The sequence below is a fragment of the Amblyomma maculatum genome, chromosome 11, assembly GCF_055883805.1.
Source record: "Amblyomma maculatum isolate TAMU_Amacu chromosome 11, ASM5588380v1, whole genome shotgun sequence".
Lineage (NCBI taxonomy): Eukaryota > Metazoa > Arthropoda > Arachnida > Ixodida > Ixodidae > Amblyomma > Amblyomma maculatum.
Window position 1 is genome coordinate 36,102,186 of NC_139354.1, and position 131,804 is coordinate 36,233,989.

Genomic DNA, 131,804 nt, shown 5'->3' on the forward strand with positions numbered 1-131,804 from the left:
GAGTTTACGTCCTACCCTCTTCAATGGCTCAGACTTCCACGATTGTTAAAGAAGTCATAATATACGGCTTAAAAGCAAACCCCCTGGGCTCTAAACTTTTGGCAAAGGCTGTACATACATACATACATACATACATACATACATACATACATACATACATACATACATACATACATACATACATACATACATACATACATACATACATACTTGCGTTTGGTGCATGATGGCCCCAGTCGCCTATTCGCCATTAAACCCAACACAACACAACACAACACAACATACATACATACATACATACATACATACATACATACATACATACATACATACATACATACATACATACATACATACATACATACATACATACATACATACATACATACATACATACTAGTACCATTTTAATGGAACCAGGCCTTGAGCATTGTAATTCACATTTACAGGCTCGTTAAACTGCCTGCATAGCTTCAGTTTACCATTTATGTATTCCTGAACGTTCATCCGCCATTACTGGAAGTGGCTGCGGCTGTGGATATGGGCTAAAAGCTGAATATTGGCTGAAGAAGAAGAGGTATGATGGAAGGCTCTATATTAATTTCAGTCATCTTTGGAATTCACACTACAGCTAAGCACGCGCACGTGTTCTTGCGTCTTATGTCAGTCGAAATGCGGCCTCCGCGACCAAGGTTCGATTCCGCGTTCGTCTCAGAAGCCAGAAGTTTCAGGAAGTGTGGATTATTCAAATAGGAATAGCGGGCGAAATGGGTAAGTACGATGCAACTATTCCACCGAGATTTCACCGAGAACGCGTCATGACAATTATCAGTTATCATTGCTTTTAAAAGATAGCGAGCGAGTACGTCCCTTGCGTTTATGGCGAAATTGCTTGCAGGGTCATGCGTGGGTAGTCATGGCTGGTACGATGGCTAGTTTACAAAACTCTAGGACATAGACCTGTACCCTGGCCCCTTCCCGATGTGGCGGAACCGGATTTATTCGCAGGGAGCACAGCCTGCGGAAGAACTGTCAAATTGTCGATCTGAGCTCTGACAGTACACTCGTAGTACACTCGTAGGTCTCGCGCCATGCACTCGTGGTACAGGCTAAAACCGCCTCCCATCCTTTTCTCTAACCTCTAATTGCAGTTACATATGTAATTATTTTTATTTTTTAGAGCGCAGCTCTTTGGCGTCCGTTCCTGGGTTTCGCGTCGGCGTCGGCCTCGTAACCAGCTCCGCCCCCCTTTCATCCCCCCAGCGCTAGCAGCGACCGACTGATACCGCTGGATGCCGCTGACGCCTCTAGAGAGTCAAGATAACGTGACTGCATAGAACACCGTCGCCGCCATGCAGAAAGAGGAGGGGAGGGTCCCCCCCCCCCCCCCTGTTCCTGTGTGGCGGATAGGGTGCTCTTCAGTTGCCGACGCGCCAGTTATTTCACGTAGGCCCCGGCACGTCGACGAATACGTGACCACCTTCCCACGGCTAGACCTGGTTCTTGGCGCTGCGGAAGCGAGGGTATCATATTGTTTGCGTCGGCATCGGCGGCGTTGTCCCTGAAACCAACTCCGCAGCTGGGGTTGACTCACTATCGGCGTCAGCAGCATCAGTCAGTCGCTGCTATCTCTTCCCTCCTCCCTTTATCGCGTTGTCCGCTTGCTGCGCGTGCTTCTGCCCCCATCGTTTGCCGCTGGGTGTACACGCCGTCCCCCTCTCCCCTCTTCCTGGGAGTCTCCGGTTGTCAAAGCGCCGGCTCGAACTTAATTCCTTTCTTCGCTCCTCCTCCAATGCAACCCCTGTGCGGTGGCAATCAGAGAGCCAGATCGGTGGCGGCGGATCTGTTTATGTGCACCGCCCGAGCCGAAATTGCCGCTGCCGTTCGCCACTGCGAAATTATCTGCCAGTTCTTTCTGAGCCATGAGCGAGACGAATGTTGACATAAAGACAAACAGGAATTTCTTCACACTTATGCGGGAGAACATCCCGTTCCTCTCGCTCGTAACGCGTCCCACGGCGGTGACAACCTCGCGAGGCACTTGTATAGATCTCGTCTTTGAGAATCAAGCATTGGTGTACCAAGTCGAACATATATCAGTGTATTTATCCGACCACAAAGCTTCCTTCATGACTGTCAAGAACTGTTAGTGGAGTCTTTGTTAAAGGAATACGTGTGAAAAATAAAAAAAAAAATCTGTGATAGCGCATACATGTGTTGCTCGATTTCTTTGCCCCAATCTATCGAAAAGGTGAAACAGCTTATTTGCTGCGCTCAAATTTCGCATTAGGAAGTAACGTAATCGTCGGTAATTTTTCAGAATTTAGTGCCCCATCAACGGGTCCAGGCAGCCTATGATCAACTGAACGCGCTCAAGAATCGAACGGCAGAATTGGCTACTTCGTGGCTTGCCAAGCCGGACCAGTTGTGGGCCGTGCAGCGACTCGAGGCCATCAAGACCATAGTCGCCTGGCCGGCACGGTTCAACAGCTCGAGTGGGGCTTTAGTGGACCAGTTCCTAGCGCACTTACCCGACTTTCGAGGCTACTACGTCGAGATATACTTCGACGCCGTGACTGCCATTCGGAACCACGAAAAGGCCCAGCTGTTGGATCGAACCAATGGCTCCGTTGAGAACAAGATCGCCCGGGAGGAGGACGGGCCCTTTCCGGGACTACGCCCCACCGTCCGCTTCAGTCCCTGGTACGGCAGCATCCTGGTTTCCCCCAGCGCCATCCTGGAACCATTCTTCATTAACGGCAGCGATCCGCTGAGCATGGGCGCTTTCGGACATCTAGCGGCTCATGAACTGTGGCACGCGGCGTTGGGCGAGATGCCCCTGGGCGTCTCGCCCCAGTCTGATCTTACCATAGGAGAGGAACAGCTGAAGAGGCACCAATGTGTGGCCAATATCTACAAGAACGCGGGAGTCAACAAGAAGGACGCCGAAAGGGGTTCCTCTGAGAACGTCGCCGACATCGTAGGCCTCGAGCTCGCCTATTCCGTCTATCGCGAAGGTAATGCGTCCGCATCCGATTCTGGAAGCGGCGGTGACGAAAATGCTACCGACATCACGGGTCTCAATCTCGCCCGACTCTTCTTCCTCGCGTCGTGTCACAAGTGGTGCTCGGCAACTCCCGACACCCTGTCCAAGACGACGTTGGGCTACACGACGCCGAGGCTCCGGTGCAACGTGCCGGTAGCCATGCTGGACTCCGGTAGTGGCTTTGCTGAAGTGTTCGGTTGCAAGCCCGAAAGCAGAATGGTTAAGATTGCCGCCGGCCCCAAATGCACGGCGATTGAAGAGCAACCAATGGAGCCGCCCCGCGCCTACAACATAACTGGATAGCGTTCGATAGGTGTCCCCGTACGGGGCTGAAGACGGGTGCCTTTCGCCGGTTTTTATTCGCACTGGCTGTCCGTGTCAATGGAACTTCTAAGTGTTGACGCTACGCGGGGCTGCTCCAGACAGTGTAACTTTAACGCAATTGCTTGCATTTTAATTACGCCCTGTCGGGAAGATAAAGCTGTTATGCTTTGTACCTACCGTATCATCTTGGTCTTCTCTCAAACATTTGCGTAAGTACGTTAGAAAACTGGACGATTTTGTAGCTTTATAGTGTACTCCGCAGGTGGTTATGGTGAGGATTGTGAGTAAACCCAGAATCCTTCTTTTAAAACATGACACGAAGCAAGACAAAGGTATACATCTGCACATCTTTTCATTAAACCAATCGGTACCAATGCTTCTGAGCCCCACCACCTTGCTGAATAATATTTCAATAAATTTATACGAGAACTTGAGAATTACCGACTGAAGATTTTGTACAGAAGCGTTGTGCACTGTACATGGCTGTCACAAATGAGAACCATTTCGCAGTAAAGCCCCTTCGTAGAATCACTCGGGGTCTGTCCATTGTAAAAGTCTTGAAACGTTCGATGGCATGGTGCACAGTGCACTTTGTTCCTTGCCTTCCCTTTCCCGTTCTCCCGTACGATTCCACACGCACATGGGCCGTCTGAGGCGCACAGATAATGTATGGTGGCGTGAAGACTGAACCTATGGCGCCTCGATGTCCTCGCGTAACAGCCCCAGTACTTTTTAAAAACCCAGCCCCATCATGTTCCCGGCAAAATGTAAAAAGAACGCATTGAAAACTAGTGCCCGGTTGTAAATAGCCTGTCGTCTTGAAGGTCATCGTTCTGTGCTCATGATTGCGTAATTAGCAAAATACAGTTATCGTTAAACATTGTCCATGCTACACAATATGTTAACGAGCACTGATAATGAGAATAACCTTGTCAGTGTGCATTAAAGAAACCCAGGTGGTCGAAATTTCCGGAGTCCTCCAGTATGGCGTCTCTTATAGCCTGAGTCGCTTTAGGACATTAATCCCACAAGCCAAACCAATCTTCTATGTGAAAAAGCTCTTCTGCAATGCATTTTTTTACTGCACACAAGTTACCCGAGACAACCTTTCATCTATATCGTAACTTCATTCCCCACTGCATTGAATCTATCGGAAATTCAGTCGTTCTATCTATAGAAGACACCAACAATCATGCCGATTAATATGCATGGCGACTACGAATTGCTTCTTCAGAATGCTAGATTCTTCAGTGCAATGCTGTGCAGGCCTGTAAACCAGCCTTCAGAAAGGAAATCATCCCGCGCACTAGCCGTCGAACACGGTTTTTGAGCCCGCGCCTTTTATTTGACGCCAAACTCCAGCATTAACGCCGGAAGGCGTAATGGCGGCTCAGTAAATGCGATGTGCCGGTCCCATGGTGGCCTTGGTGTGCATGGACTTGATTCTCGGCCAGTCGCTCTTCAGAAGACTCAGCAGTACTGCGACGGCTTGGTCGATGTTCGTGGCAATTTCATTGGCGGGCATCGCCACGTTGGCGACGGCAACAGCAACCCACAGTGCCTGCGCACGATGCACGCTCGGCTTTCATAAGAAGTCCCAGACTAAGTTCGCTTTTTCATTCAATTCCGTTTCTTCATGGGTATAGGGGCCGTCTTTGTTATAAGTAGTCAGACTGTACGATTTGCTTCTCAACCGACGCACTTCAAGATCTCAGCCTTGGTAATTTAGGCAAAGCCCTTGTCTTCCCCAAAACCGCTTAATCTTTAAAAAAACCGTAAATCATCTTCAGCCAGACTATACCCACTGCACGGTGAAGGGATCTTCACATTCCTCAAATTAACCCACTTCTTTGCTAGCTGCATCCACGTTCGATGGCATGGTGCACAGTACACTTTGTCCCTTGCCTTCCCTTTCCCGTCCTCCCTTTTCTGCCGCACCCTGCTACGCCTTCCCTCACATGGAATCCAGTTTGGTACACTAAGCGACCATTGGTTATCCTCTCTTCGCACTAAATGCCCTGTCCATGCCCATTTCTACTTCTTGATTTCGACTAGAATGTTATTAACTCGGCTTATTTCTCTGATCCACTTTGCACGCTTCCACCAGCACCCGCGAAAAGCATACAACCGCTGTATCTTACCGCTACTCACCGTGGGGCAAAATTGTGGAATTTAACATAAATTGAGGGCAACGCAGTAAGATATTGAATGAATAACATAGATGTAACGTTGAGCGAAAGGGAGAGAGCAGAGTGCGTCCAGGAACAAACGCGAGTTAATGGCAAGCTTGTTGAAATCGAAAGAAAAGACTTGGGCAGGACATGTAACTCGAAGGCAATATTACCATTGGTCGTCCAGCATAACTGCCTGGATCAGAAGGGAAAGAACGCAAAACAGTGGCGAAAAAAAAATTAGGCGGGTGGATAAGGTAAGGAAGTTTGCTGGCATTATGTGGAGGCAGCTGGTACAGGAATGGTTTAATTGAGAATTATGGGAGGTGCACCTGTACTGCAGTGGGCGTTGACAACCGGATGATGTTCTTGTGGTGGTGGTAATGGTTATGGTACAAGCGAGAAGCAATCTTTTTAGACGCTAAGGAAAGGATGCACTCGACCCTTTTCAATGCTTGCGAAGATTAACACGCTGCGTAGTAAAAACGCGCGTTTTTATTGCGAGAATGCGATCGTCAGATTCGAGCAGCAGTTTTACTCGTGCCTAACTCCTGATAGGCGCTCTAGGTCGTGACGTCACAGACCACGTGTCTTGGAGCGGGTAATTTCAACAGTGCTTTCCCATGTTATATAATCTGCCTAGCCAAGTTAAATCCCTGACAGAGCCCAGTAAAATCATCTAACGCTTCTATATCCGCCCATTAGCCGATCGCCCGTTTGAAGACTGCCATTGGTCCCTGCGCGCTGGTCCGCCAGTATTTGACGGAAACGTGGCGCCATCTGAAGCCCTCAGGGTGACATGCGCATGCGTACTGACGCTTGCTCAGTAGCGGCAGACGGTAGCGGTTGCACATCGTCGCGTCCATCAACTTCCACGTGTGCAAAAAAGCTTAGTGCATTAGGGGAACGGAGGAAAGCATTACAGCTCACGGGCACTTTTCACTACTTTTCAGCTACTGTTGCACACTTAGGAGAAGCTATTTTAGAGTGTTATCGCCTGATAGTGAGGGATCCCGACAGTCAGCAAGGCAAAAACGCATGCCCGAGTCGCTGCACGGTCTTTTGAAGAGATTACACAGGATTAGAGTCTCAATTCCTACGGGCTCAAATGTTAATGCATGAAAATATTCCACAACAGTGACGATACTGGGCTAGCTGAACCCCGTTCCGAGCTGCTTACATGTTCATTTGGTATTTCAGGTGGAATCCAGGGAGTGCATTGAAGAAAAGTCTAGCACACGATAAACATGTACCGTCATACTCGTCACCGCCGGGTAAGCTGCAGGTAATGTTTGTGAACGTCTGGGTTTCTCCAAGTAGCGCACACAATGCAGCACGAGAAAGAAAAGGTCAACAGTTGCCTCACACACGTATTTTCTTTTCCAGGCACAAAGTAACAGTTTGTACAGAAATTATTCAAGCAACGCCATTCGTTTAACACGCTTGCTCAGCAGACATGCATGTCTCTCATCGCGCAGCCTCTTATCTACAGAATACTCGAATTTCGAGGTTGCTGCCCAGACCTCCCAGTTCTCACCACTCCATATGTTCTTTCTCTCACTTCCTCAGTTAAGATTATGGTAGTGTGTGGTCATGTGAACAATCGCGTAATTAGCGCTAATGATTTCTCTTAGAAAAAGCGCCAAAGCATTGAGGCGCCGAGTATGCACGGATTGCGCGAATACGGCAACGTAGATACGAAATTTGATGCCGAAAACTGATTATATCAAGGCGCTAAGCAAGGAGCAAGCTTCTTGTTTTTTTATGTGATAGCAGATGAGCCCCGCTGGTATGGAAAGCCGGTATCGAGTGTCACACACTTGCTACCTGTCACCATGCCGAGATGGTATACGGAAGGGCCTGCTGTAACCTGTCAGTGTTGGCAAGACTGACGGGAGAAGAATTATCCTCTCTCCTTAGGGGACAGGCGAGAAAGTGACCACTCCAAAAAAAAAAAAAGCTGGAGGAACACTGACGTTCGAAGACTGCGACAGCCGCGTACCTTTTTCATGTTAAACCGAACTGTGCATTTGGCTTCCTGGACTTTTTCCATCAGCGAATCTTGGTTTTCTATCGGCAACGGAAACTTGCTCGCCATTTTCAGCCTATAGCCGATGAGCTTCATGACGTCGTTTGCCATAGTCTTGGGCACGAGGAAAGCATCGTACCTTTTCACTGCAAATACGAAAAAAAAAAGTGAAGGAAGATAAAGGAGGAGTTGCTCGGGTTCTCCTATGAAAACTTCAGAAAACAAGTGAGCGGAGCTCATCCTGCTCTCTTGCTGTCACTGCGGGCGCTAAGAGACAGTGACCTGGCTGACCCCGCACGCTTCACTTCGCATGCAATAAGGGCATATCGAAATCGGTCTGTATCTGTATCGATCTACCACCATGTTTCAATGACAAAAACACTATTCCCACTGAAAAAGAGCTGTTACAGAAGCTAGGAAAGGGCAAAACATGAAGCACAGTCATCACCACCAGTTTTTGCCAGCAACAAGCCATAATGTGCATTTATTTTTATTTATTTATTCATAATACCTTACAGGGCCCAGAAAGGCATTGAGTAAGGGAGGCAAATAACAGCAAAATGTGCAAAAGAAACTAATTAATACAACTCAACGTGAGATACAAAAGATTAAGTAAAAAGAAACTATTTTACAAGGCAAAACTAAAGGCGAAAATATGCATAGGATACAAGGTACTTTGTAGCATGAATGCCGGACATACTGCAGATACCATTCGTAAAAAGAAGAAAAGAAAAATGCAGAAGCACTATATAGTCACCGTAAATGTCATAAGACGCACAGCACCAAAACAAAACGCAATAGCAACGAAGGAACAAAAAATACACTGCGACAAAGGCAATGAAAGATAAGAGCAGAAATGATGTCATGTGAGATGTTTTGTGTAGCTGATCCTGGAATGGTTGATGGTTGCAGATGCATGCGATGCTGTCAGAAAGATCATTCGAAAGAGTGATGGCGCGTAGAAGTGCAGATGAATTAAAAGCTAGGGTTTTTCCGTGTACATATGCGTTTTATGCTGTACTGGTTATGTAGGCGGCATGAAATGCGTGTAGGCGTTTCAAGGGGTAATGGAGATGGTCTTGTGCTGTAATCGTATTTATTAAATAAACACAAAAGCGCAATGGAACGGCGAATGTCTAAAGGCTCGAAGCCGATGTCAAGTTTTATCGCTGTAATGCTGCAGTGAGGGCTGTAATTACGTGTAATGAAGCGAGAGGCTCTGTTCTGGATGGATTCTAACATGTTGGTTAAATATTTTTGATATGGAGACCATGTAGGTGATGCAAATTCTGGTTTTGACCGTACTATTGTTAAATATGCCAGTTTTCTTACGCTGTTAGGGGAGGTTAGCAAATTCCGACGCAGGTAACCTAACGATCTGCAGGCTTTGGAACAGATGGCTTGAATGTGTGTGGCCCATTAAAGATTATGCGTCAGATGAATACCTAAATACTTATTTTGCACTTTGCTCACTTTGCTTTATCGTTGCTTTATCATTAGCCATTCATGTTCGGCCAGTGACTACGTGGTATTCAATTGTCTCTTTTTTAGGAAACTAACGGGCTACTTTTCGACTGTCAGCACGGATTTTGACGATAGTTTTCAACAGTGATGCAGTTAATTTAGACCATACATGACCATTCGAAAGTTTAGATGACCGTAGACAAACTGGCGCCATTTGTGTACAGTTTGAAGAAGACTTCGACAAGGTTCTTCATCGTAATTTACTGTTGAAATTGCAAAAGACTTGCATTGAAAGAAATGTTGTGAAATGGATTGAAGCATAATTGCCGAGTCGCAAAGATGCGGTAAGTGTTGATAGTTCCGAGTTTGGCTTTCTGGATGTATATTCTGTAGTGTGCCAGAGGGTTCTATATGCTAAGGGCAGTTCAGTTTATGATTTACATGAATGATGTAGTAGCTGCTGGCCCTTCTGTAAAACTAAAACTGTTTGCGGATGACTGCCTCACTTATGCACCTATAACATCTGAAGGAGACCCAATTAACGTTAATCAAAACTTGCGGGCATCCGAAATTGGTTGCGAGAAAGGGGGAATGAAAATTAACTTCAATAAGGCCAATTTACTGACATAACTGATAAAATAAATAAAGTTTCTTTTCAGCGTAATATTGAAGGTCACATTTGGTTAATGTTAGCACGTTTGAGTACCATACCTTTAGGTGTGTACTTTTTGTAACCTAAGTTGGCGAAATCAAGTTGAAAATCTGTGTGCAGTGGCACATAGGAAACAGACGTTTCCTAAGAGCAATGTTAATTGGTGGAGAGCAACGACAGCCGTGAAAGTATCTCAAATCTCTCATATGACCTTCCCTAGAATATGCGCCCGTATAGTACGACGGCTCCTCACCAGAAGATTTTTTCAGCTGAAATAGATGTGCAAAGAAGCGCGGTGCGATTTATTTGTTGTGAATATTTCTAAGAACAGATTCTTTAACAGAGATACTAAACTCATGCGGTCTAGAGCTGCTCGAAACACCTCAGTCAAACGCAAAGTTCAAAACTATGCTTACAAATCATTCACGGTACGTGAATGGAACACGTTTGAAACCTCCAAGTAGACTGATCTCCCGTCATAATCATCACAAAACAATTCGACCATAGTCTTTCGCTGCTCATCACTTCCTGATGTCATTGAACTCCGGAATAAATTACCCGCTCTTGTCACAGCATTTCTATATGCACTTAATGAGTCTCTATAGAATTAAGATTTCTCCTGGTTAGCATATAATTGGTTGTCACATATTGCTTTGCTTTTTATACAGCGGGTAGCTGGACAATAGTGCGGACTGTATTGCATTTTATGCTGTCCTGTATTACACACTGGAAGCAATTTGTCTATTCTTGTATAAATATTTCATTTTCCAATAAAATTCTCAGCGCTTTTTTTCTCTGTTGAAACACGTTCGACAAAAAGCACGAAGGGCAGAACTATAGAAGTTTTCCAAGCACAAATCGTGTATATGAGGGTATCCTCTGTTTACGCGCTTGAAGACTATCCATTGGTCCCTGCGCGCTGGTCCGCCGGCATTTAACGGAAACGTGGCGCCATCTGAAGCCCTCAGGGTGATCTGCGCATGCGTACTGACGCTTGCGCGGTAGCGGCAGACGGTAGCGGTTGCACATCGCCGCGTCCATCAACTTCCACGTGTGTTTACGCATTACGCGTTACTCTGTTTACGCGCTTTCCTACAAGCCATGGGGCTAAACTGTAATTATGGATCCCACTTACAACCTTTTCATTCTTTATCAGTGTTACGCAGACCTCATCCAAACTCTGGCTTCATAAACCGCGGACCATAAACCTCCGGGGTGAAGTCGCTAAATTTGTTCTTCATTAAAAAATTGCAAATCATCTATGTTATCACGAACATCGCCATATGGTATTACGACCTACATTATCCCGCTGCGCAAGGCCACGCAGTTTGGATATTTCATCTTAGGCCTTGTACTTCCGAACGCACTCTCCTCTCTCCCTATTCAAGGATCCTTACCACTGGCGAAATTTCACTATATAAACGCTATTAACTGTTTGTATGGTCAAGAACGATGGCGAGAAGTGTCTGAATACATCGAAACCGCTAGATGATGAGACTGGCGCTATTGGTCCTCTCTACAGGCATAAAAATCGAGAGCGTTCGCTGCGATGGCTCCACAAAGTTAACAAGATTTCTGAGCGAAAGCGTTGGCCAACGTTTTGACATTGTGGTTTTGAAAAAGCGTGCACTTAGGGATTCTAATTGATGATGGTAGCGGCCATTACGACACCCAAAAAATCCCTAATTTTGTCGAGAACATCGAGGTTTAGTTCGAAAATAATCGTTATTTGGTGCGAACACGATCGGTAGATTTCCACGAGGCGCAAGCACAATTGCTGCCGTTCCACCCCCCCCCCCCCCCCCCCCCCCCGTCTGGTTATCTGAAAAATGTAGAAAGTGCACGGAAATGCGATTGTTCGCTATCGCTCGAAGGTTGCGATGTTTTCTACATCTAATAACTATACCATTCGCATACGTCTACACTACGTCACGAACAAACTGGATTCCAAGAGAAGGAAAGCGTAGCAGGAGGCGGCAGAAAGTTAGGTGGGTGGATGAGGTTAAGAAGTTCGCGGGGGTCAAGTGGATGCAGCTAGCACAGAACCGGGTTAAGTGGAGAAATATGGGAGAGGCCTTCGCCCTGCAGTGGGTATAGTCAGGCTGATGATGATGATGATGACGTCACGACATGTGGCGATGAAGAAGTGAAAATAATACATTACCGGGACCATTTTTGGCATCAGCACAATGCTCGCAGACGTATTTCGAAGTTACAGTCCTTACAATGACATGCTGGCACTAATACTAGAATTTGGTTCATCGTTGCAAGTCTCACCAAGACGCTTAATGGCGGCCGGTTTTTTCTTCTTGTTCACGAGACCCTCCAGGTCCAGGCAGTCGATATTGTTGGCCCTGGCTTCCCCGCAACGCTGCTGGTCACCAAGCACGCATACTTTGAAGTTGTGCTTCGTGGGGTGATTCAGCCTGACGGAGTGGAAAGCCCGGTGCATCAGCAACAGGGTTATTGCGCTGCTTGCGAACTCGTATAACGGTCTCTCTCTTTCGGAGGAAAAAAAGCTCGCAAACCTCCTGAGTACTACATTAACCTGCTCTGTAATAAAACACGCTGTCTTGTTTAGTCCCCCTTACCGTTCCTATATTACGGGAATATCATTCAAAGCGGTGCATCGCGTGCTGCAAGTTAGTAAACAGGCCACTCGCTTGCTTCGACAAGACACGCCGACGGGATACATCGGTACCAACCGCCAGTTACGGTAATTCTTGGCCGCTGCCGTAAACCATCGGTATCTAATGGCTGCCCTAAATGAAGTCATTTCAGCGCTTCTGTATTCCTGCGCTTTTAGTTGCACCCATGACAAGTGCGTTGAAAGCTGCCACAAACACACGAAGACTGCTAGGAACGCGGACATCTCTTTCTCTCTGTGCGTGTGTGTGCTGTACCTCTCCAGAGTATTGAACAGCCTTTTACGTATATAGTATTGCCTCGGAGGATGTTCAGCCTGACGAGGGAAAGCTCGTCCCATCAGCAACAGGGTTGTATGCTTCTCATGAACTCTAGAACGGCACCTCTCTCGGAGAAAAAACATTTCTCAAAACCTCCTGAATGCTACATTAGCTAACTGTGTAATGAAACACGTAAGAAGTACTAAATTTTCGTACTCGCCGCTTTGGCTGACGACATCTGTCACGGAGCGAGTCTCATATTCCAATCTTTCTCCTCACATCTCTTTAACATCTCCCCTGAGCGCAAGGGGGAGCCGTAATGGCTCAGCAGGAGTCAGTTGACAGTCCTGTGCATTTTGTTTTCAGTCTTCCCTCAGACGCAACGGGTATAAACAAACCGATCTGCAAGGTGTTCTTGTAACAAAACTAGTTTGATATAGGTATAAAATGAATGTGACGAAGAAGATTAGCAGCAGTTGTAAACATACTTGTATGGAAGAAGGGGCAACCTCCTACTTCCGAACGTCTTCTTGAACGCGACCTGCAGTTCCACTGTCTCGACGAACCTGCGCTTGCGCTGGGACACCTCGTCGATGATGGTCCTCACGGCATCGTTAAGCACATCTCGGTTGATCTTGGCGCTGTACCAATGGGTCAAGAAAGACGCGTTGATGTCGCTAAAAATAATTCGTTTCAAACAAACCACTTAAACTCTTTGTTTTGTACGCTTCTTTAGACTGAATGGATAGTTAAAGAGCAATGTCAAGGTGATTTTCCACAGTGCACCTCAAGAAATCAATGGCCAAAGCAACAGAAACGTTAAATCAGCGGCAGTTCTGTATGCATTCCGTTCGGACTCCGCTGCAAATCCACAAAAGCATGACTACTCCCAATCGCTGTCTATTTGCATAGAGCCAAGCAGGCTTACTCAAGTTTGCTTCCTCGCTAAACGAAGCAAGAGAAAAAAAAATTAACTGGGCCTTAGCTTTAGTTAAGCCCGGTAGGTTGTGAAAGCAGTAATAGCATGGCTACGCTATATAGTTCCGTTGCCATTCTTCTTCTGTTTCCTAAACGCGTCGTTGCCGCAAGTTGCATTCTCACATCCTTGACTGCTGAGTGAACATGTCGACAAAGAGTCTTCACTGTTTAAAGCATCCATTACATTTCATTCGGAGTCGTCACTGGTTCAGGACCATTCAAGAGAAGCGCGACAAGCGCGCCGTCGAGCGAGACGCTGTTGCCCGGTTCTTCATCTGTCTCTGTAGCCCGCTGTCGTTTCCTGGCTTCGTCGGGACGGCGTGACTTTTCTTTCAGTTTATCAGGATGCATAGCAAGTGCTTCGGCTGAGCAAGCGCGAGCATTTTAAAATATACCCATCGTTTTTCTCCTCCTCCTCTCAGCTGAGAGAAGAGGTGACAGCAGCGCCTCCACTCGGTAGCAGCGCGGCTCCAGCTGCAGCGCGCCGTGCCTACCGACCGCTGCCATCCGACGACTCGACTTGGTAGCCCATCTCTCGCAGCTGGTATGACGTCACAGCCATCTGGGTTTAAAGGTCAAACGTGCCTACCGACCGTGGCTACGCGAAGGGCTGAAAATGGGAGTAGTATTGCTTTCGCAATAATAATTGGGTCACGGAATTCGTTCAGTTCAAAGCAGTGAAATGAAACGGTGGCGAAGGAACAATCATTCTATAGGTAAGTGTTCTCTTCTGCAGCAGTACGTGTCACCCGCCGGCCTACTTCCTCGCTATCCCTAACCCTTTCAGCAAACAAACAAAACATCGGGAATGTAAAGGCCTTCTTAATGAGAGAAGAAAATATCAGAAAGGTAATTACTAATTTTAACCTGATCGACAGCTCACCAAACGCTGTGCTGGACTTCAGGACGTTTTGAAGTAATGTGAAACAGGAGTCGAGCAAAGATTCAGCCTAATTACGGCTACGCAGGCACTAGCTAGGACAGTACTCACTGCACATCTGCGCTGATCGGTACGGTAGCTGGAGCAAATGCCAACATGCTGAACCCGGTCTCCGAGGAAGCTTCGAGGGCGCGATGCCGCAAGGACCGGTGCCGCGCTGATTTGTCCTCGGCGTCTGCGAACGATCTGTGGCGCGTGGCTGCACGTAGTCGCGCGGACAGGGACAATCTGCCACCTGGCGGATACTACCACCTCCATCTGAAGATTACCGTAAGCACAGTGCTTCTGATTTAAAGCTTAGAAGGCAAAACAAATAACGATAGAGTAGCGATTTCTGGGGTAATTCCTGGATGCGGGATTCAAGCTGGAGTCCACACGTCGATAAACTTTGTGTAACCCTAGCCTAAACCGTTTCTTGGATTTTTATTACTGGGCGAGAGCGATATATTGCAACATTACTGATGTCGCAAACGCACTCTTAGAATGACAGGATTGGTGCACAGAGCCAAGCAGCACCTCAACACGCACGCGTTTTCGTCCTCGTCCATTGACACTGTGTCCCTCTTATTTATAATCTGGTCTGAAACATTTTCCTCCCCCCCCCCCCCCCCGCCTCATCTTCCTTGCGCAAGCGAAGCCCTCTGGGTAATTCAGGTGTTGTCACGAGAATGACACTTTTTCAAGCGAGCGACGTGCTAGACCTTAGTTTTCGCCGAACGGCGTCCACCAGTCGTTAAGGCGTGCAATCCAGTATTCAGTTCGTCGAGTCGTTCCAGGATCATATCTGGGCCAGCGTAGTGTGCCATCATTTTCTGATGTAAGCCGTACACATGCTTTCTAACGGGTCTCTAAAGCCCAACTAATACACCGGAGAGGTAGCTTGGGTGGCTATCGTGCCGTCATAGCGAGCTTTCGATAGGTCTTAAGATGCCAGTCCTCAGTCGGGCAATCCGGCGCGCTATTTTGCCAGGTATTCTCCGCGGCCGTCGCAGCTGAAAAAATTGAAGATGGTGTGGAAGGTGTGTAGAGGCCAACGAACGGGCGTACAGGAGGAAGAATATGTAGGGAAAAGCATATGGCCTCACGTCTTGTAGTGTTGAACAAGTAAGTGATATGAGCAGGGGAACACAGTCTCGCTTTCTATGGTCCGAAGCGACGTACATTGAAAACATAATGGTGAGTGCTGTGTTGGTGTGTTTTATCAAACCCTTCATTTTAAGGTGCTAAGGGGAGGAATGCCTGTAATCAGATGCCAAATAATTTCCACTGACTTGATTAATATCGTAGTTTAACCGTTTAACTACTTGTCGCTAGCGCAGGAAAACATTTTAAAGCAATTTTTTTGCCACACCAGCAGAAGCTTAGAACATTCTCATTAGCGCGTGTAAAACAGCCTCGTATAATATTCCACAGTTGCCCAACAATTAAAAGGTGTCGCAAAATCCTGAACTTGCGAACTTAAATTGCTGGCCTACGGAGCATACGAACATGCTAAATACATCCCACGTTAAACACAGAAATACACGCCAATACTACATGATCCACTACCATTAAACATTACCCGCTGTCAATTGCCCTTCTCCCGATATGGAGAGGCCACATCCAAACAAAACTCTAATTTTCAGTGGTCCTCCAAACGACAAGCCCCAATTTAAACTCCCCTTAAAGTCCCTCACTGTCATATATTATTTTAAACTTAAACACTCCGTACCTCCTGGGGATACACAAGCGCCTCACCCAAAGGACAGAAAAGAAGTGAACTAAGCTCGCATGATCACAATCCTAGCTGACTCTGCATTTCTGATCAGGATTGATACCAATGTTGCAGGGAGTACATCCCTAGATTTAACGCTGGTGGAAAATGTGAACCACAGCCACGAATCGAACCGATTTCTGTGCGGTGGCCATTATGTACATGTTTCATTCTATCTTCGGTGCCTATACATGCAAAACGAAACTCGGAAACGCACGCGTTACGGACTGGGACAAATGGAAATAGGAGATTGAAAGCTGAACACAGGAAACTCGCGACCACATTTCTCCTCCCAACAATGGCAGTCGACGCAGAACTCGTACACCTGTAAGAAGCCCGTCGCTCCCAGACCTAAGTATGGAAACGATAATAGAGTCGATAGCTGAGCTAGTTGGTCACATATCTCTTGGAAGAAGGCAGCAGAGCAGGTAAGAGAAGGAAGAAGTTGGCTGCAGACGTGAAGTGAAGGGAGATGTGCGGTTTCTTGTTAATATAGTTGTCAGTGCAGCGTTGTCCTTGTGTGCATGTGTGTGCTTCTTATGCTTTGTGTTGTTACCTGCTCTGCTGCCTTCTTCCAAGAGATATGGAAACGACTGTGGCATAATCGCAAATTACGGCTCTCACTCGCATAGCTTATAGCACAAGCGGAACCGTTTGCCTGATATACTCATTAAGAAAAACTACTAGTCCTGTGACAACTAGTCCACAATGCCAACTTGGAGTTTCCGAAACATGACACATACTACGGCCCTCATAGACCCCAAAATAGCAAGTCTACCATGCAAGACAAAACTAGCAAAAATCATCCACTCCATGCCAAGCCACAACGCAGGCATCTAGAGCGACGGTAAACTGACATGTGCATCAACCCGAGCAAGCCACACCCAGGCTACTCTGGGGCGCCCAGCCCTGATCTCGGCGCTCTAACAACGCAAGTCAGAGCAGAGTTAGCTATCAAGAGAAGGAACACTGACTGGGGACGGGTCAAATGAACGGTGCGTGTCTTTTGGTAGCCTACAGGACGGCACGCTTACCTCTCATTTTCCACCTGTAAGAGTAACACTTGGCTAAAAGTCAACTGCCAACTGGCTTGGACGATGGCGGATGTCACGTTCGTTTCTAAGCTCAATAAGCCGATAACATGCTCCCCACGTGCAATTCAGACACAAGTGATAGAGTCAGGAGCATGCGCTAAAGGTGCGACATCTTCCCAGGCACAAAAAAAAAAAAAGTGCGTTACGAATACTTCAAGGTATAGCCAGCAAACCGTAACATAGAAAAATCGCTCTCATGACGCAGCTTTTTCACTTCCAATGCATTTGTCGCAGAAAATCGTCCGAATCAGGTGTCCTTGATTTGGCTTGCACTGGTGCACTAGTTCTGAAAAGTGTTGCAGCAGTGTCAAGCTATGTTAAGAGGAGCTGCGGGCGTGCAGAGCTGGTTCAGACTGACGGGCGACGGCAGCTGCCGAGAGAGAGAAACAGCAGAAAGGCAGGGGGGAATAGGCAATATCAGTAGGCTAACCTTTAAGTAGAGAGTGGAACAAAGGGAGAAAAAGAAAAGAAAGGCCGACAATAGAAATTAGTTTTTCACGCGTCCATAGACAGTACTTAAGGGACAGAGTGCGCTAAAGTTTACAGACGGGAACTCAACCTCGCGTGTAAAAACTTCAGAAGCGCCTTCACCGCTTTCCTTTGTGATGGTTTTGTACAAGGCCCCAGAATACTTGCATGAGTGAGAAAACGAGAGTCGAAGCGGCGGAGTGTAATCGCAGTAAGTGAGCGGGAGGTGTTAGCATTTTATACATTTCCGTGTGAATGCCACAGGCGCGCACTTCTCGGATGAAACGCTGAGACCTTTCTTCTGGACATAAGAAGTTATCGTTGCTTCCCGCAGAAGTCTTGCACGCAACTCTAAGAGCGTCACAGAGGAGGCCCAAATGAAGATGTCATCGGCGTAACAGATATCTGGATGGTATTGGGGCGGTCCTCAGAGAGTACCACATTAAACGAAGTATATGGCTGAGGACACTGCCCTGAGGCATGCCACGGTAAATAATGAGCAGGTGTCGGGCCATCGTCACGCCGATAGAAAATGACCTTTTGTTCAGATAGCTCTTTATCCACGCTAGCATATGACCTCCGATGCATTAATATTTCAGCGCATCAAAGATGGCCTCATATCAGCCACATTGTCGTAGGCGGCTTTCACATCGAGAAAGAGTGACACGGATAGGCACGTTTCATTCGTTTCGGTTGTTGAACCGTGCACACAATATCAGCGACGTTGTCAATAACGAAAACCGCCCATTGTATGGGGTATATTTTATAGTGCTCGAGGTACTACTAAAGGCTCGTCGAAATCATTCGCTCCATAACCGTTCCCACGCAAATGGCCAAAGCTTTGGCCTGTATGAGGTGAGCTTGAGCGGAGACTTTCTTGGCTTTAGTAGGAGCAACATTTCGTGAGGAACAACACCGTCGAGCCAAGAGTGCTCATTTGAGGAGCTCTTCTCGCGTGTCGTGGCCAAGATGGGTCAGCACTGCATATGCGATACCATCTGGCCCCGATGAAGACGAACGCCTAGATCCCGCAAGAGCATTGTCCGCTCACATACGTCCATGTACTCCGTAGGCGAAAAGTTTGAAGACGGAGCCGCTGTGCACGCGTGGCCCGAGTCACTCACTTCACTCAGCCAGCGACGCTAAGGCATGCACTGGCACGACAGGAAGTGCGACGCAAGACACCGCATGGATGTAAAAGATAGCCTAATCTCGTATAAAGAGGTTACAAAGCACTATAAACTAAGCAGAAGGGTCTATCCGCCGCCAGACCGTTCCCTCGTAAACGGGGAGGCAATTGCATGGAGGAGGCTACAAGGGGGCAATCATATTAGTCCCTTTTGGGTATATGCAACAATTTCAAAAGATGAAAAGGATCTACATTGCATAACATGTGGGAGATGGGGCACTCTAGATCATATTATTTGGGAATATAACAACAGCCCAGGAGCTAAAGAAAATATAGAGACGCCTGGGAGACCCTGCCACCCTGCTGCGAAGCGAGGACCCCGCTCAGCAGCAGCAAGCCATCCGCCTGAGGCCGTGAAGCAACAATGTATCTTCACCAGACCTTAGTTCACGAGGCTCCTGAGTAAGGCTCCATCAGGCCTGCGTGCCGGGGAGTCCGAAACGGAGCTTCTTCTAGGTGGAAATAAGGTTTTTAACACTGATAGCACTGCTACATGTCGCCACAAATACCGTTCGCTAGCAATCCGCATAGTTTGACTACAGTGACTTCTCAAGGAGACAAACTTGACAAAGCTCTGTAGAACACTACAGTAGAGCGAGTGAACGATGGCGGTGCTGCACTCTGCAGCTGTCTCAACCTACAGAGTAAGATAGGCAAGACGCGCAATCAGTCACCTTTCCTTTCCCGAGAAGCTTCACAGTTACGTGTAAAGCCACAAACTTTCGGTGTAGCCTTGCACGGCCCATGACCAAATGTCAACTTATCAGAGCAAGCAAAAGAAAATATACAATAAATAATTTCAAGAATTATGCTGTGTCTGCTTGAGCAAACGCCCACACAACTGCTGCAGGATTACTTCAACCGCTCCAGAACCTTTCGCATTAACACCAACTCACTGCCTAAAAAATCACATACGTAATACTGTAATGCAGTCAATGCCAGAGCCTTTAACTGCAACCTTTCAAATCAATTAGGAGCAAAACTCCACATGCAAACAGAAGGAAGGAAAATATCTGAAGACCCATTTTTATTCACAGCCAAGCAGCTACAAAACTGTAGCTGAATGGAGATGGCAAAAAAGCCAAGGCTCAGTACAGACGCTGGGGAGGCCCCATTGTGGACTTGATGTGCAGAGACCGAATGTTCTGCCAGTTCTTTTTCAACAGGGACACCAAGTAGTTGATGGCCAGGTTGATGTTCTGAGCCAGCTCGTCAGGGGACATCTTGACATTGCCTACAGCAACTGCAAGACACAGGACCTGAACAGAAAAAAAAAAAAAAAAAAAAAAAAAAAAAAAAAAAAAAAAAAAAAACCCAATTCCACATTGAATGCCATAGACCACACACCAGGTCAAAAATAAATTGGTTACTTCACTCAGAGGATGCACAAGTAATCAATGAAGCCATTCATTGCCCAGTGCTAAACTCATCACAGGCACAACCATTGTGACTGCAAGTCCAACATGTCACCAGCATGCTGTGCATATCCAACACGATGACCATACTAACTACACCTATGCTGTATGCTTGTTTTTAACATCCCAAAATGACTCTGGCTATGGGGACATCATACAACAGACATTTTGTGGTTCACTGATCACAACGCCGTCATGGTATGTAGTCATTTCCCCTGACTTAAGTCACCCAACTGGCAAAAACACAACTACATGTCAGTCCACCCAGTCACTGAGCTGCCACAGTAGGGTAACTCATGCTTTGGGCACTATTTTCGGCAACTATCTATCGACAACTGTTACAACAGACAGTACATGGTAAATGTCCCAGATTTGAAATGTTGCCTGAACTCAGTATATTCTAAAGAAACTGGCAACTATTGCAATGCAACTAGTTATGTAAACAAGTTGTAAACACAAAACTTTGCAGCAAAGTGGCCGCAAGGAGGGGCTAAAGCAAGCATTTGCACTGAACACAATCTTGCGATTTCCTAATATCATTCACTCAAGTACTTATCCAATGCTAAAGCAGGGCCTGGTCCGTACTCCAAAATCTGCGCCGCCCACCTTACATCAAGTAAGTCGATTGGTGGAAACGGCAGAACTGACTAAGACTTGGAAGATCCGGCGTGTCCATTGATCAGATAAATTGAGATTGGGGAGACAGTGACACAAGCTTGGAATAAAGACCCAGGGCATGCAGGTCGACAACGGTAATCCTCGTATAATAAAACTGCACATAAACGTAATGCAGCTCTGAGCATTTAGTTCCCTACACCTTGTTATCACTGACCACAAAAGAAAACAGCAGGTCTGCATACCTTCTTCATCTGGAACTTGATGGTGGCCTTGACTTCGTCAAGCTTTGCCATCATGGACTCATTGTGAGTGAGCAGCGTGGGGAACTTGCCCGCCTTGTTCAGACCAGGACCCAGGAGACGGGGAATCTGCTTGATGAGAGACTCTGACGCCATGAAGGCATCATACTTCTTGGCTGCAGTCGGGAAAAAAAACAAAGGAATAGAATTGAGCTGAGGTCACTATGTCAAGTATAGCTCTTCACCTGGGCATATACTTAAAATGCGCGTTCAAGCCGGCAAAGGCACAGAAATGCATTTTACAACACTGAAGGCCAAAGTGAATGCAAATTCGCGGTTAACGAATATTAAACACTATGCACATTGTCGAAACCAGCATGCTGCTAAAGTAGGGAAACCGGCGGGTAGACGCAGCCCACATAAGCTTTGCGGAAATTCTGACAGATGGCGCAGCCACTGACATTTAGCATGGCGCATTAAAGCTGTTTCGATGCCTGACACCAACGTTGCAACTGCTTATATTACAACTTTCAGAAAGGTAAATTATTCCATAATAGTACAGCTAGAAGTGAAAGGGAACAAGGGAGCGCGTGGCCTCCATTTTCAAATGCGCTGCCAGACAGGTGCTAAGAATCAGTGGTATAGACTCACCTAAACTAAGCTTGGTCAACTGCTGTTTGAGGGTATACCCTTGGTGCAACCAATTCCCGTCTTTTCTTGGTGGCAGCGCTTTGTAAAGCGGCAAGGCCACGCGCTCTCGTGTTCCTTTTCATTTTGCTTCTAGCTGTACACTCCAAAGCGCAATCTGCGAAACCGCTGGAGACCATACACGGCGGACTGGTGCATTCCAGCTCTGTGCCTTTGGCTACAGACAAATTTGTCCAAGAGTATTGCAAAATGAAAATCAGCCAAACCCCTTGGCTTTTGTAAAGGCTACCAGTTCAGACCAAGTTGTGTCTTATCACCAGTATTTCAGGTAATACATGCATATCAAGTCATCACACACTGGTAGCACTGCAGTCGAAGGCCTTTGCTCAGAGGAAGCAGACAGTAATGCAAGACACCACTCAGGAGAAAACATACCAAGCTTTTTGACAAGCTTCTTGCTCTTGTTCAGCTTCTTCAGGGCCTCAGTGTCCATGCAGGCAAGGTTGTTGGCCTTGGCTTCATCACAGTGCTGTTGGTCTCCAAGGATGCACACCTGGAACTTGGGCCTAGGAATGTGCTTCAGCCTGTTGGTGGGGATAAAATAGTTGGAAACAAGGCTTACCACCAGTAGCAAATGCTCAATATTAAATGATCAGAAGCACCACCACCAAGCTACTAACTCAAGATCTGCAGCAAAATGTGAGGACTCATTACTGTAAATCTTGCATCATGCTCAGAAAGGCACAGGCATAATCAGCGTTAGTTCATTGCCCAGTGCTATACTCGTCATTGCAGTGATGCACACATCAAATTAGGGGAGAGCAGATGTTATTGCGCAGTTTGCCCTACCCTGGACCCAGGATGTCTTGCAAGCTACGCTTAATTTCCCTGAAATTCCTTGGCAAAACTCATTAACCAATGCGGAGGAAAGAATGTCCGTGAACACTGAAAAACACTAAATGCATGGAACGTCCAATTACTGGTTACGCCCATACCCTCGCAAAACGCGCACATTGTAGCTACTAAACCAACCCCGTACGACCACTGCACTCGGCATGCAGAGCAAGTACTGACGGCAGATGGAAGTGCACTGGTCATACATACGACTGTCGGCAGTCTCCGGGAGCGACCAGGCGAAATGTTATTGGTGCCGCCGAAGCGAAACACCTCCCCACTGTTTTAAGACTCTGGGTTCGAGTCCGCCCGGCTTCGGTTAAGATAACCGAGCTTCCTGTCCTGCTCCAGGCTTTGGCGTCAGCGATATTAAAAGATCCGCCTTTAATACGAGACATTGTAATGGAGCGTTCCCATATCTTGCGAATTTCCGTTCGCGTAAATGCATTTTGCAAACATCTAAATTTGTGCGATATTGGCATGCAGATGCCGGTTTGAATGACATTCTAGGCTTAAGACTCAGGCGGGCTCTAGCGCGAAGACGCCAAAGGCTGTGCGCTTCAGGTCAAGTTTTTTTCGAGCGATGCTGGTCGAAGAGCAGCCATACTTGACGGTGCCCGAGAAACGCTTGTCCTTCTGGGGGTCATAGTTCTTGAGCGCGATCTGCAGCTCCACGGTCTCGAGGAACTTCCGGTGCTTGCGCGCAGACTCCTGCAGGACCGCGTTGACGCAGTCGTACAGCGTGTCCCTGCTCACCTTAGAGCTGCGTAAGAAAAATGAAAGGTATTAGACTCTTTGAATCTAATCAATGAAGCATTTCATAAAAAGCACGCAAGGAAGCAAGCATCACGCTTAACACGAAGTAGCAGCCATTCGAGAAACTAGATAAGCCCTTCATAATAAATAAAAGCATGTAAACGAGAAAATAAACTAACCAGCTTGATTAGCAAAGTTTCAACTATCGACTAGAGAATAAATACAGGCTGAGAGTTAATATTCTGAGAAGGATTGATCGGATTCCATACCTCATAGTCAACCATGCAACGCACACGCTAACACGGCGAACGTGAAAAGAACGAATAGATGACGCCCACGTGACGCGCCCGATTGGGTCACGTGATAAAACTTGCCCTGGTGGAAGAATATGCTACTTGAAACAATTTTGTTTAGCCTTATAAATAAAACCAAATAATAGGTAGTTTTATTCTTTAACTTTGCAATGATTAGTAGAAATTTTAAAGTTACAACATTTTGTTTTGTTACGGGACTAAACGCAGTGACGCTACCTGTTCAACGCTAATGCTGCATGTTTCGTGAGCTACGATTGGCCCAGTGCTGCCATTGACTGACGTCATGCGCGTAGCTCTGCCAATCACGTGACACGTTATTTTCTTTCCTAAACAGGCTGGTAGCTCGGTCATGGCTGCGACTGCTGTTGCGGTGTGGTGAACATCATGCCTTGAGACGCGTGTGTATTACCCGGATTTTTTATTCCCCGACGTGCTCATAGGCCCTCCCAAAGAAGAACGGAAGTGTCCCCGAAGCCGGAACCGCTGCACCTCGAGATGACGCCGGGAGAGACGGCACAGCCCGTCTCAGACGAGGCAAGTGGACCGCTATTTTTCGACGCGGTTTCGTCCCGTGCTCATTACGCTCGTGCCTGTACTCGCGTCGGTTTAAAGGGACCCGCTCCTGCGGTGTCGGTTCACCGGGCCGGTACTGGCTCTGAAAAAGAAAATCATAAACTGACGCTGCCCCCGCTAACCCGTGACAGTGAAGGCCGGCGAAGCTGACAGCGGTCTCCGTTTCTTCGTAGCATGTTGTTCGTTCGGCGGAGGTGTCTTCTCGTCAGCTGTTACACAACCCCCGCGTCCCCAACACGCAGCTAGGTGCTCAGCTGCTTGCGTCGCGAGCACCCGTGGCGTCGCTCGCCACTACTACATGGTCCACGCCGCGCACGTTATGTGCGCCATTCTTTTACTTTAATGTTTTTCTGCGACGCCGAAATAAAAAGAAAAGACGCCCTGCCTTCCGCGCCGACGTCATGAACAACGAGGACGTCAGCGTTCTTTTTTTCGTTTCTGCTCTCGCGCCCCGCTGCCCTCTTGTCCATTGTCTTGTAGAAGCGAGAGTGCTGCTTGACCTACGTGCCAATCAGCAGCTCGCCGCTTTCAGATTCAATGAATGAGCGGCGCGATAATGCAGTCCGCTTCGGCGACCCTTGCGGTATGTCGTGAGTGTGACCCCCTTCGAAACGATGCAAAAGTTGCGTTTCACCGAACCCGTTTGTTGTGGACGCCTTAAAAGTGAAACCGAATCGTGAGCAGCGAATCTGAGGAAACTTAGCGGGGAGAGCTGCCGGTTGGTCGACTGTCGGCGGAAAGGAAACTTGCAACACGGAGAGAGCGGCGTGCCGTGCGGTTTGTGCTCCAGAGGGGTCGTCTTTAGCGGAGCCAGTCGCCAAAAATGGGCCAGCCCGCCGGGTATTTTTAGCCGCTTACAGGCAACGCACCGACGTCGCGCGAGCCGAGTTTTTAAAGTGCGAAAGAGGTGTCTGCCGGCCGGGTTGCAAGCGTGGCAGGCGACGTACCGCGTGTTGCACTCTCTCGCTCCCCTGGTGGATCTTGTGCGATTGACGCGCGTTTCCTGGGAGCAGCAAGCGGCCTGCGCAATTGAATTGTGCGCTTTGCCGACTGTCGACGAGATGGCAGATGTGATGTCACGAGATTCGGATTATCTCGTTACGGCATGCGTCGCCGCTTTGTCGTCTCTCTCGACGAGATAACGGTACTGCAGTTGGCGTGTGGCACGCGATTCGGAGTATCTCGTGACTTCTTGCTGCCTCTCATGGTATCAGTGTTCACCCGTGATTCGGTTTTTAATTGTATGACAAAATTGCCCGTGAAAATAGAGCAAACTTCTATGGGAGCAGGGGTTATTTGATTGTCGAGCAAATTATCCACATTTTCAAGAGTTGGTTAAACCGAGTCAGCCCAACGAGGTCCTTGGAAAAGGGGTTCGACTACGGTGATGTTCAGTGATAGTGCTTTACTCCTGTCAGTAGGCGTAGTGTAGCTAGGTTTGCATAACTCTGAGCAGTCTGGAATAAAGTGAGCGCATTTGTGCCTCTTTTAGCTAGAGTACTTGGATTTCACACAAATTTTGCACAAGCTGTTTGTTGCTCACCGGCATGTTTCTGATAATCATCATCATCAGCCTGACTATACCCACTGCAGGGCGAAGGCCTCTTACATATTTCTCCACTTAACCCGGTTCTGTGCTAGCTGCATCCACTTGACCCCTGCGAACTTCTTAACCTCATCAGCCCACCTAACTTTCTGCCGCCCCCTGCTGTGACACACGATTCGGAGTATCTTGTGACTCCCATCCTAATTCTATGTTATGCTGTTTCAGTGCTAAACTTTCCCTCTAGCAGCTCCAAACCTTGAAGCTTGCTATATGGTCAGCAAAGTTACAGGTTCAAGTGGTCAGTGCCTCTCAGAGCAAGGCCTCCTAGCTAAAGGTCTAGTCCTTAGCATTGCAGCTATCCTCATCACACCCACTAATGTGCACCCATTAGCAGCTGACCAGTGCAGTTGACCAAGACAGAGACCTGCACAGAAAACGGGGTCCTATGGGACTGTGTGCGCCAACTTTCGTTACCTTTCTCGCTGTTGAAAGCACTCGGTTGACCTGTTCGTTTGGCAATATCATTATCATAAATTAATTTAAACAAACTGTATCCAAGTTTTAAAAAAAAAACAAGATCTTTGTCCGAGTTATACTTCAAAACTTCTGCCTTTTTGTATTTTAGCGGAGAGAGTTTATTTTTGTTTTTCTCTTGCCAGAGGACATACCGCGATTTCGCTTTGTGCGACGGCACTGCAGTTACCCGCTGCGATCTGCAGAACAGGTGCTTGTGCATTACAGTGTGGACAGATAATTAAACTATAACGATGAAGAAGAAATGACAGAACTAATAGACCCTTCTTATCAACGGGTTTACAGTAGCGCCAGGCTGCCAGTAGTGTTCTTTCCCTAGTGGCGAAGGCTATGAACTAGAAGGTGCTGGAGCAGTGCTATCTGTGCAGGTCTTTATCACTCAGTCTTGGTCATAACACTCAGCTCATTCATTGACACCACTCATTGGAGGGTTTTGCCGTTTTTGTTCTTGAGTTCTCTACTCAATAAACCTTGCTAGTCAAATTCAAGCATTAAATTTTATGCTTGCAACTTGTCCTGCAGTTAGATATGACCTCTGTTGACTATACACAGGGAAGTTAGCTTTTTTAATGGGGATGTGGGGCTAGAATCACAATTTTCAACAATTTTTTTTTTAATTTTTGTTGTTTTAGATTCAGCGTGTATTAAAGAAACTTTTCTCAAAGTCTGGTTGTCCTCTGCTCCATCAATTCTTTCTTTTGTGAGATGTAGTACACTCACAACAGAAAGCACCTATGGACACTGATTTCACGAAGCAGCCGCATAACGGATAAGACACTGAACGAGGAGTGCACCCCAAGTTAGTGCTTGCTTTTGCGCTCTCTAGCCAAAAAGGGCAACAGCAGATTGGTTGGTAAAATGAAACAGAAGCTTGGATTGACTACAGAGCAGCACATAATCACTAAACGCATTTTTTGCACCACTGGGACCCTCGCTTTATATGGAGCATAGACAGAGGCGCACCCAAGGAAAGCACTTCACGAGCGTAGGAACAGCTGTAAAGCTGGAAAAAAAAATATATAGAGGCAACTCGAAGCAGTCTCCACAAAGCAGTGTTAACCTCTGTTTTTGTTTAATATTTTGCTCAAGAGTACAAGCCAGCTGGTCCGATTTGTGTAGAAAGTACTTCTAAATTAAACTGTACTGAGGTGCTGAGGGGGGTCAGCGAACTCCACATTTGCTTCGTACCTTTGTTACAGCATCTTGCATAGCTCTGGTGGAGGTTTGTACCACAGTACTTTATAGCGACTTTAAGTAGTGCTGGTCGTGTGCAGTCACATGCGCTTTATTGCAGCTTTAGGTTTCGTCTTTTTATCTCTCTACAAAGTCTTGACGTTATCAACATGGGTCATTGTGCATTATGCCATCTACAGTGTGTTCTGCAGTTATACGCACTGCGTAGAATGCCTCTCGCAGTTAAACTGGCGAGGTGTTCAAGCTGAACTTTTGCACGAATGTGACATTTGGTTGTCTGCGTGGTATTGTACCACATTTATTTGGGTATGATTCGGTGAGGGAAACAAAAGGCCGCCGGAGAGTCTCCCAAAGCATGCGAGGCAGCAGAAAGGAAGACGAAAATGTCTCAGAATGCTGGGTCATCACATAGTCCACCAGACACCTCACCTCTTGCCAAAATGCAGAAGAGAAACATGAATTTGAGAAACCCTGAGAGGGAATAGAAGTGGAATGCGGCAAAATCTGGTAAATGAGGTGGCCGCAATTGGCTATTGATTACTCTGTTCAAAAAATATTTGCAGCCTCGCTTTCCTGAGGCAAAGTCACTTTGGAAGAAAATGTTTTGGACCATGGGGGGACAGTGGCCTTTTAAAAAGTGACAATAAAGACACTACCGTCAAACTTTTGTTAGTGCGAAATGCCTGTACGGTTCTTTGTGGCCATGTTGACACTTTTCCGGCAGTAGTGGGCATATTTATTGCCAAGGAAATCTATTTAAAAGCAGAACATTTTTTTTCTCCAGTCACTGGAAAGGACCCTGTGATCACTAGTTTTACACGAATGGCAACGAGGCCTAGCCTGATCGATCTGCAGCAAAAGAAAATGCGTGGCCACCGGTGACTGTATGTACGGATTGTTTAATTTTCTAGAACACATTTTAAAGGGTCCGTCTTTAGTGATAGTTGCCACAGGTCATTTAGTATGTAATAACTTGTCTGCACAGACCAACTTCAGTTTGTCCTTGGAATTATGTAATTGTTCACCATAGAAGCTATTGTTGCCAGGGTTGGCAAGACTCAGAATGTCCCCAACTTCTCACCCGCAGCATAGTTTGTTTTCACAAGCCTGACTGTATTAGCCATGCAGAACCCATTGCGCAAAAAGCCCCCAATCTCGCATGCAGTAAGGTCTTTCCTTTCTTGAGTAGAATTGTGGCAATGATTGCTTTGTTCTGTACAAACTATGCGCCTGCATTATACAAGGAGAGCAGACTTTTGGGGCTCTCTTTGTGTAACGTAAGATGGCCTCGGACAAATCAAAGGAAACTTGCGGGGGGCAGCGGAGTGGCATGCTTAGATCTCCACCGGGCCATCGCCACGTTGGCTGGAGTCCAGCTTTTTTGTTGGAGCGGCGAGGGATGGGCAGGGGCTGGTGGTGTCGTTGACAGTGTGGTCGGTCGTCGAGGGGAGTTCGTTGACGCCTCCGTAATGTAGGTGAGCCAGGTGTCGGCCAGGCGGTGCCAAGTTTCACGTCCCACGCCTTTTTCTTTTTCTTTTCCTCTTTCGCTCTTTCTTTTTTTCGCTCGCATTCTTTCTCGCTACACTCCACGTCCTCGCGGGCTCGTGTGCTTGTTGGCTATAGTCTGCCTCCTATTTCTGAATGGGTCAAGCGTTACTTAGTGCCATCGGGAACACTTTGCTTTCTCTGGCAGGCCGCCAGTCCTGAGCGGTGGGACTGGCCTTTAAATCATGTGCCCATAAAACTAAGCCCTATGGTGCTTTTGTTTGACATTGTTTCCCCTTTGCGGGGGCCTTTCCCAAGGCGGTACCTCATCTGGATGGGGTGATGTCTGGTTTGCTGCGGGAGATCTTTGCTTTCACTTTCAATGTTTCTGGCTGTAGATTGAACTTGGCTTCGGTTGTGATTTTACCATCTGCAAGAACATGGCAGCTGTGCTGTCTGGGCGTAGTTTTAATGAAACCGAAGTCAGACACGCACTGAAGTAGCACTGTTTCACTGGGAAATTGCACTTGCTTTTTACCTGTTTGTGCAGATAAACTAGCTGAGATTACGATGCAGAAACTGATGATTTGTCCCTTTCAATACCGGGTGTATTATTCTTAATGGCTTCTTTTAATGTTAACTTCACATAATTGGAGCAGATTTTTATTCCTTTTCAACTTGGAAACATTGAGTGCTGACTGGCTCTGGAAAAAAAAAAAATGTTTTTCAGTTCCAAGAAACGCGATGGAACACCTCGTGGTGCATTCAGTAAGGGCCGGGAAGCAGAAATAGTGTCGATGCTCATGCCACACTAACTTTTCTTGTCAACACTGCAGCTTCACCATTTTATTGATAATGAAATGGGAGTGCTTCGGGACAAGCTCGTGATTGACACTGCCACAGATGTTCCCACGTTTTTCCAGGAACTGTCATCCGCCATGCCAGCACATAGCTGTAAAGTTCAAAGAATGCTGATGTGGCGTTTTATGGCATTGTTGAATGCAGCTTGAAAGGCAGTTGCTTTGACACATTGTATACTTGCGCACTACTTACGTCAACAGCACGAAGAGCAGGTGGCAGTAGACGGTTTGATTCTTTCGTTTTCACACTGTTTCAAAGCTAATGAGCTGACTCTCGCTCTGTGGCAAGTGTGATCTGATCTGGCAATACTTCATCCTTTGCTGCAGTTGCTTGTTGTGCAAGGCAGACAGGGCAGTGACATCTTGTTTGTGTGGTTCCAAAGCTTTGTTTTTATTTTTCCCTGATCCATTGGTATGTATATTGGCATAGGCTTCCTTCCGCCGGCCAGTTTTCTTAATAGTAGTTACCTTGCTAAATGCTTCGCTGGATTTATATCCGTATGTTTGCTTTTTATGGATACATTACTGCAGTTAATCAGTTTTAATTAGGGCTGTACGAATATTTGAAATTTTGAATATCCTCATATTTGATTTGTTAAATGGATCAATAGTGAAAATTGAAAATTATTCGAAACTGTTTGAATACCTTTGCAAAATGTTCAATAATTTCGAATACTCATTTTACGTACAATGCTGCCTGCCATTGGAACATGTCTGGTTTTTCATAAAGTTGTTTAAAATTTTTGAAGTACGCTCCTGGTCCTGTGCTATTTTAATATTCCACCTTTTGTAATATCAACTTTTGTCTTTGCGAATGAGTGTTGGTCATACTGTATATACGTTTCATCCCTAGTCATTAACTGCTTAATCACTGCATGTTAATCTAGTCTTGCATCTGCATTTTCTGTGCCATTTCATAGCAAGTCCGAATGCCTTTCTAGTTAAGCATTAAAAAGTTTTGATGGCTAGTCTGAGAAGTTCTTCTCTTATCTTCTCCTTAGTTAATGTGATGTTCGACTGATGCCATGTAAACAGCTCTCTATTTCTAGCCATGCGTTCTAGTATTTCAAGGCTGTACATCTAGCCAAGCTGCGTGTAGTAATATTATTAACCCGTGCCAACTCTACTTGACTTTGCTGAGCACCAATTTCTTCTGATTACTGATTGTAGCTCTGTGCAATCTTTTTGTTTGATTTAAGACCAGAGTCTCCCCTTAAGATTGACTTGAAATCTCCTGTGGTCAAGGTCAACACAGCTGTGCATTTGTTGTGAACTGTAAATCAAACAGCATTTCGAAACAGAATTTAATTTCAGACGCTTTTTTATGCTTTGTATAAGTGTACAAATGATACGAACACATCTAGCAGAATATTCGATTCATATTCAGTTTGGTGCTTTAACAATTCGATTCGTATTAGATGCAGTTTTGAGCTACATTATTCATATTTGATTCGATATTTCGAGATTCGTATTTGATTCAGTTGGGAAAAAATACAATTCACACACCCCTAGTCGTAAAGGGAGTTGTATTGGTTTTGGCTTTACTTGTTGATCATATGTTCCTTTGCGTTCAGTTTTGCTACAATGCTGAATTAGTTTTTATGTGTACGGGGGCCTCCTGTATTAAAAAGTAAGGGTATAATAAAGTTATACTTGTTGCAGGTTTAAACCAAAACTGTTAACGGGTTGAAACTGTGTGATGGTTTAAAACCAGGTTTTTTTACAGAGTGTTGCAAATTCTTTTATTGCCAGCATGTATTGAGCTTCAGCAAGCATCTATGCCTTTGGTGATGACAACAGAGTAACACGTACTGGTTTCAGAAGAAGGCCTCGCGTGCAGAAGTTCTGTGACGTTTCATGCTGCACAGCTTGGCCAGGAGTGGTTGTTTTTGAACACCTCGCACGAAAGAATTTCCCCACTTGCTGTTGACATTTTGTGCAGTCAGTCATTGCAAGAGGAATTCAGTGGCTTGTGAGCTTTTTCAAAGCCACAGTTTTGGTGGTTTCTTTTCTTGCTCGGCAGCCTTTAATTGCAGTTATTAGCATACGCTTAGTTGCTCAGGGTATTGTCTCTATTTTTACCTTGTGTTGGCAGATGTAGCTGTTTCTATTTTATTGCAACGATTTCTTTAAATCCCTTGCCTGCATGGCACACGCTGTTCTGTATATATAAATACACAAACGGAGGTGCGACAGAAACACTGCAGCTTCATGTGGTTTCATTCAGGCAACCAACTTCAACGACAAATGTTTTCGTTTCCCACCCAGGTTCCCGTCGCAGCTGAACCGCAGGCATTATGCATCATTCGGGACATGACGACGGCACTGGTGAGGCGGCCCTTTCATCCCCGTTGAACAGTTGTCGTTTGACCTGGCCGAACGGTGACAGGTGTACTTCCACTACCTGTTGTCATCCTTAACCATATGATTAAGAGGCTGCTGGGCATGTTTTGATTAGCACTGTACATAATTTAGTGTCTTGTCGATTACTTGACAAACTTGCCAACTGGAAGTAAAACTGGAAGACAGCAAAGCTATGCATGTGAATTTTGTCTATCCAGGCATCTTCATGTAATAAAGTTTCTCGTTAGGCTATTGTTGCTTAAGCTTTATTGCATCGGTCAAGTTTTCAGTTTATAGGTATTTGCCTTCAATTTTGTCTACAGTACTAACTAGTACTGGGCTTTCTTGTAGACTATGCATACTGTGGTGACGGTCAGGTATTACTGATCACATAAAACTTGCAGTTCATGTAAGTGCCATGCTGATTTAGTGTGAAATTGGCTAAGAGCATATTTATTTAAATTGTGAAAAAAGTACTTGCGAGGTCTACTAAATATGTTATCACTAGAAACTTAGGGATGCACAGCAAGTATTACCTTTGCCTGCAATTTAGCCGGTGCTGCCCATTTAATTGGTAGGGCTAATTAAAACGATAGTTTCTGCAGTTGATCTTAGAGTTGTTTTTTCGCCTCCCTCTTCTCTCTCTTTTTCCGCCGTAGGCGCACAGCTCCAAAGTACCGCCTTCACCTATGGGGTCGTCGAACATGCTGAAGGTTACGTTGACACTGCCAGCGTCAACAACCGCTGTGGAGCTGATGCAGACAGTGGGGCGCCACTTCCAGTACGCTCCGGACTCATTCGAGTTGCTCTTGCAAAGGCTTACTGATGGAGATTGCGTGAGTGGCCCATATTCTCGCCCTTGCCTCTCCTTACCTTTTCCAGTCACAATGCAGTAGCTGCTAGGAGCTTGCATTGAGCCTGGGGTTGTTTAGCCTTCTTTCTGTGTGATTCTGGGTATGTGCCGAAAAAGATGATGCACAGTAACACATACTTCCAGCCTGGCAGCAGTCCAGTGCTACCAGTGTCTGGCTGCATTGGTTTTTGGGTGCAGGATGAATTGCTAAATTAAAAATGCAGATGTCATGGCGAGGCATGTTTAAATTGGCTATTGGTCAATTCGCGGTGCATGTACAGAATGATTCGAAACGAAATGCATTATTAATCATTGAAAAAGTTCGGAAATTTTAACAGAACAGAAATCCGGGAATTTTCCTCCACTGGATGGTAGTTTGTGCCTGAAGTGGATAGTTTGTCTACATTGAGGCATCAGCCTGGCTACGGTTGACACCGTGAATCCAGTTGATCCATGGCCACTTACTGTTTGTTGTCCGTTCTCCCATCGCCAGGTGCCAGTGCACACGTGTGAGGAGCAGACCCTGCAGGAGCTGGGCTTCTCCACAGACGGCATGAACCGCAACATGCTAGTCATGTACGACCGGAACCGCGAGCCCCCCAAGCGACTCATGGTGGGTGTCTCCTTTCCTGTCTGCTTGACTGCCAGAGGTCGTGGCAGTTTTTTTTTGTTTGGAGCGCAGATCTTGGCCGCCCATTCCTGGGTGGCGCTTCATAGTTGTAGCCGGCGTTAAAGGTGTAACCAGCCACCTGCCATAGCTAGCAGGTGGTAGAGTGGAGAGTCCAGTTTGCCTCATTTAGACTGGAGGGATGAGGGGAGAGCCAATGGGTTGCTTAATGGTTCGGGCTGTGTGCCAAGAGTGAAGGATTGTGCAACGGGCATGATGCTGAAACTATGGTAGGAAGATTATGGTGGCAGGAGGTTTGCGAGGGGTTAAAAATGCGGGATCTGAGAGTGATACTACAAAAATCTAGAGTGACTAGTGTGAAAGTAGAAGGTTATGGGGAGGACCTAGGAATGCATCCCACAGAGGGGCAAGATTGAAAGGTGGAGGAAGGGGGATGTGCCTTTAGGAGCAGCAGGGCAGTGAAGGGAGAGGGGGAGGTGGAAGTGCAAGGTGGAAAGTGAAGAAGGAAGGTAAAGTGGGTGGTGGGCCTTGTTTGTGAGCTAAAAATAGCAAGCATGCCCCTGGCATGTGGCAGTTGGCAGGCCACGTGGATTGTTCTGCTGACCCCTTAATTTGTGCTCTAATCTCACGCATTCTCATGAGCTTTTACTCATAAGCTATCACATTATGTGAAAGACCACCTGACATAGATGTAGAGCCCCACTTTAACCAAGCCATACATATTTGGTCTCGTGACGACGCACAACCCACCTACCAGTCGAATGTCTGGCCATGTCACCTGCCAACTACCACCTGCCATTGCCATGCTTGTTATTCTTCGCCCACATCGCCGTCGACATTGAGGGTTTTCTGCAGAATGGGGCCTTTCGTGAGAACGAGGTTAATGTCTGAACAGCAAATTTCTTATTAGGAAGAACTGCAACTGTCGGCCATTTAATTTTTTTCTGTCTTTTACTGTGTGGTGGGTTCCTAAATTGTGGGTGTAACATTTAGAGATTATGTAGCTACTCTTGTGTAAACAAGCTGTCCTTGTAATATTGTTAACAACACCATCTTTCCCTAGATATATTGAGATAAACATGAAATTATCTATATTGAACTCTAACAATCCTGTTCGAAACTGAAGCAGTGTAATATGTACTTGCATGCTAAACAAGTCCAGTAGAGCATTCATTGTATCAAAGTAAGGATTCACATGCATGTTTTTTTATAACTTTGTTTATTGCCTTAAGACATGAAGGGTGTTGTTAACATAGTGGAGGGGGGGTGTTAAATAAATACTGTTGGTGTGAATAAATTGATTTGAATTGAATAAGGTAGAGAGTAGGCAAGAAAGCATGCGGCCAATTGTTTCTGCAGCAGCTATTGTAGTGAGCAGATTGCCTCCCTTGGTCCTAAGAAATTTTGTACTATAATTTTTTGAGGTGGTCAGCATATATAGTGTAAAGTGATCTCATTTTTTCCTGGATACTAGGTGAATCAGTCATGTGAGGTCCTACTGTTGATTTAAGTGCATTTAACATCGCATAATGGCCTTGCACCCTAAAACCCAAGGCATATATATCCGATTTCTCTGCCGAGGCTTACCTTTTCATTCGGTGCCCAGGGTCCCGAGTCGGACGATTGCAGTTCATCCTCAGCAGCGGCAGCCGCCGACTGGGTCCGCAGCACTCGGGGAGCTGCCGGGGAGAGCAAGTACTACCCGGCCACAGCGGACACAAGAGAAGCCACTGGTGGGAACCCTCTCTCTCTTTCGCCCTTTATTGGGGTCATGGGATTGGTTGGGATACTGTGGGATGTCTAGGGACATCTCACAGTATGTCCCCAGACATCACACAGCGCTAGATATCACATGTGATGTCTAGTGCTAGGGACAGCATTTGTATTATGGCTGGTACTGTCTTGATATAAAGCAGCTGTATGCCTTCATGTGCAGGGCTGGTCTGTGATTGGATGGTACCTCCACTAGTTTCTCCCTGGCTGTTGTGATAAGATAAAGTATCAACCGATTGCTTACCCATAATTAGTCATCCTGGTAGTGTTATTGACTGGCTCTCAAACGAAAGACAATCAAGGATCAGCCCTTCACAGTTATCACCATCAGGATCAGCCCTCCACAATTATCGACACATGAAAAGTTGACATCTGCTCTTATTGTGATTTGCTGGAGTCAAAATCGTGTTTTTTCCTCTGATTGCTAGAACCTAGGATATTGTCTCGCTGGCTTTTTTTACGGACCGGTCACTGTTCCCTCCAGGTCAGTCCTAGCTGTTGTGATTGAGCACAGCTTAGTCATGTGCCAGTAATGTATCAATCTTGTTGTTAATGATTTGCGCCCTTCACTACTATATCTACTTGGTTCTCAGCTATGGTTCATTTCGGTTTAGTTTTTATCTTTTGCATAGTGTCAATCCCATACTGGATTATAACAGCAAAGGCAAGAGCTAAATGTTATTAGTAAAACAAGCACAGTAAGGCTTGCTATAATAATAAGTCCACTATTGTAATGAAGTATGCTTTTCTTCATGTTGCCAGTGCTGGTGGTGAATCCTGTGTGTGCTACAGTTGACTGCAGTCTCTGTCCAAATCTGTCATGTTGCTGCATGTCACTTATTGAGTGCTTTTCTTTATTATTTTTGTTTTTTCTCCTTTCTCCAGGTTATGTGGGCCTTGTAAATCAAGCCATGACCTGTTACCTGAACAGCCTGTTACAGACTCTGTACATGACACCAGAATTTAGGAATGCACTGTATAGGTGAGCTGTAATCATCCTCCTTTTTAGAGAAACGTGCACCCTTCGCGGTGGTGCGGTGGTTAAGGTGCCTGTCTGTCGAGCCAGGGCTTCTGGGTTCGGTCGTGGCCACAGTAGCAGTATTTTGGTCGAAGGGAAGCGTTAAGCGCCTGTACTCTGGTAATGTCGGTGCAGGTTAAAACAACCCCGGGTGGTGAATTTTTCTTAGCCCTCCACTGCATCATCCCTCTTGGATCGCTATGTACAATTAAACCTCAATGTAACGAACTTTGATGCAATGAAATCCTTGTTGTAATGAGGTATTTTGGTTTTCATAACTTGGTGTCTATAGAACGCCATGTATTTTTGGCCCCACTATAACAATATTGCCCCGCCGGGGTGGTGCAGTGGTTATGGCTCTTGACTACTGTGCCCAAGGACGCAGACAGCTTTTCAATGGAGACAAAAAGCTAGGCGCCCATGTGCTGTACGATGTCAGTGCACGTTAAAGAACCCTAGGTGGTCGAAATTTCCGGAGTCCTCCACTACTGCGTTTCTCGTAGCCTCAGTCGCTTTGGGACGTTAAACCCACGAACCAAACACAAAAGTGAATTTTATCACACTTTCAGTGCAGTGAAATTTCATTGCTGCCTCGAAACAAACCAGCGGAAAAATTGTGCTGCGAGTGCAAAAGGTTGAGCGGAGCGCGTATTGAAGCACACGGAGTGTGTGCGTGAAGGAGCAGCGCCCGGGAAACGGATGGAGTGCATGGTGGCAGAGCGTGCCGTCTTCTGCACCATCTGGGGCAGTACGAGTGAGGTTCACGAACATAGTGTTGGGGGAAGCCACTAGGTGGCGTGAGTGTCTGCGCATCTTGCAGCCAGCAAGACTGGATGCAGCTCCAGCGAAATGTCGCAGTCAGTCACAATCCTGTCTGAACTGGGCGACTGGATGCCAAATGCAGTGCGGCTCTTGTATTCAGTCACAATCCTGTCTGAACTGGGCGACTGGATGCCGAATGCAGTGCGGCTCTTGTATTCAGAGGGCCCTGCGCTGTGATTATTGTTTTTACTGATAAAGCTCTGTAAAATAACTGGGAGGGTAGGCACATTCATCCGCCTGACAACCTCACTTTCTGCTTGGATGCTGTGCGCGGATGGGAACAAAGACACATGCTCGCGCTTGCAGCGCTAATGTGACTATCATTCTGAAATGGGTTTCGGTTCATCAGGTCAGAGGGCACTGTTTTAGCTGTTTGTGACTTGGAGAAAGTGAGGCGAGAAAGCCGGCGCGGCCCATCGTTGCCAGTCTTCATTTCCATGGCTCCCACGCGGCTGCAGCGGCAGGCAGCCGAACAAGCCGTTGAATTGGCTACGTGGTCGGGAACTCAAGTTCAGGTGGGCGGGGAGGATGGTGAAACCAAATGTGTACGTCCGCAGCGTCCCCGTTTCGCACATAACACCCAATTTGACCACAATTCAAGGCTCTCGCTCTGCATGGTCTGTGTAATGTTCTGGAAATGTTCTATGAAATGCATCGTGACAAATTTCGATGTTGCAAAATTTCAGTTTAACGAAGTAAATCGCAGGTTTTACTGACTTCATTATATTTTGCCAATGACAACTAATGTTTTGCTCACTAAGGAGCCTGGTGAATTTTGTTTAAAGTTGAGAGAGAGTTGTCAAAATAGACCTTCCCAGGACGGCTGTAAAGGGGCAGTAGTGTAAAAAACTGTATTCTCATTCAGTGAAGTAGTTTTCCCGGCTACAGTTTTCTTCATTTTTCTCCTGCAGCGTTTGAATTTGGCTGCCTGCTGCCATTTTAGTCTGTGAGGTGTACCTTGTGAGCTTTAGGGCACTCTTCTAGAAATGTGGTAGCCGCTGACTTCTTTGTTCTAGCGTTCGTATTGAAAACTGCAAAGCAGCAAAATAGGTGTTACGGACCTATATTAGGGACTCTGATGCTTGAAGCCATGGGATTTCCATTTATGTGACTCTCTCAGCTGCATCAGGAGTGCTGATTGATTGCTCGTCTGCAAGCACGATGCATTGTCTCAGTCCATCACGCAAGCATCTAGCATCTGTGATTGCCTTTAAAAACCATCTGCCGATATTTGTTTCCTTCATGCAACGTTTATGGGACGTCATTTGCTGTTTAGATGTGAACTTTCTTATTCTAGCAAAAAATTTGAACTTCTAATAATACCGTCTTTACTCAAATGTAACATTTTTTTCATAATTTTTGGCTCTCAAAGTCTACCCTCGCTTTATAATCGAATACTGTGATTCATTTGGCAGTGCTGGCGTGTAGCCATATTGAATCCGCCACCACTCTGTTTCGGTTTCCGCAGTTTTACAATGTTATGTTGGCAATGTGGGTACTAGAGAAGCCAAATCAGCCAAATCCCAATTCATAAAAAGTCAAAACATTGCTCTTTTTGCTCGCGGGCTCAGAATCGCGTTGCCCCTTGATCACGCGCTTGTTGCATCTTTCGCAGTGGATTAACACGGTTACTTCAGTTATCATATTTCGCATGATGGCAACGCGCCGTGCACGCTACAACGCCCGCCTCAAAAAAGCTATTGTGATAATTCTACCTTACGTGGGTGGCGGATGGAGCAGGAGGTGATTTTTAAATGTTGTCCTGACCGCAAAGGCATCCCAATCGTCTGAAAGCACGAGAGTGAAAAGGAAGACTCTGTTTCTGAGAACCCGGCCTCCGAAAACGACGAATGAGCATCTTTTATTAGACTGCAATGACCATATTAAAGGTACCGTCTGTTGCAGAAGTTTGCAGCCCAACGCGCCGGCCGGAGTAGTAGTATCGCTCCCGAGAGGCGGCGCTGCGCCCGCCGGTGCTGCCTGGTGACGTAGCTATAAAGAGTGAGGAGGCTTGTTCTCCTCCCCTCATCGCGCGGCTGAGAGCAAAAATGTGCGATATCAACCGCGGGATGAGGGGAAGAGAACAAGCCTCCTCACTCTTTATAACTGCGTCGCCAGATCGCGCCGACGGGCGCAGCGCCGCCTCTCGGGAGCGATACTGCTCCTCCGCCCAGCGCGTTGGGCTGCAAACTTCTGCAACAGGCGGTACTTTATCAAGCGCTTATCTCGCGTTACGTTCGGGATTTTATTTTTTGCCATTGGGCAATATGGAAAGTCACCCCTCGCGTTACATTAGAGTAAATACAGTACACATGTTTTCAGTGCAATTGTTTGTTCAATCGGCTGTGTGTTGTGCACGCAGGTGGGAATTTGACGGTACAGACCAGGATGCAGCCAAAAGTATACCCTTCCAACTTCAGAAGCTTTTTCTTTTACTACAGGTAAGGAGTAGTTAAGGTTAGCGCATGCTTGTATCCGGCAGTGTTAGCGTGACAATGCTTGTATGGTTTCTTGTTCGTGCGCTTTTTTTCTTAGACGTCATCAAGGCCTGCGATAGGAACAACAGATCTGACAACCAGCTTTGGTTGGGACAGCAGTGAAGGTAAGCCAAGTGTGCTTGGAATCTATCTATCCTGTGCTGTCGTGTACTCTCTGCAAAAATGAATTGCGACAAAGTTCCAAATATGCACATTTAACTGAACAAGGAATACAAAAAGGATCCATTGACGCTTTCAAAGACTGTTTGTTGAGCATATGAAAACAATAACTAACGCATTGGCATTCATCCTGTGCGAACTTGAAACTTCTCATTCTGCTGTTCATTTTAGAGTTGTTCCATCGAGGGTTCTGCAGAGCAGTTGGCAAGCGTGTACTGCAATAGTTGTGCATATTGTTGACCACTGTAATGTGTTGCTTTTGTAACTGATATTACTGTTGTTAAAGGTAGCTTGACATAGTTCACAGGACAGCAGTTAAAGATACTATTGTTTTTGTCGCCCCGCCGGGGTGGCGCGGTGTGGCACGGGGTTAGGATGCTCGACTGCTGTGCCCAGGGATGCCGGATCAAATCCCGGCAGCGACAACCACTGTTCGATAAAGGCGAAAAGCAAGGTGTCCATGTGCTGTGTGATGTCAGTGCACGTTAAAGAACCACAGGTGCTCGCATTTCTGGAGCCCTCCACTAGTTTCTCTAGCCTGAGTTGCTTTGGGACGTTAAGCCACAGAAAAAAACATTGTTTTTGCCAGTTTCTTCAGTCTGTCTTCAATGGCATACTAACCTTCCTAGGCGGTTGCTTTTGTGAAGCCTTCTCAGTTTCCCCTCTTTTCCAGGTTAGGAAACTGTGCATGCCTTTTTCGTGCCCTATCTTGACGCCTTTTTTCCTAGGATATGGCCTAGTTGGTTCTCAGCATGTTCAAGCGTTCAAATGTTGGTTCTAGCCTTCCCCTTTGTTTCCCCTCAGCGTGGCAACAGCACGATGTCCAGGAGCTGTGCCGGGTGATGTTCGACGCTCTCGAACACAAGTTTAAGCACACGGACCAGGCCAAGCTTATCTGCCAGCTATACGAGGGCAAGCTCAAGGACTACGTCAAGTGTCTCCAGGTGAGGTGACACGCCCTGGCGCTTGGTGTTTGTGATGCTTTTCCATTTTAAGCACCATCTAAATCCACTTTAGGCTGTGTCAGTGTATAATGCGTTTGAATTAGAACGGATGTGCCTGTCGCATTCTTGTGTGCAGCAGAACCTTGATCGTATGACTTTTGGGGGACCACGTAAAACCGCCTTACGGTACGGGCACCACCGTGCACCAGGAATCTGGCTTGATAGATGCGCTTGCTTCAATCAAAGATTTCAAAGCGAAATTTTTCCCCTTGTTCATTTTCACTTGAAGGGCACCCCATTTTAATTCTGCGAGAATCGGTGCTGAGCTCACACAGTCACATTGGAATTTTGGCTTCACTAAAAGGCAGCTCTAGACAAGTCGGGTGTCGGTAAATACGGTTGCTTCAACACGTTTTACAGGTTTTGCAGTCAGGTGTGTGAGCACGCTGGCAATCATCTGAAATAACTCACTCCACCATTTTGGCAGTAGCATCTGTATTAGGCTTGTCCACCGTAAGGGGAACAGAAACATAATCCCACCGGGTGGCAGTATGGGGAAAGTTGCTAGGCCTAATGTGCTCTGTACGGAAAGTGCATGCAAAAGAAATGCGTGGATGTGCGCAGAAGGTTCTCATTTAACAGGCATCCTCCTGGTCTCCTCCGTCCCCCTTCTGCAGTGCGGCTCTGAGAGTGCCCGAGAGGACACATTCTTGGACATCCCCCTTGTGGTCCGGCCTTTCGGGTCGAGCCAGGCGTACGGCAGCGTGGAGGAGGCGCTGCGGGCGTTCGTCACCCCCGAGACCCTGGACGGCTCCAACCAGTACCACTGTGAGAAGTGTGCCCGAAAGTGTGACGCCCACAAGGGGCTCAAGTTTGTGCGCTTCCCCTACCTGCTGACGCTACAGCTGAAGCGGTTCGACTTTGACCCCACCACCATGCACCGCATCAAGCTCAACGACAAGTGAGTGGAAGTCTCTTCAACTTAACTGGCCCATTGTTGGTGCTGTAGCACTGGCCCTACATTAGGCCGGACATTGTCAACACAACACCGATATTTAGACAGTGATTTGTTCTGCCTGGGTACCTAGCTGGGATCTTAGCGAGACTTCAGGAGAACTGTCAAATCAAGGGTGTGGAAAAAGTCGGTAGAATCTCATGGAAGCAAATCGAATTCAAAACCACTAAGTAAAGCCAAGCAAGTCTGCCATTCACATGTTTGAGTGAAAGGCTGAAGAGAATGAATCTTATCTTGCAGCAACTTGGGGAGCAGCCAGTTCCTCTTCCTTGATTTCATGGTCCACATTCTTAGCTGGTGTCGCTATCGAAAGTGTCGCTGTCTCCCTGACCTCGAGTCATCTGATTATTGGACACGTCAGAACCGGATGTCACTATCCACTTTTGGTTCCAATAAATTGACTCGAGGTCAGGGAGGTAGCGGCTATTTCGATAACGATGCAAACTATGAACACGGACCGATGGGACAAACTTTCACTAGGTCATGAATGGACAGGGTTAGAAATGAGGCGCCAAGAAAACAAATGAGATAAATGCTTGCATCGAGTGGCTCGTTTTCTTTCCTATTTTTTATAGGCTGTCATCAGTACGTCTCGATCCTGCAGCAACTTTTGAAGTAGAACAGTATTCGAAAGCCGAAATATAGGGCAACATTTTCTTTTTGAAAGAGATGACAGAGAAAAAGTTACCTGCCATGTTGTACTCATTGGCGAAAAACCTAAGGAAGTCTTGCGACAGTTAATCCCCATTATTGTCATTATCAGCAAAGTGCCATGATGATGTTATGACAGGGTCGAATGTAGATCTAAATAGGCCATCTAAAGATAGTGTGCAGGTATTACAGTCGAACCCGGGTATATCGAACCTGGATAATTCGAATTTTGGTTATATCGAACTCGCGGAATATCTTCTTGAAAATCCCATTTAAAAGTTTAGGAAAGTTGCGTCGTATATTGAACTCAGTTTCACCGGTCGTTCGATATATCGAACTCCGCACCACGCATTGGACAGTGCGCCTTCCGCAAAGACGATCGCATTGCCCTCGGCCGTTCGCCGCGTGACGTTTTCAAGCCACGCTCGGAAGGAATGAGAGGGCACAGTTCAGCGACGGCTGGTCTAGGGCAGCGCCGCGCCCTTTCCCCAAAGGCGCGCGCATCTGCGACGATCGCTGCCACATACCAGCACGTGACGTTTGCGAGCCATGTGCCGGAAGGAACGAGTGGGACCAGTGCAGCCGTGGTGCTCGGGAGAGGGGAAAAACACGATATAGTGAAGCGCAAAAGTGTGCCCACTCTTCTGCCGAGCTTTATCTCTCTTTAACAGGGTAGATATGCCAGTTGGTGAGACATAAGGAAAATAAAACCGCAGCAGGCACAGCCCTGTGTTGTCTCCACCCTTCGTCCTGTGCCTGCTGCGGTTTTATTTTCCTTATTTATCTCTCCCCTTCCTCTCTTTCCCGGTCTTCATTCGCAGCAGCACGCACTAGGCATGCGCGGACAAGCCAGCTCGGCCCGTGGCAGACGCTTTCTGGCTTTCTCCAGTGTGTGTTGTGAACCCACTGCGTGTGGCAGCTGACGTGTCGTCGTTCTGAACGTGCGTAAGCTATGGCGGCTGGGGACACTAAGAAGCGGCATTCTTTTTTTTTTTTTCGGGAGTCGTTCATCCTTGCTGTCGTGCTGAACGTGCGGCGTAGTGTATGCTATGGCGGCTGCGGATGTTAAGCAGCAAATTTATTTTTTTTTTTGCGAGAGTCATCCTTACTTGTGCTGAATGCGCGATGCAGTGTAAGCTATGGCGGCTGTGGACGTTAAGAAGCGGCAGTTTTTTTTTGCAAGAGTCTGTAATTCTTACATTTATGAATCAACGAAAGCATGCGGTCAGCTGCGGTCATTACACCAGCTTTTAGCATTGTTTGTTTCAAATGGCATTTGCAGCTATCACGCTTTCCAATGATTTTGTGCCAGTGGACTACACCCGCCCCAGGCGCGGCGTGATAAATCGAACCAGGCTTGTGCAATCAAGCCATCACAGGCACTCTGCCAAGTTCGTTCCCTGCCACCGCAGGGTTTACAAAAGTATAATCAAAAGGTAAACACACCGTGACGTTATCGCTGTGTAGCATCTTGGCACGCTGCAAATAAATGAGCTGCGGATGCGACGGTCAAGACGAAGGGATGCGCCACCAAATGTTTTTTTTTTTTCTTTTCTTTCAAATCCTCGGGGGCAAAAGTGGGAGGTGGATTCAATATGCGAGTGGGTTGGTTACGTGCCAAATACAGTATCATTTTTCGTGATCCTCTTCGAGTTCGATATATCCAGGTTCGGCTGTATAATGAACGGATACTCTCTATATCCGGGTTCAATTGTATAATGAACGGATACTGGCTTGACAACCAGAGTGCCTCGGCTGCCTGCCTGCAATGTCCATCACTATAAATTGTTTGTGGATCGGTGTCCCAGACATGGAAGTCTCTTCCTGGAGAGAGGATGCACAAATGTTTTCGGAAATGTAGTAAGTAGAACCCGGATATATCGAACTCAAAGGGGATCGTGAAATAGTTCGATATATCGAGAATTCGATATACAGAAATCAGCCTGGGATGGCACTTACGATGCGAAAAAACGACACCGTATTTGTCGCGTAATCAACCCACTCGCATAATATGAACCCACCCTCCACTTTTGCACCCGAGAATTTGGAAAAAAAAAAAAAGCGTTAAGGCCAGCTCGCTCACAGGTGATTGAGCTATCTCAGCGACGAGCGGCAGCGACAGAGCGAAAAATTTCCAACTTGTTGGAACTGCATCCTTCTCGCCGCTCGAGCCACCGCGGCAGCTCAAAACAAGGTTTCTGTGTCACCGCGGCGAGGCGTTTTCGCTTGCATGTCGATGGCGCGAGTCACTCCGTTTCAGTCATCTCATCCACAGCTCGTTTCTTGGCAGCGTGCCAAGATGCTGCGCAGCGATAACGTCGCGGCGTGTTTATCTTTTGATAGCTCTTGCGGTGGCGAGGAGTGAACTTATGGCTGATTACACAAGCCTAGTTCGATTTATCACGCCGCGCTTGGGGCGGGCATAGTCCACTGCCACAAAATATTTGGATAGTGTGATAGCTAAATGCTGTTTGAAATGAAAAATGCTAAAAGCCGGTATCATGATCGCAGCTGACCGCACGCTTTCGTTGACTCATACATGCAAGAAACGACTCCCGCAAAAAAAAAGAGAGAAAAAACTGTTGCTTCTTAACTTCCTGCAGCCGCCATATCTTACGCTGCGCCGCGCGTACAGCACAACGATAAGAATGAACGACTCTCGCAAAAAAAAAAAGAGAGAGAGAGAGAGATCTGCCGCTTCTTAACGTCCGCCGGCCCCATAGCCATGTTAGCCGCGGCGCGCAGAGAGTTCGCAACACGTGCTGAGCTGAGCTGGCTTGGCGCATGCGCAGCGCGTGCTACTGCGAACGAAGGCCGGAAGAGAGGAAGGGGAGAGATAGCTCGGCAAAGGAATGGTCGCACCCTTGCGCTTCGCTCTATCGCGTTTTTCTTCTCTCGTTCCCACCGGCTCTCTCTGGTTCATTCACGCACACGGCTTGCAAACGTCACGTCCTGGCGCGCGGGAAACGATAACGCAGATGCGCGCGCCTTTGAGTAATGGGCGCGGCCCTGCCCTAGACTAGCAATCGCCGAACTGTCCCCTCTCATTCCTTCCGCGCATGGCTTGAGAACATCACGTGGCAAACGGCCGAGGGTGATGCGATCGTCTTTAGGGAAGGCACACTTTCCAGTGCGTGGTGCGGAGTTCGATATATCGAACGACCGGTGAAATTGAGTTCCATATATGACGCGGCTTTCCTATACTTTTACATGGGATTTTCAAGGGGATATTCCGTGAGTTCGATATAAGCAAAATTCGGTATATCCGGGTTTGACTGTGTTAGCAACCCACAGGACGATGCACTCTGAGATGTAGTAATGTTTGCCAAGTTTATTAGCCAAATAAATCATTTTTTTTTGCGCTCGTCTAGTTGAGGTATTGCTGCGAAAAAAAAGGGGGGGGGGGGGGGGTCTAAGCACCCCTCCTCCCCCCAACCTTAGGCATCATAGTTGTGAAGAAAAGAATGGAATAATTACGGTACTTTTGCCCCCATTCAGTGATTTTTCTTTCTTCATTTTTCAACTGGTAAGGTGCGGGGGTCTAGGCGCAGTCTGTTCCAACCTATATTCCAGTTAATTATGGTACCTACGTGCTTTTTGGTCTTATATGGATTGTTACATTAGTCACTTCAAATGAAAGGTTCGTATGGATGGATAACATTGAGGGAAGTATTTGACAAGTTATTTTGTTCGAGTGCAAATAGCTGCTGAAACATTCTGTCCTTCCTGCTTACATATAGGTGATGGGCACAAACAAGAAAGCATTATACACCATACCTTGGCTGCATGCAAGCAGATGCATGCATAGCATCAACTTCTTACGTTTTGATGAGACCTCTCGTGGTCGTGGTGCACTACTACTTCCGCACTTCCAGCACATGCTTAGATAGCTGTTGAGGACTCCAGCATAAGTGAGAGGTGTAGTAGTTTAAACCAAGAACTATTGAACTAGAAAGAATCCTTTACACTGAATTAAACCCTTAAAGGCCCACTGTCCACCCTCCGGTCGAAAATATTTTCTTCCCCGGTGACTGTGAGACTTCGCCTCTAGAACACAAGGCCGCAAAATGTTTTTGAAAAGAGTAACTAATAACGCAGTTACAGCCACCGCAATCACCCGATTCTATCATGCCTCTCTCCTTCCGTTCCCTCGCAAAGGTTTTTCACTCTCCTGCCAGAGGTCGTCTAGCCTCCGCAATACAAATTCCCCTTCCTCCTCCGCGTTTGGCGGGAGGTGGGGTGTGGCTCTCCGCGAGCGCGAAAAAAAAAAAAAGTCGAGGGAGCGCGCGCCGCTGGATTGTCTGGTCGTGGCGAGGGAACAGCGCGCTGCGAGCGGTAGACACCCATCCTTCTCCCGTCAGTCAGCGAGACGGACCAATGGACATCGTTCCCGGTACGTACGTCATTGCTGTGGCCCGTCGGGCCAGCGCAGGAAACGGGGAAGCTGGCTTCCCAGAGGAGAGCATGAGAGAGCTTTGAATTGTATTTTCGATGCTTTGCGGCGCGCGTGTCACTGTAGCATTTTGCACAGACTATCTCCGGTACCTGATCGAAACACTGGGCTCCTTTGCTTAAAAGGGCCTTCCCTGGACAGTGGCCCTTTAAGACTCCCCACCCCTTCCCCCAAGCAATTTGGAGAGCTGAGGATGGAGAGTGAAAAAGCCTAAATCCTCTGGGTACCACAGCTAATGCTTAAAGATTGGTGTTACACATCCCCGGCCTTTCAGAGAGTTTCAGAGAGAGAATCGCCGACGTCACTTCATCAGCACCTGCATTCGAAAATGCACACGCGTTTCATTTGCTTTATCTCGACATGACTAGATTGGGCTGTCCACTGATACAAAATCGTTATATTGCACGATGATAAGAGCGAACTCTTCTTGAAGGAACAGTGACACAAATGGGTGACCCTATCATGGTTGATCACATTCTGCCGTTGATAATGGACAGATGGATGTTTGTGTCCGCCGCGGGGCAGGTGCACAATCTTTGAGATCCACCCTCAAAAAACTGTCAACTCCTTTCCCCATCATGAACATTCCCTCCTAATTGATGTAAACTCTTTTTGGAGAGCAAAGGGGCTTATCGCGAGAATGAATATGGTATCGTGAAAGCCATTCTCAAGGGTTACAGCTTCTACCATTTTAACCGTCAATAAACAGGGTCACCTTCCCAGAAATCCTGGACCTGAACCAATTTGTGCGGTCAGAGAACGAGACTGAGAGCCCCGGTGACGATGCCGACACAACGGACAGCGGTTCTGCGCTGGATGAAGAGGCGGCGGCGACGACGTCTACCTCGTCAGCCCCTAGTTGCAGCCGGCAGATGAATGGACCTTGTGAGGACATGGCCAGTGATGATGAGGGCATTGATGTTGGCAGCAGTAGCGCAGATGCGACAGTCAATGCTCGCAACCTCAAGAGGCCTGTTGACACGGTGAGTTGGGTTCTTACCACCAGCCACTAGTTGTGATCCCGTTAAGCTCTCGCTGTTGGAAGTTTCTTGATAGTATTCCTCCTCTGTGAGGGTGAATGAAGCGTTTCATGCTGTTTGTTGCAACTCGACATACTTTTGTTGTCCACTAAGAATTATTCGTAACAAGACCCAAATGGATTCTATCAATATGACTCAGATAGGTGAAAGAGAAGATAGGTGAAGTACTGATAGAAGCTGCAGCGTGTCATAATGCATTTAGACCATTACCTCCACTGCTCGCATGTGCTAAGGTCGCGTTATTCCGCAAATCTTAAACAAACTGCGGTTGCCACAGCAATGGCAGGGCAGCTTTTATGGACAGGAATGGGGAGGTAGTCTAGGGAGCCTCGATATGAACACCGTTCTGAGCGTGGTGTGAAGGAAAGGCACAGTCAGGCTTCTGGGCAGACACCTGAACTGCGCCGGAAGGAGGGAGGGAAAGGAGAGAGAAGCGGCCATAGTGGAGAGCTCCAGAAAGATTTCGACCGCTCCTGGAGATTTTCGACCCGCACCGACGTCGCATCATCAGCACCTGCGTTCGAACTAAGGAGCCTCCATACAAATGCCGTTACAGTGAAAGCTCGTTAATTCGAACCTCGATAATTCGAATTTTCGGATAATTCGAACTACACTACTTGGTCCGGCCAATCTCCATAGAGATCTGTGTATAAAAAAGCCTGTTAATTCGAACGAGGGTCGGTTCCGCTACGGATAATTCGAACTACGTGCTGCCGCGTCTAGGCGGCTTGGCGCACATCACACGGCAAAAAAAAAAAAAGTAAGGAAACATTTTCGCAATCGGTAGGCATAATTAGAGGCTGCGCACGTCCAAAACGGGGACAGAAGATGGAACCAGGTAAAATTATGGAAGAGTGGGTAAAACTTAAATGGCACCATGACTGGCATGGCGGCCGGCTGGCAGCGTTGGAGGGAGGGGACAGCGGCCGCGGCAAGGTCGGTGCATGGCCGCGCAGCGGCGGCTGCCTGCTCTCTTCTGCGCAACCTCCGTATCTCGCAACTAAATACTCGTTAATTCCAACCCTGTTAATTTGGAAATAGGGATGAGTACTGTCGGGGCGGTTCCAGCCAACGCCCATAAAAGGCTCTATGATCTCGGACGGGCACTATGGGTTAAACTTTTTTTTTTGCGATAGCCATCTATCCTTCCACCCATCAGTCGTCATCGGAAGCACGCGAGTCAGCCGCGATCATGATGCCGGCTTTTAGCACGTTCGTTCCGATGATTGGAGTGGCAGTAGACGGCGCCGCCCGCCCCAGCAGCCCCAGCATGAGCGAACATACTGAAAAGGAGGCTTGCACAACCGGAGAAGCGCTGGTACTTTGCCAAGCTCGCTTTCCACCCCCTGCCGGAGCTAAAGTCAAAAGATAAACATGCCGTTATCGCTGCGCAGCATCTTGGCGCACTGCCAAGAAATGTGTTGTGGACGGTGACGGCGCGGAAGGGAGGCTAACGACTGACGCATTTATTTATTTATTTTTTTTTCAGATTCGTAGGCACGAACGGGGCTGGGTGGGTTCATTATGCGAGCGAGTTGGAGCGAGTTCATTACACTACTAAATACGGTAAATATTTACCGTAATACAAATGGTTTTGGTCAGTTTTTTCGAGGCCATTCGATAATTCGAACATCGGATAATTCGAACTTTTTTCCCGGTCCCTTGAAGTTCGAATTAACGAGCTTTTACTGTATTAGGGTGGTACCAACTCTGGTAGGAGCAGCGCGAGCAGGTGCTCAAGATTTGATGGGCCAGCTATAGCGTGCGGGCAGCAGCCACCTTTCTTCCGCATGGAGAGATCTGTCACGTGGTCTTTCACATCAGATATAGCCGTAAGCTACCGCGTCGCGTTCAAGTTAATAGAGGCACAAATTAACAAATTGGTGAATAAGCGAGGGGCAACTGACATTTATGCAAATGAAGACCCACTTGGGAGCCATTAACACTGTTTTGTCGTAACCTAAAGGTGGAGCTTAAATGCCCCCATGTTATCTTTGCAATTTGGAAGCATTTGTCGACACTTTGTGTTATTGTTTTTGTTGACCTTGTTTTGTTTCTTGACTTCGCAGGGTCCGTATGTGTACGAGCTCTTCTCCATCATGGTCCACTCGGGCAGTGCCAACGGTGGCCACTACTATGCCTACGTCAAGTGAGTTGCCCTCATAGACTTGTTCAGTGAAAAATGAAATAAAGTTGCAAGGTAGAATAATTAGAACGTATAAATTTCTCCAATGCCCTCCAAACAGTTATTGATTTGCAGTTCAATGTTTCTCATGAATCGGTAATGTAACTGCCTTGGCACAAAAAGTCAGTGGCTCTGACTCTACTCTAACTTAAGAAAAAGTCTTCTGTTTAATCTAAAGAAATCTAAGAAATGGAGTCTCCGGGAATAGCTTGTTGTGTGCCGGATATGATGCGTAAAGTGTAGCGAGTCAGGTCTGGCCTATTTGGGGTGTTGCATGCAGTGTGTCATCATAGTCATATTAAATGTAAAAACCCAATAATTAGTTACTGTAAAAGAAAAACTGGTGGAGTGTGGCTCATATTCAGTCTCACTCAACTGAAGTATTCTAGTTTTTTGGCGCTAGCAGTCTGTCTTTTGATCAAACTAACCAGGCTGCATGGTTTGATTCTCGGGCTTATAAAGGAATATGCTGGCTACTTCCAGAGCTCAACATTTCTGATTAGAAGAATCGCCGAGCTCTAATTCTTTTTAAGAAAACCCTTTTCCTTGCCTTTTCTGAAAAGCCTTTTTATCCCTAAAAAAGCCAGCCCTAAGGGTTCTGCTGTGTGACTGAGAAACAAACCACGTGGCCTGGTTATTTTTGGCAAAGACAACGCAAACCGTCAGCGTAGAATATATGTTGGCAGCAGAGCTCGTGGCCAACGGTCTAGTTTGTGGAGTCTGCCTGTCATTATGATTCCTGCGGACACCGAGAAGTGCAGCAGCGGGTCAAAGAATCGAATGAAAGTTGGAAGTGGCCCAACAGTTGATTTGCAAGGATTTAGTTGATACTTTTTCTTGCTTTTAGGTTGTTTTAGTTTAGTTTGCTTGCCTGCCTCTCGACCAGGTCGTTCACGGAGGGCCAGTGGTACTGCTTCAACGATGCCCAGGTGTCCCGGGTGACGTACGACGAGATCCGCAAGACGTACGGCGGCGGGCCCAGCCGGAGCGGCGGCTACTACATCAGCGCCTACTCGAGCTCAACCAACGCGTACATGCTCATGTACCGCCGCATCGACCGAGAGCTCAACGCGGAGCCCATGACTCCCGACCAGTTTCCCGCGCACCTGAAGGTCCTGCTGGAGGAGATGCGGCAGGCTGAGGAGCGGGAGCGGCACCAGCGGGAGCTGGACCGGTGCATGTGCAAGATCAAGCTGTTCTGCCTGCACCCGGGCAAGCACACGATGCAGGAGATGCGCCTCAAAGTGCACAAGGACGCGTCGCTGGCCGAGGCGACGCAGACGGCTCACCAGATCATGGGCCTGGAAGGAGTGGTGCCCCTGGACTGCTGCCGGCTGGTGATGTACGACGACTGCGCCGAGTCCCTGGAGTGCTCGCTTGAGGAGGTGGCCCACCAGACAATGGGACAGATCCTCGGAGGGGTCAAGGCCACCTACCCGTTTGACCTGCTGCTTGAGCTGCGCAAGCCCCACGAGACGTTCCAGCCATACAAGATCGGAGGTGAGCAGGCTTTTAGGGTGAAAGCCTTTATTGGCTCATACTGTCGGCCATGATTCTGTCACACTTCAGTCACTCTATACCTAATGGGACGTCGCATCCAGTTAGGTAGCAATTTCGAAAATTCAGTTAGCAGGAGTCTGGTCAATCTACTCATGATGTGTTTGACGTAACTCAGTAATAGAGTAGTGATGATATCATAACATAATTGGTCATTAATTAGTAATAATAAGTAATCAATTAATTTAAAAATCCTGCCTGCACCAGGAATAGAACCTCCATCCCTCTGACCCCCAGCCGAGCGCTCTAACCAACAGCGCCACACCGAGCATCATGAAACACGCATCTTAATTCTGCTTGTCTACAGTGAGGATGACAGTGACGCTGCAATTAATGATAATGACAAGGAAGACATTAGCAATGATAATGAGGGTGCATTTAGTTGATAATGGTAATGAGAGCAGTGCCCAGCAGCAACGCTCAGGCTTTTGCAGTCCTGCCGTGTAGATTCCACAGTGCTCTTGAATTTTTTTTTGTTTTAAGAGCGGTCACATTCGGTGAAATAGTCATCAGTCGTGTCAGCCTCAGCTTCCTTCCCCCTTTCTCCCACCATCTATGGCTCCCATGAATGCCCATTCTAAACATGGACAACTGCTTCAGCATATGTCAGAACTTTATCCATCATAGCTTATCCGTCATTGTCTAAAACATTATTAGTAGGCTGAAAGGTAACGGCAGTGTACCTAGTATCGGTGGTTAGCTGTTTTCTAGTTTGTTTCGTTTGTTTTGCAGAGAAACTTATTTTGTGTCAGCAGATACAGAGCTACTTTTAGGCGTAAACTTTCAGCACGAAAAGAATCCAGTACTGAACTCATGATGCTCTCTGTTCTCTCGAATTAGGTTCGAAAGAAAAAATGTGAACTCTTACTTTATAGTAGTTTTCCACAATTCCAAGAAGCTTGGACTGACTAGGGGTTGTGTTGTCTTATCCTGATGTTGTGACCTCTTTTTCGGGCTCTCAGGGACGACTGTCAAGGTGCACGTAGTGAACCTAGAGATGAACGAGATCGGACGGGCAGTCGTCGTGCGTGGCCTCAAATCGCAGACTGTGGAAGAGTTCAAGGCACAGGTGGCTCAGGTGAGCTGTGAATCGATCGAGAAGCGGCATCAGCTCTTGTTTACATGTTTGTTGTCTTTTTGTTCGTGTTGCTTTGAATCTTAAAACTTCGCCCTAGACGTCAACCTTTGTTTAAAAAGACTTTCAGCGTTTACACTTTCGTGGGCACGTCGTGTAATTGTCTTAGAGCTGGGATACCCTCTTCACCAGCGTCTGGGTTTGTCAGGCCGGCATACCTTTTGGTAAACCATATTGCGAACCGGAAAGTTGGGGGGATCTCGAACCCATCTGTTGCTGCTCCTCTCCGGTTTTGCTGTGTGTGAGAAGGTAGTGGAAGGCCTAACTACTTACTGAAGCCCCTTGGTTACATGTGCAGAAACTTTGCCTTCCATCGAACGACATGCGGATGGTCCTTGAGAACTACCACAACCAGCTGGAGCTGCTGTCAACGCCGGGCCGTTCGCTGAAGGCGGAGGGCTTTGGGAAGAGTAATACGGTGAGTCAACCTCTAATTGTCTTGATGTGACGCAGTTATTGAACTGAACTAGTTGGCTGATAAACTCCAAATCTGTGCAGGTTCATGCTACCTATTTAGAATCTGCAAATAGTAATAAAATTTGCTTCATGCATATTTGGGCATATTACAAATATATCTTTAAATTTATTTTTTTAATTTTTGAGTCTTATTTTTATTTGGGTTTGGATAATGTGGTTGTGAAAATGTGCGAAAAACTCGCTCAGATTTGAATTTTCCTTCAAGCGGCAATGAAAGAGTGCTAGACAAGGGGATAGTAGCCACAGTAACAATGACACTTGTGGCCTATATTTCATTACTATTTGCTGGCATAGTGAAACTTGGTGAATGCGTGCTTTTGCATCCTTTTTTTTTTTTGCTCAGGCTACTTTAATCCTGCACAGTACTTATCTGTCGAAACCTAGGAATCTCATTTTTAATCTCTGGGCAACAAGAAAAACGCGGATGACGGAAACGGGCCTCACGGCCAGCCCTTCCAACTTCATCTTGTAGAGAATACTGCCCACACGGTGGCTGCCACAGTAGCTTTAGTTTCTATGCCTTCGGCCTTTTGTGCGCGCTGTGCAGCAGCAATGGAGCCGCGCCAACAGTCACGAGATTCACGACACCCATAAGTACATGCAGTGCCAGCGTAGATTCTTTTCAATTAATACTATTTTATTCACTGTGTAATTTGAGGCGGGGGTGACGTACAGCAGTCAGTCTTGTTTAGAACTATGTTTGAATAATGTACAGCCTTTATCAAATGTTTACAGCCCAGGGGGTCTACTTCTGAGCGAGACTATGTGGCTCGTAATGCATTCCCAGGTTTCCATACTAGGTGAAGGAAAGAAGATTTTTCATCCTACCCTCTCCAATGGCTAGGACTTCCACAATTATTACAGAAGTCATATTATATGGCTTAAAAGTAAAGCCTCTGGGCTGTAAACTTTTAATAAAGGCTGTACTTGTCTGATCTGATGAGAATGAAATAAAAATCTGTATTGTCTGTGACATCAGCTACCCAAAACAAGCAGCTTTCACGGAGCTGACCCTTATGGCACCAGCCGTTGCCTCTCTGCAAAAGGATTGTTGTTCTTTTAAAGTTGAAATAAGTAGAGGGTCATTTGAAGACACTTTCTCAGGTGGTTTAATAATGTTTAGTACTACAGAAAACTTTTGAGCAAATTGCCTCAGAGTTCAAGTTTGGTTTGCACAGATTCTTGCCCGCTGAAATAAAATGATTTATCGTTCCACGGATAAATTTCCAGATGTTTAATGGATGTTTCGCCATAAGCACTAGATGGCGCTACCGGCATCCGCCATTTGAAAGCTGCTTGCATTTGACGTTGATGCCTGAGGTGGTGCGGTTTTCTAATTGGTTCCTATCGAATTGGGCCAATACATCCAAACGTGGTATTGAATAAGATACTGTTTTATGACACCCATGTCAAATTTGAGCACAAATAAGTGAGCAGTTTGAGAGAAACATTCTACGCTGTAACCGTTGGTGAATAGTAAGGAAAAGGTGGGAGCACTGTCTTGCACTATGAGGTCTACAGTTCAGATTTTTGTGTGCATGAGTGGACAAAACATGTTTCGCTGTAATAAGGGAATTTCAGAAGTAAAGCATTGTCAAGGCTTTTTTTTTTTTTCTTTTCGGCTGCAGGTGTACATAGAATTTCTCAATGAAGAGGATGCCTGCCGGCCATTTCGAGAATCTCGCTTCTTCGAGATCCTTGACCGCCACATCAACACCATTGTCATCACAGTTGTCCTGCCACAGGAAGATGAGGGTATGGTTTGTTGCACGTCTAGAAAGCCTCACATGTCTGTTCCTGGGGAAATTTTTTTTTTCTTATCAAACCACTATTAGTGTGCAGTGCTTCTTGTATATTTTCTTTTATTTTGGACACCCATTATCGTGTATCTTTGAAAAAGAACTTTGTCATCTCGTGATCTGCTGAGCATCTGTTTCAGAAATCCTGTTTGGTGTTAGATCTCAAACTATTCTGATGCCTTTAAGCAGCTGGGTGTTTTGTGTTGCCAAACTAACTTTTTGGGTGCCTGTATTGACTGTTCAGACAAAAGCCTAGTCTTAGACTTGCTTGCGGTTCGGGTTAGCTTATGCTTTTTGTGACGTTTATTTCGCTCTCGAATATGCAACATGATTCAGAGATACGGGCAGAGAGGTAAGTAAGCATCGACCATCAACCGAAACTTTAGCTTGGTGAATGTAGGATTTTACTTGTAAAGTGGATTAGCAATTTGTGCATGCATTAAAATTTAGTGCTTGTCATGTTGTTTTGTTCATCACCTTGCCTTAAACAAGGGGGTTGCAAATATACGAAATTACGAATATGAATCAAATATTCTTGTTATTCTATTTGGATTTCAAAAAGTGATGTTCGAAATTTCCTAATATTCAAAAATGATCAAATACGGCAAAATATTTTGCAGTGTCAGTTTATTCGGACGTTGTTTTTTTCCTTGAAGGCCAGTTAACGACAGTTTACTACAGTCAGACCCACTTATAACAATATATCTGATATAACACTGGGCAGCCGCTGCACTGCAGGTTTGCCATGTGTTTTGTGGTAAAATAAACTGCCTATTGCAATGGTATCATATTATAATATTGGTCTTAACAATCAAATATGGTCACTGAAATTCAACAGAAATGCGGAAACTTGTCGACCACAAAAGCGTACGCGGAGATGTCTACTGCGCCGGTGCAGCGAAAATAAAAACGAAAAAAAGAAATCGGGCCACAGCGCGTTGAGTCAATGTGTTGGTCGGGTGTTCCGAGGAAACTTTGCATGCTGCGGAGACTTTAGGGATTGGATTGGATTGGATTGGAAAACATTTATTTCGTCACTCAAGCAGGTCGATGGAGAGACGTACTAGATGGCCGCTAGTCCATGGCTGGCGGCGACCTTATTAGCCCGCTCGATGGCCCGTAGTTGAATCTGCGGGTCCGAGCTGACCAGCACGGCTTCCCACTGCTCGGGAGAAGGGAGCTGTATTAATTCCACCGCAGGTGGATCATTTGCGCAGTTCCAGAGAATATGATCATATGTCGCTCTTTCGCCGCATTTACCGCCGCATTTACTGCATTTACTGCATTTACTGCAGAGGTCGGAGGGCGCGCTCACTGCCCGGTCGACGAAACCTCGGGCTTGCGCGTGAGCCGCCTCGTTCCCCGGATTAGACGAGTGGGCCGGGACCCAGATTAGTTCAATTTCCCTAACCGGAGTAGGGGTGCTTTGGAGGATGCGGAGGGAGGTAGACGTGATGCGACCCCTCGCGAAATTGCGAATGGCTGTTTTAGAATCACTGAATATAATATCGGCGGACGTGTTTGCAATAGCTAAGGCTATGGCCGCTTCCTCCGCCGTCTCGGAGGAGGTGGATGCGATTGATGCGGCCGCCAACGGAGAACCGTTCCCATTCACAGCAGCCAGTGCGAACGCTTGTATCTGGGTGTGCCGATATTCCGCCGCGTCCACGTATGCTGCATTGACGTGTCGGCCGTACTTGGCATGTAGGGCGCGAGCCCTCGCCATGCGTCGGCCTTCGTGGTGCGCGGGGTGCATATTCTTGGGCAAGGGTTTAATGAATAGAGCTGTCCTAATGTGTGTAGGTAAGTGTGTTTTCGCGTCCTTATCTGGAAGTTGTTCGCACATGTGTAGTCTGTACAGGATGGACCTTCCCGCGTTCGTGCGAGTGAGTCGTCCGAGCTGGGAGACAAGGTGTGCCTCGCACAGCTCCGAAAGTGTGTTGTGAACCCCAAGGGCCACTAACCTTTCCGTAGACGTGCTGTGCGGGAGCCCAAGGGCAGCCTTGTAGGCCTGTCGGATTAGGCTCTCGACCTTCATTCTTTCCGCGAATTGCAGTTTCAGGTACGGGAGAGAGTAGACAATTTTGCTCAGTACAAAAGCCTGGACTAATCGACAGAGATCTTTTTCTTTCATTCCTTTTCTTTTGTTGGCGATTCGTCTGATAAGTCGTACAGTCTGATTCACCGTGGCAGTGAGTCTGTTGATTGTTTCGGTGTTTTTGCGATTGTTTTGTATGTACATGCCCAGTATGCGCATGGTTTGAACCTCCCTGACCGGTTGGCCTCTCAAACATACGTTCAGGGCGATCGGGGGGGCCTGGTTTGCATTTCTTCCTCGCGGCTTGGCCCTGAAAACCAGCAGTTCTGATTTTGCGTGCGAGCATTCAAGGCCCGCTCCCGACGCGTAGGTTTCGATTATGTCGACTGCCTGCTGCAGCGTATCCTCTATTTGGCCGTCATTCCCCGTGGTTACCCACAGGGTGATGTCGTCCGCGTAGAAGGTGTGCTGCAGCCCCGGCAGGGCAGCGAGCTTGGGGGGAAGTGTAATGAGTGCAAGATTAAATAGGAAAGGCGAAAGCACCGAGCCTTGTGGTGTGCCCCGGCTTCCCAGAGGAATGGGATCTGATTTAAGGCTACCTAGAGTGAGCTCTGCTGTCCGCTCTGATAGGAATGATCGGACATAATTAAATATCCGTTCACCAGGGTCCAATTGAGAGAGATTCGTGAGGATTGTCTCATGCGAGACGTCGAAGGCTCTGCTCAGGTCTAGCCCGAGTACCGCCTTCGTCCCAGTTCCACATGGAGGGTCCAGCACATCCTTCTTAAGCTGTAGCATCACGTCCTGCGTGGACAAGTTTGCCCTAAAGCCAATCATTGTTGGAGGAAGTAAGTCGCGGTCTTCCGCGTAATTTTGCAGTCGGTTAAGGATGACATGTTCCATTAGCTTTCCGATGCAAGACGTGAGGGAGATGGGGCGCAAATTTTCGATCGAGAGTTTCTTGCCTGGTTTTGGGATGAAGGTGACCCGCGCGTGCCTCCATTCCTGAGGGATCTCGCCTTCCCTCCAGTAGGTGTTCATTAGTTCCGTCAGGGCCGCGACAGACTTGTGGTCTAGGTTTCGGAGCGTTTTGTTTGACACCCCGTCAGGTCCCGCCGCGGTGGTGGTACGCAGCTGGCTGAGAGCAAACCAGACCTCGGCATCTGCTATGTCGGCGTCCAGGGTGTCGTTGGGGAGACCCTCATACGCGGGTAGAGGGTCTGTGTGGGATGTGCTCAGGTAGCGTGTTCGCAGTTCGGCAAGTAGCTCAGCGTCCGTACCCTGGTATTGGTGAATTAATTTCGTGAGTCGGTCTCGCTGTGTGCATTTTGTCTGTGTGGGGTCGAGCAAGTGTCGGAGGAAGAACCATGTCTTTTTGTTTCCAAGCTGCCCGTTCATATTATCACAGATTTGTCCCCATTGTTTTTCCTGCAGCTCTACAGTGTACGTTTCGATACGGCGCTCGAGTTGCGCTATACGCTTGCGTAGATTTCTATTGTGTCTCTGTCTCTTCCAACGTTTTAGTAGGCTGGCATGCGCTTCCCACATGTGGAGGAGTTTGGAGTCAGTCGTCTGGTGCGGCTCCTCAGTCGGCGTCTCGACCGTGGTGGCCTTGACATCCTCTTTAAGTGCAGCAATCCACTCAGTTAGGTTGTTTATCTGACTGGGGGCAGTTTGCTCTCGTAAGCGTCTGAACCTATCCCAATCGGTGATGCGTGTGCGCATGTGGTGCAGTTTGTGAAATGTTGTGTCAAATGTTGTAGCTATTATGTAATGATCGCTCCCTAGTGTGTTTCTGGTGTTGGACCAGCAGGCGTCGCTAATGTTTTTGGTTAGTGTGAGATCGGGCGAGGTATCTGCGCTAATGCTGTTGCCGACCCGCGTGATTTCTTGGGGATCGTTAAGAATTGCGAGGCCCAGGTTCTGGATAGACTGCCACAGCTTTGTACCCTAGCCGAATGGTGGGCATTAAAATCGCCCACCACAAGGAGTTGCGTTCCTGCGGCGAGTCGAGTTGCTTTACACAGTAGGTCGGGAATTCCTGACCCTCTGTCTTTCGGTGGACTGTATAGGTTGAGTATAAAAAGATTTGCTTCACCCTTTTTTCTGGGCACAATTTCAAGTAGCGTGTACTGTTCGCTAGAACTGTCTATCGTGTGTTGTATAGCAGTAATGTTGCGTTGAACAAATGTCGCTGTGAATGGGATGGTCGCCGTCGTCCCTGCGTTCGAGGGGGGGAGTAAACGCTTTATAGCCCGGTAATTTCGCCGGACCGCTAGCTTCTTGAAGGGCTATTACGTCCGGTTGTTTAAGTAAGCTTTGGATGTGAAACAACAGGTTACTCCGTTTGTTGCGGAATCCCCTGCAGTTCCACTGCCATACCTCAATTTGCTGGCGAGGGGCCATTTTGAGACATGGGAGGAATAATTACGGGCACGGTCGCGGATGCCGGCATTACATTACGGCTTGCCTCCAGGGCCGCGAGACGCTGCACTACTTGCTGAAAAAAACCAGCGATGTTTGAACCCAGCTCAGTTACTTCGCGCGTGAGAACGTTAACTTTTTCCTCGAGACCGCTAAATTTATTCTCGAGTGCGCTCAATTCTGCTCTTAGCTTGTCTGCTGATTTAGATTTGGTAGTGGGTTGCGGGTTGTCATCTTTAGACGCTTCTGCAGCGCGTTTCGATCCGGAACCCTCGTCGGAAGGAGCCGGTCTTTTCAGGTTAATGCGGCTGTCCGTCTCCATTGCATTACTGGTGGAGGGTATGGCGCTTAGCGTGGTGGATGAAGGCGCACGGGGTACTGGCGTAGGTTTTACGGGTGGTTGCAAAGATTGAAATAGACTTTTCATTTCTGTTATTTCCCGTTGCATTTGCGCAATGGTTGCGTCTCTGGACTGTATTTTAGCTAAGAGCTCCTTCTCCCGAGCGGTGTAATTCTGGGAAGCCGTATCCGGCCAGCTCACCTGCTTTGAGCTGCTTCTGCTCCTGCTCCTGCTCGAACGCTGCCGTCAGTCCGTGCTTCCCTGCCTCGAACTGGCGTCCTGGCTAGATGACAGTGGTGGGAAGGAGGACGACCTGTGGCGCGTCTTGCTCCCTCGATGGTGGCTCGACGAATGGCTACCGGCTTTGTCTCTTGAGCGCGGCGTGTGTTCGGACTGCTGGTCGACTTCATCGTTCAGGTTCTTGTGTTGTTGCTTGTGTTTGGGGAGGCGTTCTACAAAGCGATGTTTGCAGTTCTTGCTCCCGGTGTTGTGGGCCCCTTTGCACACAATGCACTTCGGCGTGCAGGTGAGAGCTTCCCCCTCGGCTGGCGGAAGGTGTTCTTCACCGCACCTGCGGCAAATTTGAGTCCTGGGCTTGTAGCAGACATCCGCCCGATGGCCGACTCTTCTGCAGTTGAAACAGGTTTCCACCTGCTCTCTGTACGGGTGTACGCGGAAAGGACTCTCCCAATAGTAGATGGTGTCTGGAGCTTTCTTTCCGGCAAACGTCACCAGTATGGACATTGACTGGCCAAGGCGACGAGCATCCACCACCGGAATCCCTTGGTTGCGCTTCAGGAATCCTTGTCGCACCTCATCGGGAGTTCCGCCGTCATACGCATAATAAATGACGCCTCTCGTAGAGTCGTCCGGCGCTGACACGTACGATGTCACTTCGTACTCTTTCTCGCCCAACTTGAGCCGTCGCAGGTTACTGTAAACCGAAGCCCTGAGCTTATGCGGTGTGCTTATCGTGAAAGTGTTGTTAACTGTGTTAACACGAAGGCTGTCTTGTTCCAGCACCTCTTGAAGCGGTAGGTTAACCGCTATGCAGGTAGCTCTGAGAAGGTTGCGTGGCGCGACGGTGCGCAAGTCCATGCCTCTAGGCCTAACGACTACTTTATAGTCGTCTGCTGGTAGCCGTGGGAGCGGTGCCTTTCTACGTCGGGTAGGTGGTTTCCTCCGATTTTCGAGAGATGGTTTGGACTTGCCTTGGTTATGAGGAACGCGCGCGTCCGTCAGGTCTTGGCTCGCTTGGCCGTCTTCCTTCGGGCCACGGCGCCGGTAGCGTTCTTGTAGGTTTAGTACAGTCTGCCATCCTCCTTCGGCAAGCTGCTCCGGAGTAACGTCTTCACCCTCTACGGTGTAGACCATGATGCAAGTATCCCTCGGTGACTCGCGAAAGCGAGCGCGGGTCCCGGCGGCTCGACACCGGCGTTTGGCCTAACGTTAGGCCAAACGCGGTTCACCAAGTGCTGGTACAAGTTCCGAAAAATGGATTGTCAGTGGTCGTACCAGGCGAAATCCGGTATCGGTTGGCATGGAACACCCTTCCGAATCTTTAACACTGTTCACAGGGCCAAAGTCACAGAAATGTGACAAAAACTGGTCGCGAGGCCAGAGCCTATACGGCGCACGTCCGCACAGCTCGGCGTCTCGAGAGGAAGTCCGACTTTAGGGAGTACGGAGCGCTTCCTCACGGGGAGGAGGAGGGAAGGCGTAAGGCGCTGCTAGGCACGGCTGTTCTGAGGGAGAGCTTCGAACTCTTGACTCACGTCCTCTCTGCCTCTGCATGGTGGAGCAGTCCATTCTGAGAGTGCACAGACCGTGGTGCACTGCACTATCCTCCCCCATTTGCTTTGTCCAGGCCCCTGTCCAGGCCCCCGCTTCGCGGTTGCCCGTTTTGTGGCAGGCACGCAGCAGCGTTCGTGCACGTATCTTTCTGGCTTGGTTCTCCTGGTGTGCCATCATCGTTGCCACGATCTTGCTGGCTCTGGATTTTCTGTGAACAGCAATGGAGGATGTTTCTTCATGAAGCTCGACTCAACCGATGCAGAAGGGGAAGTGAACAGCAATACCGCTAGAAGTTAAGCGAAACATTGTACATGAGCACAAGGACGCCATAAAAGTGGGAGTCTTGGTGTGCAATTATGGCCTGACGCAACCGACAGTATCAACAATCATCCGCACCATGCTCAAGATCGAGTACGAAAGTGATGCCAGTGCTGCCCATGCAATGGACAACCGGAAAAGGGTTAGACACGGAGGCCTAAAAAGACTTAGAACAGACTCTCTACCAGTGGTTCTTGAATGCCCGTACAGCAAACCTGCCGATTAGTGGCCTGATTTTAGCGGAGAAGGCGAAGCACTTCACATACTTCCTGCGCAACACCGATTTCCAGCCTGGTGGTGGTTTGATTGAATGGTTCAAGGGGAGACATCCAATCATCTAGAAGGCAGTCGTGGGTGAGGCAGGATTGTTCAATGTCGATGCTACGCAGAAGGGGCTTGAAGAAACACTGCCCTGCATCCCAAGAAGCATACGCAGACCGGGATTTGTGCAATGTTGACGAGACTGCTGTTTCTTTAGATGCTACCGGCGAGGACTCAGTGTCAGCTACCGGCGAGGACTCAGTGTCAAAAGTGATCCCTGTAAGGGCGGCCAGCAAAGTGAATTGCACATGGCAGTTCTCTTGTGTGCCAACATGGACGGCAGCGACGAGTGCCCTGCCTCCGTCGTAGGAAAATCCAAGAATCCCTGCTGTTTTCATGGTGCCTTGAGATCCCGGTTCGCTACAGTCATATTGGGAAAGCAATGGATGACACGTAAACGTTTCCGTGAATGGCTCGTCGAGTTTGATCAGCAGATGCAGAAGGTGGCATTGGTGCTCGACAATTGCACTGCGCACCAAACAGTTCAGAAGCTCTCCCATGTGGAAGTTCTTTTTTTCCTCCCATGTAACACCATTGCAGGTTTGCAGCCTATGGATGCAGGTGTGATTGCTTGCTTCAAGGCACTGTATCACAGACGTGTTTTGCGCAGGCTCACGCTCAGCCTTGACATTTCTGTCTGAGAATGCTGACCAGACTTGAAGATCTCGCTCCTAATGGCAGTGCAGTTCATTTTTGGAGCATGGGCAGAAGTAAGCTCCTCCACCACCTTGAACTGCTGCAAGAAGACGGGCTTCGCTGGGGATGCGGCGACGTGGAAGGTCTCAAAGCTCCTGCCGACCCAGCGATGACCTGCAGTGAGCGGTAGTGACGACGACACGTCGGGACTAGGAATTTTAACATGTCGACGATAGTCACGACAGATGAAGAGCTGAGAGACGAGGCTATCGCAGCAGTCACTGGTACGGAGGACGGTGACAGTAGCGACAATGAACCGGAACCTGTGCAGGTTGCGACTCACCAGGAGGCGTTGAGAATGGACTCCGTGCGGACTTTGTTTTTGCTAAGAACCTTTCACTGCTCTATGCTCAGCAGTTGGGTGCCCTGCAGAAAGAAAGATGTCTGACAGATTGCCATGAAGCAGACAACGCTCGTGGATTGCGGGTTTCTTCCCGCTATGAAATAATAAAAAGTGTAAGCTACATCGTCCTCATTAAATGTGTAGTTTATGTTTTCTTCTGGTTATAACAATTATCGGTTATAACAAAGATATTTCCATGGCACGTCAGTATTGTTATGAGTGGGTTTGACTATATTTAGCAGTGGTATGACGGCTCCACCCGTTTTCATGCAGATCCTTCCTGTACAAAAAATTGGTGCACGAAATCCTGTGTAGAATATACCCTAGATGTTTCAGTAGGGTATACACTTCTGTGCAGTTCTTGTTTAAGTTTATTTGCAAATACCATACATATTCTGAAATAAACAAGATGAACACTGTTCACTATTTAATTTCATTTTTTTTTTGCTTATCAGACATTCACTTTTCGATTCGATGCTTAAGGGAACCGTTTCTTCTATTTGATTCATATTGAAAAAATTCAATATTCGCACACCCTTACATCAAACCAAAGTAAGTTTGAGGCCATGCAGAAGTGTCAGACGTCTTCTACCTTTTTGTCTATGCAGTGCTGATGGAAAAGCAGTGTATGTCGGCCAGCGTTGAAGCGGATCAGAGGTACTGCAACGTAGAGGACGAGGGAGGCACGGGTAAGATAAATCAACCAATGTGGCTGTTTGCTCCATTCACAACCTAGTTCTTGTCATCCTTCGCGAAAAGCCACTCAGTAAAAATATGCCACTTTCGAAAATTATGGCTTCGCGCAGTGGTTTTTCTGCGGTTGCTCGACACACGATCCATAGCAGGATCCATCGAAGCCCACACAGTGTTAGGAACGCTCGATGACAATGGCGCATATGCATACAGCTGCGGCGATTTTTGCAGTTTGAGGAGGAATCCTGCCTGCATTCAATTCAGCCTGGTTATTTTCGCTGTGTGGTGATTAGTCTCGTAAACAATGGCTTTTAACCGGTAACATAGTTACACAATTGGGACTTTTGAAAGCTTTTTCACAGAGATGGAAGTGGGTGGAGACTTGTGTATAATGCGCAGCACAAGAGTGTGCAACACACACACATTCGATACTTGTTTCCCACAATGTTTTCCCAAGAGAAATCGTGGGATTCGAATCTGCCCCGCTCTGATTTTTTTTTTCACCTTAGCTTCACAGATGCAAGCCCAAACAGGTTTTGTTTGGTTTGTGTGTGAAGTGCTGCTTTGGCACCGAAAACTGTGAAGTCAAAGCTCGAGATAGTTATGCTGCACTTTTTAGCTTAACCATGCCAGCGCACGTGAACTGTGACATCATAATCTGGTGGGCCAATCACAAGTCAGACACAAGACGGTTATATTGTATGGAGCTTGCTTTGTCATCTCTCCGCTGGGTTTGTCAGTTCAAGGTCACATAATGAAGAAACTACGCCAACCTCTCCCTTTGTGGCTTTTCAGCTGTGTGGAAGGCTTGGTGCGTCGTCCTAAAATACACTGAGGGTAGACCACACTGCTCTCTAAAGGTCTATTCACACTTGCGACTAGATGAGGACGCGCGACTGGTAGTCGCGCGGCCAGAGGAGAGGCGCTCGCCATTACCGATGTTCACACTTGCGACAGTCGCCTTCTCGTGTTCTCGTTCCGAACGAGTTGGGAGTAGGAGAGCTGCTGGGCGATGGCAGTTAGGGTGCCTCGATGCGCGCCCGCTCAGCGGAGAGCGGGAGCGCATCGAGGCACCCTAATGGCAGTGAACGTCGGTAGCAGCCGCTTGCCAGACACTTCAGCTTTTTCAGGCGAGCAGATACGCATGCCGCGCTCTCGTGTTTCCAGGAGAACGCCGACGACGAATAGACGATGTCAATCACCGTGGTGTCAATATGAAATGTTGCACCTGCGTGAAAAACCCATTTCTCAGAAGTTCAGGGTACTTGCCGGATAGTCCGAATCTCTTTCCAATCTCCTCCCAGGCCATATCCTATCCTCCTGCCTTTGAATTCCGGGTGCCGTTTGTTGAAAAGGTAGGGGTATAATTGCATTGAGAAGGTGCTCGATCGAGTACTCCGGGACCTCGCTGATTGGTGAAATGGTTTGCGACTAGTAGTCGCGCGACTGGAAATTCGAGCAGCGCCCGATCGGCCCGCGGCAGTCGCTTTTCGACCGATGCGACCATTTGCGACTGTCGCTTTTCGACCAAAACGGTCGCGGGACCGCTGCTAGTCGCAAGTGTGAACGGGCCTTAAGGGGGCTTGGTGGAAACGGAGAGGAAACTAGTAAGAGTACAGCATTGATGGGATGCACGAGCTTAATGTTTTGGAGCTTCCATAGGAATGCTAGAAAGTATGCAAGGCCTTTCATTTGAATAACAGTCAGTTTCTCTTGACGTGTGCAGCGGCAAGGACTACGCAGCAGACTCAGACGTCCAACACGGCCTTGTCGGATGGCTACGACAGTGACCTCTGTGATTCCTCTTCGTCTGGCTGTCACGGCACGGGTGGCGACCAGTCGGAGGACTCTAGTCTGACGGACAGTGAGCGAACCCTCGTCGGCGACGACATTTCGCCTCACAATAACTCTCCTGACATCACCGCCGACGACAATGCTGGCTGCTCGGGGGAAGAGCGCCTCCCCAAGTTTGTGCCTTCTGTGGGTAAGTACAGAGGAGAGAGTCATGCATGTCGATGGAATCGGGGCAACTCGGGCTTCACCTGTGAGGTCGGAGTCCAGTCTTTTGAGACCCTTGCATCCCGAGTGTGACACGCTAACCCCCGGGCTTTACAGGCACGTTTGTATGGCTTAGTAGTCTCTCACATAATGTTGTATCTTAAGCATATGTGCAGCTTTTATTATGCTTGCGACAGAAACATCATCGTTTGTCTACATTGACTTTTTTTTTCGTTGCATTGCAGAGATGACAGATCAGATAAAGCGGAGCATGCTCGAGTCGTGTGGGAGTACCTCTGCTGCTGTCGGCGCCATGCCCGTTGGTGATGATGCCGCTTTCTCGGAAGAGGCGGGCGGCTACGCTTGTGGGGATGCTGCGGTAAGGGTAGCCGATCTTGACTAAGGACAGCTTGGTTTTAGGAGCAGTCGAGTATTTTGCTGTCGTGTGAAACAGATGTTCTCTTTTAGCCCCTGTACGATGCTTTTTACTGTACTATGCTTGGACTAGAGTGCAGGTAGTTGTTCAGGATGAGTCTAATTAAGTATCATATGCTAATGTCTGGACTTCCTCTCCTCAATGCAATCTAGTGGCATCATGTGACAGTATTGTAGGTTTAGTCTGCAGCCGTAAGTGTGGCGCGTACTACTTGCATGACCAGCACAGTCATGCAGCTGTGGACAAGCGTAACTGAAATGGCCTGCCACATTTGGCCATTTGCTGAAGGGGAACTAAAGGCAGCCCTGTTGTTCTGGTGCAGCAATCGCAGGTCGGTGCAGCGGCTGCCAAAGAGGAGCCCCGGCGATACTTCCGGGCATGGCCTTACAAGGATGGCGAAGATGGTGGTCGCAGTAAGCACCCACCTGTACATTCAAGCTTGTTTCCAGTGATGGTCTTGATCACTGCTGCTGGTCGTTTTTGTCCATTGTATCTTGTATGGGGGAGACAAGTGTACAAGGTATGCTTACTAAACGCGGAAGCCTAGCAACTTTGTTTTTCATTTCAGTCAGCTGATAGGTTAAAAGTGCCTTTGCTGGCGAATTTCTGTACCTTACAGAGTGAGTCTTATTTGGCTGACGTGTGAAAGCTTTGATTCACTCTGCCTCTATCAGCACATTGTGCTTATGCATGTGTGTGCTTTTTAAGGATACCCTTTTGATACCTTTCTTGGTTGAATAATTTGCAGTCAGCTCGGAAGAAATTTAACTCCTGCTGTTATTAAAAAGGCAGTAAGGTGCTGCTAGGGAGTTGCAGAGAAACTTATGTTTACCTTATCTGAAAATTTGATGTCGTAAAAAATAAATAAATGTGAGCATAATGCAGCTGTACTGCACTTGTTCATCCGAGTGCCCCCTTTATTCAAACTATTCGGGTTATTTGGCCCTGTCAGTATAAAGTGTATCAGAAATACTCCCCAAAGTTGTTGTCCTCATAGCTGAAAAATTCTATCCTCTTTTCCCATTGTCAGGCTTCAGCTGCTCAAAGTTGCAGGAGAATTTCAGCGTTACTAGGCAAGAGCCATCAGCAGGTGTTAGGGTGTCGGACACGGTGGAGAAAAAGCGTACCGCAATGTGCGCTAGCTTTAGGTGCAATGATTTTGATCGATTTGAACTAATTGTTTTCAAACACAGTAGGCAAGCATTAATGATTTAGTACTTGGAGACCAACTGGTTGGCAAACAAAAGCTCTTGCAACAAACAAAGGCATGAGAAAGTTTAATTTTAGAGTGAAGTTCTACTGCTGCCATTCTTCAAGGTCATTCATCTGCACAAACTAGGTGCTGCGCGTGCACTAGTTTTGCCTGCACTTTGCACAGCTTCACAGCGTGCTCGAACTGCAAGGGTGCTCGAACTGCAAGGGTGCTCGAACCGCAATGGTGCTCGAACCGCAAGGGTGCTCGAACCGCAAGGGTGCTCGAACCGCAAGGGTGCTCGAACCGCAAGGGTGCTCGAACCGCAAGGGTGCTCGAACCGCAAGGGAAGTCAGCCTTGCGATCACGTGACCACCAGGTGTCCGTGCGCTCCTTCTCTGCCTTGCTGCTGGTTTAAACTGGTGCTCTCACCACCACATGACAGCTGCTTGGGTATATGACCTGCATAACTGAGACTCTTCCTCAGTCTAGCCGTGGATGATACTGTTTCTGGGCCGTCAATGTCTACACTGTCTCAAGCATCAGGCTGAATCGGACAATCCAGCTTGATGCCCAGCGCGAGGCCTAGAGCGCTTACGCTCGTTAACTAGGTTCGGATGGGTCGAACTACGCCACTTTTTTGGATTAGATGAGCTGATTGCTGATTATATGGATAGTAAGCAGCCACAAATAACTGTGGCGGAAGCTTTTGTGCCCTAAGCTTATGACCCAGTGCACTTTTATACCTTCACTTCAGAGCATCCTGTAAAGCCCAGCACTCAGTGCAGTTTTACTCTATTTTTATTTTTTTTGTTAACAAATGCAAGTGAAAGCTGTTTTTCTGCATCTCTCTTGCGCAAACATCATGGCTTCCGTTGAGCGAGCCATGACCTCTCAAACCGGTTTGCATGAAAGGCTTGAACTCATTGAAGGGCATTTTTTAGTGCACGAGCACCAAAACTCCCATCCCAGATCTCGCTGGTGTGTGTTTATTTGAAGCTTTTCTTCGTGACCTTGAAGAGTGGACAAGAACCAATAGCACCGCACGCTTAGCCAATGAGGAGTGAGCAGATCACGTGCCCCTAGCCATAGAGCAGGTGGAAGCGAATGATAGAGGGGAAACAGGCTGTCGAGCCATGTCTCATACGCATATCTTTTTTGTGAAATGAGTAAACACATTAAATTGCACCTATAAACAATTTATGACCTAACTGAACCGGCTGGAGCAGTGTGAGTGTAGTTTTAGTTTCCCTATGAACCTGAACTCGTTCGTATGTACCTCAGCGCAGCCTTTTACTTTTATCGACCTCATTATGACTCATCATTAGCTAGACTACACCCACTGCAGGACTGAGGGCTCTCCCGCATTACTCTAATTAACCCGATCCTGTTAGCTAGAATTTTGTTACTAATCAATTTCCAGCTGCTTATAGTGGGCTGTTTAGCCTTACAGACAGCTTTTGCTGAGTGGCTGCATGTCTGTGCGCAGTTTCCTCGGCACTTTTTTGAAAACTGTCGAGGCTCCCTGTTGGTTTAAAGGGAGGGAACTTCTAGTTCGGGCCGTTGTACTTGTGCCCACACGCTCATTGAACAGCGAGTTTTTGTCCAAGACACTGCCGACACCGGCTGCAAGCAGAGGAGCAATTGGCACTTTGGTTAGAATACTGCACAATTAGCATGTTGCGACAACAAATCGCAGCATGCTCACCGGGGACAAAATTTCAAAGGATGCACTTTAGTCTCCTTACGTGAGGCCACGGTGCAAGATAAACTAGGTGAGGGAACGGCGCAGCGTCAGCACGTTGCGCAAAGAAACGAGCAGCATTCTAGTAAGTCTGCATGGTGAGAGAGGGCGCGCCAGACTAACACCCAATTCGGTTCCTGCCGGTGCCCGCCGCGCCTTGCTTTCCTCGGCGAATACCTCGGAAAATTGTTCATCTCCCGCGATAGTGGATGGATCATTTAGCGAAAATTTTTTTTGCTGCCGTGCGATGTCAAAGTGCTTTGCTCCATTTTGCAACAGCGGGTATAAGTCATGTGCAGCCAAGTATTCACTCCTAAAGCCGCCGAATGACGAAGGAAGTCTGCAAGCGTGGAGGCGGGCTATACCGCGCAAAGACAGGGTGCTTCAGAGGACGGACCGTGTGTGTGTGAAAGACATTTCGCGCCGCATTTCATTTTGAAGACTTGGTCTACTGAAATTGATGGCCGTGTACTTATGTCTGGAAAGAGGAGAGCTGGCCTCACGAAGGATGTGGTACCTACCAGTTTCGAAGGCGTGCCGAAGTACTTATCAAACAAAATCAAAAGCCCTCGCAAGCAAGCAAAGTAGCGGGCTCGTTCTGCTGCTCTTTGCTCAACTGTCACAGTCTAGCAGCTCCTGTGATGTTGAGCCGCACCCTTCTGACGGAGAGGCAATGATCGACCACATTGACGGAAACGAAGACAGCGAAGCAGTCAACAAAAAAAGATGACCCTAACAGGACACCGTTTGAACTTTTGATCAGCTCCGCACCTAACTTGTGCCTTCCCGAACCATCTTGGGTGGTTCACAGAATCGATGCTGAGGGGATTAAGGAAGTCTTGTTCAATGACGCATCCAACAATGCGACAGGTCTTGTGTCGTGTTTACGAAAAAGCCTCTACATGTAAAAAGCGACATGTTAGTCCAGTTGTATATTTTAGGAAAGCCAGTTGAATGCGAGTTGATTAGTTCGTTCGCGAATTGTCTCTGAAGTGGAATCGATGTTATCAGCTGTCAGCGACTTGAGTGTTTGCTCTGGAGGACCAAGTCTCAAAAGTTTTTCCTCCGTGTTGCCTGAGTATGCCTTTGTTTAATGTTAGAGGAAGTGGAGGCACAATAAGTGCCCGTTGGTGACATCTGGAGGTGCTATATGTCGGCCATGCAGCAGTCTCACAGACACATTAAGAATACATGCTGACCGACAAATTTTCTGGACAAAGCAGAAGCAATGCTTGAAATCCATAAGGCTGTCAGCGCTGCGCACAACTGCATTGCCTGCCGAACAGCAAAGGCTTGACTTCTTGCGAACTTCAGGAGCTACATAGCAGCGTTCACGAGCAAGACTGCTGAAACGCAACAAGCTGCCGAAGGAACAATTGGAAGACAGCAAGAAGGAGATGATGAAATTGAAAGATGAGGAAAATTGCGGGCTCTTGATGTACCACCAGCACAGCTACTTCTCTTCAAGGAATGTATTTCTGCTGCCAAGTGCACAACAAAAAACAATAGGAGATATACAGATGACTGGCTGTTACTGTGCTTGCTGCTCCATATACGAAGCTCTGCTACATATTCCTTTTTGCGAAGCAATAGCATATTCCCCATTCCTTGTGTGTCCACAATTAGGAAATATATCAGCATGGTTGTGCTTAAATGTGGATTTGATGAAGACTTTTTTAAAGCTTTTAAGATGAGTCTCCAATAAAACAGAATTTCAAAGAGAAATGCTCATTTTAGATGAAATACATATGAGAAAAGAGATGGCCGTTCACTCTCAGACGATGACATACAGTGGTCTTGTTGATCACGGAGACCAAAGTGTTTGGAGCAATGAGCTGGCAGACCATGGTCTTGTCTTTGCATTTTCTCCTTTCAGGGAAAGCTACATGCAACCTGTAGTTGTATTTGCATTAAAAGGACCAACGAAAGGCACACTTCCAGCTCAGCTACTTCTCCAGTGCATTGTGCACTTAGAGAATGCTGGTATATTTGTTGATGAGGTTGTGTGCGACGGTGCCTCAACCAACCGAGCAATGTGGGGACAGCTTTGAGTCAATGGTGCACTGGGTCATGTTGTGAATGCATTTGAGCATCCTATAGATATCTCTAGAAAAGTGTGTCTTGTCAGATGCCCCTCACCTTTTTAAATGTATTCGCAATTGGCTGTTTGAAAAGAAGGTTCTCAGAAGACAAGGCCAGTTTATAAAATGGTCCCACTATGATGCCCTGTACGTGGCAGACACAAAACATGCTGCAGAACTGAGTTTTCCCAAAGCTAACTTATAACCACGTCAACCCCTCCAACATGCTGAAAATGTGGGTGAAACTGTCAACCCAGCTTTTCAGCAACTCTGTAGCTAAAAGGATAGTTTTACACGAAGAGAGGTGCACCTCCACTCTACAACACGGAGCCAACTGTTGAATTTACCTTTTTTCTTGACTTATTCGATGCCCTCAACCGCCGCTTCCCTGCCGAAGGACTCACTTTTGGATGCAAGGACTTGCTGATTATTGACAGTGCTCCAGGTGGCTCGACGAGTGGGAACAAGAGGTTATGGATGGAGTCATTCCTAAAGACCTTTTTTTTTTACTCAGTCTACTTCGGAGGGACTGCGAGTGACGTTAGTCTGTTAGAGAGTTGTCAGCTTACCTGTTGACGAAATGTGGATTCAAGTACGTCCTTTCAGCTAAGATGAACCATGACGCCTTGGAATGCTTTTTTGGCATAAGGCAAGCAGGGGGACAAAATGAGCATCCTACTTTTCCAACGTTTTTGCAACTTTATCGTATGCTTTCCCTTTATTCGTTGCTCAAGCTACCGCAGTTTGGCAACTGTATGGCCCCCGAAAACAGCCAGTCTGCTTTTGTGACATTGGCTGACCTCAGACACACATACAAGTGTTCAGCTGTGGAGTGCACGAAAAAACTGGAAGATTTCAAACACAAGCTGGACGGCCTAATCAACGAGGGAAACTGGGAGTGCGAAGACATATTTGAACATGAATAATGCAGTGCAACCGTTGTCGACTGCATTATCTATTACATCACCGGATTTGTCACAAGAAAGCTGGTGAATCAGATGTCATGCACCATTTGGAAACAAGTCCTTATGGGACGCAAAGGTTTATCAAGAGCCCCTGAAGCAGACCTTGTGAACTGCAAAACGAGAGGGAGGCTAACACATCCAAACGCTCATCTTTTCCAGCTCTTTAAGCAGACTGGGCAAGAGTTCACGAAACAAGCAAGCCAGAGGGATGCGCATGACAAGACAACTGACGCTGTGTTGGGGGATCATCACTTTACCTTCTCTTGCGAATTGCACAGAGGATATTTGGCCAGTTTAATTACTACTATGTTTGTATGCGCATGCGGCAGTACTGCCGGCAATTAAAAAATAAGAATGAGAAAAAAAGCCAGGACTTGAGAAAAATGTCGAAGCTTGTGTGAGCAGATGCACCTGGGACGAGTGCACTGTTTAAACCCTGAATGTTTTCAACTTTGCTTTGTATTTGTCATATAATTTGAAATCTGTGTGAACGTGTGCTTCTGATGTTTCAAAAAATAAATGAATAAGACTGCTTTCTAAACTTTTAGTGTTATTGTCAGCCTAGTCTATTTTAGCAAAACAAAAGTGGTTGCTTGCGGGTTTAGAATCAAGTAAATACAACCTTGCAGTACTTGTATGCAGAATTAGGAAAAAGGGCCACCATCGAGATGGTTTGTCCAAGTTTGTTTATGCTTCATGTGTGCATGCAATCACTGGAGTCATACCAGACGGCCGTGGCAGGGAAAAAAGCTGCATGGGCATACTTAATTGAACACTGGCATGAACGATGAGGCATTAGAGGCTTTCGCCTCAAAACATACGGAGTCTCGGTTGAATGGGCTTTGTTGCAGGCAGTACCCACATTGAGCGGGCCGAGGTGCAACTATACACTCTCGCTCTGGTGCGTCATGCTGGCTGATAAAACCTGTCCTGTTCTCCAACTTGTCATCCGTGCATGCTTGTTATTGTTATTCTCTTAGCAATGAAAAATATTCAATCTTCTATTCATCATTGTAGTAGCTATATAAAACCTCCCACGGAACTCATGCCAACAGATTGAATCGGTGAGAGCGGCAAGAGAAAAACATAATTCTCACAGGTTTGCGTTCTTTGCTAAGTACGATTCTAGCAGTCGCCGGGGATAACATTTTTGATGCGAGGAATGAGGGCCGGTTGAAGTTGATCGGTGAAATTCGGCATGAGGGCGACGAGTTCAACAATATAATCGAGCGCGCAAGCAGGCGCAACAGCAGAACCTCAGCAGATTCGCGATCGCAGCAGGTAGAAGTTCGTTGCGCCATCTGTCGTGTGCTATGGAAACAGAACATTGGTGCTCAGCGGCTGGTGGCGGTCGTTCGCTTACCTAATGTATTCTTCCACTGTGTGTGAGGCAACGTGAAAGCACGGTTGTCTTGCATTGACTTTGGTTGGCTTGTTATGTGAATTCTTAATTTCATTGTTGGCTATGACTTGGATTAGGGCAGTGACTATGTTGCAAGTCGCTGGCACGCCTAAGTCTATACATTGTCATTATGGCGTCAAAGCCAATTAACAATGACTGGATTTGGTATTGGCTTGTTATGTGGATTTGGGACTGGATGTTTTGCCTATGGCTTGGATCCAGGCTATGGCTAATGGGGCTAGTCGTTATGCAATATCATTAAGGCATTGCAGCCAAGTAATCGTGACTGGATTCAGTATTGTCTTTTCTGGCTTGTTATGTAGATTTTGCTGGATTGGGTTTGGATCTGTCTGGTTGCGCATTCCGTGGACAGTCACTTTCTGCGCATGCCACTGATGAGCCAAGAAAGCCTTTTTGCCTTAAAAACTGAGACCACTGCCTCTCTTCTCTTGTACAGGGCTTCGTGTGTATGTCGACAAGCGCATCACATTTGCCTCGCTAAAGAAAGAACTGGAGCCATTCGTGGGCATCGACTCCAGCCACTTCAAGGTGAGCATAGGAAGAAATCCCCGTGTCATCTTTTGTTTACTTGAGTTCTGAGCTCGCTGCCGCTCTTGCACGCAGGTGTTCCGGGTGTACTCCAACAACCAGGAGTTTGAGTGCACCAAGCTCTCAGACAATCTTGTCTCGTATGCGGAGGACACCAAGGTAGGAACAACATGGGTCCGCACGCTAGAAGGGCTGTACTGACAAGTTTCTGGCATGCTTCATGCAATGTGATTACAGTCTTGTTGTAATCTCGTCAACAGGCTGATTAGCGAGGCACGCAAAAGCATTTTTACTGTTGAATTTTGGAATCTGCAGTCAAAAAATGCGTAGTTTCGACTAGTGTACCTAGCAGCCAAAAGGAGTTTCCCACCCTACCAAAACAGTGGCACATGAAAGAAAAGATGACAACATTACCGTATTTACTCGCATAATGATCGCACTCGCGTAATGATCGCACCCCTGAATTTTGAGGTCAAAATTCCATTTTTTAAATTCCCCGCGTAATGATCGCACCCCGAACATGGAGCCGCCTGGTGGTTGATCTGCAGTCATCCCGCAGCGAATGCATTCCGACGAGTTCCCAACCTAGTCTAGTAACGTTGGAGTTCCCATGATTCCATGCTTTGCGGCGTTCGCCATTTTGCAATTCGGCAGCGTCGTAGCGTGCTTTGTGTTTTTGTGAGAGTTTACGCCATTTCACCATGGGGCGGTATGCCAGTTACACCGCCGCGTTCAAGCTCAAGGCTGTCGACTATGCACTGGAGCATGGCAACCGCGCTGCCGGTAGGCATTTCGGCGTGGACGAAATGAGGATACGCTATTGGAAGAAGCAGCGCGAGAAGCTGATGGCTACGAACAAGACACGGCGGGCTTTCCGTGGACCCAAAACGGGCAAGTTCCCTCGTGTTGAGGAGGCGGTCCTAGAATACGTGAGGGACCTGCGCAAGGATGGTTGTGCAGTGTCATTAGAAATGATACAGACGCAGGCGCGCACAACTGCCAGGAAGCTGGGAATCGCCGCAAAGGATTTCCGCGCTAGCTCTGGTTGGACGACTCGCTTTATGCGACGGAATGGACTTTCCCAGAGGCGGCGGACGTCGTTGTGCCAGCGGCTCCCAGCCGCGTACGAAGGCAAAGTGATAGACTTCCATCACTTCGTCACTAGGCTTCGCGAAAAATGCGGTTACCTCATGTCGCAAATTGGAAACTCCGATCAAACTCCACTGACGTTCGACATGCCCCGGAATACAACTGTGAACGAGAAGGGTGTTCGGAGAGTCCTCGTGAAGACGTCTGGCGCAGAAAAACAGCGATGCACAGTCATGCTTGCTGTGACGGCCGACGGGCAGAAGCTGCCACCATACGTGATCTTCAAACGGAAGACTATTCCGAAGGGAAACTTTCCCCGTGGCATCCATATACGTGCACAGATGAAAGGGTGGATGACTGCAGACCTGATGGTCGACTGGATCAAGACTGTTTGGGGAAGAAGACCAGGAGCATTTCTGCTTCCCTCGCTTCTGGTTTTGGACAGTTTTAGGGGTCACCTTGTGGATAGCGTGCGTGCCAAGTTGAAAGAGCTGCACACGGACATTGCAGTCATTCCTGGCGGCCTGACTTCGCTGCTGCAGCCTCTCGACGTGTCTTTGAACAAACCGTTCAAGGACAACGTTCGACGACTTTATGCTGAGTGGATGGCGATGGGCCAGCATGATTTGACGCCGAGCGGAAAGATTAGAAGGCCATCCGTGGAGATGCTGTGCTCGTGGATCACAGAAGCGTGGACCCCGCCGGGGTGGCGCAGTGGTTACGGCGCTCGACTACTGTTCCCAAGGACGCGGGATCGAATCCCGGCCTCGGCGGGAGCTTTTCGATGGAGGCGAAAAGCAAGGCGCCCGTGTGCTGTGCGATGTCAGTGCACGTTAAAGAACCCCAGGTGGTCGAAATTTCCGGAGTCCTCCACTACGGTGTCTCTCATAGCCTGGGTTGCTTTGGGACGTTAAACCCCACCAACCAACCAACCAACCAACAGAAGCGTGGAGCAGTATCCCCGACGAGGTAGTGGCTAAGAGTTTTAAGAAGACAGGCATATCTAACGCTTTGGATGGAACGGAAGATGACTTCCTGTGGGATTGTGAAGATGCTCCCAGCGACGACACTGCCGTTTCCGATGAGTCGTGCAGCAGTGAAAGCGAAGATGGCGAGGATTCAGACTTTGATTAGAGTACTGACGAAAAAAAATAAATGGGCATTGTGCACTCCCATGTGATGCTTAATGTGCGTGTTTATTGCGAAGGTAAGCCTTACTCAGCTTTCATTTTTGGTTGTAATCGAGATATATGTTCTAAGACATCTGACCTGCAACTTGTTTGCGTTTTCGGTGCTCAAAAATTTTTTGTAGAAAATTTACCCCGCGTAATGATCGCACCCCGAAATTTCCGTCAATATTTAAAAAAAAAAAGTGCGATCATTATGCGAGTAAATACGGTAAAACTGCCGACCAAGCATGCTGCGCACTGGCGGGCTCCAGTGTCAATTGAGTGATGCATGCGTATCAAACATAAAAAAAAGCATGCATAACGGACCTTTTGACTTTTTTTCTATCAAAAGGACAATCGGGTTATGTGCTGTAAAAATCTAATACAATAAATGCAATGCCAATGACTGTCAATGTTCGTTATGATCAAGCACGTTCTGGCGGCTTTAGACATCTGGGGAGCATCGATTGCACACTAGGCCTAACATTTCCTTTCATGGGCTTTTTTCACATGCTGACAGTACAAATACGAGTAGTGAGAATGGGCATGGTGCAGGTGCGAGGTACTGCCATTCAGTAGCAGTTTTCTTTGCGAGGATTGACAGGAAATTCAGTGTTCGTGGTTGTTAGGTTTGTTTAGAAAAATTGCTAAGGACTGAAAGTGGCTGGTGTTAATGAAGTCAATGAGCAAATACTCTTTGAAGATTTGAATATTTGCACGCCCGTATAAGAAATTGATTTGCACTGAAACGAAACGCTGCCTGGCAGCAAATTTTGGCACAAAGGATTGTGAGATAAACGAAGCATGAAGGCAAAAAAAAAAAAAGCAAATTTTCTTTTGCAGCTAATGCTGGAACCTGTTACGATATGTGAATTTTCCCCTTTTATTATTCATTGTTGCTCATTACTTGTTCTTGAACGAAAAGATGTGCATGTAAAGGCAAATGCGAAGATAAAAAATTAGGCTGTTAACAATTTTGCACTGTCTTAAGTATTATACTTAACTATACTATACTATAGTTTTGGTGAAGACTGGGTTGTGTGCAGTGTTGTGGAGCCAAGTGGTGAGGTTGTTCTAGCTAGCGTGTTTTGTCCTGTGCAGCTCCTAATCAAGCTGGGCAGGGCACTCAAATCTGGCGAGCATCGCATGGAAGTGTTCCTGCTCTCTCCAAACTCTCCAGAGGTGAGGCTGCTTGCTTGGCTGGTGTTACCTGATCCCTTAGGAACACCCTGTTCGCCCGACGATAGTGAAAGTTTGTGTACAATGTCAGTGTCAGCATAGAGATGACAGAATCTTAATAATGCTGTCCTCAGGGGTATGTCGCGGAAAATATTCTTACAGAAGATAGCTGAAAATGAAATGAGTAACTGAAATGATCATTGAAAATGAACAAGGGCAACATTCAAAACCACGGGAAATGCATTCGCTCAGTTCTGTTCATGGCCAGTGGAATTTATTTAGTCTCTCGACGACATGGTCATGCTTAGAACCTAACGGTGCATTTGGAGCTTAATTATTTAAATCTTTTGTTGGCATGGATGAGCATTCAGAGCATTCAAAATTCATTTTGTGCACAAGGTACTTGGCCGGGAAGTTATCTTCAAATTAACCATTATTGTATTATGGAGATTCAACTGCGAAGGAGCTTCTTTCCCCGTGGATAAACCAAGGGCTAACTTTCCTCCTGTTCATTTTAATTTTTTTTTCTTGTTCTGTATAGCCAAGCAAGTTCCTGCTGGACTGGATCTTCACGCAAGGCATGACTGTGCTCCAAATTAAGAAGGAGATCCTGCATGAAATTCGTGAGCGGTGCGGTGAGGACATTCCTCTCAACAGGTAAGCAGAGTAAGCTAGTCAGTTCCGCATTGTCTGATAGAGATGGGATACCCTACATTGTGTGCTCCACCTTGTGTACCTTCCACTGTGTCTACCTCACCTCCCTGCCCTGTGTTCTGCCCTGCCATGCGTAGCTTCTGCTTCGGTCATCTCTCTACCTCGTGCATCTCTCTACCTCGTGCATCTCTCCACCTCTCCCAGCTCTCCACCTCTCCCAGCTCTCCACCTCGTGCAGCTCTTCCTTGTGCAGCTCCCTACCTTATGTGCCTACGTCCGTGTACATGTCCCTGCTTTGCGCTCTCCACCACTGTAGACTGACACATCAACCGTGGTGCTGACTGAGGTACTCCTGCGCCATTAAAAAACATCATCCATAATTGACTGCTTAGGTTGCTCATTGCCGTGCGTATATACAGGCCTAAATTTTTATGGTACTACATACTGTCATCCTCTTCTCATTGGGTGTGTTGTTGCCAGGATTGTTGACAGCTGTGTTTGCCACCTGCAGGTGTCGACTCAGGAAAAAGTCCTCTGGCAATCCAGGCTCGGTATACCTCGACTGGGACCGCTTTGACACAGACGCCTCTATGTTCCTCTCTCACAAAGTATTCCTGGAGGTGCTGCCTGGTAAGGGCTCCTTGTTGCAGCAAGTCAACAGTAACAGCATCAGAACAGCAAATAATTGGTCAAAAGGACTTCCTCGCCTCGTTGATGCATTGTTCACATGACTGGTGGAGAGCAAGTTGAGAAGTACATAATGACTACAACGTGTAGCAAGCGCATTGCTAGACATTGCAGTCCAGTGCACTATACAGCCAGAGTCATCAGTCCTTTTCAGACAGCTTTAGCACAGCGCCCCTAATAAAATGCTAAGTTCAATAACTGGATGTAAAGTGTAGTAACTTACCTCAGTTACTTAGTTACTTTAGCAAAGTAACTGGAATATGTTGTGTTTCAGCGGCTTGCCACAGGGGCATTTAAAAATTGGTGAGAGTGAGATTACTTCGGTTACTCGTACAAGTATGGCATTTCTTTGGTGTGCATTCGTGTTTTCTTGCATGCGCTTGTCTAGCTGGCATCGGCACTGTGATGACAGTTGCTCGACCCACTCACTTCCTGGCGATATGTCAGGTTGGTTAACACGTTCTCCTGCCTTGGTTGCGCAGGGCCGGAGAAGGTCCTTTCATCAAGCAGCCTGGTGCTGTTTGTACGCCGCTGGCGGCCCTCGACCTTCACCTTTGACCCTCTGGATGAGGTCGTCCTCACCGAGCGCACCTTTGGAGCCCTCAAGGAAGCGGTGAGTGGAATGCACACTGCCAGACCACTTGGTACATTCTTGGGGAAATGCAAGAGGTGCAGTTCACGCAGACATTGATTTTGAAGCGAAAGCTTCACTATGCCATGTACCAGCCAAGGTCAGCCTTGCAGGCCACTTGACCTTCAACACGTCAGAGGTCACAATGGGGCTACATAGCTTAACCATAGTACCACCTGTGGTGTACCACCACTTGACTTCTGACACCGACCTTTGACAACAGATCAGCACCGTGTCTTCCCTCTTGTAGTTGTCGACGTCCTCGACTCCAGAGTCTCGGCAACAAGGCAAATCCATGTCTGCCAATGTCTTAACCACCTAAGCCTAACCAAAGAAAAACCAAGCAAAATGACACTTCCATTTCATCTAACTGGAAAAGTCTAAATTCTATTTAAATATCAGGGGCAGTAGTGCCATGCAATTGTCTCAAAAATTAAGGGGGACGTGGTTTTCTTTCTGTCGCTGTTCTCAGACAGGTAGTGCTGTAGCATCTCTGACGTGATACACAAGTGAAGCACTGCCTTTCAACGGTATATGTAGCTGTTCCTAAGGTAAAAGTTTTAGTTTAAAAAATCTCTCATTTTTTTCTGTACTTCTGTGACAGCAAGGTAGCACTACTTGTGTGATGCTCAGATCATCCAATTTTTCTTTTTTTTTATGCATTTAACTGCCTCGCATTCTTTAATAAGCGGTTGGCAACATGCAAGGTGCCATCATGATTGCCAAGTGGCATATCCACACTTTGGCATGTTAATGTGCCACACAAGAAGTGATTGTATATATTTTCCTCATTTAATGGACAATGTGTTATTGATTTCACTAACCTGTTAAAAACACTGGGCAAGTTTGAGCCTTGCAGAACAGAGAGCGGCTGGTATTTAACCCTCTTTGGTGTACTGCACCATTAAACTAAACGTACAGCTGTGCACAAACCCAGAGAGATCATGCAAACTACTGCTGTCATTTTTGTGTGCGTGTGTGTGTGTGTGTGCACGCGTACGTTTCTATGCTTCCTTTTTAGCATGAGCAAGTAACCGCGGTTACTGCATTTGTTCTGTTGCTTGATCCTGGCAACCTTCAAGCATTCAATCACAGATATAGCAGCGGAAGGAAACTTCCAATTTACTTCTGCGTGTTACTCACTTTGTGCTGCATACGTGCCATGCCAGGAAAAGCATTGAGGTGCTTGAATGGACTCACAGCATCGCATTTTGCTCCTTCACATTTTGTGAGATTTCACTTCTGTATTTCTTGGTCATTTCCGGTCTGTTTTGATAGTTTCTTTTGTGTGTGTTTGGAACTTGCAGTTGTCCCAGCTGAGTGGTTTGCAGCTGGATGTCATTGAAGTTTCCAAGGTGAGCATTGGAATTGCGAAGCAGTCTTTTAGTTTGCCTTGTGGAAATGTGTATTTTATTCATCACTAATTTCTGCAACATCGTATACTGAAACGAGGTTTATATTTAGCTAGCTAGATTTGAAGTGGTTTGTCAAGAAAAATTGTCATTGTAATTTTTTTTTCTTAATGACAGGCCAGGCATTAATATGCATGTACAGCAGAACCTCTGTGATACGAATCTCAAGGGGTCGCAAAAACATTTGTAACATCAGAACGAAGGAAAGTAAGTATGCAGAAGCATAGGAAAGGCATTCGCACAGATCAGTTTATGTCCGAGGAATATTACGGTCATGCGGTTACAGCTCACCACTCACTGCGCACACAGTGCGACAAGTAATCACGATATCGGCAACATGCGAGCTGCGGGCTTCTCCAGACTTCTCGTGGCGCGTACAGCACAAGAGATAGCGACGTGCTGGCTGCGTGGAGCCGCAGCCTGCTCACGATAAGTATGTCGAGACTAGCAGTTGCGAAGTCTACGATGTGCAGTGTGCGTGTGCACCTATTACATGCGCCGTCGGCCACTACTTAGGGCCGCGCGCCGCTGCGAACTTTTTGCGGCTTGGAAAGCGATCACGATACTGGCGATTTGCGGTCCGCCCTCTTCCACATACTTCTCACGGCACGTACAGCTTGACAGGAGATGTCAGCATGCATGCCACGCAGACAGCGATGTGCAATCTGTGCGCACTCGCCGCGTATGCCGTTGCCAACTGTGGTGGTTGCGACATCTGCGGTTTGTGATCTAAGCGCTGCTGAAAGCTTATCGCGGCGCGTGCCAGACAGAAAATCTTGTCGGCGAGGTGCAGGCCATGCGTCACCGCAAACTGCCCGTGGTACGTACATACAGAGAGTCTGGCGATCGTGGAGTCAATGATGTGTGGTCAGTGTGTAGTGCTCAAAGTTGCAGTTCGCGTGTGTGTGTCATATGAAGGAGTGCGGGAGAGTGTTCAGAACATCCAAAAGTTTGCACTCCGGCTGGGGAATTTCGCAAATTCATATCAACCGAATTCGTATCACCTAAATTTTACTCTATTATCATGTGGTATTCAATGATGACCAGCAAATGATTTGTAATCAATTTCCACACTTTCGTTTTCAATAGCTCAATGATGGTTTGTGGGGTTTAACGTTCCAAAGCAACTCAGGCTATGAGAGACTCCGTAGTGGAGGATTCCAGAAATTTCGACCACCTGGGGTTCTTTAACGTGCACTGACATCGCACAGCACACCGGCGCCTTGCTTTTCGCCCCCATCGAAAAGCGGCCGCCGAGGCCGGGATTCGATCTTGCGTCCTTGGGAACAGTAGTCGAGCGCCGTAACCACTGCGCCACCCCGTCAGGGTAATAGCTGGATGTTGGCTATGGCATTATAGCATTATACAAAAGGTAGATTTTTTGGGATGTGCATGCATGCGTGCATAAGTCTGTGTGTGTAAAGTTCTTCATTACGAGCTTTGCTAGTTTTTATGCAAGCTGAATTAACTATTGTAATTGTAGCATATTTAACGGACAAAGAATTTGTGTTGATTTTTTTTTATGCATCATGTGATCTGTGCTGAACTTTGTCATGGTCATCATTCAGCTGTGGAAACAAATAACATAAATGAAGAAATCCAGTTATAAATCATTCTCCAGTTGCAGGTGAATGCTGCTGTGTTGAGCCATATGTAAAGTCAAAACATGGAATAAAAAATTTTCCGCCTCTATCTTTTCATTTCAAAGGAATGCTTGCAGCCTGTTGTTAAGGCAGCCTTAGTGTAACCTGTAAAATCATCGCTCTCTATCTACAGCAGGGCAGGGGCTTCTCCTGTGTGTTTTGTTGCCAGCTGTGGTCACCCAGACTTGCTAATCTCATCGATCCAGCCCACTTTCTTCCACAATCTACTGCGCACAATGCTGTTATAATTAGGTCTTTTTTTATAGTATGCTACTAGGTGGCGCAGTGTAGTGTGCACCGGTGTATTGTACAGCAGTGCAATGTGGAGTCGTACAGTGTGGTATGGGGTGGTTGGGCTGTATGACAAAGTAAATACAGTACGTGTTTTAATTTCCCAAAGCGGCACACAGGCTATGGGGCTTTACAAAATGGAGGGCTTTGGAATAAACTCAACCATTTGTGGTTCTTTGCTGTGCATGGACAGAGTGTAACACAAGGGTATTTTTGCATTTTACTTCAAAGCAAGCAAGGGTGTGACTGGGATTTTAACCCCAGAGCCTTTCGTTTTACAATTGTATGCCACAGTGATTGAACCGCTTGGTGCAAGACTTAGAAAGGCGAAGAAAATAAGGTTCTGCTCTTCTCTCTACCCAGTGCCCCGGCCAGTTCCCGTGTCTGGTGTCATCGTTGACGGTGCACACAGAGATGGAGTGGCACCTGAATGCGCCTTCCCTCACCTCTTGGCCGCTGTACATAAGCGAGGATGGCCTGGTGGTGCTCTACCGGTAAGATTGAGACACCACCAGACTTTGCCGGATGTTTTCTGGATATCACCGGACTTTGCTGGATGAAGGTTCAATGGCCACTTGCTTTTGCGTGCAGTGACCGAACGGAGCCCCTGAAAGAACTGACGGAGGAAGAGAAGCAGGAGATTTCCAGTCGAGAAAATGTCAGGTGCGTGCTTCTCAGGTTCTTTTTTTGATTCTTTATTGGTCATTTCTGTTGTCTCGCTGCACTGAGGCACGAAAATTTGTAACATGGGGCGAGAGGCACTATCTCCTCTTGAAATGCGAATACGTGCTGAGAGGAAGGAAGAATAACTTTTGAAACATAATGGAAAGGACTGCTCTGATGTGAATTACAGAAAAATTTAATAAATTTTTTTAATGTAAGTGCGTTTTTGCTGCATCAATGTTTGTGCACCTTCGCAGAAGGAAAGGGGTGCACCTTGCGTTGGGTGCAATGAACTGCGAGACATGGTAGAGTGCAGTGTGCATAGATGCTCTGGGGGTTTATTTTTGGAAGATTATACCGTTTTCTAATTATACCACATGGTTGGCCTGATTCTGTACAGATTGCTCTTTTTTTTTTCATAGTTTGAGCAGATGTGATAGTGTTAAGGGGCAGATATGCCTCTAGTTCTTGCAGTGATGCACACTAAGGATGAATGGAGTGCGTCTTCTTTATGTGCCATCTCTCTGCTTAATCTTACAAATCGTTATTTTTTCGTGCAAACCAGGGCCCCTAAGGGTGTCAAGGCCGTCCCGTCCCCGAGGAAAGAGCGCGCCCTCAAGATCTACACGGGGAGCCCGCCCAACGACACCAGTGCGCTGTCATCCGACACCAAGCCCAGCCTTCACTCCGTGCCTATCGACCTGGACTGAGCGAATCAGCATTGTGAGTGGACTGTGAGAGTACGAGGGAGTACGAGAGGTACCGTTGCTGTGAGAGTACGAGAAGTACCGTTGCTGTCGGCCTATAGAGGTCAGCAGCTCGTTGTGATAACCGACTACATCACCTGTCTATTACCTGGTTTGGCTCCGTGCAGTGGCGCGTCTAGTTATGACGGCAGCTTTCAGTCGACTTGCGTGAGTTCATTTTGTGAATGGCTTGCACAAGTGAAACTCTAGCCGTCCTTCAGGCCTTGGCAGTTTGTTAACCAGTTTATCGCCTGAAAGTCTTCAAAACCTTGCCTACTAAGATGCTTCAGAGGAGTTGATAGAAAGTGAGATAAGAAGATTCACTTTGATGGTAGAGCCAGAAAACAATTGGAAACAGATCGGTGGGGCCTTTGGCTAGGTTTACTGCTAATTCAAACATTTTTTTTTTTTTTTTTCAATGCTTTTCATGCTTGAACATCGCACTAAACATTATTGAAATCATCCGTCATATTAGGTACTTACATGTAACCATTGACACTCCCCGCTTCCCTTGTTATTTCATTCCTCATTGCAGAACTAAGTTAGAAAGATGGCCTGATTACAGAACTTGGTTATAAAGATGGAATTATAACAGAGTGCTCTTTCAATTGGAGCTCTAGCATGCATTGCAAACATAGTGCGTTCAGACAGCCTGAAGCAGAGGTTATTAATAGGGTAATTAATAAATAATTATTAGGAAGTTTAAAGGGACACTAAAGAGAGAAAGGAAGTTGGTTTGCATAGATAGAATGCCAGTTCCTGATTACAAAATGACCACTTACTGAAAACAGAGCTGTTATAAGGTAGTAAAGAAGAATAACAGAAATACAGGTATCGCCACCACAGCCAAACGGCCGAGGCTTGCAACTACAAATCACGTGACGCGCTAGGGATCCCGGAGGCTGAAAAATGCGAATTACGTTGCATGTTTGAATGCGGTAGTACGTTTTTTCTCAAACATAACACGCTTTTATCATACGTAAACGACGGCGAAAAGGCAACGTAAACGTTGCAAGGCAAATACAAAAATATACTTAGAGTTTTGGTTATGTTTCGGCTCAGGCATTTCGTGCGCACTCGGATAGTTTGTTTGAACCTGCAGCGCCTGAATTACGAGCTTGGAGCAGCAGATGCGCCTTGATGGTTCCCATTTGAGCATTCGGAGGCACGAGCGAGCGAAATCCGCTACCGCCGACACACTCCTTCGTTTACACTTCTGCGCCAACAAATCGCCGCCGTTGCCGCTTCGACTGCGACCTGACCGCTTGACTGCAGCTACGTACGCCACGAAAAGCATACATATGCTAAGTACCGAAGGAAAAACTCATTATCATTCAATTGTTCACTAAATCATGGCACATCTGACCAACATATACTGCGTCAACGAGACCTTCAACGTGCTATTTGCAGGCGTCGTAAACAAAAGGGGCATACTTGCTGCTCATACCAAGGAGAGCGTCGATATATTGCGCTCGTCGCCCGGCGAAAAAAAGGGCCTCGGGTAAAAAGTAAAAACTAAAAATAACGAAGTACCAGAAATGCATTACAAAAGGTTAAAAAAAATTGATTTGTAAAAAAAAAAAAGTCAGAAGCGGTAAGACTCGAACTCGCTACTGCTTGCTCCGTAACGTTCGCCGCTAACCGCTCGGCTACGCCGCGCCACAAGAACCTTGGAAATATTTATAGTTTTTATGTCATGGCCCCATTTACAATAGTGTTTCTGCTGCCGGTCTAAAAATTACAACTTTTGATCATCGGCGCATGCTGCCTGCTCTCACGTCTTGCAACTAATGTTCTGGATGCCTATGCGCACTGTATTGTGCACTGGATCCATTTTAACATGTGGAATTTCACAGCGCTGGCAAATGTAGTGGCGCCGGCACTTCGGTCATGTTCTGCTACCGTGGACGTAATTTTCGCTGAACACGGAGCTGTAGCACAAACCTTGAAGGAAAAAAGTGCGACGAAGCTTCAAAACTGACAAGCGCAGCAGCGAGGACACTATTTTGCTGGTAACTACATCTTATTTGTATGTAAACATGTCAGGAAGCGTTGCGATGACCGAGGGCTCGGTTTGTTTATACACAGTGCAAGAAGGAGCGCAAAAGCTTGAGTAACATGTAAAGTATTGTGCATTACAAGCGCTCTGTTTTTTTTTTCTTCCTTTATGGGCCCATCGCTCGGTAAATTACTCTCTTCATCGTTTTATTTATTTCGGCTGGGACCGTCATTGCGAGTACGCTGTTGCCAAGTTGGCCCTTGAGGGATGCGACGCCGCGGGCCACGCCGGCTCGCTAGCTATCATGGAGTCTCCGCTTACGTCATAGTGTGCGTCACTCAACTCAAACTACGTAGTTGGAGGCCACAGTTTGAATTCGACCGGCGGGAACAAGAAAAAACCTCAACTTCTTATCGCAATATCTCAGCAATTATTCGATTTTTTGCTGCCGGATATGCGGCGACAGTATCACCAAATGTAGTTTATTAGATTTTCATACCATCTTTGGCTGTCTTTAGTGTCCCTTTAAGTTAGGATCCAAATTGAGACCTTCCAGAGTATGTACTGAGATTTGTCCCCTTTTATTTCTAGGCCATCCAGGATCACGACATTGCTGCTGCTGTTGCCTAGTGTTATTTTTTTCAAAGAACACCAGTGAAACAACCCGTGTGACTGTGAGGCGACAGTGTGTGAGGGTGTGAGCTCGAGGAGCTGTCGGTGCCGTCGCTGCGGCGACAACTACCGCGGAGGGCCACTCCGAAGCCTCCCGTGTGGAGTGACGTTTCCTTCCCCTCGAGCGCGAAGACGCCTACTGTGGATCCCGGTGCAGACTGTCGTCACCGTCTCTCTCTCTCTCTCTCTCCCTGTGTCAAAGAAAACTCGAGCTGCGCGCACAAAACGCGTCCAGTGTCTCTTACGTGCCTGTCTTGCATTCATTTTGTCAGCCTTCGTTATTATGCCTTGCTTTCTCGCATGTTCTTTTCTCTTTTATGTCGTTCAACTGGTTAGCGTTCCCCGCAATCGACACATTTTTTTGTCACCTCCTTCTTTATGCCGAGTGAAGTTGCACAGGATTCAGCAGAGAGCGCTTCTTTCCTTCTCAGGAATGGTGGGCTGTTTTACGAGATCTCAGCTGCTGCATGTGTTTGTGGGCTGTCAGCATGTGAAGCGGAGTTGTGCCGAATGTACAGTTTATGTCGAAAGTTTTTGGGCCAGAGAAGTTGGTTTTCAATTGTGACATGGAGCACTCGGAAGCACACTACTAAAACCTGATAAACGTTTGGGGGACTGAGGGATGAAAGTTTTTAATAGTCTCGTGAGGTTTGAAGCTTCAGTTGTGTTTCTACTGCCTACTTACGCAAGAGCAAACCCTGTGGTCGCGAGATTTTTTATCTGGTTTGTACGCTTGCTTGAATCAAGCTTTTTTACTGCTGTACTCTGAGGAAGGTATCGAGAACCAAATAATGTGAAAACCAGATAAATAATTAAAATGCGGTTCAGTAAAACTCTTGTTAGAACTATGTTTCTTTTAGCATCAAAGGGATAGATAAAGTACCTGATAAAATCTTCTGGTTGTTTTAGTATCTTTACAGAAGTAATTATTAGTAACTAGTAACTATTTAATGTCAGTCCGTGATGTTACTACTTTACTGAACCGAGCACTCCCAGGAGAGCATGCCTTAACAGTCCTTCAGTTCGGTTTCTAGTGCATACATTAGTTTTACCGATGGTTGTTTATTCACGCTTTGTGAAAAAGGGTCGGTCCTCTCTTATGCATGATTTTCTTAAGTGATGGTGAAACTGGCGACAGAAATTGTGTCAAAGTTTAAAAGTTGATGACTGCTTTGAGATAATTTCACAGCTTTATTAATCCTGGCTTGTGATTAGTAGGGTAAGCTGGAAGATAGTGCCCCTGTTGTCAATGCCCTGGTGTTCTTGCAAGTTAACAATGCCAACTTGAAAAGTCTATTTGGTGTTTTTAAACTCAGTGTCCATTCTTTCAAGATCCTATGTTGCTGCCCAATTTTTGGGGCATAAAATGTTGCATGTTGTCACTGCCAAATGACTGCTTTGTTCAGTTTTAGGCAGTTCCGGTAAAATTATCATTTGTACAGTTTTTCTGTGCTTCATCTTCGAAAGTGTAGCCCCGTGACCTTGTTACTTTAGAACTTTGTTGCAGTATCTTTGCAAACTGTTTTTTTTTTTTTATTGTTGTGTTGTATATCTGCTAATATATGTTCGAAATGTAGTTTGATCCAACCTAAACTACCTAGAAGCCAACAGCATCAAAGTCACCTGTCAGATTTTGTTGTCAGTATTGCTGCATCATTTGTATGATCATCAGTATGGGATTGACAGGCCCGGTGAGCCCAGAGAATATTAAGGTAGATGTCCAGTTTCAGTCCCTGACCCAGACGAGAAAGGAAAATGATAGTCTTGCGGGTGCGTTAAAGCCTCTCAAAACTGTTTAAAATGGTGGAAAATGTTCTCATCTTCGGTGGTTTTTCGTGTGCACAGAATGATTGTCCAAGTGCCACGTGCGTAGTGTATCTTTGCGCCTAGTCGTTTGCGGTCGAATGTGGGGCGAGCCAGAACTTCAGTAGTGTGGTGTGATGAATGTGGAGACTTTCGTTCAGTGATCCATTCTACTCTCCCTGGTTACCCTCAAAATGGCTGCTTGTCGAGAAATGGCCTCAATTCAGCCGATCTGCCTTTTCTTTTCTGGTATCTTTTTCAACGCCATATCATGCGGATAGAGTGCTTAGACATGCCCTGTGACCCATCTTCAGCCTTTGCCTCGTTTGCATCCGGGCAATTAATGCAAAGAGGTTTCGCATGTGCCTTTTGCCTCGGCAAGCATCAGAAAGCTAGATTACTGGTGTGCATTGTCCATTTTGTGATAGAGTTGCCACACACTTGAAGGAGTCTACAAGGGTTGGTTATTAGCATCTATTAAGGGTATAACTTTTAAGGGAGTAAAGTAGCATGGTAAGGAGTAAGGGAATTTTTGGAGTTAAGATAATGATTAGTTGGTCGTTTAGGGATGCTTTTGTACTGCTGTCAACAATGTTAATCGGTACGCTTAAGACAGCTACATGATTATGGAATTCTGTTTGAAAAAGTATACTATCCAGCTATATATGCAGCTGTAGGTAAATGTGATTACCTTTTGCTCAGATCATTCTTCTTTCAGGGTGCCTAAGCAAAGCTGATGATGGATTAAAGTATGACAGGGTGTTGACGGCAAACAAGAGATTGCAAGCATGTTGTGTACAGCCTTGGCAAATTCGGACGTATTTGAAGCTTTGGACTGCTTCAGGGTCTCAGTATGTCCATAAAGAAGGGCACAGTGCATTTTCTCTCTTGCCGAGTTTATCTATGAAACCGGGCCATTATGGCATGGACAGACGTGCTGTCGCATCGAAGGGTAGTTGTTGAACTAGACTAGTCCAAAGGTAAACTGCACAATTTAGACAAAATGACTGAGTGTAATGGAGAAGAGGGGGATGGGGGTGTGGCTAGCAGCCATTTTGGCGGTAACAAATCAGTCTTCCTACAAGTGCATTTCGTTTGAACTTCCCGACAGTCCTGCGGGTGTTTCGAGTATGTTTTGAGCGCACTGAATTTGCATGTTTGAGTCAAGTCATTGCGGCTAAACTGTTCAAAGTGAGACGGGGTTCCTTGCAAGATGATATGGTGTGAAAACTAAGCTTCGGAGCACCGTTCGGTGAATCTTGCCAACCGTACGTGTGTATTTCAATACAGGCTATGGATGTGGAAGTTGTATAGCTGCAACTTTGCAGTCCATCTCCGAATGTGTTTCGGTCTAAGCTCTAGAAATGATGCCACACAGCGATTCGGCTGCTTCACCAGTGATTTCCTATGAGAGGAAGGGTTGTCTGCTGTTCGATTTGCAAAGGAATGATGACCGAAGGCTGGCACGCAGCCTATAACGGAAGTTGCCGGGTGCATGTTTTGTAACGGGTGGTCGATTTCTGCTTAAAAGTGAAGGGTTTGAATGTTTGTCACAACCACTTAATTGTGCAGAGACTTACAGGTGGGTAAACCCTGCGTTTTTTTAAAGCGTACAAATAGGCCTAACGTGGCTCTAGTCTAGAGTCGTCCACAGAGCTCGCTAAGTGGAACTTTTTTCATAACATGACCGTGAAGGGTAGGCTGCTGCTGTGCTTCTTGTTCTTGGAGCCAGACCTACAGAATAGCGGGTAACAGTGGTCGGGTTCGTACTGCCTTGTGATAAACACAGCTGTTAAGATGTGAGCTGTTATGATGTGTTTCAGAGAAGAGCTGGTGGTGATATATCTCCTCTCCAAGAATGCCACTAGTTCTTGAGTTCAAGGCAGGGACTATGGCGTTGTACGTAGGGGAGGCAGAAAGCTGGCACGTGAACCTTTTAGAGGAGTCTGACCAAGTGTGAAATGGAATGAAATTTTCGCTTGCACTTTTGGCGAGGAAGCACCATCCTCGCCAGTGATGCCCGGTTACTCTAATCCGCTTCATGCTTTGTCCCAGTTCACAGGTTTTTGTTTGAGAACTTACACCCAAAATACCGTGCAATGCAATGCGAAATTAGTTGCAAGCTTCTTTTTTTTTAAATTCCGTTTTGTGCATTATGTACGCGGCGCGTTTTGTATAGTTGCCAGTTCAAGCAGTGATTGAGTTGACAATTTTATTTATTGATCTTGAAGGAGCACATTGCGCCGAAATAAAAGAGGATATACAAAAATTCTTTGTGATGCTTTCTGACGTCTTCTTGTGTTAGTGCTTTTGGTGTGCATCCACGGGCCTCATTGGCTCATGCAAGCATTGAAGGAGTGTAGACAACAATTAATTGGTTGCATGTGCTGTATAATGCTGCTGATGGCATTAGTATAGTAGTATCTACATTGCTCAATGAATGTATTTGCCTCCGATCATGAAATGACTATCGAATTTCTGCGTTCACCTGTTCTGGTTATTGCTTTAAACAACCAAGGAATAGTTATAGCATCAAAACCAATCTATCTTAAGAGCTGGAATCTCAACAAATTGAGTGACTATGTTGCAGTTTGCTTGGTTATTTCTTTTGCTCTTTGCTGGAAGTGGGCCATACACTGCAGTCTCAAGCTGGTTGGGGATGATGATGATGATGATGAAAACGTTGAGTGCACTAAGGACTTAAAACTGATCAGATCTCTAGTCCGGGACACTGTTTGTGAAAGCTGCCGCTGGTCGTGTAAATTTTTTTTTAAGCCCCCCTTTTTAAATCTTAAGTGACATTGTTGATGCTGAACAAAAACTCAAAAGAAAAAAGTTTTTTCTCCACGCAATGTTCTAGTAGCTTTGCTGCATCTTCATTGTACCACATGGTCCCGCTGTGGTGGTACTGTGGTTATAGCGCTAGACTTATGTGCTCTAGAATGCGGGATTGAATTCCAGGGAATTTCGATGGAGGCGAAAAGCAAGCACCCGTGGGCTGTGCGATGTCGATGCACTTAAAGAACCCCAGGTGGTCGAAATTTCTGGAGCCCTCCACTACGGCGCCTTTCATAGCAGCTGAGTCGCTTTGGGACGTTAAAAACCCATTAACCAAACCCTTATTGCATCACATGGCTCCTCTTCAAGAGGCAGTGATAAATGCCCCTCTTCTACAGAAAATGTGGCGTTGCCGTTCTGAGCGAAGTATCACAGCCATGGCTATGGGAGATGGCAGTTGACAGGGCCGGGTGCCAGGCACTAATTGGTCGTAGGATTCTGTATGTTACGTAACATGGAGAAAAACTTTCCAAGGATTGGAAGATCTTATGCGACAGCACCTCAAGTTCATCCTCCAAAGCCCAGTGGTGGTGGTGGTGGTGGTGGTGGTAGTGGTTACTTTATCAAATCACCATGAAGCACCTAAACTGGGGCAGGGGAAATGTATAGTGAGGAACAGCAAGGGCAAATCAAGTGAGCTGCAGGAAGGAAGGACAGGGTAGGTTAGAATAAAATTGAGGTATGCACTATAATACAGGTAACGCTGTAGATAGTTTGAGGCACGCCCGCAATCGTGGTATTCCATTGAAGCACTCGGCACAGCGGGCGGGCCTGCGCCAGTCAGCCTGCCATCGCTACTGTCGTTTGGACTGCTCCCCCTCTCCTGGTATGAGTCACGAGAGGCCGTGAGCAATGGAGGAGACGATAGGAGAGGACCGGAAAGCGGAAAAAAATGGCAAGAAATGCACAAGCCGCACGTGCACTCAAATCCCCAAAACAGCGCGCACTTGAACTTCCTGTGTTTTCCTGTTTGAGCTGCAGCTGGCTTCATTAAATCGGGGGTGTTTATGCCAGATGGTCTCCTACGTCATGTGGTAGTGTATGGCTTTATGCTTGAGGGTATTTGTGGAAGAACCCTACCGAAAACGCTATGAGATATCGATAACTCACACGGGGTTCTCATACAAATCTCATACCATATCATACAAATATCATTCAGCGTATGAGAAATATGAGATTGTACGACATTTGAGTTTGGTGTGAGAAAATCTATCGGGTTATTATATAAGCTGGAATTAGAGATAAAGCAGTCGAGTGCAATTAATGGGCGCGCACGCGAATAAGGCTGAACAAGGTGAGCGTGCGATGCCCGTAAAGGCGTAGCTTAATTGTGTCCCTCCTACCCTTCGCCTACTTATTTGCTGATCACTTCATTGCATGCAGTGTAAGTGTGTAGAACTGTAGATTTCCAGCGGCCATTAAGCCTTTTCACATGCAAGCTAAAACGCTCGCGATTTCTGCCACAGCGACGCAGAAACATCAGCGCGCCTCGACTGGTCAGAGCGCGATGCGCTTCCATCATATGTTGGAAATTTTTCTGTACGTCGCTGCCGCTTGTGGCTGAGTTTGCTCAGCCAGCCTTGAAAATTGTCGCACGGAGACTTCTTTCAAGCCCGTTAAAAAAAATACAGGCTCTCTCAAGATATCTCTTAAGAGGTGAACGGCGAAACGTACTTAGTTGTAGTAATCAGTTGTAGACGTTCTAAGTCGTCGTAAACATATTGGTCATTACAAGCCACCTGTCTCTTAGTCATGACAACTCATTACTAAGCATTTCAGTCATTTCTAATCGTAGCCGTTCAACGTTATAATTGCTAATGCGAAATTTTAGTGCAGCTCATTAGCTGTTCACTATATTCGCTATGTTCATTTTGTGATGTTTTTAATTTTTCGCGTCACAGTTAATAAAAATAAAATTAAAAACATCACATAAAATTTTTTTCGCGTGGCAGTTAATAAAAATGAAACTAAAAACATCACATAATGCAATCTAAAGGGGGACAGCCCCCCGGAAAGATTTTTGCGGTTTAAAAAGAAAATAAAAAAAGTTACACTTAGACTTTACAAGGACTTGTGCGATGTCTTTCTCCCGATCCCGAAGTACAGATCGTTGTACTGTGCAGGTCCATGGAAGTCAGTCCTTAAACGAGTAAAAAATATGGCTGTACCAGGGGTTTTTTAATGTGTAAGGTTTTTATGTGTAAAATCTGATAATAAATTAGGCAATAAAGAAAAAGAAAAGTGATGTTCTTATTTGCTAATAGCCACAAAAACCAGAGGGGATGACATGACAACGGTAACACTGTTCATTTACCTTCATCGAAATCATTTTCTGCCTTCAGTGAGTGTATGTTACCTTTAGGTTGCGTTCAGAGACACCTCTCGATATGCGAGTGTTATTGAAGTTCTCAAGACACAAGACGAAGTGCCTGAGTGGCTTCCGAGAATGGAAGTGTTGCTGCAAATGGGGACTGATTTGTAATGGATCACGCAGCCCAAATCGCGCGGTTTTAACCCATGTTGTGTATTTGTCTCGTAATATTGTGTGTGTGTGTGTGTGTGTGTGTGTGTGTGTGTGTGTGTGTGTGTGTGTGTGTGTGTGTGTGTGTGTGTGTGTGTGTGTGTGTGTGTGTGTGTGTGTGTGTGTTTGCGCGCGCGCGCGTGCGGTGTAATGTTCTTTATGTGTAAAATCTGATAATTATTAGGCAATAAATAAAGAAAACGATCATTTAACGCGCTCAGAGGAGAAAGACGCTGCGGGACTCTACCGTTGAGGAGACGGAATTACGGCCCCAGGGATAGGACTAAATATAACATGTAGAGAAGCCTGGGATACCCTTCTGCGAAGCGCGGACCCTGCGATCCAGTACTGCACCGTCCATCTGGCGGAAGAGGCCGCAACAAGCCAGGGCTACCTGCCAGCCTTTAATCCGCGGGCGCACGACTCCCCGTCTTCCCTGGCACGCGTGCCGGAGGCAGGGAAGAGGACGCCTATTTCCGATGGAAATAAAAGTTGCGCAACCAACCAACCTTTTAGTGGCGCCACATCGCGGCCAGTAAACTAATATAGGCATCCAATGGTACCCCATACTGTCTAACCAAGATGTGTCGACTTCTAATGGGGTCGCTAATAGCCCGCTGCATCGACAAGTCGTTATATAATAATGGCAATAATTAAATAATGTTGCGCCAGAATTGAGAATACATTGTAGCCACGCTAGCGGCCGGCCGCCGGCGTGGTGGTACGCCTACCGTTGCTAAGCCTACCATTGCTTCACATTGAAGGCATGGGGGACTATAGGCTTTGAGCTAGCCAATGCATACTATAAGATGTCTGGTCCTGTTAGCCGTACGTTATACATATAATACTATCTCACTGAAATTAGGATGCAGTTTCCGCGGTGGATCTAGCAGCGAAACGATTAAAGCACACCAGGTGAGGGTGCTTTAGGCTTAATTAAAGAAGAAAATGGACCGTAGTTCTCAGACACGGAGGTAGACAGTACGAAGTAGTTTGACCGGAACGGTGACCTTGTGACAGAGCATCCGCCTCGCGTGCGGTACGTGCCGCCACGGTTGCCGGGTTTTTTAATGGGTACACGTGCCGGTTGTTTCAATCGTACAATAATGGCTGGCTTTCAAATGGAGGAGGCTGCGCTTCATATAGTTTCATATATTTTGTTAACGCTAGGCGCATGCCGTCTCTGCGCCGCTTAGTTGCTGTCTTCGTGAAAACTGCTCGCTCTTGGCGCTTGTTGACAGTACGGCGATAGTGATCTTGAAAGAAGCAAACATTCAGCAGCGAGAGTGACGTCACGTACGCTGCAACCAATCGCGAACATGAAGTGGTCATTCTAGCTTCCGTCGATAGCTTCGGATGCATCGCCAATGAGATGAAAGAAGTGCGCTAGCCGCTTCCTTGAAGCGTTTGGACAAGAGGCCTCTGTCGGAGGAAGTTCTGCTGGGCGCAGTGCGTGCTCTTTGCCGTTTTTGAGCGCCAGCGGACTTGATTCGCGCTTGTAAAGCAAGCCACTGTGCCTGTAGATATGTATTTCATATGCCTTCTCCCACATCGTCACCCATCATGATCTTCTTTATTCTCTCCTTCCCCTTCCCCAGTGCAGAGTAGCAGGTCAGATTTGAATTATTCCGGCCAATCTTCCTGCCGTTTCCTTTCAATAAATCCATCTATCTATATGAAGGTGCACGCATATGTCCGTTGTTTTACCCATACAGAAGGTTTTGTCCAGGACGCCGCCATCTTTTCTGGAGCACAAGTATAGTAGCCGTTTTCTCCTGCCTCCGAATGAAATGTAGAACAGGCCTTTACAGCCCTCGGGCTGATGACTTGAACTCTGTGGAGCCTGTAGCCTCGAAGAGATTCACACCTCATCTTTTTACAGTTGCATGTGCAGGGGCTAACAGGTAGCGGCCAGGTATATGGATGACGCATAGTTTGGAGGGAAAGTACGTGTCTTGTGCGCGACGTGTTCCAACGTCGAACGGTGTCTTGCTGGGCAGTTTCCCTGCTTCATTTTTTTTTAATGAGGTTCAGCCTAACAGCATGTCGGTCCCGCTTATCCTTTTCTTTCTGCTTGGTGACGATGAAATAACCTTTCGTATGTTGCGAGCCAAGAGCAAAAACTCGTAGCTGCCACACTTTAGTTGTTAACGATGTGCTCTAGATTGAAGCGGCGTTGCGGTTTGGTTCGATGGTTATGGTGACTGCATGGCGGATGACTTCTGGTTCTGTCGGCCGACCGGTATGCTGTACACTGTCGCATGCCTGCTAACTGTTGCGTCCGGGCGCGGAGAGCTCCGCAGCTTCAAACATATCGCTATGGCCACCGCGCTTGCAACGACGACCACCGCGATGCATGCACAGATGGTTAGGATGACCTTGTACTGGTCCGTTCCTGAAACAAAGACAAAAAAAAAAAGAAACGGGAGGATTTGTACATGGTTTTTGCATTGGTCAGGTATGTCCTGATAGTATTCGAATAGGGTCAGTGCGGATAGGAGGACGGTAACCACGTCCTTCGCCCTTTGTACCATTCTGCGCATGTGCATTGGCTCCCAGCTATTCCCATATCCCCTTAACCAATAGGGTCATGCTAATTTGAAAAATAGATGGTAATGTGGTGGAATAGAACCTCTTACCCTTGGCAAGCGAGACGGTAATGCTTCCTCTACGCGACCGCGGAACGTTCCTTCAGTGAGGAGGAACAAAGGCTTCGTGTGAACATCGACTTTCACAGTGTATAGTTACAACACAGCAAAGCTTAATTAGGTTTATCCTTTATGAAATGAATGACCCATATCAACTCGGGCTATTCGGGACGCTGTAGTTGAGGACTGCAGATAATTTCGACCTGGGTTCATTAATATGCTCTGGCATCGCACAGTACAACACCGCCTCGCGTTTAACCGCCATCGAAACATGGTATAGATCGAACCCGGGTCCCCTCAGCTCAGTAATCTAAAGTCGTGAGTTACTGCAGTGGGCGTTAATTACTGTTGCTAATTAGTGACATAAGTATGAAGTCAGTCCCTAAATCTATTGCATGACTTTCTTCAGGTGTCTTTCCAATTTTTATACAGGCATGGAGTAATGGGCTATAAGAGATTAATTGGTTTTGGGGAAAGTCTAACCGGACTTCAGCGGCCGCGTTTTTATGAGGGCGAAGCGCAAAAAATATGTTTATCCCGGTTAACGCTAGTTATATGAGCAAAAACTCATTCAGCATCGCTACACATCAGTCTGACGCCTGCGCCGAAGTGTTAACGTACACGAACCGAACGCACCACACTCGATCATGGCGAGACTGGGCAATCAAGCGCCGGCGAACCAGTCGTTAGTCTCCGTCTAGTCACGCAGTGAGTGCATGTTAGAACCTTAGGTGGTTCTAGAAAAGCTTCGTGTTAGAAAAGCTGGCCACCCTGTATACGCAGTGCCTGATGTCATCGACGCGGTACCGGAACCATGGAAGAATGTAAACATTATCCTCATTCATAAGAAATGGGCTTCTAAGGACCTTAAAAATTACAGACCAATCAGCTTACTGTCTGTTACGTATAAGGTATTTACTAAGGTAATCGCTAATAGAATCAAAACAACTTTAGACTGCAATCAAGCAAAGGATCAAGCAGGTTTTCGGAAACGGTACTCTACTATCGATCATATCCATACCATCAATCAGGTGATAGAAAAATGCTCGGAATATAACCAGCCCTTATACATAGCATTCATTGATTACGAAAAAGCATTTGACTCAGTTGAAACATCGGCGGTGATGCAGGCATTGCGAAATCAGGGGGTAGACGAGCCGTACGTGAAAGTGCTGGAAGATATATATATTGGCTGCACAGCAACCATAATTCTGCATAAAGAAAGTAACAAAATTCCCATAAAGAAAGCTGTTAGACAAGGAGACACAATCTCCCCAGTACTATTCACAGCTTGCTTAGAGGAAGTATTCAGAGACTTGGAATGGGAGAAGTTAGGGATAAGGGTAGAGGGAGAATACCTGAGTAATCTGCGATTTGCTGATGACATTGCCTTGCTAAGCAACTCGGGGATGAACTGCAAATAATGATTGATGACCTAGAGAAGAAAAGTAGAAAGGTAGGATTGAAAATCAATATGCTGAAGACTAAGGTAATTTCAACAGCCTCGGGAAGCAACAGCAGTTTACATTAGGTAGCGAAGTACTGGAAGTAATAGGCAAATATGTCTACTTAGGACAGATAGTAACCGCAGGTCCGGACCATGAAAAGGAAATAACAAGAAGAATAAGATTGGGATGGAGCGCATTTGGCAAGCACTCGCAGATTGTGACTAGCAGCTTACCGGTATCGCTCAAGAGGAAAGTATACAACAGTTGCATCTTACCTGTACTCACCTATGGGGCTGAAACGTGGAGGCTAACCAAGAGAGTTCTACTTAAGTTGAGGACAACCCAGAGGGCTATGGAACGAAAAATGGTAGGGGTAACATTAAGATAGGAAGCGTGCAGAGTGGGTCAGAGAAATAACTCAGGTTACCGACATTCTAGTGGAATTTAAAAAGAAGAAATGGGCATGGGCAGGACATGTAGTGCGAAGAGAGGATAACCGATGGTCGCTTAAGGTAACAAACTGGATTCCAAGGGAAGGAAAGCGTAGCAGGGGGCGGCAGAAAGTTAGGTGGGCGGATGAGGTTAAGAAGTTCGCAGGGGTCAAGTGGATGCAGCTAGCACAGAACCGGGTTAAGTGGAGAAATATGGGAGAGGCCTTCGCCCTGCAGTGGGTATAGTCAGGCTGATGATGATGATGATGATGATGATGATGTAGAGAAGGTACAGTAATCGGGGACTCCTGTATAATTTCGGCAACCTTGGTGACCTATAACAAATGTACGCTCGCACTGCACAGCTAGTACATGGACCGCTATAGGGAGACACCATAGCCGTCTCATATCCTCTGGCCTCCTCAGTAGTATTTTGAGCAAGATGGCAAGAAAGAGATAACGAAAGAAGGAAAAGGTGCGAGAGGTGAACAGATTCCGGAATAATCACACGGGCCCCTTGCGCAGCATCGGGACGACAATAGGGGAGAACTGGAGAGGATCACTTGACTACAATCTTCTCTTCCTTCTTTCGCACCCGCCTCCATTTCTTCATTCAAGGCACGATTGATATGTCTACCGAGGATTGAGACACTTACTGTGCCCTTTATTCGGAATCAAAACGAGGGAAACAGATGCATAGGGAAGGTTGGTTTGGTTTGTAGGGTTTAACATCCCAAAGCGACTCAGGCGGTGAGAGACGCCGCAGTGAAGGACTTTGGAGATTTCGACCGTCTGGGGTAGTTTAGCGTGCACCGACGTCGCACAGTACATGGCTTTTCTCCTCAATAGAAAAGCGGCCGCCACGGCTCGCACCTCGTTGGGGTCAGTAGTCGAGCGCCGTAACAACTGAGCCAACGCGGCGGGGCATAAATAGGGAAGAGGAAAAGGCGCCGTAAGAGTAAGGGATGCATTCAGGCTACGCGGGGTTCACTGATACGCTCCGGCATCGCTCAGCATAATTCTTAATGTGTTGGTAACACATGCTTGCCTTCAGCATTTCGCTCCGCCGAAACGCGGCCAGGGTTTCACCTCAGATCTTAGCACATGCATATTATCCAAGCGTCGTTAGTGTTCATCCACCGAGGCTGGTGACAGGGACAGGAATCGCTGAGGAGGGTCATGCATAATAATGTCGGAAGACACTGAAGTGTGCAGAACGATGTAAATAATTCTCTGAAGTGTGTCTTCTGTACATCAGTATGCATCATCCTCAGCGATTCCTGTCACTTTCGGCCACGCTTTGATTACCGTAAGGGTGAGAACGACTCGGAAGCGCATGGAGTCTGCGGAACAAGACCTCTGCTCAGAGCGCAAGACCGCAGGGGCGCAGGGGACGTCGACAGACCGTAATTCGTGCGGCACACCAAAGGCATTCGTTTTTTATAGGCGGCGTGCTGTCCTAGCTGTGAAGTACATTTCAAGGCGTCATGCTTGCCACCGCGGTGTGTTTTTGAAATCAAGTACGAAATTTCTTTATCCCGTACAGCGACAACTTCAAGGTAAACGTGAAGCAAGCTTTATGAAACTTTCTCTTCGAATGGTGTATTACTCATGGTTCATGCTATAGAGAACCGACGCGCCGCGAGTGAAAGCACGCCCAGCGGGTCTTACACTAAGAGGTAGCTGCAATCACAGCGAAGATTGGGCTGTTGCCGGTGGCAGCGCATAGAACTGTGTGTTGCAGCGATTCGATCCCCTCATCCTTGCAAGAAGCGATCACAGCTTGCGTCGAAGTGACTGAGATGTGAGGTTCCTTTTTCGTAGATTGTAGATTTGTATAAGCGAGTAATTATGAACATACATCAAAACGCAACCAGTGAAACCATTAATATATGACCAGGAAGGCAGAGTTGTTCTTGAGTTTGACAAGTGACATCTTCATTTGAAGGATTCCACTCCCATCGGTGGCTTGGCGCACGTGTATAATTAAGGCCCTGTAGGAGCTCCAGTGTGTCACTGCTAGTTGTACCTCCCACTGCTCAAACGACGCGTTGTGAGTAATGTGCGTTTTTGTATGTATGATGTACACAATACATTCTCTTTGTGGCGTCGTTAGCGATAGCGTTAAAGCCCACATTGTCCAGAAAATGCGACGTCGGTGTTGTTGGCGTTGGGAGCGACAAATTCGGACATATCTTCGGCCTATGGCAGTTGATCGGCAGATGGCATGACCATGAACTGACTGTTCGTCGGGTTCTGTAACGACACAAGACTACATTACGCGGCCGGGTTAGCAGGTGCGTCATTATTATGGGAGGGACATCGGAATGCAGCCCTCCAGGACCCTTACATTTTGACACGCTGGCCCTAGGCCATGCAGGCCCGTTCGTGTAGCTTTACTCAAGAAGGGCTTTTTATCTATGTCGGGAGGTTCTTGACATATATTGTGCTATAGGCAACCTGCAATGGAGTTTGCTGAGACATGTGGCGCCACCTGGTAGCCGACGGGAGCTAATACTGAGGCGGCGCAGAAGCTGACGCCGTATATGTTGCGGCCGCTGTGTTCCTTCTGCGTTCGCGTTTTGTTATCCCAGTGAGTATGATTTACTCATTTAGTGACTTCAGTGGTCTCGTGCGATGCTTCGACTACTACGGATGTGAACAAGAATAGAAATAAGCGCAAGGGCGGCGAGAAAGACTGCCACAATCACGAAGGAAACCTAAGCGTACCGCTTGCTGGGAGAACCTGGGGAGAATGATGAAAGAAGGAGATAGTGGCTGCGACAGAGTAATGTAACTGAAATTCATTTTTTTATGGGGCCATTGGCGTACAGACGCCAAGAAACTAAAATAAGACGATTGCCCGTGAGCGAAAGAAACGCTCTTCTGACTCGGGGAGTCGCACGCTGGTTGGGGTATACTACTCAGTACGCGCTCCGCGCTGTAACATTTGGCGTGTACTGGTATATGCTGTGGAAAATCGAGTGGCATACGTCCAGACAAGCAACAAAGCCGCGCAGCCGCAGCATCGTATTCCAGCCGCATTTCAACGGAGGCTAAATAAAAAAAAATATGTTCGTGGATCTGTGAACTGGATTTCTAATGCGGTGTCTATTCGGAACCACAAAGCCAAAATATCTTCAACACTTGCAATTATAGATTTCAATAAGCATATTTATCTGTACATTAGTTCTTAAGGTGCTGAAAAAGTCGAAGTAGCGGAGTGTAGAGGCCCATGATACTGTGTACGCTGAGAATGGAACTTCGTTCTATCGTTCCGCGCCAAATATTTCTTTCACCGAATGCTCAAGCTACTCAAGATTCTCTTGTCCCAGACGATAGACTATTTCATCATTAGTAGCAACACTAAAAATTCTAACTCTTAACGACCTCCTTTACAAAAGCTTTGCCATTGAGTGCCAGCATTACCCGCCGGCTCTCCGCAAGATTGAGGTACGGAGGTACAAAATGCATGCCAGTTATTGTTATTAAGAGCTTTAGTTTTCCAACGATGTAGGAGGCCCCCTACTCCCCGCCCCCGGAACGCACAGTTTTCGTTGATGAAGCACGCTACAACCGCACAGTGCTTGCAATCGCCACATCCGTAGCGCGTACCGCACCATGCCTCCTGTAACTTCCTCGGCACTGTCGAAAGGTGCACCACGAACAAAAGTGTTCGTCATGGTATTAAACTGTACAGCAAAACCGCGAGGAAACCATTATGCTGCTATAATCAAACAGTAAGAACAAAAAAAAAGAAGAAATGGCGATCAATCTCTTCTCAGGTTCTCTCTGCACTTTCAATGTTTGGGTATGAGGTGTGAACGCAATAGGTAAATGAAAAGCTACGTTTACAACATTTTTCATTCATATAACTATTTCTTAATTCATCATCACATATCCGACTGGTGCCCTGAGAGAATAAACTTCGTTAAAAAAAATCTCCGTCTACTGACGCGAAATTCAAAGCTGTGCGCGCGGGTGTTCCGTCGCGAACGGCACGCACTTCGCGGTGACGTCGACACCGTTCACGTTTCAAATATGAGCATTCTCGAAAAGGCGGTGTCAATATTGGTTTTCGGAAGTAGCTCTGAAGACATTCGATTGCCTTAAAACCGCAGAAAATGATAGCCGAGATGCTTCTAGCCGTACAACGCGAACGCAACCCGACCGCGCCGGCCTACTCAGATTACTCGGCGCCGCCGTTGGCGGCGCTGAACGCTGCGCTCCACTAGCGCCGCCTGGGCACTGTAGGTTGCCTATAGTGATGACGGTGTGAAGGAGTGCGCAGTGAGCGGGGCACCAGCGAGATTTAGGAAGGAGTCTCAGTTTGCACCCTGGCTGTAGCACGGTCTATGCTCGGCTGTTTATGCTGAGGAGGATAGAATTTGCGATTGAACCACTTGATTTTTTTAGGTTCGTTGTAGTTGGAAGGGAGGGGTGGGAGGGAGATGGCTGGCTCCGCTCGGCTGAATAATGAGCCAGAGCATTCTTCTTCTCGGTTCCCTCTAGTACCGAATAGACCGGGGCCCACGTAATTTGGTGGGATGTGTGTGAGTGTGGGGCCTAGTATTGTGACTGCCTGTCAGGAGCTTTTTGATGCGTCTTATCTGCGAGTCTCTGACTGCGTGCGAGGGTTTGTCGAGTCGCCTTGCTGTTTGACAACCATGACTCAAGCAACACAAACCACGACCCGTTATTGGAGTGAGCTGGTAAGACATCGGCCCTATGCCGGACCCGGTTTTGGCGACAAAGTATCAATAGTGGGCCTATAGTCTGTGCTTTCTGGGCGCTACACTGCAGCTATGATCTCGGTTTGGGGTTTCTTCCTTTACTGAAGATGGGGAGGTGGCGGTTTGGGAGTGATCCACAGTCGCCCTCGTATATCTGCTCCTTTCGGGCCACGTTAGCTTTCACATCCACGTAGACTCTGTGTGCATCCTTCTAGAGTTGAGTACGAAGCCAGGAGACCCGGGCTTACCGCCTTCTCCTGTATGGATCACGGTATATGTGTTTCATTATTGCAATGAAATCTACTCCAACTTGGTATTCCCCTGAAAACTGGACAAAGACCGTTCCCAATTCGAGTTGTTGAGCGATTCGTTCTCGCCCTACCGTGCGATCTGCTAACCTTTCAGGATAGTTCGGATGGTTGAGAGAATGTCTCGGATAGGCTGTGGTCCTGGGTTTAAACCTCGGAGCGGAACGGATTTTTCTTCGACTGCGAAGTTCCTCGGAAGCTGTAAAGGTTCCTTTTGTATCCATTTATAGTTGCGCTTTGGTGGATGCGAATTAGCGATTACTTTCTTGTTACAATTACGCCTTGGAGGATTCCCGTAGGCTTTGAACTAAATATTCAACGCTTCACATAACCGCCGCGGTCGCTCAGTGGTGAGCGCACACAGTACCCGGTTTTGAAGCCGTCCGCGGCGACCGTGTTTTGATAGAGAAGAAACGCAAATGGTGTCCATGTGCTGTGCAATGTCAGTGGTTACTCTATTCCTTCTGCCGGTTTTTCGGGGAGAAAGAACTTCGAGCATATGATCTGGGCGTGCAAAGCCCATAAGCCTCCCTCAGAACTCTTGCCTGATCCCTCTAAAGAAGCTTGGGACAAGCTAAGGTCCAGCGATGACCCAAGGCCGTCGAGTGGGCCGGCGTTGCCAGAAGTCTCCAAGGCCTGCGGCACGCTAGCTGACTTCCCCTATTCCTCCAACTTATTGTGAATAAAGTTTTATCAGCCCCAGCCTCTATTCCACGCGGCGAAGTTCAGAGTACTCCTTTGAAGTGAGGCAGTGGCATTCCTCACAACCAATTTTTAATGCGCTACAAAATCCGCAGAAAATATACCTTATTTTAAATACGCGACTAGCAACGCATTACGTGAAACCGTGCTCCAATTCGACGGTATGTAGGCACTGCTTTAAAATGAAGCTCTCACCTTGGCATCCTTTTTCGTCCGACGAATCGCCACAGTTATTCCTGTCGTCACAGCGCCACCTGCTGTCGATGCAGCGTCCATTGTCGCACCGAAAGAGACCATCCTGCCCTGTACTAGTGCTCGTGCAGTTCTCGCCGTTTACTGTGACAATAAAACAGGAATATTTGACCGTAGCTATATTTTAGCACTCGTAACTATAGGCGTTTATTTTTTTATTGCCCTTAAAGGGACAGAACACTGGAATTTATGTCTCGATTTTTTTTTCGCCGCAGTGGAAAGATTGATGTTTAAAATGTTCGATTGCATAACGGTTTTGTTAGAATCGGTGTAGAAAATTTTTACCGGGAATTTTCCGATCAATGCGTGCGCCCGTTTTTATGTAGTCTGATGCTGGAAACCATGAGCAGCGACCGCGATGACGACTGGTGGTCGACAAAAAAGACGTACCAAAAACAAATATAACTTTCACTCGCCCGGCAGTAATCAGACATTTTTTGCGTAGAGTAACGTCCTTTTCAATTTCACACTCAGTGCTGTTACGGCACAATAACGCACGCCCTCGTCGACGAATGTTTTAGTGGGCACTGTCATTGCTTCATTCACGAAATTGCAAACACTGTGGCGCCATATAGTGTCAAAACCTGAAAGCATACCTCTCGCGTAGCGAAAGAAGGGGTGGTTTTTATTTAAAGACGCACTGGAGAGTGCGCAAAATATAATAAGTTATGGCAAGCACTCCTAGAAGAAAAAAGAACAATGTGCAGTTACGACAATCAGCGATATTTTGCTGACATGTAGTCACGTGGGGGTCTACGCTGAAAGTACTAAGGTTTCTCCGCTAGATAGCGCCTCGGTTGTTTTTATGCGATTTTCAATGGCAAATTAAAATTGTAAAGCCTCTTTTCTTTTATATTGCAGTGTTCGATCTGCACTATACGGGGCAAGATCTTTTCATCTCCACCATAATCTCATGGCACATTTTGGCCAGTGTTCTGTCCCTTTAAAAGGGACCGCCAAAAGCTCCGGCACTCGCCACATCCACTTGTACCGCACCCTTCGAAAGCTATTGGTACACAAGTACAAATTCACCCTCAAGTCTTATGTCCGAACACGCATTCCTGGTACTCGAGCACATATATCCCTTTTATACCAACTGTGAAACATTCTTTTCCCTTGTTCGGCAATGCTACAATCCCTTCGTTGCCTTGACTGTCCCACCCCTCAACCGCACTGATACGCTGGCTGCTGCCGTCGGCACCCGCATTATCTATAAACGTCTTACCAAGCCAACCAGCTGGTTATGCTCCCATATGACGGAGGAGTACACATTTGTGTCTGTTTGACAAATATTAAATCTGTTCTAGTCATCGCTTCTTTATGTACAGTTCTTTTTCAGAGCTACAAAGTTAAAATCAAACAAATAACAAATACGAGAAAGCGATTTTTTAACGAATTTTTTACTTAATACCTGCACCCCTGCAACTTATTTTCTTGCAGGTATTTTACTTAATACCTGCAACGCAGTAAGGCGGATATGCGAAGACCTTTATCTGCTACTACTGCACATATGTGCTCTTACAAAGCTTTCAGTTTTTGTACGTTTTTATTAAATCATAGACACTCTTCACAGCATGTGCCGCCACCCTCTTCCACATGTCATCTCTGCGCATGCGCAGGTCGCCTTGAGGACATCAGATAGCGCCACATGTACGTCAGCGCGGTGGCGCATCCGTCGCGTTGGGGGTCCCAGAAGATTGAAAAAGTAGCGAAGGGAACCTTTGAAAGAACCGAGCATACTGAGTATCTAAACTTTATGCTACGTTTTTTAAAAGAAAGTAACATACTACAAAACAGTGCAGTCGCTGATACTAGTAGCTATTACAAAATACTCTATAAAGTACGCTTTCAACCCAGTGCAAGTACACTAAAGGTGAGCACACTGCTTAACAGCACTTTATAAAAACACCCAGACGTCATGATTGTGAACATTTTCGCGGGTATATAGATCGCTTTCTTGAAGAGGTTGGAACTGTGGCATAGTGCACCAAGTTGAAACTGCGACAGGTACCTGATTCTGTAAATGTCGTCAGAACAACTCTGAACCCTGTCCGCTCTGTTTGGCCGGTAAAAAAGTTCCACTTGAAGTCCAGCTCATTGCCCAGCGATGCGTATGTCCTGGGAACGGTGTCTTCCAGGAGACCGCAGAACCGGCTGACCAGAGAGTCCAGTTTGAGAACCTTCGACATAAGAAAGAATGTGATAGGGAATTTACGAGTAAGCGTTACGTAATTGCACCAGAGTAATCAACCGAAGGAGCTTGAACTCGGGGAATGAGGTGTGAGAAGGAGCACTGAAAGAAAATTTTGAAGATTTGAGAGAATGTGAACGAGGGAGGATTAAAAATAAATTCAAGATTTGTATAGGCGTCACGTTAAGAGACTTCAATAGAGAATAAGAGAGGCTGGGGGGGGGGGGGGGGGGTCATAAAAAGCGAGTATTGGTGATAACTTAGCTGAAAAGAGGGCGTATGCAACGTCACACATTATTCTTCAGCCACCTGCGCCAGTTCTCCCTCCCTGGAAATTTATACAGTTAGGAGACAACAAGCCAACTGACATCCGCAGACCGACGTCTGCCAACTCTGCATCGTTGCTACGCCAGAGATTTGAAGAGCAAGATACTAACCTGCCTCAAGATTCCATAGTAGTGTACGTAGATGGAAGCCTGCAAGGCTGTGAAGCCAAAACGGCAATCCACTGTCCACGGAGACCTAGCCTGAATCAGACAACTACGTTTCAGCTTTCGGAACCACTTACATCTTTCTGCGTTGAGCTTGTGGCAGTTCAAGAGGCACTCTGCTCCGTGACTTCTATAACCATGCTCCCTACAGCCCACATTGTCATCCGCACTGACGCACTTCAAGCAGTACGTCTGCTCCGACGTGTCAGCCGCTGCCCTAAAATTTGCCAGGACATCCACCAGCTTGCGGCGCGCATCCCACAGTCAATACGCATTGAGTGGGTCCCACGGGATCTGCTGCCTTCCCAAAGTCAAGCTGATTTTGCAACCCGCCTCGTGAACCAAGACGCGTCAATCCCACGGCTTCTCGAAGTCGACGACGCTACCCTCCTTTTGTCAAGAAAGGAGCACCTCCGGCGCCGCACACGTGCACTTATCCCTCCTTGTGCGATATCCCTTCCCCGCGGTCTCACCCGTGCAGAGGAGGTTGCGCTTAGGAGGATCCGGGTCGGTGTTGCCCTTACACCAGCAGTAACTAGGACGTGGTCATACTTCCAACACTTATATCCTCGCCCAGGATGCCCGATCTGTAACAACGAAGATGTCGAGGCCGACATCCACCACTTGCTGTGGGACTGCCCAGCACTCAAGCCAACACGAATCCGGCACCTGAGAATAGCTGGCCTTTCAGCAACCAATCCTGCCTCATACGTCACTTGGACGCAGGGACCTCATCATCGCTCACTTCTGGACTTCATAAAATCAGCCAACCTTTTTCCATTCATTTAATCATTTATTCATCCTTCATCTCATAACCTACTGATGCCCTGAGGCAACAAATATCGACTTAAAAAAAAAAAAAAAAAAGAGGTGCTCATGTCCTTGTGCACCTGTCCTTGTGTTCTCTTCTTCTTTGTGGATTGTCTTCTGTTTGCGCTCTTCAGTTCCGGAAGAATATGTGGAACGAAGAGAAGAATCTTCCTTTTTCCCCGCTACCACCATTGCCGCATCTACCTCTCAAATGCACTAAAGCCTTTATTTAGTTCCAATACTAAGCCCTTGCGGGATGTTAAATACTTAGAGCTCGTTAGTTCCAACTTCACTATGATTCGAAGAATTTTAAGCGGCCTCTTAATTTTTAATGTATACATGACAGGGCAAATTGAAGCAGCGGCCTTCACCGTCCCGGTTGCATCGAATGATCGGGATGCAATTCAGGAAGGCCCGATCACAGTTTCAGAATAGACCAATCAAGCAACTGTCCTTCGGAGCTTGGAAGAGGCACCACAAAGCTATGATAATGCTTGACATGCAGTAGTGTCAAATTTTCGAACTCTCAGCACAGAGAATAACATTCCCCAAAGACACCAAAGTCTGCTTACGAGTGGTAATGCGAAAGCACTATATGCTAATGTCGCATGTGTTCAAGTCTGCGCTTATAAGGTGTTCCGATGCTATTGTACATTAGTTGTTTGCTGAGTCAAGCTATATCTTATAATTCATATGATCCATGACTGGGATTATGCGTCATGTTCGTACAAACTACGCAACAGGAATACATTACGTCTCATAACGACTATTAGTCACGGCTATGCGTAATGTACAGTGTCTCCTCCTAACTCTGCGTTACTTTGTAACGTGCTAGGTCGTGCTATGTGTCTCAATGACTCGTACTGCAGCGGATGGCGCGCTCATTTTTCTTCGCCTGTCCAGCCGTATTCAAGGCGGTATTAATAGCGCATCAGAAGGGCTCTGGCACTGCGCAGGCGCTCGCACCGAACCATCTCCCTACCTATATCAGTGGCAGTGACGGCGGTGACTATCCCGTAACGCGATCAGTCTTGTTCCGTGCCTGCGACGTGTTGCTACGCGCATCATAGACCTGTGCGGTTACTTTTAATGATTTGCCGTCAGTAGAGGGTTAAGTGGCCGAAATCTAAATTATTTAAGGTATACTTCCGCGTAAATTTGACCTTTCTTAGGATAACGGTCATCGGCAGGACGGACGGGGTTCCATGCATAAAAAAAATAGTAACTTCGTACGCAAGTCGTCTTCCCTGTAATAATAATAGTATTAATAATAATAATAATAATAATAATAATTATAATAATTGGCTCACAGGAAAGGAAAGGTGGAGTATATGTCACATTTGCTCTGTGGACACCAGGGCCCGTATTCCGAGTTTGCGTCGTTATCGAAGTGTCGCTATCTCACGTGACCTCGAGTCATCTGATTGGTGGAAACGCCGGAACCGGCTGTTGCCACTACGGAACCGGATGAGATGGTAGCATCAGGTTCCAGCGTTTCCACCAATGAGATGACTGGATGTTGGGGGAGATAGCGACACTTTCGATAACAACGCAGACTCGGAATACGGACCCTGAACTGCGCCGTGCAGCTATTTCAAATTGCACGCTGTTTGCCCCGCTCCTTCGAGCTGGCCGTCACGCCCTCGGACTAGCCGCGAGTAGTGCGGGAGCAACAACGTTCTGAGATAATGTCTCTTATCTAAGAACGTTACACGAGAGTACGCGAGAGCAACTTCTGATGCTCTCTCGCGAGAAGCTACAAAACAAATGCGACGACGGGGCGAAGCGTGGTGCGTTTTCGCAATCATTACTATTTTTTTGTGCCACAGTCCGATATCTATCCCGTGTTCGATTAACCCGAAAACCCGATTATTCGGACACGTTTCGCGGTCCCAACAACTTTGAATTCTGTGGGAATAGTGAGGCCGCGTCGCAGTGCCTCCTGGTCCCCTGTCATCTCTTGGTCTGAGCTTTAGTGGTTGCGTTATACGTTCTGTGCGCTGTAAAGTTAAAGCTAATGCATCACTATCGAGGGAATCCCATAGACTGCATTTTGTTCTTTTTATAATAGAGCGATTTAGCTTACCGTGATCCGCGATCCGCCACCGTGACCCGCTACAGTGCGTGGGCGGAGCGCACAAGCTGATTGGTCCCGACGCGGCAGGTCTGTGTGCCGACATCCAGCATGTGGCGCCATCTATCGGCGTCAAGGGATCTGGGCATGCGCAGTGGAACGCGCGGTGGCGGATCACGGTAGTGGATCGCGGATCACGGTAAGCTAAAATTTTCTAATATAGTGCACGTAAATTGAAGCTGTGGGAATAATCTCTGTTGTATAGCACGGGGGTGAAGAGGGACCGCCAACACAGGAGCAAGCGGGGAGGGCCCGGACAGTGATAGCGCATTCTATTTGTAGCATCAGGTGACCCTTCGAAGTGCAAATGGCGAATAGGAAGTGCCGTGTTCTTGAAAAAATATCCCGGATGTTGTATATTTTATTCTTTACGGGCTGATATTTTCAAATCAACGAGAGAGATCACGGCCTTGTGCAGGTGGTTAGTAGAGCAAGACGGGCACAATGTGATTTATGTAGCCTGTAATTACACGGTTAATTACGAAAAGTACGAATCAAGTTTCTATTTTTATTTTAAACCTTGCAGGTTTTTAACCTTTTCAGAACAGTGTACATTTCGAACTCGCAGTTTTTTCCCAAGACCATTCTCTACCCGACGCTATTTTCTCCATTTTAGGTGAATTTAACATCATTAATCTTGTCATTTAGGTGCTTATAACTACTAAAGAACGAAGTAAAATTAAAACATATTTCACAAAATAGTTTCGCAAAATAGCTTGGTGGCATGTCTCCCGCGGAGTGACTCCTTTCTTATAAATGCGTTTCGTCACCGGAGCCCTCCACTACAGCACCCCTTTTCTCTTTCCGCTTTCACTCCCATCTTTCTCCCGTCCCTTACGGCGCAGTTTAGGTGTCAACAGATACTGCGCCTTTTCTTTCCGGTGAACTAATTATTATTATTATTATTATTATTCTAATACACCATCATATCCCTGCCATTAGACGAGCATATACTAACGACAGGTGTACTGCATCGAATGTGTTTTGCTTACGTCCATGTAATCGATGCAATAGTTCTCCTTGGGGTGCGTGGCCATATCCAGGTCCTCGATGACCATGACCAGGCGCGAACCCACCGGGCTTGTGACTCGCAGCCGGGATTTACACTGGTCGGATATGTTCCTTCTGTGCGATCTCAGCGTCATACTGGACTGCTTGCCGGTTGTCTCGAGTTTCGTGAAACCCCAGCGTTTCCTTGCGGGCTCGCCCGGCCAGCAGTTGTCGCTCATATACACTGCAAGTGTACACGTAATGAGTCACTGGTGAAACCACTTGAAGTGATGTAAACGGATGCGTAACTTCGCCCCACAATGAGTAAAGAGGCCGCAAACCCTAGAAGTCTACTGCTGTTTCGGTCTGTATTCAAAGGTTTGCGCGGACACGCAAATCCTGTTAGCGAAAAATCATTCTGCGTTAATAAATTTAACCAATTTACAATCTTTGTCAAGATTAAACAAGGTTAGAGGTGTGCTTCCAATCCGTGTACTGGAGCTCTTGCAGCATTTATAGAAGTCCTCCTTTTGGTAGATGGTTAAAGGTAATTCAAGTTATTTGAAGCGATGTAATATAATAATAATGATAAATTAGAGGGTTTCTTAGATGTCTCTTAAGTGGAGAATGGCGGAAGCCTACCCTTCCTATTTGCCTCCCTTCTTTTGCCTCTTGTCGGCATTAGTTGCAGTGCTACATACAATTATAGTTTGTTTACAAGAAAGGAAAGGCGCAGTATTTATCACACTTTCTCTAGCAAGTGTGTTTGGACGGTAAGCCATCGCTCCGGCCTCGTGGCGTTCCTTGGCGCGCGTTCAAGTGTGGCATTGCAGATGGCAGGGACGCATCCCGCCACGGCCAATCAGAATGCCACAAAAGCGGGGCATACTTTGTCCACGACAGCATGAGCCATTCAAGGCTTTCGCTTTAATAGTTTGTTTTGTGAGATTTAACGTCCCAAAGCAATTCAGGCTACGAGAGACGCCGTAGTGGAGGACTCCGGAAATTTCGACCACCTGGGGTTCTTGCACTGACATCGCACAGCACACGGGTGGCGCAGTGGTTAAGGTGCTCGGCTACTGTTCCTAAGGACGCGGGATCGAATCCCGGCCTCGGCGGCCGCTTTTCGGTGGGGGCGAAAAGCAAGGCGCCCGTGAGCTGTGCGATGTCAGTGCACGTTGAAAAAAACCAGGTGGTCAAAATTTCCGGAGTCACTTTAGGACGTTAAACCCCACAAACCAAACCACATGGGCACCTTGCTTTTCGCCTCCACCGAAAAGCGGCCGCCGAGGCCTGGATTAGATCCCGCGTCCTCGGGAACAGTAGTCGAGCGCCGTAACCACTGCGCCACTCCGGCGGGGCTTTCGCCTTAATAATGGGTTTACAGGAAGGGAAATACGCAGTATCTGTCACACTTGATCTGTGGACACCTGAACCGCACCGTAAGGGAAGGGAGCAAGGGGGAATTGAAAGTGAAAAGTGAGAAAGAGGAGCCGAAGTGGAGGGCTCCGGAGTAATTTCGACCATCTGGGGATCTTTAACGTGCGCTGACATCGCACAACACACGGACGCCTCTTCGTTTCGCCTCCATCGAAACGCAGACGCAGGCGGTCGGAATAGAACCCAACTCCGGCACAGTAGTCGGGCGTCTTACCACTGCACCCCCGCGGCGGGATAACGTAACGAGCTGCACATGAGAAAGGAGCGCTCTGAGCTTCTAGCAAAGGTTGCGAGACAAGTTGTTTGAAACGCTGGATGTGTAACAAGCTACATATACTATGTAGGAGACCCGCCGGGGTGGTGCAGTGGTAAGACGCCCGACTACAGCTGTGCCGGAGTACCCGGACTCCAACCCGACCTCGGCGGTTGCGTTTTGATGGAGGCGAAACGGAGTGGCGTCCGTGTGCTGTGCGATTTCAGTGCGCGTTAAAGAACCCCAGGTGGTCGAAATTTCCGGCGTTCTCCAACGCGGCGTCTCTCATAGCCTTAGTCGCTTTGTGACGGTAAACCCCACAAAACCAAACCGAAACCCCTCGACCTGCATGGCTTGCAGTCCCTTTTTCAGGAATGCGGAATCGAATCCAGGCCGCAGCGGCTGCCTTTCGATGAAGGAGAAAGGCAAGACGCATCACAAATAAAAGCAAGACTCATCACAGATATAGCAGTACCAGTGTCTACCATTTAAGAGACCCTCTAATTTTTTGGCGCGCCTCGCTAAGTGGCGTTCGTAACTGGCATGTAGATGTTTTCCGAGATCACTGCAAAATCTGCACTGGAGAAAAACGTCTGTGCGTTGCTGTGTTGTCAGCGATATGCGTCAGCGGGATTCCGCGAGTGACCGGTACTGCGCCTTTCCTTTCCTGTAAACAATTATAGGACGCCGGCGAACCGATCCACTGAACGCTGGTCGTTTTCGACAAGGGGCGCGCGATGTACTGTGTGCATGCAGCAGCAACGCTCAGGCTTTCGTGTTTCTGCTCTACAGGTCCTGAAGTGCTCTCGGAATTTTCCAGACTGCAGTAGGTTGATTACACACTTTCTCACCATTCCCACCCATTTGATGATGGTGGGTTTTAATGGCGCAAGGGCATCTCAGGCGATTCCCACTCATTTGTGCACGCAAACCTTTCCCGCTCGTTCACGTTCAAACGTTCAAACAATTAAAATTTCCCATCACCAAAGTCGAGTACCGCGTGACCCCATTTGGGCGTCGACATGACCCTTCTCAACTATTTCGACGTCTGATTGTCTGAATTGGCTCTGATTAATTAACCCGCATGCACCTCCCTATTTCCCATATGAGATTTTTTGATGCTCTATGTGATGCAACCATGAACTCATTCGTTCGAACGTAATGACGTGGACAAACTCGCGAGGACGCGAAACCGCAAACACAGCCATGTGATGCTTACGAATTAATAATCTTGAAACGCTCAATCGCAGCGAGTGACCGGACATGGAAAATATAGAAAAATATAAGACGCTACTTGTAATATAGTGCCGGATCACAGAACTAGGTAAACAGATTTGAGTGGGCGAAGGAAGACAGTGCATCTATGTTGCGGCTAGTGCTGTTGCACGGTGAAATTTGAATTGTTGCACAGCAAATGAAATTTACTTAGTGCTATATTGCACTTTTCCAGGCGTATCATGTAGGCGTCGGTGATTTACGCGCTCGGTTTAAGCAGCAGTGTCATGGAGAAATTCCATTTGTTACGTACCTCGAATCATGAGGAAGTGTATTGCCGTATAAGATTTAATCATCTGTCATTAAGTTTCTCATTATAATTCTTTTTGAGCATGTGTTCTATAGGTATTGATGAACACGAAATAACTATTAATATGTGATTGTTCCTAGTATCGCAACTTTCGTTGTCTTCCCATGTATGAACTACAGTGCGTGTGTGTATATACAAGTACCTATGTGTGTGGAAGGCAATAAATTCCCTCTACTCTAGCTTGGCATTAGTACAATGGTCGTTGTGCAGGACGGACCTGCAGCTTGTATATCATTGTTTGCTATAGTGTTGGACAGAGTGTATAGTATATAGTGTGTATATGAGCATGTATATGAGTATATGAGTTGTAATAAACTTCCCTTCAGCTTCTCAACGTCCCCCCCTCTCCCCTCCTTTTAACGCGGTAGCGTTAAGGAGCTCGTGTCGCAGAAAAGCCGGTGTCGTCGGCGTCCAGTGAGCGATAAATCCCGGCATGCACTTCATAAATAAAAAGCAAGTTCCAAGATGGGCTGGGTGAGAATCGAACCAGGGTCTCCGGAGTGTGAGACGGAGACGCTACCACTCAGCCACGAGTTCGATGCTTGAAAGCGGTACAAAAGCGCTTCTAGTGAATGCGGTGTTGCCTTAGAAACATGCCGTAGAACGTTATACTGCAGTGTATATCGGTAATTATGAGCATGTTACAGAAGTCGCAGTTACACGAGTAGCGAAGTACGTTTCCGGTACATTTCTTCTGCGCTCTGCGCACATGCAGAGCCATCTTGCGGCAAACGCAGAAGAACCCCTCCTCGCAATGTGCGGCGCTGCCCCGACACGTGGCGCGCCACTCGCCCCTGACGTTTCGCCGTGCACCCTCACAGGTTGTAGAATCAAGCGTCTTTCCTTTCTTTAGATCACTATCTTCGCTCACCCGCTTCTCCCCTTCGGGCCGCGCGGGTACCGGTGCGAGGATGCCCCAATACCCTTGCGTTTAGTAAGTTTTCTCGACGAGGTGCAATAACGCTATCGCGTTCCACTCTTGAAGGCGAAGCTTAAGCGTCCTCCAAATTTTCTTTTACACAGCTGTATATTCAGTTCCTGTCAAACCATAGTCGAGAAACAAAGGTTTCTTCGTCTCATGGTTACTGTACTGCCTGCATGATTTACCAAGCGCCGGAAACTATAATAACAGTAATAATAATAATAATAATAATAATAATAATAATAATAATAATAATAATAATAATAATAATAATTGGTTCACAGGAAGGGAAAGGCGCAGTATCTGTCACACGTGTTTTCAGTGGACACCTGAACCGCGCCGTAAGGGAAGGGTGGAAGATGGGAGTGAAAGTGGAAAGAAGAGCCGTAGTGGAGGGCTACGGAGTAATTTCGACCACCTGGGGATCTTTAGCGTGCGCTGACATCGCACAGCACACGGACGCCTCTTCGTTTCGCCTCCATCGAAACGCAGCCGCCGAGGTCGGGTTCGAACCCGGGTACTCCGGCACAGTAGTCGGGCGTCTTACCATTGCACCACCCCGGCGGGGCAAGCACTTCTCAAACATCATGCCAAGAGTACGTAAGAGAACGGTCCACTGTAGAAGACAGCGCCGGTGTCAATGAGTGCGACCTGTGTGTACATATTTGTTTTGGTCGTCTGCTACGATGTGCGGTTCGTTTATCGTCCTTTGTGAGGGCAGTCTTCATGGCATAAACATTTGTGTCATTTGGCAAGCATTATGTGCGAGAGAATGCCCCTTGCGTGCCAAAAAATTTGGTTATACGAGATGTTTACGCGGGTCAGAGAAACCTAGAAGATAGCGAGTCCCTAGGCGGTATTACGGCTTCATAGTACACATTTCTCGGAAGCGTTTTGGAAACAAATTACAGGATCTCAGATGTTTGGTAAGAGGAGAATGGCGAAAGCCCACCCTTCCTCTCCTATCATTTTAACGCGGTAGCGTTAAGGAGCTCGTGTCGCAGAAAAGCCGGTGTCGTCGGCGTCGTTGGTAGTGAGCGATAAATCCCGGCATGCACTTCATAAATAAACACAGAAGAACCCCTCCCTCCTCGCAATGTGCGGCGCTGCCCCGACACGTGGCGCGCCACTCGCCCCTGACGTTTCGCCGTGCACCCTCACGGGTTGTAAAATCAAGCGTCTTTCCTTTCTTTAGATCACTATCTTCGCTCACCCGCTTCTCCCCTTCGGGCCGCGCCGGTACCGGTGCGAGGATGCCCCAATACCCTTGCGTTTAATAAGTTTTCTCGACGAGGTGCAATAACGCTATCGCGTTCCACTCTTGAAGGCGAAGCTTAAGCGTCCTCCAATTTTTTTTTTCTTCCTTTTCTTTGGAGGGATGTTGAAGTCTTAACACATGCATGTTGTGTGCTTTCTAGCTTGGCATTAGTGCAATGGTCGTTATGCAGGACGAACCCGAAGCTTGTATATCATTGTTTGATATAGTGTTGGACAGAGTGTATAGTATATAGTGTATATGTGAGCATGTATTCTAAGTTTTTTTTTTGTTGCAATAAACTTCTCATCAGTAACAGGGGTCTGCAAAGAGCTATGTTTGCGATTCTGTACAAACTATGGAAATTGGTGTACACACGCTTAAATGAATGAGGAATTAACCACACTCGGGTAGGAAGAATTCCTCCGACTATTTTTAACAAGGTTCATTGTTTTTGTGAATGGTAGAGTGACCGCGACTATCCGTACTACTAGGAAAGAGAGGCGTTTTTGAATGTCTCAGTGTTATGATGTACGGTTCCAAAGAACAGTGATACACATAAGTGTTATTATTACAAGCAAATAGCCTGTATGACATGTACCGTCTTTGCCAAAAGTAACCAGGCTGCGTGTTCCGCTTCTCAGTCGGGTAGCAGAGAATTCATACCACTTCTGAAGCTGTACATTAGTGCAAAACAAATGCGAGCTCTTGTCCTCACTTCTTAGAAAGCTGTGATCCTCTGTAAATCCATGTAGGCTTTAGAATACAAGCAAAAAGCAAATCATGCTGCCCACTTACTTTTGGCAAAGATTGTACATTGTGTGTATGTGCATGATTGAGTGCTTGTTAGACCAATAAGTTTCCAGAAAAAAATGTACTTCAGTTTTGTAGACTATTGTGAAAAATAAGATTCTCTCAACATGTTTCCTTTGGCTGAAGCTACATTACGTTGGTGCCCAAACCAGGTGCCGACAGGCGATACCTCTGGAACTTACGTCTAATCACCTTTCTCAATATAAATGGTATCCGCGGCGGCCGCTTTTGGATGGAAGCGAAAGGCGAGGCCTTGTGCGTGTGCTGTGCGATGTCAGTGCACGCCAAAGAATCACAGGTGGTCTAAATTTCCGGAGCCCTCCACTACGGCATCTCTCCATAGCCTGAGATGCTTTGGGACGTTAACCCCCCCCCCCCCCCCCTAATCAAACCAAACCTTCTGCAGGAGTGGGTCATGCACGCTGCGCAGATAGCAATTAGTATGCTTGGTTATCATGTATTTCCGGTTTTCTGCGCGCGTGTTTCTTTCAGAATTGCACTAAGGCCAATGAAATGCTTTATGTAAGATCTAAGCAGTCTTTAAACACGTGAGCCTGATGACACGTGTGTGCCGTAAATAGTTGGACCGGAAGTTTTCCTGTTGTTGCAGCATGTGTGCTCGTGTCGGAATGTTGTTGTTGTTGTTGTTGTTGTTGTTGTGGCTGTAAGATGAAGGAAAAGAAAATGCACGGGCCTGCTACTGGCTCTGTAGCTGAGCCACCTCCGCTGCCTCGTGCAGACAGAAAATGTTGTGGCTGTAGGAAGAAGGAAAACAAAATGCACGGGCCTGCTACTGGCTCTGTAGCTGAGCCACCTCCGCTGCCTCGTGCAGACAGAAGAGAAAATAGAGAAGAAAGAAAAGGAAGTCGGAGAGAAAGACGCGCGCCGCATCAACATCCGTCGTCCACCACCGAAACGGTGGCGGGTGCAGTGACGGCCTACAACATATAAAAATTTTGTGGCAGACTGGCCCCGCCGCAAGCGGTGGTGGCCCATCTGTCCCAGCCCCAACTGGGGAGTAAATTAGCGAAGAAAGAAAAGGAAAAGAGAGAGAAAGACGCGCGCCGCAACCACAGCCGTCGTCCACCACCGAAACGGTGGTGGGTGCAATGACGGCCTACAACAGATAAAAATTCGGTGGCAGGCTAGCGCCCGCCGCAAGTGGCGGTAACCCACCTGTCCCAGCCCCATCAGGGCAGTACCGAAGAAACGGCCGAGTATCATTCCGATAAACAGGATGACTCAATCGACGGGCACGACCGCGAAACAGAGCACGGTGCTCCTCAACTCCTCAGCGGCTGGGTAATGTTGGCCGCTGGCTATAGGCTGTCTTGCATCGCACACGCTTTCCAGGTGTTTGGAAGTATTGATGAGAAAACACGATTGAAGTGGGTTACGTAAGGTGGAATCAGTGTTCTAACCCTCCTCCTTCCCTCTACGTATCACCTGTCATTCACGGTGCGTATCTCTTCTTTATTTTTTTCCCCGATGTTCTTCCGAAACGCAGACAGTCCATGCGTAGTCCTTACGAGTTATTTTTCTCTTCAATTTTGGGCCTTGCCCATCCGGTACCCTTGCTTCCTTCCAACCCGATGCGCAGGTAATTGCCCATGACCCCTACACATCATCTGGGCACCTGTATGTGTCGCTATGCATGGCGGCAAACAGAAAAGGAAACACGACGGGAATGGTCAAATGATTCGACTCAGACCCCCCCCCCCCCCCCCAACACACACACACACTTCCTGACAGCAATGTGTGCTTAAAAAACTGCGTCGATCTGTCCTTAGTCTGTGGACCATAAGCGAATTTCCTAAGCAGCATGATAATCTTGCAATCTCAGTATGATTTCTTTGTGTCTCAGGACGAGTATATTATCTTGCTATTGACATCTACCGAAAACCCTATAAGTACAGGCCGCACCAAAGCAGGAAAGGTGTGTCTCTAAAGGTATATCTTATGGGTAAGCAGTGTACGACACATACTTTAGACTTTCAGGCTCTATATATTTTGCCTAGGCTGTATGTGCAATATTCAGCAGGGATAGCGCCATTTAATACAGTTTTTATCTAAATGCTACAAGGAATTCTATTGACTGGAGAACGGCCTCCATACTCACGAGTTTCCACGTTCATGGCTGCTGCCGCGACCGTGCAGACAAAACCGAACGCGGTGAGCAGACGATTTGCAGCTGCCATGTTTCCATTGTTCTGGAAGAGTGCCGGCTGGAGGTACGGGCGACGTTGGCGCCTTATCAGTGACCTACCGCATATGATAGTTGCCTAGCGCGTATGTTTTTATGTTCTTTTCGGTAAGCTCTCAAGGGGTGATATCAAATGTATCGCTGTGTTGCTCGCACTATGGCACCGCATTGCAGACGGTCGGGCAACTGACGTAAAGAAATGAAGCGAGGTCCTTCTCTAACTAAATATACTTTGAAAGATTGTGATGAATGACGCGTGATTTCTTTTTTTTTTTTCGTGACCTTTGAGGAAAATTACCCGAAGTCGGAATTCCACACACCGGAATTAAGACAGTTAAGAGCCAATACTAGAGCACCTTCCCATGTAGATAAGTATGTTCGCAGGGAAACAGCAAATGGAGTTGCCGCCTATAAAATGTGGCCAAAGGTTATAAAAAGCTTCCTAGTGTAGTAATTCTTCTAATAATTGTTCAGTTTTAAAGCCACAGGTGACGCAACGATAAGTAAAGCTGGCATTTTGATATAATATGGCGCTTGGTTTCGAAACACGCGGATAGTGGAAGATTTGAAGCGGGTAATAAAAGCATCCGCGATCATAGCGATAGCGTTGCTATCGATAAGACGTCACGATGGCGTCACGACCTTGTGGAGAAGCGGAAGAAGTGTGAGTGGCGAAAACTAAAATAGCAGCTAGGAACCCGTCAATACGGCAAGGGCGCGGCCACGTTTCGCCTCTCAGCGTTGACGTCAGGCCACTGCGTACCTTCTTGCGACCCGCGTGCTTAGTTGTGACGACGTATGTTTTCTTTCCCCTGATGCATAGGCTAGTTCGTGAAGTGGACTAATGGAAGTTGTTTCTTTGAGAGAGATACTTATCAAGTACAGATAATGCTCTCCATTTGCACTGAAACATTGAGCACAAGTTTTAATCAAGGTAGTTGAAGCGCCCAAACACATACTGCTGGCATTTCGCTGATAATTGTATACGATCGATTTGAAATGGTCGCGATGGCATTAACAAAAATAATTCACCGAAATAATATTCGCTCGTTTACGTACAGAGAGGCAATTTTGTTTTGAAAAGTGAGATAACAGTTTGTAAGTTTCTGGTTATGTGTATACTATTGTGCAAAAATCGCCCGGTAATTGTAAAATTGCGATATGCTTTTCGGCAGAAGAGAAAAAAAAAAAGAAGCAAGGTGTCGAGCCACACTGGATCCTGCAGTTTGCCATGGTAACGCGAAAAGTTCAGACTGTAATAGTGCGACGAAATTGGTCTTCGCGATTGTGAACAAGTATGCGCCTGGTACCTGTTTTTCTTTTTTTTTTGAAAAATATTATTTACGGTGTTCGCTATCGCTAGCGTAAAAAAAAAATAAAATTAATTACCAGGAAGAGCACTGGAAAGCCCGGAAATATTGCTATTGATTCTAACGTGAATTCATGTATTGCTTTATGGGTTCGCCATGTGCAGCTTTTGTCAAAAGTTCAGGAAACAATATCCACTTCCGGGCCATTCTGTGCAGCTTGGCTTTAAAGGGATCCCCTTTGAATCGGCGTGATGGCCATACCCCAAGCTTCGGGTCCTTACTGTTGGTTAGTTCACTATATACGGAATTGGCAAAGCCTGCACACATGTATACCCAGTATTTCACGTGTGGTCTATGCGCACGTTGATATCGGCTCCATGACCACCCGAGACGCAATTGTAAACTGTGCCAAGATTTTCTGTAAATGCGTAAGATATTATAATTTCGGTTTCAAGATGCGACCGGAGCACAGTTCACAGCCCAGTACTTAGGCGCGTCCTGTCCGTGATTGCGCTTCATAGTTGTACAGTGTCAAACATATTTAGCGGGAACACAACTCCGTGTGGCCAGGCACCCGCGGAGCGCCATTGCAGCTAAATCGGTAAGAGCTCACTGCAAAGTGGCGCAAGAGATGGATGGATGGATGGATGGATGGATGGATGGATGGATGGATGGATGGATGGATGGATGGATGGATGGATGGATGGATGGATGGATGGATGGATGGATGGATGGATGGATGGATGGATGGATGGATGGATGGATGGATGGATGGATGGATGGATGGATGGATGGATGGATGGATGGATGGATGGATGGATGGATGGATGGATGGATGGATGGATGGATGGATGGATGGATGGATGGATGGATGGATGGATGGATGGATGGATGGATGGATGGATGGATGGATGGATGGATGGATGGATGGATGGATGGATGGATGGATGGATGGATGGATGGATGGATGGATGGATGGATGGATGGATGGATGGATGGATGGATGGATGGATGGATGGATGGATGGATGGATGGATGGATGGATGGATGGATGGATGGATGGATGGATGGATGGATGGATGGATGGATGGATGGATGGATGGATGGATGGATGGATGGATGGATGGATGGATGGATGGAATATAGGAGCGTCCCCTTAGAAACGGGGTGGTAGCAGTAGCTATCATGATCATTTTTCTCCCTATATCTTATTTATTTATTTAGATTGGTTAACTAAACCATCATTATATTTATTAAATTTTTGTTTTTACATTACTAACATTATGTCACTTCTCTGCTTTTAAGCCACCAATCTTCCAGTCGTTTTTTGCTAGTTTCCACCGCCGGTTTATTCACCCGGCCACTGGTATCTCTAAACCCCAGAGCTTCAGGAAGAGTTACTGCGCCTGCATCAACTTCCGGGTGGATACCATTACATTCGAGTATAATATGGTCAATTGTTTCACTGGAGTTACCACATACAGCACATGCGTCATCTCCATTGTTGAATTTCTTTTTTTAGCTGCGTGTTCTAAGGCACCCTGATCTAGCTTCAAAAAGTAGGGCACTGCCTCTTGAGTTATCAAAGAAATCTTCCTTCCTGATCTGCATTTTCCACTTTCGGTATAATTCCACACTCTGTTTCTTTTCCATCGAATTTATCCAATTTTTACCTTCTGTGTTTTTCACCTGTTGCCTAATGCTCTTTATTTCTCCGTCCTTGTGACTAGCATACTTACTAGTTAGTTTCCTAGTTATATTTCCTGTAGGTATATTTCCGATATATTTCCTGTAGGAACTCTATTATTTCATAACCGATACCTTCTTCTTTTAATATGTTCCACAGGAGTTCTCTGTGGAAGGAGGCCAAATACAAAGGTCTATTTTCCACTCTAGATATTTCGATGCATTGGGTAAGCACGACCAGGCTATCATCTAAGCGCCTATCATTTCTAAAGCCGTTCTGAAGTTCTCCGAGTATCTTGTTACTTTCTACCCATGCTTGCACCTTTAATTTCACCGCCTGCATGGCCAACCTGTACATAACAGATGTTGTGGTAATCGGCATGTAGGATTTTATGTGCATTCTTTCTCCTTTCTCTTTATAAATCAAATTCATTTTACTCTGCCGCCAGCTGTCCAGAATTTGCTTATTCGTTATGACTGTTTCAAGAGCGTTTAACAACAAGAGTACCTCGAGGTAGCTCCCCCTGTCGTGTGCCACTGCATCAGTTTAGTACCGTTTCGGGCGAAATGGCACTCCGCATTGCAGCCGCGCAAAGCTATGTTCCCGCTAAGTGTGATTGATCCTGTACGTGCATGTTCGGCGTAGCCGGCGTAACACGCCATGCACCTGCCAGCCGCGGCAGACTGTAGCAAAGTGAAACGCCACCTGCTGTTTTAACGTGGTGGAGTGGAGAGGCGAGAATCACATTCCCGTGTTAAGGAGAACAGAAGAGAGAATGGTAGTGGGAGGTCATGACTTTAGTCATGACGAGTGCTGAAGAGCGCGCAACTCTAGGATGGTGCTACGACAAGATCCACATGGTAACTACCGTAAACGCAGATGTTTATGGACAAAGCGCAGTATTGTACCCCACATACAGGCGAGAATGAAAGGTTGATGAGGTGAATGCGCTTTGTGGGTATGGGTATACGTTACCTATAGGCCCGTTCGTAAGGCTTGTTTAAAGCGGGGTCTCATATCTATATTGGTTGATATATCACACAGTAGGATAGCTTGCGTTTAACTGACGCTTTATATCCCGCAACCAACCTTCGTGAAGCTTTCAGATGCGTGCCTTTAATATGACACTGACATCAACTGGGTGGTTATCCGAGAAAATGAGAGAGGAGCCACTATGGGTACTAGTAAAAAAAAAAGTATCAAGGCATGCCAATTTCGGATGAAGATATCGCGCGATCCTACGAAAGCTTTTTCCAGCGTTACAATGGCTGTACTTGGGCAAAACCTGTGTGTCGCAAACTGTGATAAGGACATACTCTGCGACCGGTAGATAAGCTTAGCTGCGGATGGTCGTATCAGCACGGAGAACACGTCAGCTTTTTCGGCACTGACCCCGAAACGCATGTCCGCAGTTTTAGTAGAGTGCGATCAGCGGAAAAACCGCGGTAACGCGTGTTGATCGAAGTGTGGCCTTATCTCCGATGTGCATTGTTCCTGGATGTTGTTGACGCACATATTATAGATGGACATCCATGCCTGAAACAGAACGTATGAGTCACTGGACTTTTTTAAATTTGAAGTACTACTCCGATAAGATTGATAACTGGGGCAACCCATTTAATGGCTTTCCGTAGCCTTGCTTCCGTTTCTTTGAAGGTCCCATAAAGGTGAAACACCATTGAAGGCGAAGTAAATCTCAGCTGTCGTCGAAGGAAACGTCTATATCTTTCTTTTTCTGTTTACTGATATGGATATTTCTGCTGTCCTTTCCGGGAGTAATCACTGCGGAAATTGCATGCTGAACTTTTGATCTCTTGTTCGCAGTTCCTTGTTTTAAAATACTGCAGGGCCCTCCGTGAACCAGTTTCTAAATATCTGTGTTAAAACGAGATTTCTGCCCGAAAATAAGCTTTGTATAGAGTTTAGAATTCTAGGGCACAAACCTCAAGACATCGCATGGAAAATTAACCAATACGTCACCCTTAAACCAGAGGATCCAGGTGTAAACCATCTTCTTCCATGTGCTTCTTCACACCGTCTTTCTTTCTTTCTTTCTTTCTTTCTTTCTTTCTTTCTTTCTTTCTTTCTTTCTTTCTTTCTTTCTTTCTTTCTTTCTTTCTTTCTTTCTTTCTTTCTTTCTTTCTTTCTTTCTTTCTTTCTTTCTTTCTTTCTTTCTTTCTTTCTTTCTTTCTTTCTTTCTTTTGCGTGGCTTAATTTGGGGCTCAGTCTGTTATCGTAGATAGAGGGTTAAACTGGAATACTGACCACATGTCTTTATAATGTTACTGTATTATAAAGGTAGTAAAACCATATAAGTAATATTTTTTTTTCTTTTGAGTTGTTTTCAGTACGATCATTTGTTTACATTATTTATAGAACGCTAGCCAAATATTTTACATATGTTACGCCGTCAACGATAACGAGACTTATAACACTAAACTAGCTATTATTTAAAAAAAAATGTCCCGAAAATTCCTGGGACTTTCTGGCGGCAATATATTTTTCATTTTCACCACCTGCAAAGAAGAAACAATGCCCGAAAAGGGAAGGTTCCTTTACATTATACAATTATTTTTTTAAACATTGTACTACACCTCTGTAACTTATGCTAGTGCTCAAAAGGCGCTCACTACGCTCCCACGCGGCCACTTTTTCAAGAATTTTGTAGCGTTATGGGCGCCCTGAGTAAACTCACTTGATAGGGGCTCGTCTAAATTAACCTTCAAATTCGGGCGTGTTTCCCGTTTTTCACCATTGGGCTTCTGTTAATTTTTAATTAAACACACATTCCATGCCTCATGAATTTAACCAATTATGCGTCATAAGGCATTGCTGCATGCATCCGAAAGCTTCAAATCCGCCTTTTTCACGAAATGTGGCGCCCTCTGAGAGTGGTTGAAAATTCGTCTGCTACTGGTTGAAAGCGCCCTTGGGAGATGCAGCCGCCAGCGAAATGACGGTGCGTGTTCTTGACAGCTACCGCCATCTATCGCATACGCCTATCACGAATATTACCTACATATGGCCTCTGAGATCGGCTACGGCTGCGCCGATCGGGAAGCCGAAAACTGCGCATGCGCAGCTGGGGTTGGTAGTTTGTTTTCAACCAGTGGAGAGGCGCGCATTCGCAAAGCGGCCTTGTGAAAAAGGCGAATTTCGGAACGCATACTTATATATATATATATAGCCTATAACATTGTGTACGCCCATAAACAGCTTGAGTGCTTGAAGAATTCGAACCGTGCAACATTACACTGCAGTGTGCAACGAGGTCTGAAGAGGTCTGAATGTCTTAGATTAATGTTTCCTTATTTTTGTTTCGTCGTGGGATTAAGACACCAAACCTACTCATATAGTATGATGATGCCGTAGTAAGGTGAGCTGTTGCGGCTTGAGTTCGATCGCAAATCTATTCATCTGAAAGCCTGCTTCTTTCTTTAGTTTCTCGATAGAGGCAGGGCCTTTCATCGAGCCATAACGGCCATAGAATGTCGATTAATTCAGAGGAAAAAAAAAAGCTCGCGCGGGCTCTGCGTTGAGTTAAAACTTTTAAAGGTTCTTAACATTAAAACACTTTGGCTGAAATAAGCGGCATTAACAAGAGATTAAAATATGCTGCAGACAAGTTGCTACTATATTGTACAGGCGAAAGGGGATCGTGGTCCGTCCGGTGTACATCGTCCCTTGCACGATCATACCTACATACCTACACCATGCATGTAACAAGTGCAGTGAGCTTTTTCTTTTTTCTTTTTGATCATCAGCGGTATGATTTACCACTCCTGTCCAAGCTAGGCCAGCTGTTGCCCAATAGCGAACAAGGCGAGTCTCGCACAAGGATCTGTCCACAGGGTTACTGACCGGTGTCTGGCGTAACGTCTCCAAATCCTAAAACGAGAAACGAAAAGAAAAGACGTCCTACTGAGCCCGCCTGTATAAAAGGAAAAGAACACGGAAAAACCATCCAAGGGTGTCGCTACAATCTTCCCCGCTCGTGACGTGCTCGGAATGCACAAAATCTCATTCACCTCCTCGCCAGCAAAACCTGCGCGCAGGCGAGGGCAAGGCATCCATTTGTCGAGTCACAAGAGCAAGCTGCTGCCCTTCGCCGAGCGTAATTCCATTTAGTAGTCCCCTCACTTCTTGCTTAACGCTTCGCCGGTGATCCGAAAGCGGTTCGGATTCCGTCGATGACGTCACGCACTCGCCCAACGTCCTTCCTCTCCCTCGCTTTCTTCCCAAACCGCAAGCCTCCTACACCCCTTTTACGTCTCTATGAACAACAAACCTCTACGCACCACCGAGGAATGCTATTCCGTGCGTCGCTTACGAATGAAGAGTGGCTGAGACCACGTTGGAATAAGATCTAGTTCTGTGCAACGCTGTATGCGAGCTGAGTGCGTCTGTCATTCTCTCGAGTTACGGCCGGCTCGCTCCTTTTTCACTCGGTATAAAAACAAAAAAAAAAAAAAACACAAGTAATTTATGTTAGGCAATATGGCATATATTTGTGCTACCTTTAAGAGTGAAAAAAAAAAAAAAGGCAAAGTGCAGGAAAAGAGACTGGAGAAAGGACAAGGTTGTCTGCGGTCTAGAAGCAGGAGGCCAGGTACTGTGGTCAAGCGGGAGATATTTCTGTAATCGTGTCGTTTTAAAATCCCTCTTTTTTTTTTGCCTAGTACATTTAGCAACTAGCGTCATCTGTTGGCCGCCAGTAGCGAACAGCGTAGGAGTATTTTAGGAGGGAAAAAAGTTGGGCATGTTGGGAAAAACTCCTAATGTAGCGCAAAAAAACACGAGCACGCTGAAGGAAGAAACCGCACATGACAATGTCTCCTCTTTCAGTGTGCTCGTCTTTTTGGCGCTTTGTTTATATTAGGAGTGTTTTAAACTTAGAAATTTTGTAGAGCCAGAGAGTCCTGAGAGATTCTGCGTGAACGTGGTGATTATCATGGCCTGCTCTTTTTCTTTGCTGCGAAATCTGGCCTCTGAAGTTCTTCCTACTCTTACGTCATTTTCGACGGGCACGGAAACTCGAGGTCTTAAAGGGCATTCTAAATTCCTGCAGTGGTTTAGAGAATTCAGCCAGGCTCAGCGCCATCCGTCTTGGAGTGGCAATAGTGCAAACTAAATGTGAAGCCTTCGTCCCTGGGCTAGAGCTTTAAAAAAACACAAGAAGGTCTTGTTAGTTTTATTCTTGGCCTTTGCATCGGGCGAGGAGGTTGTCGAAAGGCCTCCTCTCCGGACTGTTGCAAACCGGCTCTGCTGCCGCCTCCACCGTGTTGACGTCAGGCGCACACAACAGCCCAGCGAGCAATATGGTGACGCCTAGGAGGCCCTTGTTGCAAAGGTCCATATAGGTGTAGCACTCCTCTTTCCAGTTTAGCCGAGCAGTGTTGTGCTAAAGTATACCGGCTACAGTGTATGATAATGGTCAGATATAGATTTACCTTTCCTGACTATAATAATTAGCTATTTTGATTGCAGGGAGCTTATTTATAAGGCATGTCTTTTCGTGATATATAATTCATTGCTATGGAGCAGCGCAAATCCTTACCAACTAGCCAAATTAGCCATCCTAGCTGATATATATTGCCACCTTTCTTGGGACACCATATTCAGCGCCCAAGCATAAAACGTTTGGTGTTACAAATATTACTCTACACAGCGGAAGTATTCACCATCAAAGAAAGTGGTCGCAGACACTCAATTGCCGTAAGAACGGCGGCCTCCAACCCACTGATGTCTTCAGAGAAGAGTAAAAAGTGTTGAGGGATGCCCTGAGTCATTGAAATTCACCGGGCGAAAAAAAAAATTATCAACACTAGCAGGCCTAGTCGTGTAATAATTACATATCACCTTCAAGCGGCCATGACAGATTTATTAGCCGTGCAAAAATATTGTTGTCCTATAGCTAGTATATAGTTGCCGTACTTGTTGCTCTGAATGACAGGGACAGACCTTAGCGCCGTGTCCTGTCCACTTTGTGTTTTTTTTTCCTTGTCTCTCTGTAGAAAAATTCGTGCAAGTCACAGGCGCGGGCATTTTTTTTTAATGCCGAAATATTTGCATTGGCATAAATTAAAATAATAGGCACAGCATGAGTTCGTTGCTAGTATAGGGATAGATGCTAAGTCCCGTGTGCCCATAGGTTTGTGTCCGGCTGGCTGCGGATACGTAAGGGCGTGACCCGAAGTCCGGGGCAAGTTCCTAAACACTGATTCAGCGTTGCCTTCTTGACGGGAAGCTGTGACTGCAGTATTCATAACAGAGCTCACTGAAATTTTCAGTGCGCTCTCTGCTGAGCCAATAACTATTCAGGGCTAGTTTAGATGGCCGGGAAGCATGGCATACCGGACCAGCAAACTATAGAACCCCGTACTGATGTAAAACCTGCCCCGTGCGTTGGGAGGCTGGATTCATTTCAAACGAAGCAGATTTCACGAAAATGATATTTCGCTGATAGAGCTTGGCGGACTCAAATGAAAAGAGGCAAGAGCTCCGATTTCAATTGTTCATGCTCACATATATGTACCGGTTTAGACGACGCCCGGCCGCTATCGTCCACAGCTCCTCAATTCCGGCAGTAACAAACCTCCGAGCCAATGACTGTCCATAACGCGGATAGTGTCGCATAATATTATACCATCGCAGGCGCCCTCTATGATCCACGCAGTCGCAAGCCATAAACATGTTTTTTAGCAGCACCGACTAATTTACGTCAGGGCCGCAAGTGGCGTGCCAGTCTGCCAAATTGCGAATTCGAGTGAAGGGTACAGATGCATAGGCCCGAGTAATGCTTAACTATATAGCATAACCAAGGTGCTTTTCTTTATAGCTGGGTTCTGCCACAACGCGCAGTGGACAGCAGCGAGGGAATGTAACAAAATTAGGCAGTCTAAAACATTTGCTTTGCGCACCTGTGTGCCTTCTCGCTTCCTGTGCAGCACACGATGCAGGGGAAGTGGAGAAAAAGTATCGTTCAAAGTATTATACGCAGTTCTTACTGATGTCGTAAAAGGCGGCCGTTTGTCGGACGAGACAGAGCGGCAAAAACCTGGATGTTGCACTAGTCTTCACTCATTGCCTGCCGGTTCCCGCGTACACCGCGGAGTTTATAGACTCAGTACCACGAGATGGCGCTCCTAACATCCGGCGGTGGAAGCTAGCAATAAACGACTGGAAGGTTGGTGGCTTAAAAGCAGGAAGGTGACATAATGTTAGTAATGTGGAAACAAAAATTCAATAAATATAATGATGGTATAGTTAACCAATCTAAAACAATAATTAAGATATAGGGAGAAAAATGAGCATGATAGCTACTGCTACCACCCTGTTTCAAAGGGGACGCTCCTATATTCCATCCATCCATGGATATGTATAAATATATATATATATATATATATATATATATATATATATATATATATATATATATACTTTGAACGATACTTTTTCTCCACTTCCCCTGCATCGTGTGCTGCACAGGAATCGAGAAGGCACACAGGTGCGCAAAGCAAATGTTTTAGACTGCCTATATATATGTGTGTATATATATATATATATATATATATATATATATATATACACACACACACACACACACACTCAAGCACTTGATCACGCAAAGACGTCTGTAACTAAATATAACGGAAAATATCCTTCAAACAAGCTTCCACTCTTTTAGTTGACGCGAGGCATTTAGTCTTTAGTAGGCAGGCTTTGTCTGAAACAAGCACACATGCGAATAACGATGGTAGCCTTATAAGGCATTCGCTCAAGGGCTCCATGCAGCGACGTGAGGTAACTGGCGGATAGTGCATGAGTCAGCGACTCTCCGATTTCAAGTGGTGCCAGAGCACGAGTGGTTTTTTGGCAATTTTTTTTTTTCTTTTGCGCATGCTTATGAGTGTAAGTACGCCAAGACCACGGTCGCAGAAGAAGAATCGTGCGTCGACGAGAACTCTTTCGCAAGTTCCTACGCGCCAACCTGCATGCGCTGAAGTCATCCTAAAGTACGTTCAACAAGTTACGCTGATACAAAACAAATAAACGATAGATTTGAGATTGTGAAATTAGAAATAACCGGCGGAACTAAAAGTTATTTTCTCGAAACAAAAGTTCGAAAGCCCTCAAGATAGGCGACAGGTGGCGACCCGGTCGTCGAGGGCTGCAAATAGACACTGAATGAAGTTCCATTTAAACGACGGTGCTGTAAGATATATTTTATTGGGCACGTCACCCAACTCTGGACCCATTATGGTTCTAGCTGTTTTCTAAAGAGATACAGTATCTGAAGGCAACGCTCGGCAAGGAGCTCATGTGGTCGAATATAATGCTAAGGAGGCGGGAAAAAATATTTTGTCAGAGAATTCGAGGCACGCAGGCCCCCTGGGTCTGCGAACAACCCTACTCATAGTCTAAACG

At 46.9% G+C, this 131,804-nt stretch overlaps 5 protein-coding genes across 7 annotated transcripts in view; 2 read left to right on the forward strand and 3 right to left on the reverse strand.

Annotated features, from left to right (window-relative positions):
- The window catches only part of LOC146173487 (neprilysin-2-like), a 16,247-nt gene extending 12,736 nt beyond the window's left edge, over window positions 1–3,511 (forward strand). The window contains exon 6 of the mRNA XM_084585207.1: window positions 2,321–3,511. Coding sequence (XP_084441333.1) covers window positions 2,321–3,349 — 1,029 coding nt within the window. The 3' untranslated portion in view covers window positions 3,350–3,511. The remainder of the gene's footprint in view (window positions 1–2,320) is intronic.
- A 1,249-nt stretch (window positions 3,512–4,760) lies between these two features.
- LOC146173489 (large ribosomal subunit protein uL1-like) lies at window positions 4,761–13,716 on the reverse strand. Its single transcript, XM_084585209.1, has 5 exons — window positions 13,694–13,716; window positions 13,081–13,233; window positions 11,964–12,112; window positions 7,544–7,716; window positions 4,761–4,931 (listed from the first exon to the last, which is right to left on the reverse strand). Exons 1-5 carry the CDS (start codon window positions 13,714–13,716, stop codon window positions 4,761–4,763), a joined length of 669 nt encoding a protein of 222 aa, XP_084441335.1.
- Window positions 13,717–20,024: 6,308 nt separating this feature from the next.
- On the reverse strand, window positions 20,025–23,977 carry LOC146173490 (large ribosomal subunit protein uL1-like). Of its 2 annotated transcripts, XM_084584018.1 has the most exons (5): window positions 23,854–23,977; window positions 23,436–23,591; window positions 22,370–22,518; window positions 21,290–21,462; window positions 20,025–20,273 (listed from the first exon to the last, which is right to left on the reverse strand). In XM_084584018.1, the coding sequence occupies exons 1-5, from the start codon at window positions 23,856–23,858 to the stop codon at window positions 20,103–20,105; spliced, it is 654 nt and encodes a 217-aa protein (XP_084440144.1). In that variant the 5' UTR covers window positions 23,859–23,977; the 3' UTR covers window positions 20,025–20,102. The 2 variants fall into 2 exon arrangements, with proteins under 2 accessions (XP_084440144.1, XP_084440143.1); XM_084584017.1 differs by lacking the exons at window positions 23,436–23,591; window positions 23,854–23,977 and adding an exon at window positions 23,039–23,404.
- A 218-nt stretch (window positions 23,978–24,195) lies between these two features.
- On the forward strand, window positions 24,196–91,681 carry LOC146173491 (ubiquitin carboxyl-terminal hydrolase 47-like). 2 transcript variants are annotated; one of them, XM_084584016.1, is made up of 31 exons: window positions 24,196–24,432; window positions 32,359–32,418; window positions 33,093–33,269; window positions 33,780–33,899; window positions 35,521–35,647; window positions 36,573–36,669; window positions 39,890–39,968; window positions 40,063–40,129; window positions 40,989–41,128; window positions 41,806–42,089; window positions 47,957–48,230; window positions 50,357–50,436; window positions 51,359–51,972; window positions 52,992–53,107; window positions 53,463–53,582; window positions 55,270–55,396; window positions 64,323–64,403; window positions 66,134–66,391; window positions 66,651–66,784; window positions 67,164–67,254; window positions 74,683–74,774; window positions 74,850–74,933; window positions 78,134–78,214; window positions 78,753–78,868; window positions 79,377–79,495; window positions 80,035–80,165; window positions 81,491–81,538; window positions 83,893–84,023; window positions 84,121–84,192; window positions 84,758–84,951; window positions 87,529–91,681. In XM_084584016.1, exons 1-30 carry the CDS (start codon window positions 24,394–24,396, stop codon window positions 84,900–84,902), a joined length of 4,104 nt encoding a protein of 1,367 aa, XP_084440142.1. In that variant the 5' UTR covers window positions 24,196–24,393; the 3' UTR covers window positions 84,903–84,951; window positions 87,529–91,681. The 2 variants fall into 2 exon arrangements, with proteins under 2 accessions (XP_084440142.1, XP_084440141.1); XM_084584015.1 differs by having other exon boundaries at window positions 24,197–24,432; window positions 84,758–84,915.
- A 4,078-nt stretch (window positions 91,682–95,759) lies between these two features.
- LOC146173492 (uncharacterized) lies at window positions 95,760–120,599 on the reverse strand. The gene is made up of 5 exons (XM_084583475.1): window positions 120,297–120,599; window positions 111,912–112,153; window positions 107,305–107,473; window positions 105,237–105,377; window positions 95,760–97,166 (listed from the first exon to the last, which is right to left on the reverse strand). The coding sequence occupies exons 1-5, from the start codon at window positions 120,373–120,375 to the stop codon at window positions 96,967–96,969; spliced, it is 831 nt and encodes a 276-aa protein (XP_084439601.1). The 5' UTR covers window positions 120,376–120,599; the 3' UTR covers window positions 95,760–96,966.
- Between the last annotated feature and the right edge of the window lie 11,205 nt (window positions 120,600–131,804).

What these genes read in the sequence shown, in the direction of transcription:
- LOC146173489 (XM_084585209.1), bottom strand. Translation starts at nt 13,716, where the DNA reads ATGTTCACTCAGCAGTCAAGGAT. An exon ending in TTCACTCAGCAGTCAAGGAT is followed by an intron (nt 13,234 to 13,693) that starts GTGAGAATGCAA and finishes CCATTGGTACAG; the next exon opens with CGCCAAGATCAACCGAGATG. An exon ending in TTCGGTTTAACATGAAAAAG is followed by an intron (nt 4,932 to 7,543) that starts GTACGCGGCTGT and finishes CATCGTGCGCAG; the next exon opens with GCACTGTGGGTTGCTGTTGC.
- LOC146173490 (XM_084584017.1), bottom strand. Translation starts at nt 23,310, where the DNA reads ATGCCAATATCGCACAAATTTAGATGTTTGCAAAATGCATTTACGCGA. An exon ending in CCCGGAGACTGCCGACAGTC is followed by an intron (nt 22,519 to 23,038) that starts GTATGTATGACC and finishes CCCCACCAACAG; the next exon opens with GCTGAAGCACATTCCTAGGC. An exon ending in TCAAGTTCCAGATGAAGAAG is followed by an intron (nt 20,274 to 21,289) that starts GTATGCAGACCT and finishes TTTTCTGTTCAG; the next exon opens with GTCCTGTGTCTTGCAGTTGC.
- LOC146173491 (XM_084584016.1), top strand. Translation starts at nt 24,394, where the DNA reads ATGACGCCGGGAGAGACGGCACAGCCCGTCTCAGACGAG. An exon ending in CACAGCCCGTCTCAGACGAG is followed by an intron (nt 24,433 to 32,358) that starts GCAAGTGGACCG and finishes TTTCCCACCCAG; the next exon opens with GTTCCCGTCGCAGCTGAACC. An exon ending in AGAGGACGAGGGAGGCACGG is followed by an intron (nt 64,404 to 66,133) that starts GTAAGATAAATC and finishes TGACGTGTGCAG; the next exon opens with CGGCAAGGACTACGCAGCAG.
- LOC146173492 (XM_084583475.1), bottom strand. Translation starts at nt 120,375, where the DNA reads ATGGCAGCTGCAAATCGTCTGCTCACCGCGTTCGGTTTTGTCTGCACG. An exon ending in AGCCATGAACGTGGAAACTC is followed by an intron (nt 112,154 to 120,296) that starts GTGAGTATGGAG and finishes GTACACTTGCAG; the next exon opens with TGTATATGAGCGACAACTGC. An exon ending in ATTGCATCGATTACATGGAC is followed by an intron (nt 107,474 to 111,911) that starts GTAAGCAAAACA and finishes CTTATGTCGAAG; the next exon opens with GTTCTCAAACTGGACTCTCT.